Below are 121,896 nucleotides of genomic sequence, written 5' to 3'. Positions count from 1 at the left end.
AGGATACTAGGCAAGATTACTTACCCATGCCGTATAGATAGCATCGCACAGCAAATTCCTAACCTTGATAGAAAAGGGGTTTTAATAGCTATGCAAAGGAGACATTTGAGAACATTGCTAGCAGCATCCCCTAAGAAAAGCCTTATCTTTACAGAGCTATGTTTTAAAACAAAGGGGCTTAAAACAATTGCCCTCCCAACAGGTTCTTCAGGAAAGTCATACCAAAATATGCTTGTTGTAGCAACATTGGTCTGGTTTCTGGAGGATGAGCTTGGCTTTCTTAGAACATTGCTTGAAGCAAATGCAATTCCTTGCAAAACCATTATAATCAAGGAATGGGATAAGTTTAAAAGATGACAGTTCACTTATCTGTTTCAGCCCTAAGGCATCACAGAAGTATTGCTTCAATTGGCCCCTTTTTGCATAACCTGGGGTTGGTTTGTTTTTTAGATTCATGGAAATTTTTTTGTGCTCTGACCTGGATGGCCCAGACTGGCATGTTCTCATCAGAACTTGGAAGCTAATCAGGGCTGGCCCTGGTTGGTATTTGAGTGGGAGTTGAAGGACCTTCTGGGTCATTACATAGAGGCAGGCAATGGCGAAACACCTCTGAATGGTCAATTCTGCACAGCAAATGTATAACAGGCTGCTGTTGTTATAAAGTAAGGGTGTCCAACTCCGGAGCTTCAGATGTTCATGGACTACAATTCCCATCAGCCCCTGCTGGCACGGCCAACTGGGAATTGTAGTCCATGAACATCTGAAGCACCAGAGTTGGACGCCCCTGTTATAAAGGAACCCGTTTCCCTTTTTCCCATTCACATGTGTGCCGTGCAGGCAGTGATTGGAGCCCTTTGACGGAGATGCAGCAATGAAACCCCACAGCCGTGCAGATCATCCTACAATACGATCCACTGCACCTGCGTAGCTACACAGGTGCAACAGGCAACATTTTAAAAAGGAGGCCTCTCTGGAATGGCAGGGCACTGGCAGGCGGATTCTTCCTGACTAGATGGTGTGAAGGAAGGGAGGGAAATAGAGTGCCTCCTGCCTGGCCATTTCATGTGGAAGCCGCTCCAACCAGGAATTTTTCAAAAGGCTCACTGCTTTAGCAATTTTTGAAAATCCCAGGCTGAAGGAAATAAAACGGGGAAGGGTGCTGTGTGGTTTCCGGGCTGTATGGCCGTGTTCTAGCAGCATTCTCTCCTGACGTTTCGCCTGCATCTGTGGCTCTGCATCTTCAGAGGATCATCTGAAGATGGCAGCCACAGAACCCTGAAGATGCCAGCCACAGATGCAGGTGAAACATCAGGAGAGAATGCTGCTAGAACACGGCCATACAGCCCGGAAACCACACAGCACCCAAGTGATTCTGGCTGTGAAAGCCTTCGACAATACATAAAACGGGGAAGGCTCGTTTTGGGGATGAGACCTGTGCGAAGCCCACCTCCCAACGGTTTATATACCGTTTCCCCGAATATAAGACATCCCCTTAAAATAAGATGTAGTAGAGGTTTTGCTGAAGTGCGAAATATAAGGCATCCCCCGAAAGTAAGACGTAGCAAAGTTTTTGTTTGGAAGCATGCCCGACGAACAGAACACAGAAAAATAAACATCCCCTGAAAATAAGACATAGTGGGAGCAAAAATTAATATAAGACACTGTCTTATTTTTGGGGAAACACAGTAGCGTCCCACACCCGTTATATTTGCCCTGTGCGTAATCGACCATTGTCCCTTGCCTTGAAGACCCGACAGGATCACCATAAGTCAGATGCAACTTGATAATACTTTTCACCACCATATTTTTGTATTGGGGTATTGGCTGATTATAGTTTATGAATTGTGAGATTGTGAATTGTTTCAGTCTGGTTATTCATAACGAAAGGGCTGTAACTCTGTTGTATACTATAACTTTTGCATAAGGAAAAGCTCAGGTTCAATTCATAGCATTTCTATTAAAAAGAAAACCAAACAAACTCAGGCTGCGGGTATTTTGCTGTGACGGACCTTGCAAAGCTGTTGCTAGTTAGGTAGGGCAGACAACATGAAACAGTTGTCTGGCTTAATGCAGAGAAGAGGGCTGGTGTGGAAAGGAAAGGGAAAATGTTTAAAAATAAACTAACAATTGAGTGCCTTCTCCAAGTCTCAGCAAAACTATTGCCTTTACAGAGCTACTGATGTTGTACTATTTAATCTGTTTTCCAGGTTCAAGGTTTTGTTTTTCCCTTATCAATGTAGTAGAAGGCCTTTCTGTCCTCCTGAATCACCTGCAACCTGCAATTTGCTGGCGCCTCCTTGTTTTTGCCCCTTGCAATCAAATGCTTTGGTGCTTGGGCAGACCATAAATCAGGGGGTGGAGGGGAGAGATATAGAAGTGTAGCCGTTGAATTAATTGGTCTCTTAATGCTTCTTGGGAGCATTTGGGTTTAATAGTTACCTTTTATAACCTCTGTACTTGAGTGGCGGCTGTTTCCCGAGGGCCTGTCTTTCAGGCATGGACATTCTTCACTGAACAGCTATAAAAACACACGGAAAAGTTACTGGATAAGGTGGGTCAGCTGCTGAATGGTTCGCATGAAACACCTCAAGAGGTAAGTGCTCTTCTTGCCGCACTGCAAAACGGGCAAAAGAATCCATTGAAATGACAGTGAGTTTTGCCGTTGATTTTGGCTTGGGCACCCAAATCTTTGAAGCTGCTGGCATCCCAAGGAAACATTGCCTATTCTTTTAAAGGGCAAGAGCTGGCATAGAACTGTCTGTTGGAATTTATACAGAGAGCCCAAAAGTTAAATCTAAGGCAGCAGTCCTGTGTAAACTTATTTGGCAGCAAGTCCCACTGGACACTGTGGGATTTATATCCAGGTAAATATGCATAATATCAGACTGCCCATCATTAAACAATTGCAGCATCATTTTGGGATTCCTTCTTCCCTGCATTTTTTGAGGATTTTGTGGTCAAAACGCCAAGGAGTCTCGAGGCTTCTTGAGAGGCAAACAAACTCATTGCCATAAAGGGTTTTGTGAGCCAAAGACCATTTAATCCGATGTACAAAGACCCTGTTCACATGTTATCAAGCTCTGGAAAGCTGAGACACAATTTTAAACCAGCCTTCTTGCCCGGTGCTTCGCTGAGGCAGAAACCATGTCTGAAAATTGCTTTTCTTTTTCATATTGAAATCCGATCCTTGAGTCTTGAGAAACTGCCTTTGTTTTTTCTCACATCAGAGTCACATTATTCACACCCATAAATCTGCCGTTTCTGTTTTTCACATATGCACGCCTTGCAGTGGGAGAAGGGTTGAAAAAGCACTGCAAAGTGGCACATGTGAAAATTCTTCCAAAGTGTTATCCACAGTGGGGAGATTTATTCATGCACAGAAATAGCTTGAAGGGGAAGATGGGCAGGGCAGGGCAGGACATGGTTGGGGGGGGGGGGGGAGATGATTATCAAGTTAGGCCAGGAGGTCAGGCAAAGCAAAGGACATATGTTGCCTTGCCCCAAATAGCATGCATGCTTATAATGCTGGTCTGAATAACTTCTCGTGCTTAAAGATGCAAGTTCTTAGTCTGCCTAGAAAACTGCTGTTGTGTCGTGGTCTCAAGTCTGTGTGTCTGCAATATCGGCTTGCAGGACTGTCATTAAGAATTTCTGAGATGATGTACACATCTCTCCAGTGGTGGGATTCAGCCAGTTCGCACCACTTCGCCAGAACTGGTTGTTAAAATGGTGCTTGTAAACAACCAGTTGTTAAATTATTTGAATCCCACCACCGGAACCGGTTGTTAAATTATTTGCATCCCACCACTGCATCTCTCCCATTGCAATCAATAGGACTTAAAAGTGTTTGGCTTGGCTCAATGATGGCCCCATTGTTCATACAGCAAACATAGATAGCTGCATCATTATGTTCAGTATATTCTACTGTGCCTTGTTTAATTGGGTTCTCCTGCATATCCTTACAACAACCTTGCAGGAGTACTGCTTGGCAGAGAGAGAGAGAGACCAAAACAAGATCTCCCAGTGAGTGTCTTGACTCAGTGGGGATTTGAACCCAGGTGTCTACAGTTCTAGTTTAACCACTATACCACCTTGCACCCCATATTTTGCTCTTACCTTATACACTGTTTGTTCCTCAGATTCATCCTATACAGTAGGTTAAGCTCAGAGATAATCCCAAGGGTGATCTGTGGCTAGAAAGAAAGTTTCCCACATGAAGATCACAACTGGAAGTACAGAAGGTTGCTGGCTTAGTGCTTCTCTGAATCCTGCATGGATATCCCCAGGCACGATAGTTCCTACAAGCCTACCACCAAAATGATGATTGGGGCTCTCAGTTTTAGCAATTGGAAGAGAGCGGTGAGGGAATCCTCCCAGCAAAATTACTTGGGGCTGGTGCAAATTACTTTCTACTGACTACATTTCACAGACGATTGGTGATTTTAACCTTGGATTCTGTATCCAAGTTGAATGTTCTGTCACCTGCCCTTCTCTAGCCTGATTTAAAGTGACTTGATTCTTGGTATATTGGGGTTTCGAGACATTCACAATAGTGCTTAGTAATTATGCATTGTTTGCTGTAATCCCGAAGGTACCATTTGTATTATTATAGTTATTCTGGCAGCTGTTCTAAGAGATAGGCCAGTCCTGAAGATGGCAGCCTGGACTGACTGGGTAGCCAATGATCTTGTGGCTGAAATGAGATTTGAACCAATGACCTAATTCACAGCTCATTCTGTCTTAGCTACTGCGCTACATAAATTCTAAAAGTGTTGAGGAAGAACAGGGGACATAAAATATCTGCATTGAAAAACAGCTAGATTTTTAAAATTGGGTTTTTAATTCTTTAAGCAGTTTATCTGGAGAAATTTTTGTTAAAATAGCTTGTCTGAAAATAAAATTTGACTCACAGCAAACATATAAATTTATGGACTGAATTTATGACCTTGTTATACATTAATGAAAGGCCTTTTTGGTGTGTAAAGAAATAACTGGGGGGCATCTTTATCAGCCATCTGACTGCACAGTAGTTAACGTACTTAAATTACGGCTTGAACCTGGAGGCTGGGGACTGGCAGCTCACGTTAAGTGGCACATACTGGTCCATCTAGGCCAGTGATGGCGAACCTTTTTGAGACCGAGTGCCCAAATTGCGACCCAAAACCCACTTATTTATCGCAAAGGGCCAACACGGCAATTTAACTTGAATACTGAGGTTTTAGTTTAGAAAAAACGTTTGGCTCCGAGGCGTGTGTTACTCAGGAGTAAGCTTGGTGGTAGTCGGTGGCTTTGCTTTGAAGCAACCATGCAACTCTTCCAATGGGTGAATCACGACCCTAGGAGGGTTTACTCAGAAGCAAGCCCCATTGCCAGCGATCGAGCTTACTCCCAGGTAAGGGATCACGGTTTAGTTCTTTGCATGAAAATCAGGGGGTTTTACAGGGTTACCTACACAGCTTCCCCAAAACTAGGTCCTAGGTTTAATGCTAAAAATCAAGCTCAGTGGCCCAGGCCAGCCTAGATGTGGGAGGGGGGCACTCTGGGTGCACGTGCCCACAGAGAGGGCTCTGAGTGCCACCTCTGGCACCCGTGCCATAGGTCCACCACCACTGATCTAGGCAACCTTTAACTTCTTTTTTATGCTGAGCAACATGATCTCTGCAGCTGGCTCAGTGTTGCAATTAAGTACTATTGCAGCTCTGGAGATAAATACTATGGTCATTTATGATCCATCTCATGGAAAATATTGCTCTTACCAGCAGTTACTACTAGGCCTTGCTTCTATTTGACATCTCTTTTTGTGTGAAGCAGGACAGGTATATGTGGAAGATGTCTGGGTTTTAAACAAACCTGTGTTTTTTTTAAAAACTCCCAGTCCTTTCATGGAAGCTTAATGTGTGGAAATTTGCAGTTTAAATTTTTCATGACACGGAGGTCAATAACGTCACCTGGTAAATAATACCCCATTAAGCCACTGTTCAAGGAACAAGATGATTCTTTTTTCTCCAGGCAGTCGCCAATCCTGAAAACAAGAGACAGACTGAAACGGAAAAGGGATGAGGGAAAGAGGCAACCCCTTCTTGCGTGCGTGTCAGTCGACAACTGCCTACAAAAGTCTACCATGGCCCCTTCCGCACACGCAAAATAAAGCGTTTTCAAACCACTTTCACAACTGTTTGCAAGTGGATTTTGCTATTCCGCACAGCTTCAAAGAGCACTGAAAGCAGTTTGAAAGTGCATTATTCTGCATGTGCAGAATGAGCCCATGTCTGCCTATTGTAAAATAAGAACCTGGGGTCACAGGCATTAATAGCACCACCCAAACAGAGTTACACCCTTCCAAGACCATTGAAATCAGTGGACATGGAAGAGACATAGCTGTACTGAATATGGCACAGACTATGTTCTATGAAATCCAAATCCAAATCCAAAAAACCTTTATTAGGCATAAAACCAGTGCCAAGAATTTCAAATACAATAAAAAGATCATTATTGCTCAACTTGCAGTACACAGAGCAAAAACATAGCAACTATGAATGTGTTCTAAAAAATAAGCAGTGTAGTGTAACTAATTTTTCTATAAGGGCACAGTTCAAGGTGCAGGTATTGACCCTCAAAGTCCTGTATGCCATGGGGCGAACATACCTAAAGGGCCTCCTACCGCCTTAAGAAGTTACCTGATTGCTATGGGAGCCTCTGACTACTGATATTAGGTAGGTAGCCACCTGAGAGGGGGCCTTCTCTCACCAGAGAGACTCACCTGCCCCCTTTGGTGTCAACTGTCTGCCAGCCAGCCAGTGAAAACATGTTTTGTTTTGTTTTGTTTTGTGTGATCTTTCTTTCCTGTCCGATGTTTTAATTGTTGTTTTTAGTGTATGTGTATTTTAGCCTGTGTATGTGTTTAGTATGTGTATTTTAGCCTGGTTTAGTGTATGTGTATTTTAGCCTGGTTTTCAAAGAGTTTTAATTATATTTTTCTGTTGGATTTTAATGGTTTTAATATCGTGGGCCCAATTCAAGGTGCTGACATTGACATATAGACATATAGACCCCTCAGCATCTTGGGCCCTGCCTACCTGAAGGTAGAAGGCGAGGTTTAAATATTTTTAAATAGGTAACTAACTAAATAAATTTTGTGATACTTTCACATCCTACATGCTTTGCCATCCTACATGTGAGCTCCCAAAGGCACCTGGTGGGCCACTGCGAGCAGCAGAGAGCTGGACTAGATGGACTTTGGTCTGATCCAGCTGGCTTGTTCTTATGTTCTTATGTTCTTATGTTTTTATACAGTTAGCCATCTTGGTGGTCCTGATCAGGGCAGATACATTTTATACATTTAGCCATCTTGGTGGTCCTGATCAGGGCAGATACATTTTGTAAATTAAATAAACAACGTAAAAATATTAAATATAAAATTTTTAGAGTGTACCCTTTTGAGACTGTATAAAGACTCTTCCATTTTCAGTACGTATGAGTTTATGTTTATAGCAATCACCTAGGGAGCACTTTTATTGAAGTAGTATCTAAACAATAAATGGAACATTTTGATTTAAAGCAGTGAATTTAAATTGAACCTTTTCCCTGGTGCTTTAAATCCTGCTTTAAATTGTTTAATTCATCTTGATTCAAATCAAATCATCTTGGACAGCAATATGAGTTGTTAAATATTCAGATTTTTAAAATGCAAGTACTAATAACTAAGGTTATTCACAAATGTAGTTGTGGTTGTTTTTTTTCAGCAAATGGAAGAACATTTAGAATAAACTGAATTGGTTAAAGTTTTCCTTAAATGGGTATGACTGTAAAGACATCAGTCATGACTTTGTATAATTTGTAAAAATTTGGAAGAAGAAAGTGGGCGAACTATTGACTGATTGTTTTATTGAACAAAAATTGATATTTTGATTGCTGGCTTCTACAATTTGAGTTAAGTGGTTCAGTCATTGAATTTGAATACTGGGTGTGCATGACATTTTTCTTGAGTTCTCACACATATCCAGAGGTGCCAAGTCCTCTGAAATCTGAATACAAGTGACCACCAAAGTTGAAGTTTAGCTGGACAGATTGGCTGCATATCTAACTGGCCGTTGCAGTTGTAGCCTTTACAGAGTAAAAGTTTGATGCACACATATGTACTCATTTACGCCTGGATCCTGCTTTTCCTTCAGAGAGCCATTCATTCATTCAAAAAGCACAGAATGGCTTACATGAGGATACCACATTGTCTTTTCTGTCCGTGTTTGTGTCCAAGCTGAAGGCTGCTTCATGTTAACTGTGTAACTGTATCGTGTGTACTCATTAACATTTTGGAAAACTGAAACCCAGTTTCGTTCGGTTGGTTTGTCTCTTTCATCTCATGGGTTAATATTGGATTGAATCCAAACTGTGGGATTATATCCAAAGATGACCTTCAACTCATGGAAGGGCATCTTCTGGGCACACTCCTATCAGTAGGAAGGTATTTCCTGAGAGTAGAAAGAACCTTTTTGGATACACAGTAGGGATCTAATCCATTGTAGTTATAAATCACAGTATACTTGATGTTGGTTGCAGGTCTTGCTAATAATAAGCCAGAATGGATGAAGACAGCATAAGATGCAGAAAAGTGAGCTCAGAGCAAGGAACTGATGATGGGAGGTCTATCAAGAGCAAGAAACCCAAATCCACGAATCTACAGAAAGAGGCAAGACTGTTTTCAAAGCTGCATGTTGTTAAACTTTATGGATTTGATCCAACGAAGTTGTCAACTGGTGAAAAGGGAGGATCCCCTCTGACCCCACACAAAATGCTATGCTGGGGATCTCAGGACTTGCATAGATCAAAGCCATGTGAGTTGAGGACTTTATGTAGGGCGTGAATTTGAGAAGATTGAGTAGAAGAGCTGACTGAATCCAACCACATATATGGTTTGCACTCAGACTAACTGTTCTGAGTTGCTGCTTTACAGGTAATAATTCCTGTTTTAGCCATACCTCTGACAGTACACACACACCTACCTTTACCTTGAGGACAGTATTTCCATGTGCCTGCTTCAATGGCAATCCAGCAACTGGCCAACATTACAGAAGACGGAGAGGCTCTGTGCTGTTTATGGGTATTTTTATGGTTGCAATTGTCTTTTAAACAGCAGCCTAGAGATGATGCATGTTTTGTGCTACAGGTGTGTTTGCCAGGGCAGGTGAAGAGCAAAGGGGAGATGTATGTTTGTATAAAGGCAGTAGAACATGCCCAGGAGATGCTGCCAAACATTCTGCCTGCCTGTTTCCTCTCCTTTTGTGTCTGTAGGCCTGAGTAACCCTGTTCACAGCAAGACCCACATTTCAGAGCAAAGCACATGGAAATCAATCACATTTTTGTGCACATCACATGTAGAAAAAATATTTTTGCCTCATAAAAAGTGGGTATTAGCTCCATGATCCTAACCATGATTGAGCCACAATGAGTTTGGTAGGGCCTTAGAATTACCGGTACATTCGTGGACCAATGTTCTCACTTCATCCATCAGGAATTCCTGAACTTCACAGGAGGGGCAAAGATGCAACACTTCAAACAGCAAACCGTAATTGACAGGACCCGTTTCAATGCAACTCACTTGCAAGCAAAGTGACCTAGTAACGTTTGCGCCTGAGTTAATTAGTAGAATGTCGGTTTCTGAAAGTGAAGGAAATCATGAAGGGCTGTGAAGTCCAGACAAAATCGCTTGGCTCCTTGGACTGTCTGGTTAATGTTTACATTGTTTCACAATCTGTGTGATTCTCATGACCTTACTTGTTAATGGGGAGAAAAAGCTCAGCCCAAGTGCCCTCTTTTTCGCTCTCATTCATATAACCATTATCAGGGCTTATAACTGGAACAGTAAGTAGTTTTCTTGGCTCTAACTACTACAAAGAACCATTTGTATGAAAAACAGTTTATTACTACACATTCTTTACCCATCTTGGAAAGCAGGTTCACTTTGCCTAAGCCTTAAGCAGAAATATCTTTCACATCAATAGCTCACACCAGATGCAAAAAAGAAGCAGGGAAACTTATCAGTTTGAAAATAGATTGGTTAAGCATCTGTATGCTGTCCTGGGAATTAGGCTTAAAATTGCATTTTTGCCCTTTGGGCCAACTTTCTTACAAGGAACTGAGCCCCTGGCTCTAGACTAGAGTTCACTGCTCAGGGTGAGAGAGTTGCATATTGGCTAACAGTGTCGCTTCCATCTGGGATAGGATCAGATGGAACTTTGAGTAGGGCCTTGAAGACCTGGGAGGTTTTTAGAAGGTTATGGCAGCTGTTGCATCAAAGATGTCTTTGCTCAATTGTAGTCATCACCTGCCTAGGCCAGTCCTTGGTCTGATATCTGCCTTTTCTTTTATTTCTCTTTTGCTTTCTTTCTCTTTCTCTTTCTCTTTTTCTTTCTTTCTCTTTTGACTTAACCTACTGCATCTGTGTATGGTTCTCCAGTTGCACAGTGGCAGATAGGAAGGCGCTCCAAAGGGTGATCACTACTGCACAGAGGATTATCTGTTGCACTCTCCCCTCCTTGGAAGAACTCTATAATTCTTGAAGCCTAAAGAAAGCCCAAAATATTCTGAGAGATCCGTCTCATCCAGCACACTCTTTTTTTGAACCGTTACTACGCAATCCTGGCTCCACATTACCATCCGGCAGACGATACAGGTCTATCAAAACTAGGACAAAGAGGCTTAGAGACAGCTTCTACTCTAGAGCTGTGGCTATGCTAAACTCCACGGCTTCATGTTGATGTGTTTGGGACTGTGTAGGGATGGGTGGAGGAAAGGGAAAGTGAGGATGGGGTATGAGTCTGAAATTGTGTGCATTGAGGAATGCTGCTGTAAATTGCATTGTGCGTGCACAATGACAATAAATGGTTATGCTTATGCTCCCTTTATTGCTTATAAAATATTAGCTCGTCCAAACTACTGTGACATTCACTTACCTCAATTTTCTTTCCAAGGTGGGTTTGATCAGCGGAATCTGTGTCATCGTTGGGACTGTGATAGGTTCGGGGATCTTCATTTCTCCCAAATCCGTGCTGTCAAACGTTGGGGCAGTTGGACCTTGCTTAGTCATATGGACATCCTGTGGAATTCTGGCTATGTTAGGTAAATAGTTTCTAGTGTTTTCTTGCTTTTAAAAAAAGTGAAATAGGTTTCTTTTACTGAATGTACCATTTTGTGTTATAACGGATAATTGCTGATTTCACGATTAGCTTCAAAATCACCACGTTCTGGACAGCAAGAGAAAAATAGGAAAAAACAATTTGCCATATCTTTTAACTGTTCCCTTTTGTTCCCGTTGGCTTTGCTTTGAAACACTTTTGCTCACAAAATGATGAAAAAACTAAGTCATGCACATATGCTAGAAAAGCAAGTGAATATAGTTGCAACTTAGTTCGAAAAATGGCTCCTTATCTTGAGAAGGATGATACAACCGCCTGGATCCATGCCATGTTGACATTGAGACTAGACTACTGTAATGAGCTGTATGTTGTTCTCCCCTCAGAATAAATTTGGAAGCTCCAGTTGGCACAAAATGCCATGACTTGGCTATTGTTGGAAGCTAGATGGAGCATGTGTATTACTCCCCTTCTACAGGCACTCCACTGGTGGCTCATCAATTGCTGGCTCAGTTTAAACTATTGGCTATCGCATACAGAGTCCTACATGGTCTTGAATCCTCATGTCTGCAATATTATCTCTCCCCCATGTTCCACCACAACAGCTTTGCTCATCTCAGCAAGGTTTTCTGCAGGTGCCAACCTGCAAATAGGCAAAGTCAACGTCTGCTTGTACATGTGTCTTCTCTGTTGTAGGCCCATCTTGTAGAATGGCCTGCTTGAGAAGGTCAGGAAGGCTCTCACTCTTCTGGCTTTCCAGAAATTATGTAAAACTGAATAATTCAAGAGGGCTTTTCTATGTAGACAGTGGGGTAGCACTGTACAAAATGGTTCACAGAGTTACTCAACAGACTGCAAATCCTTCAAAGGCCCTTCAAACTCCTTTCCTTTGTTCCTCAGGGGCACTGTGCTTTGCCGAACTTGGCACCATGATCACAAAATCGGGAGGAGAATATCCTTACCTTATGGAAGCTTTTGGCCCAGTTCCTGCCTACTTGTTTTCCTGGTCCTGTCTAGTTGTCACGAAACCCAGTTCCTTTGCCATCATTTGCCTCAGCTTTGCCAAGTACGCATCGGCTCCATTTTACCCGGGATGTGACCCACCCGTAGCTGTCGTCAAGTGTTTGGCGGCGGCTGCGATTTGTGAGTATTTGGGTTTTGCATAACAAGAAGACTGAGCCAAAGCATAGCCATTCACAAGCTGTGTTTTCTGGAGATGACTGCAAAAGACACAGGTGAAAGAGGCTGGTTTTGCACTTGGGCAAAACTGTGGGTCAGTCTGACAGCAGGCTGTGTGATGTAAGTTGCTTGTATGCAGTAAGGGAAGCCCACTAAAAAAAGCAGGTGGCTCCCTTGGGCTAAATTTTGAAGCACACACAGATGCTGAGGCACAAACATCTGCTTCATCAGGTATATTTGGATGCAAAGCATTCCATGAGAGCTAGTGTGATGCAGTGGTTACAGTGTCAGACGAGCATCTGGGAGAATCAGATTTGAATCCCTACTTTGCCCTGGAAGTTTGCTGAGTGACCTTGGGCCAGTCACACATTCTTAGGCCCCTTCCGCACACGCAGAATAATGTGTTTTCAAACCACTTTCACAACTGTTTGCAAGTGGATTTTGCTATTCTGCACAGCTTCAAAGAGCATTGAAAGCAGTTTGAAAGTGCATTATTCTGCATGTGCGGAAGGAGTTTTAGTCTAATCTACTTCACAGGGTTATTATAGAGGTAAAAATGGAGGAGAGGGGAATTATGTAAGCAAGCTTGGCTCCCATTGGGGAGAAAGGTGGGGCAGAAATGAAGTAAATAATAAACAAATCAATATAGTGGGATGCCTATTTCTGATATGTGCTTTAAATGGGGGTGAGCTTTCTCGTTTGTCTCACGGTGTGGAGTCCAGTGCATGTCTCCATCCATTGTCTCAGACGCTTGCATCCAGATATTACAAAACGCTCCAGTCTTTTTTCTTTTCCCCTTCTTCTTTCCTTCCCATTTTCTCCCCCTTCCCTTATTTATGTACAAATAAATGTGGATTTGAAAGGGTATAATTTAGATTTGACTTTTAACTCTTTATCCCTTATTCGAATGTGTGGTGCTGGGATTTAGATTAAAATGTTTTATTGATTTATTGTTATTAACTGATGTGTACCCCACTCTGAGCCCACATGGGGAAGGGCAGTCTATAAAATCAAATAAATAAATGTTGCTGAGACTGATAGAAAAGTTACAGCTCATGCAAGTCTAGGTTATCCAATTTCCAGGACAGTCAGCCATTTCTGACTAGTCATAAGGAAGACGAAGGGTCATAGCATTAAATAAATATGCCCATGATTGATGTAAATCAGGAAACTTCCTACCTCCTGGCTCGGCCCTGGGTTTATCAGAGCTCAGCTTCCTGAGCTGGAACTGAATGGGATTGCATCAACACGGTACGGTGGAATGGCAGCTACCTAAGCAAACTGGGTTAGAGCTGCAGGTAGAAAGAACGTGCAAAAGCAGAGGTTCCTGGTCCAAGTCTCTAAGGGTGCAGCCTTGATGGAGACACACAAGCAGAGATAAATTTAGGTGCAAAGTCCATCAGGACAAATGAATTTATCTCTGGTTGTCTGAGGTAATTGAATAGCGTGATAGTGGTGGCTATGGTACACTGGCATTCCCAATGAACAGAGATGTAACTGAAAAAGCTTCATCCATATTTCTATGCCGGCAAAGAACCTCTCCACTGCACAATATCTCAGAATGTGTGTTTCAAGGCACAAAAATATATCTTCCTGCCTAAACAGCTAACTGTGCCTCCTCCTAAGGGCAGTGTGTGTGTATCAACAGCCCTGCCATGAGACCCAAGGTCCATAGATTTGCATGTGTAAATTCTGGTTAGGACCCAACATTTAATTTCAGCTCTGCAAACAGACGCTCAGTCGTCTCTGCTGCCTCTTCCAGCCATCTTTGCCGAAACATTCCTTGGGGCCTCATTTGCTCTTCATAATGACATGAGAGTTGTTGGTCTTAAAGCCTTCCCACTGACTCGCCCTGAGGAGATTTTTCCCTCCAAAATTCCACCGGTCAGTTATGCTTTGACTTAACTGCCCTTTTGCTTGTCAATATGCAGTCTTCAGTTGTTCAACCGGGCACTTGACAGACAGGGAGATTAGCAGCTCTGTAGGGATACCAAAATAATCTTTTCTCTTCTGTCAGGAAAAAAAATCATAAACTGGCGTCAGAGGCTTGTGAAGTTTAAACCAAGAATCAAAAGTTTTTATTTACAAGAAATAAATCCGGAAGTTTTTCTGGCAAAGGATAAATTTGAAAATATATACAAGAAGCCGGTTTCTGAAAAGTTACTATTTTACAAGTTGCTTCGGTATCTTTTGACAATTGATAAAAGTTCACACAGTTTAGTGCTTTTTAGTTGTTACAGGCGAATTCTCCACAAATTAAGGATCCACCAGAATAGGAGTTTAGTTTTCTGTTTGGCTATCTAGTTAATGTAATTTTTTCCCTCAGGTAAATATAACCTACATAGTTCCTCAAACACTAGCTCTAAGACTATCTCACACAATGTTTATTAGAGAAGGACTTGTGGCTTTCCTCCAGGAAACCCAATTCTTTCTCTCTTTAAACTCAACCACCCTCAGAAGATACATTGCCCCATATCTGGGTGGGTTCTCCTCAGAGAGTGTGTCTAACTATTTTAATATATGAAGATTAGAGTCATGTATGATCTGATTTGGGATATTTCTGATTATTTCTTTTGTTCTTGTCCTTTTTCTTAGTGGTCATTACTACGGTGAACTCTCTGAGCGTAAAATTAGCGAGCTATGTGCAAAATTTTTTCACGGCTGCTAAAATGGTGATTGTTGTCATTATCATTGTAAGTGGAATTGTCCTCCTTGCTAAAGGTACGTTAGGGTTTGCACTGCAGCCTCTAGGTTATTTACCACAGCTATTCCTTTCAGGACTGAGCTTGGTTTGAGGGGCGGTTGGCTGTCATTGTGGGGAAATAGTTGTTTATTGACTTTTTCCATGTTAAAAAATGCATTGGAGTTCAAAACATACATTCAGAATGAATCATAAGAAAGGGAATGACTTCTTCACAGTCTTTGTGAATCATACCAATTGACTTTACACTTGTACAGGGCATCAATTCAGAAATATGTATAGTTTTGGCATGGAAATCTTCCCTCAAATGTGCAGCTCTGCTGTGTATGTGCAAGGGAGAAAAGTCACATCTTTTTCCTCAGTCCCTTCCAAAAGGGTGCACCAAGCCAGGCACCTGCTGTGGGAAAGGTGAGTGGGTCAACCAAATGCACGGGCGGCCACTCAAAGATCAAAAGCTACAGAGGAACAACCTGTTTGTTCTGTTTCAGCATATTTTTCAAAGCTAGCCTAAAGCTATGGGCAACTGCCACTTTTTAAAAAAAAGTACTAAGATCTTCCAAGGGATAATAAAAGCATTCTTGAAAATAACTATATTATCCAGGCAAATTCCAGACTGACAGTTGAATTGTCGCAGCCAAATCAATGGTGCGTATCATGGCAGGAGCTTTTGTGAGCCACAACCCCCTTTGTCAGGTGGATTAAATATTATTACTCTCAAAACACACATATATTTGTGTGTGTTTGTGTGCGCATATTTTAATCTAGATAGATACTGATGCATCTCTTGGTGTATATATACCTATATATGGGTATACATATTTCATGTACCTGGTAAAATGGATTCCGGATTATAGAAGCCTCTGCCACAACACATTTTCTTGTCTTTAATATTCCTCAAGACATTTTGTTATTGCATGTGGCAGATGACTACATGTGATAACTGCGGCGTTGTTATCACCTGAGGCCAGTCACTTTTTCGTAAGAATACAGAATTGTGCCTTTGGGGTCCATTTAATTCTGCATAATGGTGCAGAACTGGTGTGCTTGCTAGAGATATGCTGATGCTATTGAGGAATAACTGCATGTGACCTGAAACCCTTGCGGAGGGCGGGGGGGGGGGGCATGTTCAGTAAAACCCCTGAGAAAAAGATACCTAAGCAAACATCTTAAAATGACTGTTTAGACAAGTGTTGATTATAAAAACTACACAGTCTTGAAGCACTGTAGAACTGAAAGAAGGATGGCCCACTTCATCAGATGTACCAAATGTTTCTCTATAAAGTGTTGATATAGTTTGTTTGCTTGCAGGAAACACACAAAACTTGCAAAATTCATTTGATGGTCCCCCGCTTTCGGTGGGTGCTATTAGCCTGGCTTTTTATAATGGACTCTGGGCATATGATGGATGGTAATATAATTTTATTTCTGTTAGTAGTTAAAATATAACAATATGTTATCAGCAGATAACATACTTTTAATGCCTGATTTTAATCTCTCCTGGTCATGCTATCATAAAGTTATGCTGGGAGTGCTGGAATGTGCTTTCCTGCTTCCAAGAATCACAGCAGTGAATGCTGGGGGAAAGACCTTCCTGAAAGAGTGAATGATTTCATCAATGCCTTTGAATTTTCTGTTTACTTTTATCCCTAGCCTGTTCTACCTCAAGTTGTTTACAACATAACTTGCCACAAAATGCTAATTTTTTTCTTTTAATTCCATACATTTTTTTCTTCTGTTTGGTTTCAGGAATGTTTTCCCTTCATTTTCCCTCCACTGTTTCCCCAAACACTTTGCTGCAATGTTTTTTTCCATCCAATTCCGAGCCAGCTTCTCTTGAGCATGCAATCATTTTGAAATGGTCTTTATTTCTTTGGCCTTATCTGGCTCTTATCCTTACAGGAGATAAAGGGGTTCTCTTTGTCATATTGCATTAGCAATGTAATGCTGGGGCACAGACACAAGCCCTATCAGTTTTGTCAATTTCATCTCAAATTAGCAATGTAATGCTAAGGCAAAGATAGACTGTATCTGCAGTTATTAGTGAAATTTATAAGGGAAGTGGCTTTTTGGGAAGGGAAGGAGCAGCAGTGGCGTAGTGGTTAAGAGCAGGTGCATTCTAATCTGGAGGAACCGGGTTTGATTCCCAGCTCTGCCGCTTGAACTGTGGAGGCTTGTCTGGGGAATTCAGATTAGCCTGTGCACTCCCACACATGCCAGCTGGGTGACCTTGGGCTAGTCACAGTTCTTCTGAGCTCTCAGCCTCACCTACCTCACAGGGTGTTTGTTGTAAGGGGGGAAGGGAAAGGAGATTGTAAGCCCCTTTGAGTCTCCTACAGGAGAGAAAGGGGGGATATAACTCCAAACTCTTCTTCTTTTTCAAGAGCTACTTGACAAGGGACTGCTTCAGTAATGATAGTGCTATTGCAGCTCTAACTTGGCTGGAAAATGTGCTTTGGTGGGTGGGTGAGCAACAGTACTTACTCCAAAAAATTTTTTGGCTTCCATTTTGTTTGGGTAGTTTTAAATGGTAGAAATGGAAGTTGAGACTTTTTTTTGAATTGCTACTTCAATGTAACGTCAAAGTTTACATTAGAGAGCCTGTGCAGAAGAAAAAAGGGGGAGGGTTGTTCTTTGCATCACGGATGACATCCCATCACTAGAAATAATATGTTTGCAACAGTGGTGTGTGGGATAAATGTAAACTGAAGAGGAAAGGGGAGAAATGACAGGGGGAATGGAAGTGTGTCGCATTATTTCACAGAAAACATTCCAAGACACAAGGTTTGACAACTGGGAAAATCTATAAGCTATGCATGTGGAAAAGGCCTGGGTTTCATTGGTTTAGATTTTTTAAATTTATATTTCATTTCTGTTGTTTATGTGTTAAAGACTTTTGTTTTATTGCTGGCTTAGATTATTTTCTTGATATTTCATTTTTGTTGTTTATTTGTTAATTTTCATAAGACACCCTTGAGATTTTTTAATGACGTGAGCTCAGTAAATAGCATATATCATCGTGGGATCCCCCAGGACTGCACAAAGATCATTCCTCAGGTGCAAAATCCACAGAATGTTGCCAAAAAGTTTTTGAGCATTAGCAACAACAGTATTAAAGATGCTGCAGGACATGCATTCTGGCTTCTCAGAAATTTGCAGCCCAGTGCATGATTATGCAAAAAGGAAATGTACCAAGTTTACCAAATGTACTTTCTCAAGTACACATGGATAGGATTTTGGCCTTGCAAAGTTAACGTTTTTGGTGCTTCTTTTCTTCCAGGAATCAGCTCAATTATATCACAGAAGAGCTTAAAAATCCTTACAGGTAAAAAAACCACACACTTTAAGCAGCTGAAGCACACCCACCTGCTTACATACTCTGTTGTCTGTATTTCAGTTGCACATCTGTTCAGTTCACTGATCTCCTCTCTGCTGGTTATATGTTCCTACAACCAGTGGTGGGATTCAAATAATTTAACAACCGGTTCCAGTGGTGGAAATTCAAATAATTTAGCAACTGATTGTTTACAAGCACCATTTTAACAACTGGTTCTGCCGAAGTGGTGCGAACCGGCTGAATCCCACCACTGCCTACAACTCTGTGATTTTTAAAAGGCATTTCCTTTCTTTTAACGCTGTATTGGCTGAAATCTGAAGCCGTGTCTAGAGGGAAACAGCTGCCTTAATGATTTCCCCTTGTGCCATTTGCTTGGTGAAAACTATTCCTTTCCGCCCGTGCTCCCCCCAACTGCTTTTACCTGTATGTTTTCCCCAGGAGTAGCAGCTGCTGGAGGGAGGGGGACACAGAGAGTATTCAGTAGGGAAACTTGTTCCTCCTCTAGTTTTTTATTTGCTGCATTCTGAGCACATCTCTGTCAACAGCCAGCCATTCTGTATCTTAGCAAAACTTAGCCTTTTCCTACTCCCCTTGCTGGGATCAACTCTCCCCACCCTTCACCAGCCACTCTGCAAGAGAGACAAGGAGGACCAGTGTGGTGTTTTTCCTGAGCCCGCTGTCGTCACTGTGTATTTCATACTTCTTTGTTAGCTGCCTTGAGTTTTGAAATAGAAAGGTGAGATAAAAAATAAATAGCAGGGCATACCTTACCAACTAACAGCAAAGTTAGATGTTTTTGTTGAAGGCTTTCACGGCTGGAATTGCTGGGGTTTTGTGGGGTTTCCGGGCTGTATGGCCATGATCCAGTAGCATTTTCTTCTGATGTTTCGCCTCCATCTGTGGCTGGATCCTCTGAAGATGCCAGCCACAGATGGAGGCGAAACGTCAGGAGAAAATGCTACTGGATCACGGCCATACAGCCCGGAAACCCCACAACACCCCTTAGAAGTCTTTCTTCAATTTAAGTGGTGCTTGCCCCAAAAGAAGAGTCCCTGACATTTGAGGAAAGGTTGAAGGTAGGATATATGGCAGCAGAACTCTTAAGTTTGAAAGATCATGGAACTCCATAAATAGCTCATCCTGGGTTTCTCTGTAGACATGAACAAGGAATGTGCTCAAATTATTATTTTTCATTTGTGAGTTTTTTTATCCTTCCCGCAAAGTGACTTGCCACCATTAAAACAATGGAACATAACAATCACATACTAATCCAACAAACAGAAATATTTTGACACTCTCATTTAATACGAGTGAGGTGTATTGGCTAGAATGTTGGCCAAGGAACCGGAAGATCCAGGTTCAAATACCCCACTCTGCCATGAAAGCGCATGGTTGAACTAGGGCCAGTCACATGATATCCTAACCTACTCTCCAGGGTTGTTGTGAGGATGAAATGGAAAATAATGTAAACTGCTTTGGGCCCCCATTGAGGGTATAAAAGAAGAAAATAAATAATTCTTATTGCAAACTGAATTTGCACTATTGTTTAATAATGTTTATGAGCAGACATCTTTCTGAAGATACTTGTAATTTATCTTTCTAAACAATGGGAAGAATAATCGGATAGCATTTATCTGTATGTTATTTAGGAATCTACCACTGGCTATCATTATTGGAATCCCACTGGTCACAATTTGTTACACTCTGATCAACATTTCATATTTTACGGTGATGACCGCCACAGAACTTCTACAGTCTCCAGCAGTTGCTGTGGTAAGTTTTTAAAAATAAGTTGAACTTTCCAGAAATTTACTTTTTCCAGATCTAGGCTCAAAGTGTTAGAAACACAAACAAGTTTGAAAATGAATATATTCGTCCACTCAATGTTTTGTTGAATTTGGTTATAATATCCTCAGTTCCTACTGAAGCAGTGGTTAAGACTGAGATCATGTGTTATGTCAAGGGTAAGAAGGTTGAAAGGAGATCACAAAACCATCCTCCTGCATAGCTAGTTGTTGATTTATAGCACAATCCTGTGTAGTCCCTCCAATTTATACTCACTGCACTGACTTTGATAACCTGGTAGAAGCCTTCTTAGAACTGCCTTTCTATTCCTTTATACATCCACACCAACAGCAGAAAAAGAGTTGGATGAAAACCACTAAATGCTGCCTGGGAATTCAGTGTATGACTTCTATTTCAATTTTACCCTGCCTTTCTTAGCAAGGAGGAGTTCTTGATTATAAAAAAGGCACATACAGGTTTCAGAAATGGTTTTGGAGCAGTATTAATTTCTTCTTTTAAAATATTATATTTTAAATGCATGAACAGAAGCTTCTGTATTCGCACAAAAAAGTGAAAGTATTTCCCAGTAACTGAATTGATGAGAATGACCTCACAGGTTTTTCCATGTCTTTCTTGAAGTCAAGCAATGTTTGCATAGCTGTCCAGATATGGCTTCTGTATCTGGGTGCTTTGGTGGTGTCAGTAAGGAAGTTACTTTAATTGCTCTGCAGAAATAGTAATCTGAGACACCAGAAACACATTAACACAGCATAACATTGATGGTGTTAATCTGTCAAAGTCAAAGCATTCATTCTTAAAGTGCCTTTTGGAACAGATGCATCTCTACATAGCTAATTGGTCAGTTGCTAAAGTCTGTTTTTAAAAATGTTCTTTATCTTAATTTCTTCCTCCACAGACATTTGGAGACCGAGTTCTTTATCCTGCTTCTTGGGTTGTTCCTCTGTTTGTGGCCTTTTCAACCATTGGGTCTGCCAATGGGACTTGCTTCACTGCTGGCAGGTAAACTCATAGCTATGCAGCTGCAGTATAAATGCCCAAGTTAGCATGGGGCGTTTTCGCACACACTGTTTGTTGCAGATCTGGCATGTGAGGTCGTTGCCGTTTCACGCATTTGTTCGCACACACTTAAGCCGAAATGTGTTCCGACTCCCTTTCTGTGCCACATTCCAGCCGTTGTTCCGCATTTTTCCTGTCGCTCGATACTTGTGCAACTTTCTTGGAAAACGCAGTTTCCCCCCACAATTTGGTGCCTAGTTGCGAAACAAAAGTGGAGCGAAAGTGGATCAAGCGGCAGCAAGGGTTTACGCCCACCATGTGACGAGATTTGATCCATCCAATGGGGAGTGCGACTGGAAGCGTTCTGGCTCGCGGTAGCGCGACATTCCTTTGTTCCTTTTGCGTCTCACTCGACTTCCCCCCCTCATCCCGTTCGGTCATGTACGCCTTGTAGCTCGACCCACAGATGGCCTCTTGAAGGGTGCTTAAAAAACCGCCACCCCTTTCTGCTTTTCTCTTTGTCCCTCCCATTGTCCGGAACTGAATGGAGGGCGGCTGAAAGTGAAAGCCTGCTTGCTTTGGCGGAGCCTAGGAGATGTTGCTTAAAGGATGCGGATTTTCAAGGAGGGCTGGAAAGAGGCCCGGCTTGCATCTTTGAGAGGAGCAGAGAATATTCTCTTGTGCTGTCATGCACAGCGGGTGCCTTATTTGCCTGCAGACCTCCTTTGGGGGTGGGGTGGGATGTGTGTGGGTTTCCCCCCCGTTTTCCTTCTCATCCTGCTAAAGTAGGGTAGAGAAGAGGGCATTCCACTGTTTTCGTCCCCCTCTCTTTCTCAAGGATCCAGCGCCAAAAAGTCCTCCTGGGAAACGGAACAAAGGTATTCCTGTGCATTCTCCCGGAGTGGGAGAAGAGAACCACTGAGAAAACACCCCGGCCAGTGGCGTAGGGGGTTAAGAGCTCGTGTATCTAATCTGGAGAAACCGGGTTTGATTCCCAGCTCTGCCGCCTGAGCTGTGGAGGTTTATCTGGGGAATTCAGATTAGCCTGGGCACTCCCACACATGCCAGCTGGGTGGCCTTGGGCTAGTCACAGCTTCTCAGAGCTCTCTCAGCCCCACCCGCCTCACAGGGTAACTTAGGCCCCACCCCCGGACTGCCCCAGGACTGCGCGCGAGCCAATCAGATTCGTCGTTTGCGCCGCATTCCTGAGGGATGCAAAAACCCGGGAGTTGCGAAGCAAGCGGAAGATGTGTGACTACCGGGCCATGTGTGAATGCCATCGAGCGACGAAACTACATTAAAAAGGTAAGGAATCAATGCGGTTTGCTTTTATTCTGGAATAAAAAGTGTGTGCGAAAACGCCTATGAATGCTTATCATAGGACCTAGACTGCAGTATCTCAGCTAATATGTCCAGGGGCTCGATAACATCACAGTTGCCACATTTGGTCTCTCAACCTCAGTACTCTGGGTTCTTTCTACTTCCTGCAATGACTAAAGACTTTTTCCAACAGAATGAAAGTTTCTGTTGGAAGAGTTCTCATTTGATTTAACCCTTCTTCCTCCACAAATGACACACAGAAAGCAGGGTCATGTTGGAGACTCATCCAGCGAAGGATCTGACCTATCTTCCATTGATCACTGGACTTATGGTGATGTCCTCCAGTTTTTTTAAATACACAGTTACTTGAAAGTCAAAAGTAATTGTGTCAAATGTAGTCATCGTCTTCTTGATCCACTGGCAGTCAGTACACCTGGCTCCTCCCACTCTCCTCTGCACTTGATTAGCAGCCCAGGATAGCACTGGGACAATAAGAATTTCCTTATCATTTGGCCAGAACAATGTAGACATCTGATAGGAGAAGTAGGGCGGGTACTTGGAGACCACTAAGGAAGACTCTGCAGAGGAACACAATATTTTGAATGTGTAGTCTATGTGTTTTTTAATGATTTGATGTTCTTTCTTTAACTAACTTTTTTTTGTGTTTTTATATTGATGACAATGAATTTTTAAAAATTATTTTAAAAAACACCAGTCAGGTATAGTTTCAGCATCTGCTTTGTTTCGTCCTTTCAAGACAAGCTGCACTTAGCAACATCTCCCTTGGCTATAAACTGTTAAAAGTACAGCACTCTTGTCCTCCTTTACATCTGGGACCCCATCCAAATTGCTTATCCAAACACTTTGTTTTTCTAGGCTCATTTACGTAGCAGGTCGCGAAGGGCACATGTTAAAGGTGCTGTCCTACATCAGCGTTAAGCGCTTAACTCCAGCACCAGCAATCATATTTTATGTAAGTATGATAAGTTCTGAAGTGTACAAATGATAGCTTTCAACAAAAAACAACACAAAGCAGTACACCAACAGCAGAAAAGGTGTTGGATGAAAACCATTAAATGCTGCCTGGGAATTCAGTGTATGACTTCTATTTCAATTTTACCCTGCCTTTCTTAGCAAGGAGGAGTTCTTGAGTATAAAAAAGGCACATACAGGTTTCAGAAATGGTTTTGGAGCAGTATTAATTTCTTCTTTAAAAATATTATATTTTAATGCATGAACAGAAGCTTCTGTATTCACACAAAAAAGTGGCATATCTAAGGGGGGTGGGGTCTCAAGCCCCTCCTTGTAATAGCATCCCAGTCTGGAACTCCCCACGGAGTTTGAGACTGGGATGCAGTTGATGGCCAGCATGCCCGATTTGCTCAGCCCACAGGCTCCACATGGAGATTGTGAATAGTGCCAGCTGGGATCACCCTGTACCCCTATCTCTACATGGAGGTTGGGTGGAGGAGTGGCCCCAGGCCCAATCTCCATTTGAAGATGGGAACACTGAAGCTGGCTCCTTTCATCCCTATAGCTGTATCCTGTTGACTCCACCCACAAGCTCTACCTCCAACCAAATATGGAGTTTGGGGGGCAGAGCCAACAATATGAAGCTAGAGAGAGAAGAGCAGCTGGCTTCAGTCTGAGTTGCAGCTTAGAGTTGGATCCAAGTGTGGCCCAAACCAGGCTCAAATGGGCTCTTGCTGCTGCTCCACCTGGATATTGGGGTGGGACCAGCCCCACACCCAACCTACATGTGGAGATGGGGCTGGATGAGCCCGGCTGGTCCCATTTGCAATCTCCATGTTGAGATTGCCAGCAGGGTGAGCTGGGTTCCTGGTGGGGGCAGGGGGCAGCCATGGGGGCAGGTGCAGTACACCGTTTAGCCCCTGGGTCCATTTTAAGTAGGTATGCCCTGGACAACTGGGCTATCAAATTAGATTTTGTTGAAAGCACTGAGATTACATGTTGATTTCTGTTAATATACAGATGCTTTAGTATGGAGGTCTTGTATATCAAAGAAGCCTCCAAGTGTTAGGAATGTAGTTTTAAACTAGCTGGAAGAGAGGCCTATTTGTTTACTTGGCATAGGAGATCTATAATAAGATTGCTCAATATACTTTATTTTATCAGCCTCTGCTCCATGATCCCAGTACAGACTGTTCTCCTGGGTTTCTTTAAAAAACAAAACACACCTGGTGATCTGACCTTGCATCTTCCATGTAACCTGCAAGCAGACCCTGAGACTAAATTGAATATGTCAGAGAGGCTTTTTTGATAAATTTATTACGTTAAAACATATTTTTAAAATTACAACGTTGAAACATTTAAAAAATTCAGAGCTGTATAAAAATTGTTGGTTCAACAATAAATGCCAGGCTCTTGGAAGACGGGGAAAGCAAAAGAACAGAAAATTCTGTAAATATAATCGTAAACAAGATCTAATAGAACTAATAGGTCTTTAAAAGGAGCTAAGACAAAAGGGATACAAAACAAAACACACCTGGTGATCCGACCATGGCTCTTCCACGTAACATGCAATTGGACCCTAAGACCAGACTTCAGTAAGCAGCGTGATGATTACAATATCTGAAAGTTTTCCATTAGTATTCAAATATTAGCACAGACGCAGCACTGTGAAATCTCCCCTCTATTTGTCCATCTGTTTTCATTTCAGGGTGCAGTCGCCATCATTTATATCATCCCCGGAGATATTGAAACACTCATCAATTACTTTAGCTTCGCTGCTTGGATATTCTACGGCTTGACTGCGGTGGGACTCATTGTCATGCGCTTCACAAGGAAAGAACTTGAAAGGCCAATCCGGGTAGGTGTAACGCCAGAAGGTGTTCCTCATCTCCGTCGTTTCCTTGATTACATGATCCATCTGGGCTCAGCATCTGTAAAATGTCCTTAATCCCCTCCAGTGGTGTCATATAGCCCCTGTATAAATTCTCACAAGGCTTTTATCTGCCCTGCTATTGTCCACATAACCCCATTTCCTATTGCTTGAAATATTTTGCATTAACCTCTCCGAAAACCATGCAAATGATATTTGTTCCTGCCTGATGGGAAAACAGGAGAAAAGGGAAATAGTATAAAAAATGGAGGGTGTGACTACATTGAGAACCAGTGTGGTGTAGTGGTTAAGTGCTAGACTAATATCTGAGAGACCCAGGTTCAAATCCCCACTCAGGCCATAGAAGCTCGTGTGGTGATCTTAGGCTAGTCACTCAGTCTAACCTAGCTCACGGGATTATAGGGAGGAAAAAATGGAGGAGAATGATGTTGGCCATCTTGGGTCCCCATTGAGGAGAAATGCAGGAGATAAATGAATTTCCTGGTGGGTGGGAAATGCTCTGGCTCCGTGTGTGAAGGGGAAAGAGCACTCCAGTACTACTGTTGCTTCATAGAGCTTGAAAGATCATCTTTTGCAGCTGACCGTCACAGTCCTGTGTGAGACTGCACAGAAACCATGAAGATGAAATGATTATTTTCTCCTTCTACCACAGGTCCCCCTGGTCATCCCCATCATTGTGACCTTAGCCTCCTTAGTGCTGATCCTGGCGCCCATCATCACAGTTCCAGAACTGCCTTATTTGTATTGTGCTCTGTTTATTCTTAGTGGACTTATCTTTTACGTCATTTTCATTCATTTTAAGTTCAATTGGGCTCAAAAAATTTCAAGTAAGTACACTTTTTAAAAAAACAAACAGTGACTTGCATATAACAAGGACAGATTTATGACAATTACAGGATATTGTGTTGCTGCAAATGTGTTCAGGCGTCTTGTTGCAAATAGAATTGCACCAGTGGGAAAAAAAAACTCTTAACAGAAGTTCTTCTGGGTTTAGCAGTAAAGGCTAAATGGAAGCTCCATTCTCAGAGCTTCCAGGTGGGCTCTGGTTGATGACTGGTAGGCAGAATGCCAGACTACGCATACCGTTGTATGTTAAGTCCTTAAGGACTTATTTCTAAATTACCATAGATAGTTGTTCCACAGCAGGTTTACCATCTTTCTTAGAACCCACCTGTTCTTACAAGAGTAGAACTGCAGATAAATTAAAGGTACAGGAGCCTTGGCAGGTAACAGATGGTCCCTTATCTGCATAACATCAGCATGTGGACCTCTTGCTATGTACCAACACATACTTGCTGGATATTCTAGCTACAGAAACACCCACCTTCCTACAGGGAAGCGGTGGCTTAATGCAGACCAGATGTTAGACATGGGTGTGTATCTGTGTATGTTCATAATCTTCTGCTATCTTCTCTGCAGTATTTGGTATTTTAAGGAGACTTGCATAGCTAGTTTGATGCAAGAATGACACAGTAAAGTCTTCAGTTTCCTTTGGGAGTGTATGCGTCCACAAGAGTCAAAGATTACAGTTTACCTCATCTCGGAAGTCATCTGAAAGGCAGACTAAAACACTGTCAATCAAGATGTCTTCCATCTCTCACTTGGTCCCCAGATCAACCAACTGCAGTTTCTCATTTTGACATGTTAAAAATTATTGTATGAAATCCGTTCACAATTTGATAATTAAAAACTAAGCATAAAAACTGAGAAAAATGAATAAGGCTATTGCTTCAGGGAGACAGAATGACCATGGCAGTTTCACAGTGACATTTTTTGAGCTGCTGGTCAGCATTAACCCTACTCTATCTGGCCTCCTTATAAGGCAGAAGGCCATGTTATCTAGAGGCAGAGCACAATGGAAGGGAAACCAGAATTTCAGGACAATTCTTCAAAATCCATTGCAACCTGGCCATGGGGAAAGTGAATAAGCACTTGCAGCCAGCTTTGTGATTCAGTAGTAAAAATTAATTGCAAAAGGGAAAACCATATGGCAAAAACGTGCAAATTAACAGTGCAAAATCTAAGGAAGATGTATAAACACAGATATATAAACACAGCAATTTCTGTATTGCAGATCCTATCACTATGCACCTTCAGATGCTTTTGGAAGTTGTTCCACCCGAAGAAGTTATAGAATAGCACCTGTTTTTCCAGTCTGTAAGAAGGAAGGATCCTGAAAAACTATGCTGCAGACAAACTGCATTGGCCATCAGGACCGCAGCCCTCTAAGCAGGAAGGTCCATTTGCGAGGCAGCTCTGCTCAAATCAATTCCTTTTTTATTATTCTCGGTGCCTAGAAGTCAACTGTTGGTAAGAAAATATTTGAATGGCGGCAAGGGCGGACCCCTACTACCTAAAGGTTTCTGGACCTGAGATTTGATTTCAACTCTGTCAAGACTGTGTAATGGAAAGCATTTCTACCTCTAGTAAAAAAAGTGAAGTGCTTTCAAGAAGGCGAGAGAACAGAACATGTAGTATCACAGTGCCCTCTACCAGCAAATAAACACGAAACAAGGAAATAAAATCTCACTCAGGGAGGTCAGGCAAACGTGTCTTAGAGATGTGCCAAAGGCAGAAGTCCAGAGGCTATCTAAGGTAAGAATACAACAAACAGAAAGGAATGCAGATCAAAGACTGGCACTGATTCCATTCCTTCTGATATGATACTTGCTGTGGAAACTGAAGAACAAATGCTTCATGTGAGAAGAGTGACTGGCTGAGCTTCCTGTGGATCATTTACACTTGCGAAGCAGAACAATCATTATGTCAGCAGCATCCCTGCCTCATCTGATGGTATACTGCAAGGTTCTCTCTCATAAGGCCTGGGGCAGATGGTTCTGCAGAACTGTGCTCCTTAAAAGAAACTCCAGATTCTGGTCTTGGTGCATAGGAGGTACAAGGGAAAGGTACAGCGGCCTGGGCAGTGGCTTATAAGCTAGCCAGAAGCATCCGAACAGCATAATCTCTTTCTACTCTTTCTACTCTAATGAGGAAGACGGACTTGATTGTGCCCCCTAAAACTAGGGATGAGAAGTATCTTCATTGGTGGCAGGATCCAGTCTTCCATTTGGGTAATTTAAAACTGACAGGGGTGCAAGTCAGATATCATGAACCCAGCTGGTGGCAAGCCTCTGATAAGACCTTGAAAACCATTCCAGAGATGCTGCCAGCTGTTCCGGCTCTCTTCTGGTTCAGCCTCAGCCCAAACTCAGAAATCTGTTGGGAGTGAGCTCCATGCGGGTTGGGTGGTTATGTTTTTTTTAGGAGGGTGGGTTAGATGGGGGATGTTTTTTAAAGGAAATGTTAGGATCGTTTTATATGATTGTATTTTTATGGTGTTTTTGGGATCGTACCCTGCCCAGGGACTTTGGTGATGGGCAGGTCACAAATCCACAGAAAAAAAATAAATATAGTGCAGGTTGAAGGCATTTTATAGCACTTTATGGTCTGTGTTTGAGACAGTGCAAACAGCATTTAACACTTCGATAACCAAGAAATGTCATCAGTTAGACAATGCCACCTCTGGCAAGTGGGTGCACAGATAGTTGTCCATCCCCTCCACTTTCCTTGGTCAGCTCTACACATTCTCAAAACTCAACAACCTATTATTATTCACTGTAACAGAAATACTGGGAATACCCTCTATGTGTGTATGAACATTGTTTATTGCTGATATGGATTAGAAAATTGTTTCTGCATACTTCAAAAAAAAATATTAAAGGTGGATTTTAAACACTTGCAAGGTACTCGTCACATGATTTCAGGACACTTTATCTGGGAAGCTGAGCATGTTCCAAAAACCAAATTTTGTTATATAATTCTGTCCACTAGTAGACTGACTGTTTTTCCATAACTGCAATTGGCACTGCAAGACCAAAAGTCCTGGGACAAGGTTCTGACTTCCTGTAGGAGACGCTCTGATGTCCAGGGGAGATGCCTAATGAGCTTTCTCAACAGCAATCTCATTTTTCCCTGTCCAACGTGTGTGTGTGTGTGTGTGTGCTTTAAAACATTTTCCATGTCTTCTGATAGGATGGCCCCAGAGTGCAAGGCTGTGACAGGTACATCTGTAATTGGCACCTTGAAATCCTCCATGGCCAAGGGAGGGAGAGTATAGCATTTCTTGGCTACAGAGACTAAGGAATCCTCCGTATCAAATCCCTGTGGGTTATTTTAGGTGGTTTTCTGGGAGAAGGCTGCTGAACTCTCCTGCCACCCTGATGGGAGGGAACAGAGGCAGCCTCATTTTCCTCGCCGCTCTCTGATGGCACTCTTTGCTGCAGAAGCTGATGGCACTCTTTGCTGCCTGCTATAATGCCTTGTAGAGGCTATTTTGCAGTCTCCCCCTGGAGAAGGCTCATGCAGGCCTTGGGGTTGGGGGAGGTTGATGGTTGCTGTGGATGAATTCTTGACAAATGTGCCGCCAACAGAGTGGGAGTGGCGGGATTAAGGGAAACTGATCCTGGCCATCACTGACCCGCTGTGGGGTTAATTTCCCCCTCTAAGGATGCTATGGCCTAAGACAACTAATGGAGGCAAGTTCCAGTTTGAATTCGGGCCTTAGAGAAGAGTTGGGAAGAGAGCTGTGCCATGTTGTTTGAAGCTACGAGTTGTTGAGAAGGCACCCAATTTTGCGCTTGAGCGAAAGGAGGAGGGCGGGGTCCCAGGGTACTGGAACCTATTTCTGCACCCCAGCTGGCCTCCAATCCTGGAGGGCTCCCTGCTGGGAAATACTATGCTCCCAAAGGGCCCAGAGGCGGAGGGCTCGATGAAGCTGGCATCTGCAATGGCTATATGTCCCGGGAGCTTGTCCCAGGACGCTGGGAGCCTGCATGTCCTCAAAGGGGTCCTGGAGAGCTGTTGCTTCTGCAGCTGTAATTATCCTCTTCCAATCCAGGTTTGTTCTTCATATAATTACTCCCAGAATCAGATGCTACTGGGTGGGAGGGTTTTTCCTTAATGGTGAATCAGCCTGGGTACTTGTTCAGGAATGCGGGAAGATTGCCAACTCACTAGGGCCCTGAGGGAGTTATGGTCACTTGTGTGACTCACCGGGAGTCCTCTCCCTGTTGAATCCGAAGAGCCCCTTAAGGGATCACTCCCAAGTCTGGAGTCCTCTGGGTGAGAGGATTTTTTTTCATTTTCTTTTTTTCTCCCCCAAGCCTGAGAAGACCTTCCTGACTTCTTAGAAGACTTGTCTTCATCCATTTCGGTGAGTAAGGAACTACCACTGTGAAAACTCAGTTTCCTTTCCTTTCAGTTCTAGGAGTTATGGCAGTGGCAACAGTCCTGAACAGTAGGGTGTCCAGACTGGAGAGGATCAGCCCCCTTCATTCAGGAGCCCTTTCAAAAATGTGTGCAGCCTGCCCTACAAAGCTGGATGACCTAACCAGCCCGAATGACTGTAGTCCCATTGAAGGAGAACAGCAGATTTTATCCACGACTCATTTAAATCTCTTGAGGATAGTCCTTTTATAAAATTTATCAAAGGGACTTGGTTATATTTAGGTACATATGTGTATTTGGCATGATGCACATAATAGTTCTTTAAAATATTTGAGCAACTTTTGCTTTACATGAGGGTGGAATAAATTTAGGTCTCTGTAATGCAACCTATTTATTTGCTAAAATAGAACACTGTGTACAAAGTAAGCCTGCAATAACCTAATATTATCTACCCACTTATACTCCAGACGTTTCAGGCCAATGTATAGCTTTATTATCTTTGTTGGATCAGGAAAAAGGAAACATTTGGAGTTACATAGCTGATATATTACATATTCAACTTGAAAACAAAACTGAACAAAAATATTATTCTTAAATAAGATTAGCCACTTCAACTTTTCAAAACCTTTTTAGATTCTGAAAAACAAACTTGCTTCACCATTTCACACTTTTATGCATTAAGCATCACAAAACTATTAGCCATTTAAGGGTCAAACCCATTCTTATATGAACCAGTACTGGAAACAGATAGTCCAACAGACTAAGGATAGCCAATGTGTTAACTTTTTAAAAAACTTGTAAGGAGTTTTACATGGGGAGCACTGAGCACATGACCCCCTTCCCCTGCAATGCCCACTGCACTACCTCAAGTCTTCTAAGTGAGAGTGCTTAGGATTGCAGCCTCCAAAAATCACACCAGAAGGCCAGCACAGCATCACATTCTGAAAATCACAGTCAATATGTTTAATAGAGCAATTCCGTGTGTGTTAAGTTAGGCATACGTCTCATGGGGTTCAATGGTATTTACTTCCAAGTATGCATGCAAAGGATAGCAGGTAAAATTCTACTATTATGGAAATGGCACCCAAACTCCTCAAACCTGAAAGATCTAATGGGGTTCTTCAATGAGTAAACAATAAAGGACAATCTTAAACCCTAATCCTTAATCTAAATCAGTGGTGCTCCAGATGTTATGGTCTACAATTCCCATCAGCCCCTGCCAACAATTCCCATCAGCCCCTGCCAGCAATTCCCATCAGCCCCTGCCAGCATGGCCAATTGGGGCTTATGGGAATTGTAGTCCATAACATCTGGAGTGCCAAAGGTTTGCCAGCACGGATCTAAATTAACAAGATGAATCATCACTCTCTGTGTCAGTGTCTATTGACGATTGATCCTCTTCCTGTTTTTCTTCTTTTATATGCTGATACCCCTTCTTCGGACCTGTGCCGGGTTAAGCAAAGAACACTGAGACGCACATGGATATAAAAGCCGCAACATTTCAGCCCAGCCAGTGGCTAATCAGCAGGACTCAGGTGTGGCCTACACAGATAGGCTGGCTTGGTTTTTAATGGCTTATGCTGACTTATAAGTAAAGAAGTACAAAGTTGGGACCCAAATGAAAAATTGCTTCTGACTGTACACACTAGGCTGGACCCCACAGAGCTATTCTGTTAGAGTTGCTTTCCTCCACAAGAAAACCATTTTGGCTCAGGGGAAGCATTCATCTGCTGGAAGAAAGGGCCTCTGTTACCAGAATAGATGTGCAGGATCCAACCCACTGATCATTTGGGCAGATTTACTCCTGCAAGGGTGATCCTGACTTTACTTTCAAAGTGAATGGCTACCACCCACAGCATGCACAGAGAGGCGCTTCCTCACCCTCTTGCCACATACAGGCCCCTCCCAAATTGCTCGATAACAGGCATTTTATTAGTAGATAAGAAGTGGAAATATATACAGAAGACCCAGTTAATGGCTTACCAACAGGAAAGCGAATGTTTTGTTCACAGTCTTCCAAGTAATCAAGATCAAATGTCACATGAGGGTTCTGTGAACAGAAACATTTAATGGTGATTTAATGCACTTAGCTAATGCCTTATGAATGGGACGCAGCTCTTCAATTTGCACACTTACTTTGTGCTTTAGCAAGTTGCACCACGGCTCCTCTTTCGCTTTTGCAAGGATGATCGTGGGCTCATCACTCTTAAGGAAGCATGTAGATTTTTCTTTGAGGATGTTCCCCTGCAGCTCCATGTCAGCATAATAGAATTTGTCGCCTGCAAAAGCACTGTGAACAGGTTTTAAATAAAAGTAAAGCAAATAGAGTAATTGCCAGAGCCTACTTTAAAGGCAGCTTAACACACTTGAGGCAGGAAAAGAACTGAAGATGGATGACTCCCACTGAAGGGGACAGGAAGTTCAGTTCTTGCCACCCCAAGCAAAGGGGTGGAATTCACTGATACAACATGTCCTCCTGCCTCAGAGGGAGAACTGTTTCCAACCTACCTAAAAATGATCCTCTGTGTGGAAAATTTGCAGGTGTACTCAGTAACATTCCGTAATTTTATCTTCATTACAGCAACGTCCCCCTTGTCAAACCATTTTATTATTGGATAGAAGCTGCAATTTTCAGACAGAAGAAGGGTTAGTTTTTATACAATGCATTTCTCTGCCTTTAAGGAGTCTCCAAGCAGCTTACAATCGCCTTCCCTTCCCCTCCCCACAGCAGACACCTTGTGAGGTAGGTGGGGCTGAGAGAGTTCTGAGAGAACTGTGACTGGCCCAAGGTCACCCAGCAGGCTTCATGTGGAGGAGTGTGGAATCAAATGCAGTTCTCCAGAGTCTGCCACGTTTAACCACTACACAAAAGATCTATTAAAATGAAAATGTCTACATGTGAGCTTTACACATCCAGTAAGTTTATGAGCAATAGATGCTCCTATTCTATCACAAAATAGAAAAAGGTATCTTAACGTCAAAAATAATTGTGAGAACAGAACACCTCTGACTACCAGACAGTGCAGCAACCATCAGGAGGTAGTCATCTCCCTCATGCCCTGCTTCTGAGATTCTGGGAAGCACCTGGCTGACCTCAGTTGGACTCGACATCCATGTGGAAAAGAAGGTTAACATTAGATGTAGACGAAGAGGAAACATCATGGAAATGTTTAAAAGTCATCTTGTGATGGGCAAGGAGGCACTAAGGGATCCTAACCATGGATCCTGTGGATTCCTTCCCATAGCAGAGGTGTTTTCCTCTGGAGGGTGAAGCTCTATGTAGATTGCCCAAAGCTCATTGGAGGAAGGATGGGCTGAAAAAAAAACCTGATAGTATGTCTAGGGCTGCCCCGACAGTTCAGGGGCTTCCACTGATGCCCCAGAAGCAACTGGGCCATTGAAAACAATCAGTACCTTCACAGTCTGTACTAGTTCATTAAAGGGATGACTCTAAGCAACCTTGACCAAGCATAACATTCTAGCTGGGCCTTGATTCCATCTTGGGCCTGGCCTTTTCCCTTCCCTTCCTGGCCTTTAGATCAGGCACCTGTTTTAACAACTCTTGTTGTTCTTAATATGTATTCATTTTAAAGTAACTGCTGCTATTGGAATTGTTTTAATGGGGTTAAGTTATATTTGTATATTTATGGGCTGTTATTGAGAACAGCTGTATTGTGAGCCGCCTCGAGCCCTTCGGGGGTGAGGCGGCCTATAAATCTAACCAATAAATAAATAAAGATTAAGTGGGGATGTTGAGTGTTAAGGACACCCTCTGGGTATCAGATCAGGTCACAAGGAAAGTGTTTCTGACGGCTGTTCGCAGCTTCAGAATTCTCTCATCCCACAGACTCATCTGTACATTTTCTAGATGAGAAGCAGCAAACGTTATTCAGACGGGCTTTGGGTAGCCAGGGATAGCCCACTTTGAGCCCTGGCTATAGGTCTACTTTACATACATATTAACTCAGTACCATTTGTCAGGCAGCTGTGGAGATTCTTCTGCTTTTTTATTTTGTGCAGTTTCATCTAAATTAAAGACAAAACAAGTTTATCACACAGGGCATATTACAAATGTTCTCCAATAAGGCTAGGGAAATTGAGACTCAGTGGATGTCCAAGCCTGATCTCTCTTTGTTGATCCAAAGACCCATTTGTTTGGGATAAAAGATCATACACATCACGTCTGAGATGAGAGGATCTGGGCACACTATGAGATAAGACAGAGTACGTAATAAGCACGGTAGGTATGGGAAGAGCTCCTAAAGAGCAGAGAATGCCTACTGGAGGTGCCACAGCACATGGGAGGTTAAGGCCTAGGTGAGGAGTTGGTTGGCAAATGTGATAGAAACTGTTAGAATGGGTTTCAGTCACTCCTCCCAATGTGGAGGAAGACAACCTTCAGGAATGGAATGTTTCATACTATGTGAAAGTAACTGCACTGACCCCTGGGACTGGGATATACCATAATCTTAATGGAATCTGTCCACTGGCTCTGTAGAATTCCTACATATCATCAGAACATTTAACAATTTGATCTAACATTGGAAATCCTATTTCTACAAAATGCAAGTGAACTAAGTGATACATTTCACATAGGAATCATTTGTAACAACCATCATCAGTAGCGGTTTCATCTTCTGCAATCGGTTCATTGGACTTGATGTCTCCCTGGGTGCTCTGTAAACTCGGCCTGACCTGGTCTGACACGTTCTGCTCAGCAGGCACGGGCAATTCACTTGTCCCACATTTCAGAAGATGCATTCTGGAGAGGGGGGGAAAAAACCTTTGTTCTCCCTTTTCTATTTTATTTTCACAACCATACTCAGAGAAACATGTCAGGCTTAGAGTAATGACCACCTTAAAATCTCTGATCTGTCACCTGATAACTGCAGCATACATACAGCCTATTTATTTAGCTTAAAACTTATTTATAGGGTGTTTCCTCGTAAGTCCCATTATTTAAACAGACACAATTGTAGAGTATTCCCTTACAATGGAGGCAAGTCCTTTTTCTCAGGGGTTACGGCAGCATTTCGAAACAACTTCTGGAGTTCTTGTGTGTGCTCTGGATTGTCAACTCCCATTCCAGTAGAAAGAATCTCAGAGCGAACATTGTATTCATTGATAGAAGTCTTCAGATCTGAGAGCCTGGTGACCCGAACCTGGAATTTTAGATCAAATAACCATTTTCTGTAACATCGTTCATGTGCAGATCCTACTACTCCAGACCACCCTTTTCTGCAGCTCATATCTTCCACCTTCCTAGACATGACCATAATACTGATCTCCCCTTATCCGACCTCCTTTACTACTGCTCCCATTAACTGCTCACCAGAGGCAAATCTTGGGATATTACAACAAGATGACCACTGGGACTGAAGGCCAGCAGTGTCACAGGAGTAAGCAATCACAGCAGAGAACCACAGGAACTGGGCATCTCCTTTGTGTGGCTGGTGACTAGGATAAAGCCCCAATCAGGGTCAACAGGCAACCTACCTTACTTAGGTTAAAAAAAGAAAAGAAAAACAAACCAACAAAATTCTGTTTGTGGATATACTGAACAGACAAAATGCATTACTCTTATGCTCTTTGCTGGTAAATAATTCCAGGTGAAAATGTTAACTGATTTTATTACATGCATTGACACCTCCAGTGATGCTCTCCTAAAAACACTGAGTTGGATCCCACTAAAAAGATCTATGTACATGTACGTGCATGTGTGTGTAGACAACACCTCCATCACACAGATGCCCTCCAACTCCCCCCCCCCTTTATGCTGTCTGGACTTGGGGACACTTTGGGGGCACTTTGGGCTACAGAGGGGGCACTTGGGGGCACTTTGGGCTACAGAGGGAGGGAAATAATACTTCTATGCATGGAAATTTTAGACTGTATCCATGATATCATATTTTTGTAGGTCACCTGGCTGAAAAATAATCTCATTTTAAAAACCCCAAATAACTGTCTATATTGGAATGCTGTAATTTGTTTTAATCAAACATAAGACAATAATTTCAAACTTGATAGTGAATATTTCTAAACTTAACTGCTAACTCTTAGATTCCAGATGCTCTGATGAGGAAGACAGATTAGGTTAACATAATACTGGTATCTGACTGAAGTGCTTGTCCAGATTTATAGTTCCAGGATTAACATACAAACCTGCAATACTGGGGATGCCACTAACCCAAGGATTCCTTGCTGTGTTCAAAACAGCCTCCTTTTAGTTCCATAAGATAGTTAGATCCCATTTTTAATGGAAAGAGGGGCAGGCTTCTTGGATGTATGCAAAAAGGAGACAAAATACTTAATAATGTAATAATTAATATTACATACCATTGGATCCACCCAAATAGTGTTTCCCAAGGTAAGTACTATTTTTGCTTCATGTGGTTTCCCCCTGATCTTTTGATGAATGTATCTGGTAACCTAAAAAAAAAATTCCGATAAGAAATGGTTATCTTACACTGACCTCAGTCTGCTTTTATCAATCAGATGTCTTTTAGTGCATTCTGAGTGGAAGGCAATCCTTTCTAAGTAGATGCAGAAATTTGATATGGATAATAGCCCTAAATCCTTCCCAGACTGAGCACAGACACCTTCAGCTTTTGGATTCAAAAGACAATGACTAAGAAAGAAGAGAGAAGCACCAATGGATTTAGAATAAGCACAACCAATCATTTGCTCATCTCTTGTCTTGAAGGCTCAGGGTTGCCATAAGTCTACTGCAACTTGATGACACTTTCCACCCCCATAGATTGAATATGTTCTTAACATTGTTTGTTGCTTTGTACTATGAAGAAACAAGGTACACATTCTTAACTAAATAAACATGTTCTACTAGTAGGATAATTTGCCATGACATCTGGAAAAAGTGTTGATTTGTGATTCTTTAGTAAAAATAGACAAAGTTACCTTTGGGTGCCATTCTGTTTCATTATCAATGGGCTTAACCCTACAAACAATAAATTCCACAGCCTGAGGGGGTAAGACTTGAAACTTCTCTGGCAAGTGTAGCAGCTGATAATTCTGGAATTGACCTGATCTGCCTTCATCTATGTACTTGATATGAACACTGTAAAACACAGAGTTTTCTTCTTTTGCAGCCACTTCCAATACTTGGACCCTTTAAGAGAACACAAAGCAGGGTACTAGAGAATGATTCCAATCTGCTAAAATCTAGACTCACTCACTGTTAGATAATTTCTTTGCAGAATGACTGGTGTCAGATGTCCGCCAACTTGTTGAGCCTGTGGTCAAGTTTGGAATGATGGGAAATGGCAGTGGCTGTTACCACCATAAAAAAAATCTGCTGTTGGAGGCAGGATCAATCAAAAACTTGGGGAAGTTCTGACCCAAGTGTTCTTCTGCAGTGGAGGCAACACTTTGTGAATGAGTTCTCCTTGCAGCCTCAAAACTGATGTCTGTTGGAGATCTTCTGAAGTACTTTCCACTCCAGTGAAACCAAGAGCAACTCTTTGCTTTGAGGAAGAGGCAAATGACAGGCAAAGCAGGAAAAATTAATCCAGCCAACAGAAGCCAGTAAGAGAGCAGCTCTAAACAAGCTAATAGGAGCTGTGGGCTGGGACGGCAGGAGCCTGTTAAAATTTTGACAGGTTGTGAGACAGAAGGATTGCCTGAAGGGTTATTTTGCCAGGAGTGTGCATTAAAGGAATGAAATTTTAGGTCTAAGTAACTAAGTGTAAAAAGGTGTTACAGTATTCCAGCAGGCTTGACAGGGTCAAGCACAGATCTAAGTTGCAGCAGAAAACTGTACCTGTATGTACCAAATACACCCTTTGAAGATCTTTTCCCTTCGCATACACAGTTTAAGGCCTGAAATGTCACACTTCCTTGTTGACTGATAATAACCTCAGTTTTTTCTTTTAAATATATTCTAGATTCTTTGAAAAGTAAATCACCCTTTCCCTGCCAGTCTACCTCATATCTCAGTCACTGTCCTAGGCCTATGATTCTATCTCTGAACTTTTAAATGCCTCCTGGAATCTTGGTGTGGGAGGCTGGCAAAAAATTGTGATGGAAAAGTCCTTTGGCTTGGTGTCAATTCCCCCAAAATACATCACATGTCAACATGAAGAAACAAGTGGGCACTAGGACACACTTCAACAAGCACATAGGCGATTGCTGAACTAAGCATTCTACCTGTGGAAAGAATTATTTTCTTGTAATCCATATAGTGCCAGCTTCTCCACTGTGTCAACCGAGATATGATTGCTAGCTTTCTGATAATACTCCTTCAGATCTTCTGCAAGAGTCGAATACGGATCCTTTGGTTTACCCACTATGTGGCCAAAGTACTGGGTGGCATCCACAACAAAAAGTGGTAGTATCTGAAATGGTAGAAATGCATATAAACAGACGAAGGGAAAACCCAAAAAGCCTCCCTGCTGCCAAAAAGCCCTCCATTGGGCTCTATGGGCTTGCGCCACTCAAAAGGGTGGTGTAAGCCCAAGTCTGCAGTGCCGGCATTCCAGCAGGCAAAGGCCAGGTGGAAACTGACTAATATTAGCTCTGTTCCCGGCCACGCTCCTGGAATGCCGCTGCTATGCCAGTGGAGGTGAAGGAATGCTGACATGGCGCTCTGCACCATGTCTCCCTGAGATGGCTGCCCTCTGGTGGATTAGCTCACCACAGGGTAAGTGCCCCAGGGCAAAGCCTCACGCTGCCTCCATAGGCAGATTTGCCCCCGCCCTCGGATTGCGCTGTGAGACTGCCAGGATGGTTCAATGGGGAATGGAACTGAACGCCTCCTTGTAATGCAATCTAGCGTTCCAGGTGCTCTGGGTGCCACTGTTGAGCCTCTGCAAATTTTAGCAGTGGTCACAACCTGGATCTGCCACAATCATATGTAGAGTTTGGGAAAGTCTGATCTAAACAGCCAAACACGGGTGAGGGAAAGAAACCTTTCCTGTGGCTTATCTCATTGCATCCCCTTTCCCAAAATGCTGCTGCTGCTCTCTCTCTCTCGCTCTGTGCCAGGATCAGTTCCAGTGTTTATGTCTTGGCTTCAAAGAAATCTCTGTGGAAAGGAACTGCAGTAACATCTGCTGTGGGAACAGGGAGGGCTCAGCTCCTTCTCCTTTCCCAGTTTTCCTCCTTCAATCGTTTGCCAACCTGCTGCTATAACTAGGCCCTCTCTGTTTGAAAAGCGGAAAAGCAGAGGCCTATTTACAAAATATCGAAGAGGCAAAGGTTTTTAAAAATATGTTTTACTAACTCACTGTTACGTTTCCTGCAGTAGGCAGAGTGTCCTCCATCACCTTTTGGGGTGAATCTTTTTGCAAATTAATTCGATGTCGATCTGGACAGTTATTTTTAAACCTGCAATGTTCATAAAGTGACACAGTTAATTGAACAGGAGGGAACTTTTCTGAAGACACAAAGTGAACACAGGCAGATCAAGGGGGAAAAAACAGGGCTGAAAAGAACAAAGTACGCCAGGCAACACTATGGCCTGTGTAGCATCCACAAGAAACAAGCCATCACAGCAGAAGCAGCAATTTCCTTGGTGGAATACAATGTTACAAAGTCAACTGAGCAGAAGTTCCCGGCTGTGTTGAGGGGGTGGTGGTGTGCCTTGATTAATTAATTAATTACATTTCCCTGTGAGCCCAGAACCTCCATAGGAAGCTGCTCAAAGCATTTTGCCTGAATTAGATGCAGCCAGATCCTTCAGCCTCTCAGACTGAACAATGAAGCAGAACTACTTGTCCTCAGAACAGGATGCGATGCATGTCACCGCTGAAATTGCCCCTCTCCAGTCACAAGGGCTTGCTCAGACCGCTTTGTGCAAGCAAAATACACCAAAAGAGGACTCCTCCGAGCAAGATAGTTCTTGGGCCCAAATCACACAAAAGATTCCAGAAGCTTTAGCAAACGTCAGCAAGGATCCTATGCTAAACAGTGTCAAAGGAGGCGGAGAGTTACTATTTTTAAGAAAAAAATATTTGGGTGCAATGGCAAAGGATATTTGAGCCATGTTCTATTACATCTCTGTGTATAAAAAAAATACAAATAGCATAATTTTGTACTGCAGCATTTGGTTATAAAAAAAGCACTACAGGTGGCATAAAGTACTCACAAGCCATGTAGTATAGTATAATAAAATATATAAAATGCTTGTTTCAGAAATGTGGATCACCTGACGATTTAAAACAAACTTCCCAAATTCCGAAACGTCCCTGGACTTTTTACAGAATCTCCTCACTTTCATTATTCAAGAGGAACCAAAATAATGCAGATCCTATCTTCACAGATAACATACTTCCCAATAAAAACCACCCTTGCAAAGAAACTGCTACAGAAGGCAAATTATACCATTTCTTTTACAAACTGAAAGTGTTTTTCAAAGTATCACTATATACTGAGGCATGTACTGCCCAATCCTAACCTTGCACTCTGGGGAGGTGGAGATAACCAAAAGCATAACCCAAAAACAAAAATAGCAAGACAGTTTTCCAACATTCCAGCATGACACATTGAAAAAACATACGAAGATGCCTTATACTGAATCAGAGGCTCATTCCGCACATGCAGAATAATGCACTTTCAAACTGCTTTCAGTGCTCTTTGAAGCTGTGCAGAATGGGAAAATCCACTTGCAAACAGTTGTGAAAGTGGTTTGAAAACGCATTATTTTGCATGTGCGGAAGGGGCCAGAGCCTGGGCCCAGCAAGTTCAGAATTGTCTGCTCAGACTGACAACAGCTCTCCAAGGTGTCAGGAAGAGCTCTTTCCCATCACCTACCACCTGATCCTTGGGATTGGATGCCAAGTATTGAACCTGAGACCTTTTACATATCAAGCAAGATGAGCTGCCCCTCAGTCATGGCCCCTCCCCCTCAAAGAGAAGTAGCTATACTCTGTCTCAGAAAAAGATGTTAGGTCGGTCAGTTGAGGTGCAGCAGTTGAGAGAATTGTTTGCTTCCACATTAGAATATAGTCCTGAATGAATATGAGAATTATCATTCATTTTTACGTACTGCCTTTGTCAAAACCATTATTTTGTGCATTACTGAACATAGCATTTATGCCAAAGTGTATTTTTACTTGTTATTTTCTTACTTGCAAACCCCGATTGTTTTCAGGTGGTGACAGAGTGGCCTCTCACTCTTACTTTCTTCTTTGGCTTCGACCACTCCAGATATGAAGTCATACAGTTCTGGTGGGATTTTGGCTTCTGTGCGTTCTAAATAACGCAGAACCCCAGCAGCATGGCACATGCTTTTTTCTGTCAACAGTAAGATGGATTTTGCCTTTGGTTCTCCTTGTTGCCGAGACAGAACCTTAAAAAGGGGGAGGAAATGGGGGGCGGGGGGAACCTGCCATCAATCTTTGTTATGATACAACATCATCAGTTGAACAGGGTGCTTTACAGGGCATATCAGCAAGAGAGAAAACGGGGAAGGACATGAACAAATGCAACCGAGGATAGATTTCAAGGGAGTGGTCACCTCACAGCTCTTCCTAGAGGACGTTTCAGACGTCAGAGAAGTAAAAAGCCGAGGCAAGGCATTTGAGAGTAATAAAGTAGGAAAACCACAGGCAGGGATCTACTGGAGCTTAAAGGCAGAAAGACACAGAAGAGGGGAACAGCCAAAGTTGACCTCAACTGGTATGTTATGCGCCCCCCCCCCCCCCGCCCCACAATAACTTTCAGAATGTCATATCACAGTGGCATCTGGTTTGCTCTTGGTTTGTGCAGACCTTTTCTACTGACTTTTGGAAGTTAGCAGACATGCCGTATAAACGTGCACCAAAGATTCTTGGGGAGGTTGGAAAACTGAAATGGATGACACACGTTGCATCAGTAATTCCTAGCGCTGACATGCAGTCATCAGTTAAAACTGAAAAGAAAAACAGAAACTGTAAACAAGAAAAAGGAGCCGACAGGTCTCTAGTATGTTGTGGCAAAACGGTCAGTCCAAATTCACTTATAGCTGAACAGACTCCTAAAAAAGCATAGGCACCATCTCACTTTTTGATATTTTAAGTTGCCGGAGCAATCCTGCAATTCCACACTGTATATAGAACAATGACATTGGTAAGCCCTAATATGACAAGCTCTATCTTTTACATCCCATGTAACATCATCGTAGGAGAAATATCCATAAAAGGCTATAAAATAACATAACATGGGTGCAGAACATATCAACACCTAGTTCTACCCTACAGTTATCTCTCCCTGGTAACTCACCTTCACCATATTCTTTCCCCCATAAAACACCACTTTTTAACATTTTATAAATTGCCTTCATCCACAAAATATCATTTTGTTCTTAATTTGAAACTGAACAGTGCTCAGCCAATTATGTTGACTTAATTCAAAAGTAACAAAGATTTCACAATATCTCAATGAACCTCAACTAAACCCACTTAGAAAGAAGAAAAACACTTACCTAATACAGCATGTGTGGCGGAGGTAAACTTTTTGTTCCACTGAGCTGCAACATAACCAAAATCAATTCCTGGCTGTACTCTCAAGCAAAATATGGAAGTGTTTGCCACTGCCTGGTTATGAAAATGAGAACGGTTTCAAATAATGGGGATTATAATCAATAACAGAACTACGATTAGCAAAGAAAGTTCTTGCACTCTGCCATTCAGTGGCTGGGTCAATATTCACAAGAAGGTCTCAATCTGACCCAAGGTGCATTTTTTTGGTAAAACAAATAGAAAGATGGAGAAGATGTAAAAAATGTCAGCATTCTCCTACCTATAACAGTTACACACAAATGGGACAACAGTAAGCAGCAGTTTGTTATTTCAGAGTACTTCCAAAATAATTTTAAAAATCACTAGGTGGCTTTTTTAAAAGTATCAAACTAATCCCAATAAAATCAGTATAAAACCAGTAGTTTAAAATTCCATAACATCTGCTATAAACATCTTCAATTCTTTCTCTAGTGCCAGACAGAAGAGATAGAAAAGGATTCCCCATTTGAGGTCGAGGACATCTGGGTTTTCTCATCAGCCAATCCCTGGGAGGCTGGAGTAAATTGGGTTGAGCCTCGTGGTCTTCTGGATCCTGCCCTTCTCCTCCTCTTCCAGTTCTCTCCTGCCTCTGGGGAGTGCAGTTGGGTTTTTCAGTTGTCTCTCCTTCACCTAGCTACCTTCTAAAAGATTTATCCTTTCCACCCCCTCTCTATTTCCCGAGGCATACAGGGCTCAGAGCTTGCCAGTATCAGCAGGGATTATGGCTCATTCACTGAGGAACACCTCCGCCAATGCTGCCTTCAGTCATAATGCATTGGTGGAGGAAATATGCAGGGTAGCTATGTGGTCTTCCATCTCCACCTTCGTGCACCATTACAAGTTGAATGTCTTCAGTTTGGCAGATGCCAGCTTTGGTCACAAGGTGTTACAACAGATCTTGGAAGAGGAAAATGAGACTCACCCATAGAGAGTAGTGACACTGCTGGGGGAGGTCACCCTGATGTCCTCGAGCTCAAGTGGAGAATGATCATTGGTTTTCACCCATGAGGGGTTCTTCTCCTTTGAGCAAAAGAGGACATCTGCTCCCCTCCCACCCTTATAACCGTATTGTGCTGGTGTTGAGCTTCCTAGCCATTTCCTTGTATGTTTGCTGGGCTGCTCCATGTATCCTCCAAGTTGCCACCTCCCTCTGTTCTGTTCTTATTACTGTTATGTGTTAGGTCTTCTTCAGGGGGAGAAGTATTTTGTTGTTTCAATCCAGCGGGTGTAACTGCTGTTTGGAATCCCAGAACTGGAAGAGGAGGAGAGGGGCAGGACCCAGAAGACCACGAGGCTCAACACAATTTACTCCTGCCTCCCAGCGACTGGCTGATGGGAAAGCCCAGATGCCCTCTTTCGCTCAAAGGAGAAGGACCCTTCACTAGTGAGTACCAATGGTTGTTCCCAAGCTTTTTGAGCCTGCAGGCACATTTGGAATTCTGACCCAGCAGGGTGGAAACAGCAACAAAATGGCTTCTGCAGGAGGTGGAACCAGCCACAAAATGATTGTCATAGTTTAATTTCAGTGACAAAGTGTAAAAGACCTTTGTGCTGTGGTGGCAGCTACTACCAAAGCAATATTTTTTAAAAAATTTGTACAATCAATTAAATCTGCAACAATCAGAAGCCTTGCTGGGCAAAAGCCCTATCTGTCCCCTGGTATTTCTTACCCATCTATTTATCAATTCTGTAATTATAAGGTGTGAAGAGAAATGATCGCTAGACTTGTCATAAATATATTATATGATTGAAAAAGAGGTGTTTTATTTATACCATAAACACTGTTCACATCTTCAAAGACATCTCTTACAGTTTTTAAGCTAGTGGTCAACTCATGCCATTTAGGAGAGAAGCTCTTCCCACAAGATTCCAATGCCATAAGGACTTTTCCTAGAAATCCATATTTTTAGGTGGAAAAAATACCTTGGAAACCATATCAGTTTCTTCTTGAGAACTGGTGAAAACCAATGTCTTCTGTGTATTAGTAGGAGTACAATCCAATACTTGAAGTAATGTAGAGACTCTGTCACACTCAAGACACATCCGTACAATCTGAATTCACATGCAGTACAAAGTAATTGAAGATTAAAAGATTAAATCTTTCTTAACAAAAAGCCAAAGAATATTTTTTTTATATTTTGAAATAAAAGCCAATTATTCTAAATATTGAACTACTGATAATATTTGCTAAATCTGAAGTCCCCTTTCTTAGGAGTCCACAGTTTAAGCACATTCCAGTGGTTCAGTTTAAGCCGTTCCAGTGGTTCAACTGCTCGTTTTTCACATCCACTGAAAAGACTCACAGGCACATTCCAAACAGAAATTTCTTTTACCTGCTGTACATGCCCGTACACGGCTGCTTCTTCCATGGAGGCGATCACAACATATGGATCATTCATGAACTCTTTGGTTAAATATTGCAAGCTTTTGTTCCAACGGCTTCCCACAGCAACTATCTGCCATGGTGCAGATTCCCTGTCTTCAATGCTGGAGTGATTTTTGTAATACTCCAAGATACTTAACATCTGCAGAACAGGAATAATTATCTTTTCAATCTGTCAACAGGGCAAAAGTTATAACTTTCTTGCTATGTGGCAACGGAAAACCTGGAACTGTTCATTTAGTAATCTAATCCGCAGCTTTAGTTTAAAGCTGGTTTTGAATTGGGTCGTTGATGCAAATAGAACGAGAAGAATGTGAATTTATACCCTGCTTTTCTCAACCATAAGGAATCTCAATGTATTTTACAAACTCTTTCCCTCCCTTGTCCCACAACAGACACCCTGTGAGACTGAGGCCCCTTCCGCACATGCAGAATAATGTGCTTTCAATCCACTTTCACAATTGTTTGAGTGTGGATTTTGCTATTCCACACAGCTGCAAAGTGCATTGGAAGTGGATTGAACATGCATTATTCTGCATGTGCAAAAGGGGCCTGAGAGAGTTCTGAAAAACAGGGTTGCGCTTACTTGCTGCACAATGAAACACATATCAGACGAACACAATCACACTCACTTCTTCATTGGCGTCAGAAAACAGCACCTCAGCCTCATCAAACACAAGATGGCAAAGCCTGAGGAACATTAAACTGTGGCATTCGAGCAGCCGCAAAGCATTATAAGGGGTTGTTACAATGACCTCACCTATAAAGTTGGAAGAAAGTCATCAGCACATAAGCTTGTGTAGTATTATTTGTTTCATTTATTAGACTTTTATCACATATTTCTTCTGGGATTTTCAGGGGACAACCTATGATTCCGTCTTCCTCGCAACAACCTCTGAAGTATTTTAGGATAAGTCAATGTGACTAGCTCAAGTTCACCCAGTGAGCTTCATTACAAACTAGAGATTTGAACCCAGATCTCTCCCCAGTCACATTATGGCAATCTAACCACTACACCAATATATCTAATTTTCATTGTGATCAAATTTAGGGATAGTTGAACCCAGAGACTGGGGCCGGGGGCAGACAAGACAGATCTACCTGCAAACTTGAGAAAATCTTCAGGCTTGCAGAAAATTCTGAAATGTAAACTTATGTGTATATACACACACACACACTTTGGGAGGGATGGGGGGGGGATTAAAAGTTCAAAATAATTGAAGCAACACCTGTAGTTTTAAGAAAATGCCTTCAGTGGCCAAGGCTAAGCAACAACAGCATTGTTAGCCTTCCAGATTCGGTTTCTTTCACGAAAAAGTAGGGGGAGGAGACTAGACCCTTTGCAGGGTGTTTTGGCCTTTGAATAAGGATTCATTAGAGCCAGCAGCAACCAATGGGCTATTTGATACTATGTGATTTCCATAACTTTCAGTCTAACTTCTCTCACAGGGTTATTGTGAGGATAAAATTGAGAAAAGAACGCAGGACAGGCTAGCTTCAGGGAGGGGAAAGAAGAAACAGTGGGGAGGAGAAAATAAGATGCCCCCTTCAAATCCTTGCAGGTCCCTCAGATATTACACTGTATTTGTGGCTGTGCTTGAATATGTAACAGATTTTTTTTCTTTTGCCTACATACCATGTGATGGATCACTATGGAAAGTAACAAGATCACTATGGAAAGTGTACAAATGGAATATGTGTGTCCATTTTACATGGATTTTTTTAAAATCACCCAAATAACAATTTGATCACATAACTAGGTACTGTCAAACCACACACTCATGTCATTGAGCTATGACATGGTTAGGTTTCTGTCCAGATGAATTTGTCTTGTACTTCTACAGACTTAAAAAACACCATGCTTCAAAATGTTACGTTAAGTGCAAATATGCTACGCCATCTAGATTCAAACAATTTGAATTTTTTAAAAACTAGAATGAAGAGAAACCAGTTGTGGTTAAGGTAGACAAGGATAGGGTTGTTAGACAAAATATGCGGAACAATGAATTCTCTGCCCCCTTCATTTTGAAACTTACTATTGTTTAAAAACTGCAATGCTAAACAGAGTTATGTCCTTCTAAACTTGGTTTAGGATTGCACTGCATATAATGTAATACTTTCAAGTTAGATAATAGCGAAGCAGATTTTTCTCAGCATTTTCCTTTGTAGCACCAAGATTCCATCACATGTGGGTAGCCACACTTGTAATAGGCCATTTAACAAGAAAAAAAAATCACTGTATTATTTTCTATCATCTGTTCATGACAGTGTTTTAGATTTTGTTAAGACCCCCATTTAGATATTTACTTATTCAAATTAATTTATGTTTTTAATCAATCAAGTTATCCTTACATCCTCTTGGAAGTTTCACATTCTTGATTTCTTCTTTGTTCAAGCCCAGTAAAAGCAATCTGGGATGAAGAGGTCTAGAACTGTGGGTGTAGATTTCTAGAAACTCAAACACTTGTTCAGCTTTCTTCCACCCAGGACATATGATTAATGCCACTGGCTATAATACAGAAACACACCTCAGTTCACACAGTTAAATTACAAACACTCTGTGAATCAGGACAAATCTATTTTAATAAAAATTACAAAAGCCATTCTTCAGACTGTAGATCTGTTTATATCAAAGCCTACATGAGGAACATTGTTCTCACCATGGTTTAATTATTTTTAAAAATTAAGCTCTCACAACTGTTTTTCGGCTGCCACCTTCACCCTGAATATTCTTATTTATTTTCTTTCTGAATTCATAAAACCAGAGAAGTATCTCTACGGATAGCTTTGCGCTCATCTTATTTATTTTGGACTTGTGAAGACATATTTTTCATGTGTGGCATAAGCAAAATACAGTGTGATTTGTCACAGTTCATGTAAAATCAGTTAGAGTATATTTTATGTTGACAAAAAAAGATGGGTTGACCCAAACAGGAAACAAAAAGTGTCTCCCCAGCAACCCCTTTAAACAAATGTGTTCGAATTACTGTACAGAAGTAGTCATCCTCTCTTGTCCAACATATTCTCTACTTTCCTAAGGTATCTGAATATCATTTCTGCAGAGTAGTTATGTATAAGACCCGATCACCTGGTTCTATCATAAAAACTACTGATTGCTGTCAGTATACTTTCCTAACAAACTAATAACCGAAGGCTTACACATTCTAGGAATGCTGACTTCTAACGAATACCACATGTTCACATGTATCCCACCCAGGGCTGATCATACTTAAAACACAGAACCTGTTTCTAAATAAACCAGCGGTCCTCAACCTGTGGGTCGTGGGCCCTTTGGGGGTCGAATGACCTTTCACAGGGGTCGCCTAAGACCATTGGAAAACGGTCTTTTTATATTTTATATATACCAATTTTATGGTTGGGGGTCACCACAACAAGAGGAACTGTATTAAAGGGTCACGGCATTAGGAAGGTTGAGAACCACTGAAATAAACAGTCACGGAAAGAGAGCCACTTGCGTTACTTGTTTTAACTGACTATCTTCTCAGGACTCTGCTGAAACGCAAAAGCTATCTAAACACAAACTGAACGTTCTACTTACACCATTCCTTGATGGCAGGGACACATAGCAACTTCTGGATTGCAAAAATGTTATAAGTGGCAGAAGATACACAAGTGGATCATTTTCAGGAGTGATTATAATTGAATCACACCCACGAGCTATTGGTGGCCAGGAATATGACTGTATATGGTTAGGACATAGGACCTGATTCCGGAGAAGCTCCTACCCAAATATATAAGAAAGTATTAGCCAAGTACTTATAAAAAACATATATAACATATTTAAAAGTATATAATGATGGACTTTTGATTATAAGAAAACATTTAAGATTAGGACTGAGGTCCAATGAAAGTATATTATGCATACAGCCCAAAGGTGTCCTGTTTACAAAGTATTAAGTGACTTGGGTGCTGTGTGGTTTCCGGGCTGTATAGCCGTGTTCTAGCAGCATTCTCTCCTGACGTTTCGCCTGCATCTGGCGGCAGCATCTTCAGGATCCTGAAGATGCAATACAGGCAAGCAACCACTTTCGGAGAAACCTACAGCACTCAAATGATCGGCAGTAAGAAAGCCTTCGACAATATATTAAGTGACTGCAGAAACTCCAAGGAAACCTCTACCCACCCCCACCCCCCAATTTCTATACATGCATACAGCTTCACTGGACTACAACCCTCATCACTGTAAGATTTCAGTGCGAATTGAACAGTTCATTAACATTTTACGCCTGGGGAAAAATGATGACCTTCCCATTCAAGAGAACAAGCAACTGAAGACATGCTATATTAACTAGATGTTATTAAGGATATGGCTGGAATATCAACCACAATCCTCGGACAAGACAGAAGATGTGCAGACCCCAATAAAATCAATGGGGTATGGGCATAAACTAGTAAAGGCTTGCAGCTATTGACAAAAACATGGTTATACAAGGCAGTTGGCGGTTAAAAGATGGTAGAGGGACTCAGCAATGTAACTGCTACAATTTGCACCACAGAATATTCCAAATGGATTATTTATGCTGACCTGTTATGGGAAAGAAAGTATGAAAATATAGCCAGTTATGAAATAGGCAGAGATGAATGGAGGAGGGGTTTATTCTCTCATTGCTCCTAAATTACAATGCGCTACAACAAACAGGACATAATCAAATCCGTCCTGTACGGACACTAAGTTGAAGACTGTGGGGTGGCAGCTCTATATAATTGTTACATGGATACTACCATGCAGAATATGACAAAAGAATCAAGTGCTTCCGCTGGAGTCTGCATAACTTTTTGTGTGTGTGTGAAAAAGACCCATGTGAACATATGAAACTGCCTTATACTGGGTAAGACAATTGGTCCAGCTAGCTCAGTACAGCCTATTTTGATAAGTAGCAGCTCCCCAGTTCTGGCTGAGATAACTCCTAGAGATACGAACTGAAGTTTTTAACTGGAGACTCTGGGACTGAATCTGGGATTTTCTGCATACAAAACCTGTGCTCTGCCACTGAGCTGTGGCTCCACACAACAACAATGGTAAAGAAGAAATTTATTCACATCCATGATCTAAAATGTGGCATAACAAATCATTACCTTTTTCAGTTCAGGAAAGAGTGGCGCTGTTTCAAGGGTGGTGCAGGGGTCAATTTCATTACTCAGAACAATAGGAAGGCAGGCAATGGCATTCACATGAAACTCCTAAAAGTAAAGATACAAGCCAGAAAATCATAAACAACACTGGTAGAGGCTTTCATTCAGGCTTGTAAATCACAACAAAATGTTTTTCTGCATTACATTTTAAAACTTTTTCAGAACCATCATTATTGGCAGAGCTTAATTATTCAATTATTAGTCAAAGCATTTGATGCAGACACAAGTTGCTTCAAATGTGCCCAAAAGCTTAACAGAAAAAGCATCTTATCAGATGAGAGATCTGAGGTCACCCAAACTATTATAAAACACATGATGTTGTATGCTGCCCTGAGCCTTTTGGGGGAGGGCGGTAAATAAATTAAATATACCATACCATATTATAAAATTATGTCAATTTCATATGAAATAAAGGCTGATTCCGCATGGGCCAAAAACAGCAGTGTGAAAACGGTATGAAAATGGTGTAAAAGGATTTAAAATGGTGTAAAAGGGTTTATACTGTTTTCACACCACTGTTTTTGGCCCATGCGGAATCAGCCAAACATTTTAAAGGTGAAACTCATCTGGTTTTGTGATCACACACAGCTGGCAATCAAGAGTGTGAAATTGGTTCTGGTGGGTTTTCCAAACCCACCAGAACCAGTTGAATCCGGCTGTGAAAGCCTTCCACAATAGAGTGTGAAATGTTCTCCAATCAATACAAAAAAAGTTAATTTCTAAAAGTACCTCTTTCCCATCATGTCTGTCACTAGCTTTCAAAGGATCAGGGTTTAAAAACTGCAGAAGCCTGAAAAATATACGAGTTCACTTTTCAAACACAGTTAGTTTGTTCACAATGACTAATTTATTGAGCCCTGAAAGCACTTATATCGAGATCAGTGAAAAAAATAAGCAATAAGCATTTATTGAAAAGTTAACTTGTTATCTTACAATCCTAATATATGACAGTCTTCCTGGAGACAGTTACATCTCCTTTTGAAAGCAGAACAGCCCTTAGTCCATTTCCCAGAGCTCTTTGACCAAACAGAATTCCAGATCTTTTATCATTTTGGAGGAAGGCAACCAAAATGGTAAAAGGTCTGAAATCCATGCCCTATGAAGAACGACTTAGGAAGCTGGGGATGTTTAGTCTGGAGAAGCGAAGGTTAAGGGGGGACATGATTATGTTTAAATATGTTTAAAGGGATGTCATGTCGAAGAGCAAACTTGTTTTCTGCTGCCTCAGAGACTAGGACATGGAATAATGGACTCAAGGTGCAGGAAAAGAGATTCCACCTAAACATCAGGAAGAACTTTCTGACTGTCAGGGCTGTTCGACAGTGGAATTCACTGCCTCGGAGAGTGATGGAGTCTCCTTCTTTGGAGGTTTTTAAACAGAGGCTGGATGAACATATGTACAGAAGCGCTTTGATTGTGTTCCTGCATGGACGGGGGTTGGACTTTATAGCCTTGTGGTCTCTTCCAACTCTATGATTCTATAGGTTTTTACAGAGCCAGTCACCAGCAAAAAATCACTGTCCTAAGACTGAGACAGTCAGATACAGATTTTTAATTAAGTAGAGTGCACAGTATTGGAGTGTCCTGCATTTCATAAGGTCAAAACAACTATTTTAGGCATCAACCACAAATGTCCTTCATAACTTGTCACCATCACAGTTTCCATTTTCTGTGATATGTACAAGGTACTAAAGCTTCTGAAATACCCAGAGTTTGAACACTGACTACCCTGTGAAAAGTTTCACGATGGACTGATTTTGTTTCTTAATTGCTGAGTGTAACATTCATTGCATAACTTCAAAAGGGAGGACTTACTTCAAACACAGCGTTTTCTTATCAAGACCTTTCTCTATCTCCTTCTGCTTTTGAGTAGTTTTCTGTTGCAATGGGCTAGGGGAGAAAACATAATTATGACAGCCAGTACTAGGATAGTTTACATAAGAGGGGAATCCAGAGTAAGACTTATGGAGTTCATTAAAGGCACTCTAACTCCCCCTCCATAATCTGAGCACTGTTAACAATAACAAAAACTATTTAACAGATTAATTCTGCTTTGCAAACAATACAGGTGTTCTGTTTCTTCAGATCAGTCTCCTGCCTTTGTGAGAAAACATGAATAAAATATGTACAAATGTACCAGTTAGTCTTCCTATTGGCTTGTACAGAATCTGCGATGCCTTTTTCCAAAGGGGGAACAGCCACCACTACATTCTTAAGACAGAAAAAAATAAGGATTTTTTTTTGTTATTCACAGTGTAAGATGGTAGAATATTTCTATGTTTCTTGCTGAAGCCACTCAAATACAGCTTTAAAATAATTGGGCAGCTTTGAAAAGCTGATTCAGTGCAGAAGTACTGATATTATTTTGCTTCTTAACCATTCACACCAAGATGGTACTGGACTGGTTCCCCTGTTGTTGCACCATCTCTAAGCCACACCTCCACATGGTTAATTTCTGGCAGCTGTGAAATGGATTCATCTATCAGCTAGCCCAAATTGTTTCCAAGAAGCCCATGGGCACTTCCTCTGCCATTCTTTACTCACACCAAACCAGGTTTAGCTGAGAGGGAATGGTCTGAGATCTATTGAGTTTCATCAGATACTAGCCCAAAACTTTAATCACTATACCTCATTCCTAACCATCAGGATTGTGTGGCATGCTGATCACCCTTTTAAATTAAAAAACAATGATAATTTTTGTCAAAGAGCACCTGCATAAAATCTGCCTGCAATGATAGGTGACTTTAGTGTGGATCTCTTAAGCATTTTACAAAACTTAAATTCCAGACCCCTCTGATGTAGGACTCACTGACTCAGTTACTTCATTATGGGAGGCCGTTTCCTGTAGACTCTTATGTTTTATTTCCTTAGTATTATCAGAAACAGCAGCATCTAAAAGGAAGTGGACAAGGAACTTGCATAATTCTCATTTCAGAAAACTACAACCACCCAACCCTTAGAAATAATCAACACAAGACAGTGATATGGATTAACATGACCATGTGCCAAATATTCACCAGAGTTGGTTCCAATTGTTTTACAGGTTCCTCAGGAATTATTCAAATTGTCAAGGTAAATTCTGTGAAAACTCATGTCTTTTCAAATTTTTCACAGCACAGGAAGAAACTAAAAACGAACGTATATGGAAAGCAAGTAGGGAGGCAAACTGGGTTGATGCTATGTCACTTAAAGCCCGTTAGTTCCGCACAGAGATCACAAACAGTTTGAGCCACCTTTTGGACACATTCTAGTTTGTAATATGTGCACATATATAAGCTTAATTGAGATGGACTATTCTTACTGGGCAGACATTCCCTTACATTCATCCCAAAATGAAAGACGACGTCAGGGTTATAGCTAAACCAACTCTCTGTTCTTCAGTAAGTTCATCAACCCCGTCTGGAACTTTGGTCAACCCAAGGAACTAGGTTTCTCTTTCCTTTCAAATTGTCTGCAGCCATAAATTACATTTGTCCTAGTAAGTGACCAGAGAGGAGACAAAGCAGTTGATGGCAGAACAAGCAGGGCTAGACCCAGGAGCAAACCAAGCAGAGAAGTCCCTGCAGTGCTACAAACCAGCAGTGCAATGGCCACTTAGCTCAGACCTGGTCAGCAGCACCAGTTACACTCACTGTCAGTGCAGAAGGAGAAAACTGGTCCAACCCTAGCACTAGCATGGGTATGGGGACTTAACTCTGCTCTCCACTAAATGACATAAACTTTCCTTGTAAGTTAAATGACCAGGTCACATGAACACATGATGCTGACGTATACTGAATTAGACTACTGATCCATCAAGGTCATCACTGTCTATGCTAATTGGCAGTAGCTCTCCGGGGACTCAGGCAGAGGGCCTTCGCATCACCTCCTCCCTAATCCTTGTTGCTCAAGGCTGAACCTGGAGGGACCTACTGCATGCAAAGCAGACATTCTCCCACTGAGTCACAGCCCCTCTTTGAATTGGCCCCAGGGAGAATTCCAGAGAAACAGAACCTTACTCCCCACTATACTTCAGAAAGAGATTCATTGTACTCACAAGTTTTTAAATGATTGGATTCTTTGGTTTGCAACAATGTTGGCCACAGAACAAGTGCAGGGTTTATCTTTTCTGAATGAGACTCAGGGGACAAAGTGGGCTGCATCTTTTGTTTTGGCACAATACGCAGTGCTTCATTGTCTTTCATCCCATAGTAGGCAAAGTTCTTTGCAACGAGATCATCATTTACACATATCTACAAAGGAAAGAGATTTCTTTCATGCAATAGTTTGATGTAAAAAGAGAGAAATCAAAACATATTACTACAAAGTGTGGGGCTACACATTATCAAAACAGCTCAATAGCTATTTAAACCTAATGATGGTTTGAAGTAGCACTTAATTTGATACAACTCATGCATATAAAATTTCCTCTAGCAACAGAAGCATGAAAACATCCCACTCTATTCAGATACACAACTTGAGAAGACACAATAAATGTTAAAGCTGCTGCACAGAGTCACTATCAAGTGAATGTGAAGTGGCTGCTATGTGGCACTTCTAGTAGACCCTTAAGTAGGACTACAAAAAATATCCCCAAGAACAAGGCTCCACCGAAACAAAAATCAACATCAAGGGACAGAATATAGCGTCTATAACCTGTGATTTTACCCTTGACTGAGGTTCATTCCGCACATGCAAAGTAATGCACTTTCAAACTGCTTTCAGTGCTCTTTGAAGCTGTGCGGAATAGCAAAATCCACTTGCAAACAGTTGTGAAAGTGGTTTGAAAACGCATTATTTTGCGTGTGCGGAAGGGGCCGAGGACTCTTTGAAAAAGCTTTTGTATGTTTCCATGGTTCTTCCTCTTCTGGGCCAATTTGAAGACTGAGTACCCCAGCCACCCCAAAAGCAGGTACATTTTACAACTAATGGATGCCTTACCACCCTGCTATCAGTTTCCTTCAACCTCAGCTGCAATGTTGGAATTGAGCTTATCTGGAAACAGAGCGCTCAAAGTGAGGCTGTGTGAAGCTCCCTCCCCTTCTTTAAAAAAAGACTCCACTCCCACTTTAGATATGAGTTAGGCATACACAGAATACACCAACATGGCTCCCTCCCATTGTACTTCATCTGACTCTCAGGAAGCAGTTACCTGCAGACAGACACTGAATGCTTATGATTGGTATTGCTACTGGTGAGTAACAAATAAAATCTCCAAGAAACCCTGGAAGGGCAGAATACTGTTCCTTGATATGAGGGGGAAAAGTATTACCACTCAGCTAACATACCTATCTAATGTCTGAGTACTCATGGTCAGTCTTCAAGCAGCGGCTGAGTGAACACTTGTTAGGGATGCTTTGGACTGTTCTTGAACTGAGCAGGAAGTTGGACAATGACCTACATGGGCCCTTCCAATTCTATGATTCTATGAGCGCAAACCAATTTCTAAGGATAACCCAGATTACCTTTTGACCCTTTATTGTGGCGTAAAGATAAACATCAAAACTCTCTTCTTCAACAGCACATAACTTGGCCTCAACTTTGGCAGTTGCTAAAAAATCATGAAAGCACAAGTGGAGAGTTAATTACCTATTTCTGCTTTTCCTCATATTTGAACAGTTCTTTTTCATTTAAGTTTAACAGGCAAGACATCAGTGAATAGGTTAAATACAACTATATGTCATTATGTGGCATTTTAGCATGGTATTTAAATAATCCAAAGGGTATAAAAAACTTGAGCAATGTATAATAAGCTTATACATTTGTTAGCATCATGTTAAACTCTGACTCTGATTACTGTGTCCTCTGAGCTAGAAATTAATGCATTTAACTCCTGAATGTGGTTAATTTCAGAATTTATTCAGCTATCCTTGAAAAACATTATACAGTTCCTTCCAAGAATATTCACACTTCTTTCAAGAATACCTTATTGATACAGATAAGTCTGTTTTCACCCACTATGATCACATGTATTTAACACACCACTGAAAGGGATCTGCCACTTGCTGCAGGATAACCTTTACAGGGAATGGGATTTGGACCTTTCAGTTATCCACATATTAATAATTTTTCTAGTCTAATTTGTGTTTATATCTATTATCGTCTGTAGTTGGTACTTCTACTACTATTGAATTGCAAACATCAAGCGGAATTTGTGAAACACCTTAAATTTATCTCCCAAGTTAATAAAATTGCTTCCAAGTTATTTCTGGTCTTTCTTCTAAAAATAGATTTTGAGTCTTCAGAGACAATTACAGTTACTCTTTGTTTTACTTACTGATTTATTGCTTTTTGCCTGGGGAAGTACTAAGCCCTACAACATGAAACAGCAATGTTTGAATTTGCTCTGTATCTAACACACAATGTAGCTTTCAACAGCACTTATGCTCTCCAGTATTTTTCTCTCCCAAAACTCTTTATGCACTGTTTTTGCAAGAGTTCTGGAGAACTTGAAAGCTTAGACATTATTGTGTGCGTTTGGTTAATCCTAGTAAAATAAATTATGTGGACTGTATTATTAGTTTTACTTTCTTGGAGTTTACTTTTGGACCAGTAACAGCTGTAAGCAACCTTTTTGTCTTCTTACCATTCAGGAGGTTTTGGAAGTACTGAACAGCTGCAACATCCCACCTGTTAGCAGGGCTACAACGAAGCACAAAATTATTTCACTGTAGTAGAACATCTCATTCAGAGCCCCTTCACTACGTTTAATTGAATATACATCAGTCTAATTCTGAAGGGCTGACTGCTATGTGGATAGCAACTGTGTGCAATACAGCCAGTCATGACCATGGCAGAGAATACAACAAACCACACACACACACACACACACACAACACCTTTCTTTGTAATAACAAAACAAAAATCTCACCACCACCACCAGAAAAAAACTCCAGCAATCTCTGTGCAGGTATTGGAAAAAGAAGTTGGCTGAAAATTGCCTGCTGTTTTGGTTTCCTAATAACCAGGATGAATAGTAGTGGTATTTGCTTTGACATTTTTTCCTGTCATAAACCCTGTAGGGTTTTGAAGGCAAGAGATAGTCAGAGGTGGTTTTGCCATTGCCTGCCTCCATGTCACACCCCTGGTATCCCTTGGAAGTTTCCATCCAAATACCTGTTAGGGTCAAGGCTGAAGGTGTGTGACTGGCCCAAGGTGACCCAAGCAAGTTTCCATGGAAGAGGGGGGATTCAAACCTCCGTTTCCCAGATCCTAGTATGACATCGTAACAACTATGCCATGCTGGCCTTGAAATTAGAGAAGATGGATCAGAAGCAGTAATCAGGACATGGGGGTGGTAAATGGGGATGGAGAGAAGCAGCGAGCAGGAGGGAAAGAGTCAAAGTGGGGAAACTGGATTTTCCTTTTCCCATGCTTCCTTGCAAGTTCCCAATTGTCTTAAAGTAATAAGGGACATATTAAGCCTACCCTCTGAGATCTACTAAATGTATTTACATTTTTATTTTAGAAAAACACACAGTGGCATTCTGGGAGACAGAAGGAGAGAGAGAGAGAAATTCTATAGATTACAAGTTCTGGTAGGAAGCCATGTCAGCTCTAGCCCATAAAAGCTTCTGGCGCGATGTCAGTTCATTTTTAAGTGCCTTCTTTTTTTACACATTGGGAACTGTTACACAGAGAAAACCTATCTTACAGCTATCACGAGCTTTATTCACATTGATCTCCGGAAGCTTTGGGTTATAGAAACCATAATGCTATAAAGCACATTACATAATCCCTCACAAACCATACTTACACTATCTCTGCATTGTTGTTACAGTAATCGACACGCAGGGTTACTGGTTTTGTACAGTACAGCCTAAACTTCTTTGCCCTGTAAGGCAGCCTCATAAATGACTCTAAGGCAACACAAATCCTTGAAAACAAACAGATTTCAGAACATAGTGTTATTAAGTTTTGCTGTACACACTTGTTTCCAAAAACTGAATGCTTCAAAGATGGGGAAAAACCCTCTAAGACTTATTACACAAGAATTTAACATATATTGTGCGCCCAGACCTATTTGCCTCTGAATGGTATCAATTTCTTAAATCAAAAATCTACTCTCTAGGTTTAATAATTGAAGATCTCTGTATGCTGTCACCCAGAGAGATTCTGCAAACCTTAAAAAGCAGACTTTTAGAACAGGAGTACCATATCTTGTTGGGGCAAGCAAATAAATCATGCTCACCCCTTTCTTTTGGAATAGTACCAGAACAGGGGCACATAGCCAAATACCTTGAACTATTAACTGAACCCCAACAGAGATGGATTATTACAAGGGCCAGATGCAATACTTTCCCATCGGCCATTACAAAGGGTCGCTACCTATCTATCCTTCTCCAGGATCGGGTCTGTCCACACTGTAAAAACCAAGTGGAGACTCTTGCTCACATTATACTTGATTGTCCGAGATATGTGGGTATTAGGAATTTCTCTCCTGGGCTGGTCTTAGACAAACCTGAAGGAGACTCTGACAACTCTGTTGTGGAGCTTTTGTTAAATAATACAGAGGAAAAAGTAGCAAAATTTCTTTTACAAGTGACAGAACTTTCTAAGTAATGTCCAATGCTAGATACAGTTTATCTGTCTGTGTTTTGAATGTACTTTTGATTTGTACTTCAGAAATGTCTGTAACGCTCTGGAGCCTATTTTAACATGCCTAATAAAGGTTGTTGTATTGTAACATTGAGAACAGAGGCTACCCTCAGACTTTACTTAACTCATTACATACCTGTCTGTTTTCACAGGAACAGTCTTAGCGTGATCTACGAGGAAGCATTCAACAAGGCAATAATCTGTACATGATAAGATTGATTTAACAATGGCTCTGCACCAGGATTTTAGCTCATGACAATAAACAACACAAACCTGGGGGAAAAAAACATGTTATACTGTATGCATTTGATTCCATACAAACCATGCAAAGTAAGATGGAACTCAAGGCAAGTTTACAGAGGAAAAAATGCATTACCCTCAGGGTAGTTCTTAAGGGGAAAAGCAGAAAGAGACCTTACCTCATTCACATCTACATATAAAACACCTACTGTTGCACTCAATATTTCATTCCTGTAGTTTCTGTTAAAATTCAAGGCATTATAATGTATTTTATATGTGAATGAAATCCACTCTTAGCCACTACACCATGCTGGCTTTCAGAACATAACTCTTAGGATGGCATTGTTACTTTAGGATCTTGCCCACCTACACACACACACTGGAATAGTAAACTACATGTTCAGCTTGGGACAAGAACAAAATGACACCTGCACCATAGTCCATACACATACTTTTTCCCTTTCAGTTTTGTATGCATCAAAGCACCAAATCATCATTACGTTACCTGCCCTTCTTCTAATACGGATGGCTTGATTTCATCCACACGTTTGTATGATTTGTTATAGAACTGATTTATTTCTCTGTAAAGTTTTTTGTATTCTGTTTCATTTTCTAAAAAATTTCCATCTCCTACATGAACCCAGAAGCAGTCTGGATTTTCAATCTAATCAATCAGAAAATCAGAAAAAATTATATTAAAATGCGGCACTACTTATTAACTGGAAATGCATTACATGCTTTGAGAGTGTCTTAATATTCTTAGACATGAGCTTAACAAAAAACAGACAATACCTTCAGTACAAAGATGTCAATCATTTTCTTTCTCCAATATTCTTTTAAGCTATGCTGAAGAGTACCTCAAGTTTCACATAACTCTTAAAAGGCAAAAAAGAACACGTATGTTAACTTCTTTAATAAGGTTTTAAAAATAACTGTGCAACAGTAAAGCTTAAACAACTAGGTTGCAATCTAAAACATTTTACAGTTTAAGTCATGAATACTCAACTTTTCAATCTGGTGGCAGAAGAAAGTGCCATCAAGCTTCAGCCAACTTATGGTGACCTTGCAGAGAAGTTCAGGCAACAGAGGTGGTTTACCATTGCCTACTTTGGAGTAGCAACCCTGGACTTCCTTGGTGGTCTACTATGCAAGCACTAACCCTGCTTAGCTTCCGAGATCTGATGAGACTGGGCTAGCCTTTCCAATTTGACTAGACAAAGTCAGAAGTGATCCAGGATCCTGTAAGGTCACTTCTATGTCCTGCTGGATTGGAGTCCAGTAACACCTTAGAGAGCAACAAGATTTTGAAGGAATACGTTTGGTTTCAAAGATGCTGCTGGACCTAACCGGTTTACTGCAGACCAACACAGCTGCTCTCTGAGACAGTTATCCAGAAGTGACAGCACTTGAGTAGCAGTGACAGTTGTGCCCACCTTCCCAACTCCTGTTGGTTGCCAGGCCATGCTTAGCAATCCTAGCTCAACAGGTAGCTACCATGATGCCTGTCACTTAAAGAGATTCAACAGAATCTTACAGACTCACTTTTGCCTCTCTCTGTCAAGCACACCAACTGTGCTGCTGGCAGGGGTCAGCTAGGACACGGTCAGACAGCTCAAGGCGGGCAGCAATCAAGCAAGGGCATAGTCAGGTGGCCCAGAGTCAAGGCACAGGCAGGAGGTCAGGTAAACAGACTGAGAGCTGGAATTCAGAGGAAGACCAGGTATGTGGAATTTACCAGGAAACACACTTGTTGAATCCAGGTTGAGCTATGCCCAAGATAGGGCTGAAGTAAGATGCCCTTGCTAGTGTGGCCAGGATCCTGGGATGACTCAGTCTTCCTCTGAAGCAGATGCCTCAGCTCACAGAGCCTTCCACCATAATGAGCAGCAATGCGAGCACTTCTCCTTTTAACAATTAATTGCTGCCTTTGTCTTTGCCTTCTTCATGCAGCAAGCTCATTACTCAGTTCCTCTGAGGTAACTTAGGGGTCTCTCAGTTGCACGGCATCAGGCTCTGTTGCTTGCTGTGCCTTGGCTGGCAGGGAAGGGCTTGAAGCTGACTCTGTTGCCAGCAACTCCTGGTCTACAATGATTCAGTATCAACATTGAATTCCTTGTCTCCCACGTACTGGCTCACGACATCCACTCCAGAAACCAGGATTTTTGGACTTTGGTGATCAGGGGATGAGAAAGGCTCTCTTAAGTAAAAAGATTAATTTGATTTGGAAAAGTTGCATGTAACTCCATGCATGGACAAAGGGGAGCAGAAATTGAACTTATTCCCAAAAACTATATATAGTACTGCAACATTAACACTGTATGTCAAATCAGGTATCTGGAGAAGAGACATACATTTTCCAAATAAGTAATTATCTGCTCGCTTCTGGACAAAATTGTTTGAACTCTACCAATTGTGTTAGTTCATTAGAAATGGGTCTACAAGCAGTTAAGAGAATCTTACAGTGGAACTCAGGAGAGTAGCAGGAATGTTATTGATCATCTGTTAGCTCACTTTAAAACTAAAGAGAATGTGTTGGGAATAGACTCTGATCCATGAATGTTAGCATTCTGCAGTCCAAGGGAACCCTAAATTTAACAACACAGGCAGTTCACACACAGCATAGCTGCTGCTTGATTTTGTTGTTGTTGTCGTCAAGTAACAGCCAACATATGGCAACCCCATATGGTTTAAGAGACATTCAGATGTGTTTTCCCATTGCCTGCCTCTGTGAAGCAATGCTGGTATTCCTTCATGAGCTTCCACCCAAAGTGCTATCTAGAGCTGACTCTGCTTAGTTTCAGATATCTAGTGAGACTGGGCAAACCTTGGCTGCCCAGGGCAGGGCAGCTGCTGGAGACAGGAGGTTATTCCACCAGTGGTGAACTTCTTCTGCCTAATTAGCTGTACCCTTGGCTGCTTGACACTGGGCTGCTGCCCCGCAGGGGAGACTAATTCACCCAAAGCTGTTTTTATCAGCTCTGTCCTGCTCTGCCCTGCCCCCTGAATGCTTTTCTTATATTGTGATTTTTGAATTATTATTTATTTTTGCAAGAGTTCTGCTTTGCAGAATAAAAAAAGGCACAAATGCATGAATAAAATAAAATGAGGGAAAGAGCTGTGGCTTAGAAGTGTACTCCTATCAGGAGATCTGTGCAATGCAGCAGAAGAGGTGAGAACCACACTGCCTTCCAAACACTAAAACACAAACACAAACACTAAACACAAACATACATTACAGAGTTTAATGGCGCTGTTGAAATCTGAAGTGGAAGTAGATAAACAGCAACTGATCATTACTGAATATGGTGTTGTAATGCTATAGCAATTACTCATTTTTTAAAAGCCTAACAGAGACTGCAAAGGGCAGTTGTGCTAACCGGTCACAGCAAAAGTCCAGCCTTTGGTTGCCAACTCCAGGTTGGGGGGAAAATCCAGGCATTTTTATATGGAAAGGGCACAGTTTGACGAGGGGAAGTACCTAAGTTGGCTATAATGCCACAGCACTCATCCTGCAAGGCAGACAGGGGAACTTATTTCTGTAGTCTGGAGAGCAGGTTGTAATTCAGGGAGATTTCCAGGAAACTCTTTAGTTTGGGGAGGAGACGGCTGAGGGGGGATATGATTGAAGCCTATAAAATTATGCATGGGGTAGAAAATGTTGACAGAGAGAAATCTTTCTCTCTTTCTCACAATACTAGAACCAGGGGGCATTCATTGAAAATGCTGGGGGGAAGAATTAGGACTAATAAAAGGAAACACGTGTGATTGGTGTTTGGAATATGCTGCCACAGGAGGTGGTGATGGCCACTAACCTGGATAGCTTTAAAAAGGGCTTGGACAGATTTATGGAGGAGAAGTCGATTTATGGCTACCAATCTTGATCCTCTTTGATCTGAGATTGCAAATGCCTTAACAGACCAGGTGCTCGGGAGCAACAGCCGCAGAAGGCCATTGCTTTCACCTCCTGCATGTGAGCTCCCAAAGGCACCTGGTGGGCCACTGCGAGTAGCAGAGAGCTGGACTAGATGGACTCTGGTCTGATCCAGCTGGCTTGCTCTTATGTTCTTATACACCTGGAAATTGGAAATTGACATGGACTTAACCACGTTTATTTCAACATAGGCTCACTTCTAGGGGAGCTGCGACTCAGGAAAGCTCACAAGGTAAGATGTCAAGGGACTTTTCATGTATGAGGCAGAATGTCCTGCCCTTCTCTAACAGGCACACTCCCCTCCCCAATAAGGATTTCAACCGTCGGCTCTTCCTGGGCTTTCAAACCGCCTCTGACGGTTTACCTCGTACCCCTTCCCCAGTACAACCGACGCCCTCTCACCTGGCCTCGCGCACCGCGCGCCACCCGCCAACGCCAATTGGGCTCGCGCATGCTCAGTGCCTTTCCAGCGGCAAAAATAAATCTCCGAGAAAACAAATTTGGAGGATTCAACACTTCCGGTGTAAAATGAAACTAGTTTTTATCCCTCTCTCCACCCACCCAAGGCCTAACACCCGTGCAGCGACATCGATTTCTTTTAAATCTTCTATTTCTGCGTAAAGCGGCCTCTTCTGATTGGCTCTGCGGCGGAGATAGCCTTTATTGAGCATGAGTGACGTTGACGCAGGCCAATGAGGGGGAAGAGGAGAACGCTGTGAATGGATGTGAACGCTTGTCCTGGGGCAAATTTTAAAAATAGCGTTATGAACTTTGCCGGGCTAGAGCTCTCTTCTTCAGATGCACTGAGTGGAGCTTCGTCATTTAAGCTGGGTGGTTTTGGAAGGGAAAAAACCGTCCACAGGGCTTATAGGGCCACAAAGTGCGGGACTGTGAAATTAAAATATGATCAGAAAATGCCAAGGGCACAAAATTGACATTTCAGCTTGACTTCACATGAGCGGATTCCGTACAACATTTTTATAAGGAGTTACAATGGTTATAAATGAACTCATTTTCCCTTTATACACAAGTCCCTAAATATTTTTTTCAGAACCTAGGGCACTTTTGCACATTCAGAATAATGCACTTTTCAATCCACTTAATTGTTTGCAAGCGGATTTAGCAAAGTCCACTTGCAAACAACTGTGAAAGTGGATTGAAAGTGCATTATTCTGCATGTGCAAAAGTGCCCTAGGTTCTGAAACTGGTTTGAAGACACGGAGCAAGATTCGAGTCTGCTACTGATATGTCCCAGTTTGATATCAGTTCTCAATGTTCCAGGCAGATAATGAAATGAAACAGAAAGGCAAGAGGTCAAAAGAAGTAAGCTTTAATTGGAGGGCTGTGTTACCTTCTGAATCCCCTCCACGACATAAAGCAAATTCCTATAACTTCCTTCAGCCACTAAGGTATAATTCTATGAAGTCTAAGTTTAAAAAATAATGTATTTCTTATACCAGGAGTCCCTCCCACCTTTCCTTCCTCACTGCAAATCTATAGCTAGGGATGCAGAAGAAAGTAAACTCTACATAATACTGAAATCTGAAAGGGAATTCTCTCAATTCGATTTGCATTTTTCCCTTCGAATTTCAGCCATATGTGGATCACAAGCCCTAATTTGGAAATAACATTTTAATTTCATTAAGAACATAAGAACATAAGAACAAGCCAGCTGGATCAGACCAAAGTCCATCTAGTCCAGCTCTCTGCTACTTGCAGTGGCCCACCAGGTGCCTTTGGGAGCTCACATGTAGGATGTGAACGCAATGGCCTTCTGCAGCTGTTGCTCCCGATCACCTGGTCTGTTAAGGCATTTGCAATCTCAGATCAAAGAGGATCAAGATTGGTAGCCATAAATCGACTTCTCCTCCATAAATCTGTCCAAGCCCCTTTTAAAGCTATCCAGGTTAGTGGCCATCACCACCTCCTGTGGCAGCATATTCCAAACACCAATCACACGTTGCGTGAAGAAGTGTTTCCTTTTATTAGTCCTAATTCTTCCCCCCAGCATTTTCAATGAATGCCCCCTGGTTCTAGTATTGTGAGAAAGAGAGAAGAATTTCTCTCTGTCAACATTTTCGACCCCATGCATAATTTTGTAGACTTCAATCATATCCCCCCTTAGACGTCTCCTCTCCAAACTAAAGAGTCCCAAACGCTGCAGCCTCTCCTCATAGGGAAGGTGCTCCAGTCCCTCAATCATCCTTGTTGCCCTTCTCTGCACTTTTTCTATCTCCTCAATATCCTTTTTGAGATGCGGCGACCAGAACTGGACACAGTACTCCAAGTGCGGTCGCACCACTGCTTTATATAGGGGCATGACAATCTTTGCAGTTTTATTATCAATTCCTTTTCTAATGATCCCCAGCATAGAGTTTGCCTTTTTCACAGCTGCCATGCATTGAGTTGACATTCCCATGGAACTATCAACTAAGACGCCTAAATCCCTTTCCTGGTCTGTGACTGATAGCACTGACCCCTGTAGCGTGTATGTGAAGTTTGGATTTTTTGCCCCTATGTGCATCACTTTACATTTTGCTACATTGAACTGCATTTGCCATTTCTGAGCCCACTCACCTAATTTATCAAGAGCTCTTCGCAATCCTTTGTGGTTCTCACCACCCTACATAATTTGGTATCATCTGCAAACTTGGCCACCACGCTACCCACCCCTACTTCCAGGTCATTTATGAATAGGTTAAAGAGCACTGGTCCCAAAACGGATCCTTGGGGGACACCACTCCTTACATCTCTCCATTGTGAGAACTTCCCATTTACACCCACTCTTTGTTTCCTGTTTCTCAACCAGTTTTTAATCCATAGGATGACTTCCCCTCTTATTCCTTCATTGCTGAGTTTTCTCAACAGTCTCTGGTGAGGAACTTTGTCAAAAGCCTTTTGGAAATCCAAGTAGACAATGTCCACCGGTTCACCCCTGTCCACATGCCTGTTTACACCCTCAAAGAACTCTAGTAAGTTTGTAAGACAGGATTTGCCTCTGCAAAAGCCATGCTGACTCTTTCTCAGCAGGTCTTGCTTTTCTACATGTTTTATAATTTTATATTTAATGATAGATTCTACTAATTTACCAGGAACAGATGTCAAACTGACTGGCCTGTAATTTCCCGGGTCCCCCCTAGATCCTTTCTTAAAGATTGGTCTGACATTGGCCATCTTCCAGTCTTCAGGGATGGAGCCTGATTTCAGGGATAAGTTGCATATTAAAGTGAGAAGATCAGCAATTTCATGCTTGAGCTCTTTAAGAACTCTTGGGTGAATGCAATCTGGGCCTGGGATTTGGTAACATTTAGTTTATCAATGGCTGCCAGAACTTCTTCCTTGTTCATCACTATCTTCGCCTTTAGTTCCTCGGATTCGGGCCTCCTAAGAAGCTTTGGTTCAGGTGCAGGAATGTTCCTCACCTCCTCTCTTGGGTGAAGACAGATGCAAAGAATTCATTCAGCTTCTCTGCAATCTCCTGCCATCTTTTAGCACACCCTTGTTCCTTTGTCATCTAACGGGCCTACCAGCTTCCCTTGCTGGCTTCCTCTGCTTTTGAGATGTACTTGAAGAACTATTTGTTGCTGGTCTTGATGTTTGCAGCCATGCTCCTCATAATCCTTTTTTGCTTCCCCTTACAGCTAACTTGCTTCACTCTTATGCCACCATTTGTGTTCCCTCCTCATATCTCTTTCATCAGCCAAATCTGGACTTCCATTTTCTAAAAGACATTTTCTTTTTTTTCGATAATTCTCAACCTCTCTTGTTAACCATGGTGGCTTTCTTTGACTGGTGTTGCCTTTTTCTAACCTGTGGAACACATTCCAGCTGAAGTCTTTTATTACTGTGTTTCTTTTAAATAACCTCCTAAGGCATCCTGACAGTTTCATTGACTCTCTTGATTTTCCCTTTCAGCTCTCCTTCTACACTATCCCCCCCTTCATCTTTGGAGAAATTTCCCTTTCTGAAGGCTTAATGTAACAACTACATTAGTAGTTGCCACTTGTTCGCATGCTGAGATACCTTTGAATCTGACAGCATTGTGGTCGCTGTTCCCTATCGGCTCAACAACACTGACTTCCTGCACCAGGTCCTGGGTCCCACATAGAATTAGATCTAGGATCACCTCTCCTGGTTGGTTCCACAACCATCTGCTCTAAGCCACAGTCATTTAGCATATCCCAGGGAATGCTCTCTCCTTACTATGGACCTGAACATGCATTTTTCCAGTTTATATGGGGATAGTTAAAATCACCCATTACCACTCACATTTTTTTTGTTTCTTTTGTTGGCCCCCTTCTAATTTTTTTTTTTTTTTTTTTTTTTTTTTTTTTTTTCCATCTCAGAATCCCTTCTTTGTGCACCTTTTGGTCAGGGGATCGATAATATATTCCTAATATTAAACTGTCCTTCACACCTGGTATTGATATCCACAGTGATTCTGTAGGGGAACCAGCTCCCCTTGCATTGTCTATTTTATGTGATACTATGCTCTCTTTGATGTAAAGGGCAACTCCACCCCCAATGCGCCCTGTCCTATCCTTCCTATAGAGCCTGTAGCCTGGTATAACAGCATCCCACAGGTTCTCCTCATTCCACCATGTCTCTGTAATGCCCACTGTAGTCGACCCACGCGGTCAGCGTAAGAACGAGACGAGACGCGGAGATAACATCTGGTGGAGATCGCCAGCAGCGGGAGACCGGAGGTCCGTGTTCCTAGCGAGTCTCCTCCGGCCTGTCAGTTCCTGGCACCTTTATTGTTACTCTATCGGGGCGCAGTAGGGAGGGAGGACTGGGGAGTTCCGGGAGAGCTGGGAGGTCGGGAGGATCATCATGTGATGCATGATCTCATCTGGCTACGCGTATGGAGAGGGAGCGCGTGACGCCTGCCTGAGCCTAATCCTCACCTGGGGCAAGACCATTGTCCCTGGGCGCCTCGGGTGATTGAGCTTCAGACAGTTCATGACCCGCGGACTGGCATGGGGATGAGGGGAGTGGGGGGTGTTACGCGACACCGCAAGGCCGCGAGGTCCGCTGGCGCCCCAATCGTTTCTACTCACGGGTGCTGCTGGGTCAGCAGTGCATCACTACATCTCTCCTCCCCTTTTAAGCATTTCTTGGTGGTGCAAGGGGACCAAAATGCTAAGGGGCGATTTAAAGGGACGCTTTGTCTCCGCCTTATCTGGCTCAAGCTCAAGCTGACCAAGCTGCTTGTGTAACATTAGAACTTGGCTGCGGGGTAAGGGAAATTGAGGGCTTCTTTGCACACGTTAGCAGGCAATATTAGACAATAATATTGAACGTAAGCAAGATCCGATAACGCAGGGCACACAATTAAACCAATGCAGAGCTGTACAATAACACTAACCATCCTCTCCCCGCAGCCAGCTCCAGAGTGGCTGACCACCAATGGGGCATAAAACATCATAACTTCAGATTAGATACAACTTCTTGCAGCTCACATACTTTCATATGAATCAATTGGGAAATTTTATCAGAAAGATTAAAACAACACATATTATGTACTATTCTCACAACCTTGGTGATGTAATAACAATAAGTAATCAATAGCTGCACGATTGTCTAGGGTCGCTTTGATCGAAAGTTCCTGCTGCTCGGGAGGCCAGAGCCAGTCTGAGCAATGGAGGTAGAATTGATGGGTTTCATGCAAGGGCACAGGCCAGCCGGGCCAATAGTCTTGGTGTTACAGGAAACAAGTCCTGGGCTCCTACAAGGGAAGTTATGGGGACAGGCTCCTGGGCCTTTGGAGAGGGCTGCACCGGCCAAGCCCGACCAGGAGGGATCGAAGGCAGAGCGGAGCTGGGCGGGCGGCGGGCGTCCCGGCTCCTGGGGTGGAGCCTGGGGTAGCAGAGAGTCCCGCAGACAGACAGGCGGAAATGCAGCAATAACAAATAACATAACTTCAAAAAACTAGGGTATGGCAATAAATTCTAAACAACAAAACATGGCTAAACGCATACATAGGCTGGATGATATGGAAGGAAGGCAACCCGGTGGTTGCATAATTGTCCAAATGCATAATGCTCTTGCTGTTTGGACTACCAAAGCTAAGCAGAGCGCATGGACGCTAGGAGTCCATGGTAAAAGATTTCTCAAGAGCCGAGGGAGAGCTACTGGATAGTCTCTTAGCATTGCAGGTTCAGTGATTCTCACGAAAGCAAGGTTGTGGAGAGAAGGCGGTTGACCCAACAATTATTCAAGCCGGCTTGAAAACAGCTGGAGAGTTCCAAGGGTTAATCTATATCAGGAATGTTCCTGGTTGCAATTCCAAGTTTTCAGCCAGGGGCGGCAGAGAGGAGAGAGAGAATGGCGGCTGTAGATGAGGAGCAGCGACACTAAAGCTGCCAATCCTTTGAGCTTGCATAGCTGGGTCTCGGAATGGCAGCCTGGCTGCGACCTCCTCATGGAAGAATGGGTGTCCCTCCCATCTTGGCCCAGGCTGGAGGGTGATCGGCTCTCTCAACAGGGCTACGGGAAGGGGGTCGGATCCTTCCAGGGAGGCCCCGCCTCCATCTCCTCGGGATGGTGGCTGGCCTGGCATGGCGACAGCTGGACTCCTGTATAGAAGAGAAAACAAGCGACGTTTACCCCCCCCCAGGGTTTTTGGCGCGTGCATGGCTGAGCACTCCGCTCTTATAGATGATTAAATGGAAAGTCCGAGCCCCGAGTCTCTGAGTGGAAGCGGGCGGCAATTTTGATAGAGTAATAGGAGAAGAGTACTCTTGGATATGGTCTGCTGGATGAGACCTTGATTGGGTCAATAGGGGAATCTACTCCCCTTTTTTTCGGCTTTGTTTTGGCCAAGCTTTCAAGTAGGCTAGCAGAGTTGCCCTATTCTCGACAACGCATCACTTTGCAACATCTGGCTAAGGCGCAGAGATACAAGGCAGGTGGAATTGCCCAAGGGCTTAGGGAGAAGGGAGAGAAGTCAGTATCCAGGTCGGATGTTTGTTTGTAAACAATCCCAATCACCGCCTAAGGTGTGGGTTTTTTTTGCAAAGCAACTTGAAATAATTCTACAATTATAGTCATATCGTAATATAAGGCGCTCTTATAGGAAAAAGATATAGAGAAGAGATGCAAAGAAAACAGTTCCTGGGCTTGAGGTTTGATCACAGGAGCAAATTGAGAGGGTTTGCAAAACCCTTTATCAGAGATCCTCTAGATCTAGAGGTGGGTGCTGCCAGCCCATTAGGAAAGAGGGAGGGTGTGTAGAAAGGAAGGCAGGGGGGAAGGGTTTGGAAGTCAGCTCTCTACCTTCCCTCCGTAAGGGGACTTTGGCCGGTTTGAGCTCAAGCTTCCTACCTTCTTACAGCGGAGGCTGTGTAAGATAGGTGGTGGCTGAGAGACCCCTTGGCACTCAGTGACTAGCCAGGGAGCCCCTCAGCAGAGAAATGGGAGCATGAAAATGATTTTGGCTTCATATGTAAACTTGCGCCACCAATGTGGCAGTGTAGGCTCAGATGATCTAAGGAAAGGTTCTCAAGGAGAGGTTTGAAGAAAAGTTTTGAAGGTTTAAAACTAAGATGGAGGCGGCTTGAAGCAGGTCCCCAGGTCCCTGGGGAGCACGCACGAGCTGTGTCCCTGCTTACATGCGATGCTGTATCGGGCTTAAGCCTTTCTGCTGCATTGGCACACATAACTGTAGAAGGAGAAGTAACTTTAATTGGTATAATAATAAGAGCATAGCTTAGAAGTAAATGGAAAAATCCCTCTATGAGGGGAAAACCTTAGGGGTCTCTTTGAAAGGGGCAAGACATACAGAACATACATAGGCATATTAGAGCACATATAAAAGTAACGAGGAGGATTGCAACTCTTGATTTGAGATTTTGCTCTCTCTGAGGTGCTGACGATTTTGTTGCCACTGGGAGCTTTTGAGCTTAGGGCTTTGCACAGGCTCACAGAGGCTATGAGATCTTGGTTTGAACCTTACAGCTGGAGAGGGCCAAGGGGGCTTCTTCTTCACGGCGACTTTTGGCTTAAGGCCATTGTGCTGAAAGCATCTTCCCTTTCCATGCCTCATTGTCCTGTAGATTGGCTATGGGGCATTCTGGAGGAGGGCTCAAAACGGCAGTCCCTTCCGGCCAGCATTCCTTCTGCTGCAATTCAGTGACTGTGGACTCTGTAGAGATTTTGAAATGCGTGCCATTCTGGGGCACTGGCGGGAGGTAATGGTGACTTTGAAGCGAAGGCGAAGAAGCAGAGCAGGAAGTATAGACGAGGGGGAGCGAAAGCAATCGAGGATTTAGAAGATTAGCTGAACTTAGACGGACTCCGCGTGAGAGCATAGAGGCAGGGTGTTCCGTGAACTTGGCAGTTTCTGGTGGCAGGATGTTTGTCCATACTTGGATGTGGGATGGCTCCCTGGTGCATGTGGGTCGATGGACCCTTGGGATGATGAACAAACCTCTGTTCAGCTGGGCGAGGCTTTAAGGGGCAAGACCTGCCTACTGGTCTCCGTGGGGATGGGATCACTATACTGAGCTGGGAGAAATGGGCGATCTCTCATGGGGAGCTCCGGGAAGGGGGTTTGAGGTGCTGATCTTGGTTCTCGGCTGGGAGATGCCCGGCTGCTGGCTCTCCCCAGCGGCATTGGGAGCCTCGCCCCAGATCTTCCTGGGGTCAACTCGCCTCTGGGAGAGACCCTCCCTCCGGCCAGGGTTGTGGTGGCCTCCCTCGGGCTGGCAGCCTAAGCAATTCCTCCCGAAATGTCCTGGCTTGCCGCAATTAAAACACTTCGCCTCGGACCGCTCTCATGGCAGCCGGGAGAGGGCTGCTTACCAGGAAGGTTGGCTTGATGCCGGGCTAAAGACCCGCTATCCTGGCAAGCGCTTACGTCGGCCACGCCCGGGTTCCTTCCAGGGCCTGTGATCGGCTTATGCACTCCTCACGGAGTATGCGCTCTCTGGCATGCTTTAAGGAGTTCGCTCTGGGCCTCCCCGTTGTCAACTCAAGTTCTTGAGGGCCCTCCTGGAGCCTGTTCACAAACTCTGCATAGGCTCTTGAGGCTTCTGCCGGGTGCTAGAAAACTTTGGGTTGGCTGTCCCGGCATTGGCCAGATCTTTTCAAAAAACGCCTTCTTGTAGGCTTATTCTGTGGTATGCACTGCGGGCGGGTGGCCACCGCAGGACGATCTGGATTGTTGGGGGGTTACTGGAAGGCACGTCAAAGCTCGTGAAGCTGAGCTGTGGTTGTGTAGTTTGCGCCGCCGAGGCGGCTGCTCTGTTGTTGAAGCACTGGAAGGGAACCCCACTTTCCCAGACCACAAATTGCAGGGCCAGAAATAGAGCATGTAAAGGTGGTCTTCCAGTCGCCTGGAAACCATTAGGTGGTTCCTTGCGATGGCCTTCCAGCATGCCTCTCTCAATGTAGGGCTAGGTGACCTACGCCCTCCGTGATTGCTTTATGCGAGCTCTCAGTAAGGGATGTTATGGCAGCTTAGGGCGCAGAACTCGACAACTCGCCGGATGACGCTAACCTCCCCCCTCTGTATCTGTGAAGTGGACGGGGCACAAATGCAAGAATTCGGTATCAGCCTTCCTCATTGGTTTTCTTCTGCAGATCGCGGGCTACTACCGCTCTATGCAGAGAGTTTTTTGGAAACCCGCCATTACGTGGCGCTTCGACGGGAGGTGCAGTGGCTTCGGAAACAAGGCGAGCAGGAGGAAGCGGCTGGAGCCGCTGGAGAGTTCGAAATGGGTGAAGGAGCGAGGGGGCAGAAGGAGGACAGGCGCCCAATTTAGTGGATAGAGAAAATTCCGGGTTGGAAATTCAGCGCGTAAAGATCGAAGCAGGGCTGCCTACAGCAAGCGAGTCTATAGGTCTGCAGGCTGACATGCATAAACATTGTTCCCCACGCCAGTAAAGTAGCTGGCTATCGGGCGCTGCTGCAAGCTCTACGGTAGCGTAAGAGTGCTCCATGTTTTCCCCAGAAGTCCTTAAGATTCAAATGTCCCCCCCCAAGTACCATGGGACACTGAGCTTCAATCTCCTTGTATCCACTCTTGGCGCAGCTCCCTCTTTACCGGGACCTCTGCCGCATTTCGCTAACGCTGAAGTTCGGCCAACGGCTTGTCATAAGTTCTAAGCTTTTGCAAGCTCCTATACCACCGGGTGTTCCGGCCGGACGAGAGTGTCCTAGGACTGCTGGGTATCCTTCTGGATGCGCCGATTCAGAGGACAGGCGAATAACGAACGTGGTCCCTGGATGCGCCATCCAGTGGACTTTCGTATCGCTGCCCTTCCCAGGCGCACGGTGAGCAGGGTGCGAGGTTCGGTGGATCTCCCGGTTTCGCACCAGCTTGTAGCTCGCACTCCACGCTGGTCAGCGAAGAACGAGATGAGACGCTGGAGATAACATCTGGTGGGAGATCGCCAGCAGCTGGAATCGGAGGTCCGTGGTTCCCAGCGAAATTCCTGCCTGCTGCTGTTCCTGGCACCTTTTATTGTTACCATCTATCGGGCGCGTAGGGAGGGAGGACTGGGGGGGAGTTCCTGGAGAGCGGGAGGTCGGGAGATCATCATGTGATGGCATGATCTCATCTGGCTAATGCTGCGCGGAGAGGAGAGCTGCGACGCTGCCTGAGCCTTCCATCCTCACCTGGGGCAAGACCATTGTCCCTGGCGCGGGTGATTGAGAGCCAGACAGTTCATGACCCGTGACTCATGGGGGGATGAGGAGTGGGGGTGCGATGCGACCGGCAAGGCCGCAGGTCCGTTGGCGTCCCAACGTTCTACTACGGTGCTGCTGGGTCAGCAGTGCATCACTACAGCCCACTATATCAAAGTCCTCCTTCAAAACTCTGTACTCTAGCTCCCCCATTTTAGGTCGAATGCTTCTACTATTAGCATAGAGACACCTGTATACCCTGTCTCTGTCCTTAACCTGGGATTTATGTGCTTTACCCTCAAGTCTTTTGTAGACACTATCCCTTGTCACATGCACATTTGCTATGTTCCTCGCTTTGTATGTGGTTGATTTAGAAAACTCCTCCCTCTCTGTCTGCATCCCCATAGATAATACTGTATCTTCAACCTAAGTCACCTCAGCTCCTGTCGGCTTTCCCCCAGTGATCAGTTTAAAAGCTGTTCTGCCACCTTTTTAATGTTGAGCGCCAGCAGCCTGGTTCCTCTTTGGTTAAGATGAAGCCCGTCCCGTTTGTACAGGCCTACCTTGTCCCAAAAGGTTCCCCAGTTCCTGACAAATCTGAAACCCTCTGCCTTACACCACCTTCTCATCCACGCATTGAGACCCTGTATCTCTGCTTGCCTAGCTCGCCCTGCGCGTGGAACGGGTAGCATTTCTGAGAATGCCACCTTGGAGTGCCACCTTAAAAATAATTATATACAATGCCAACATATATACCAGTGAGATACACAGTTTAGAGTGTCACACCAGGATCTGGGAGACCCAGGTTCAAATCTCCACTCTGCCATTGCTAAGTGACAGCCTCATCCAAATTGGAAGTGGGTGTGTGTGTGAATCCACCTGTGGGAGTAGCGTGGCACCAGCAGATTTGCCCTCCCCAGGGCACTTGCCCCAGTGGAAGGGCGATTCCGCAGGTGTGCAGACACTGCAGTCCAAGTCCCCGGTGCTGGAACGCTGTGCCAGCATTCCTTCCACTGCCAGAGTAGCAGGGGCGGGCTGTGGGAGGAGCCAATGTTAGTCAGTTTCCTCCTGGCTGTTAGCCACATTATGCCAGCCAAAAGGCAGTGTAAGTCTATTAAGTCCAAATCTTGGTGATAGGGAGGCTTTTTTGCTTTTCAAGGCTCCCCTTGCCGCCAGGAAGTCTCTATGGAAGCGGTGAGCCAGCTGCCTGGTCCTTTGGTGGGGGTGTATCGCTCTCATAGCCTAACCTACCTCACAGGGGTTTTTGTGAGGATAAAATGGAGAAGAGAACAATGTAAACTGTTGTGGATCTTTATTTGGGACACTTGAGGTATACATGGAATCAACATATACACTAACAATTTGAAAGGCAAACTGAAAAAAGCAACATTTTGAGATTTTTCGGATGGATGCAAATAATGTTGGTGAATATATTTATCTTTAAGACAAATTTTTAGCAAAACGGGTAACTTGAATGCACAACTGACATTTCAAACTGAAAATCCCATCATTTGTCCCATGAAATATTGACAGCACTAATGTGTTAATGCACCCATAAAGTACCTTCCAGAAGTACAGCTTGTGACCTGGGAATAATTAATAATAACTTGAAGGATTGTAGTATGTATCTACAATCCTAAGCACCGTTATTTGGAGGCAGTTCAATGGGATTTACTATTTAAAAAAACAGGGAGTCTACATTTTTAATGAGGAAAATGGAATTGTTCCAGGATGGTGAGCTGCATCAATACTGAAGGTCTTCAGCTCAACCAGCAATTGACAAATGGCTATAGCTGGTCATGATCCAATACTGTCCGACAGGCTCATCAGTGTCCCAAATTCATAAATGTGTAGATTAAGGCCAAGTACTTAGTAGACAGATGTCCCTATTGCAGAACTGGCACAATTGCAAAGACATCCAGAGAGAAATAATTACTCAGACTGAAGCCTTATATCACTGATATCAGGCCTGAGGTATATCAAGTGGCATAAGAATATTTTAATTACCACTGCTCTCAAAACATACGTTCTCTGGCAAGATCTGAACCTCTCTGGGACAGTCTATTCGGCAACTCTCATGTACCAGTTTAAAATAAAGAATACGTAACCTATTTTAGAAATGGCAATGGCAAAAAGAAGACTACAATTTGCTACTGCAATCTGTACTGTTTCCCATTTTAGAGTCCAGTGGCAACGGATTGATGTGTTTATATTTGGATGGGATATTCACATGAATTGCAATTTTATTAAGGTCTTGTATCACTACGCGGTGAAGCCTAATGGCCTCTTTCAAGACATCTTCAGTCTTTTTATTTGTGGACAACGTCAGCTTTCTTTCTCCAGTAAAATCTGGATCTTCGGGATATAGTTCATCACCTATAAAATACAACGCATTACTTTTAAATTAAACAGCAAAGGAAAAAACTCAACCAGAAAGTACATGGAGCTTCAAAGGTTCAGCTGGAAACTATACAATCTATAACAAAATAATGGCATTTAATATATGTTTTATAAGTTTGTTAAAATCACAGGACCTGGAATAAAGGTGACATATTTTTAAAAACATCAGTTTAAACTGTTACAGAGATCTCAAACAAAATTGATGATTGTCTCATTATAAATGACCAATACAGGACCATATGCATTTTGGCTCTTCCCCCCTCCACCCCCTTTAAGATTTTCTATTCTCAGATAAAAATACCTTGCCAGGTTTATTTCCAAATGTGTCTTTAATAATCCTGTTTTATATTTATGGCCACTGAGGAAGGCCCAAAAGACTAAAATGAGTATGCTCTTATATTAGTCATAGAATATAATCTACATTGTTTGAGATCTTTGTATAGGTTACACTGATTTTTTTATATGCAGCCTATATTCCAGGGCGAGTGTTTTTAATAAACATATTGTGTAGTCTATATAGCAGACTTTTTAATTTTCAGCTCATCTTTTGAGGCTCCCTTTACTTTTAAATCGTACATTTCAGTGATCTACATTTTAAGTATATCAAGCACTTTTTAAGCTGTCAAATACTAGTTGGTTTTAAAGTATTATCTTTCATAGAGATCTCTGGTTTCTCTAAATGATAGAAAGCAAGAATTCTAGGATTTCAGTACCCTGGGCATCATCCTATCTATTTCAAGACTTGTATTAAAACACCAAATTAAAGATGGGAAACACTAGAGCCCACCTTTTAAATGCATGTATTATTGCTCAGCTTGATTTGTGGCGGTCACTACTAAAACTAGGCTTTCATTAACATATAGAAAAATGAATCCCAATTAAATGAAGTGTACGGTTATCCATGACATGCTGCAGGCGTAGTTACTCATTTTAGTTATCAGTTGCAACTATGGTTGCTAGCCTCCAGAGATCAATTCTTCTGGTGGAAATGGCATGTTTGGAGTGTGACCTTCTACTGCACTACATCTCTGCTGAGCTTCCTCTTCCCCCACGGACTCCACCCTCCAGAAATTTCTAAAATTGGAGTTTGCAATCCAAGTTGCAACCTGGGGATTAACACGAGATCATCCTATTCTGACAAAGCACAATTCTTCCCACCCCGTTTTTCCTATGACCAACTCTGGACTTTTCATCCTCTTGCTTATCCTTGCTGTGGAGTTTGTACCTCCAGCACAGTAGCTATTGGTGGAAGTGAAATTAGGGTAGATGAGGAAGACAGAAATGGGCAGAAGCTGCAGTTGCTGGATCCACTCTATGACATAATTTTTAAAAATATAGTTTCAATTGTTTTCAATCTATTATTGTTTCAATCACTTGCTTTCAGCAAGGCAACTTTGTTGGTAATGCCTTGCTTCTACAGCAAAAAAAAAAATACACTGCTAACTACAAGGAGCCCCACTGGTTTCAGGATTTGGCAGACAAACCATTAAATGTCTTCAGTTCCCTTTAGGAAGGACTGGCCATCATTTTGCCTAAACAAATATTTGCTAGAAACCCAGTTCAACTCAGTAATGAGCCAGAGGTCAATAGCATATCTACACAAAGATCCCAACAGTAACCCATGCTGGAAAATGTACCCTTCACTAGGAAATTACAAAATAAACCGTGGAAATCTGATGCAAGTAATATTCTAATAATATTCAATGGAACTTTGGAGCACCCTCCCCAAGGAGATTCGTGTGTCTGCCTCTGTCATCCTCTTCTGCCAGCATGTGAAGTCTTTGTTTGGCATAGCCCCAGCAAACTCTGATTGGCCTTCCTTCCTGGCTGTTTGTATTTTTACTACTCCTGCCAAAGAGTACAAAGTCCAGCCCCAAATGAACAGCTCACCCAAACCCTCTTTTCATCTTCTACCTGGTAATATTTGCATGAAGCCATCAGAAGCGATCAACAGAACAGGCATCCATCGTTCACATCCTTCTACAGCTCGCTCAAAGCCAAACCTATGCAAATCGCGAAGGGAAGGGAAGTTGCAGAGTCTGCACAATTCATAAAACTGAGGAGGTGGTATCCAGATGTCTTGAGACTTAAAAAGTTCAATGGCTTCCGAGGGCTTTGTCCACTGGGGAAAAAAAAGAAGAAGAACAAGCTAATCCTGTCGTTCTATAATTTCCCAAAGGAATACTTTGAAGTTTCTATTATTAGCCAGTCCTGCAACAACAATATAACTGCTTTTTGTTATAATCCTAGCATGTAAGGAGATGTTTGCCTTTTTCGCTGCATTTTGAACACAAACAGAAGAGCCTATGAGATACTTAAGAAACCACTGTGGTTTAGCAGCTGGAGGGCCAGATTGTGAGTAGGGGGACTCATGTTCTAGACCCACTGTCAATATGTTCACTTGGTGAGCCCAAGGCCAGTCATTCTCTCTCAGCTTAACCTACATTGCAGGGTTGTCGCACAAACAAAACAGGGGAAGGGAAAACCATGGATGATTAAAGGAAGGACATAATAAAAATGTAGCAATACATAAACCAACAGGGATAGCATGTGCAGACATGGGAACTGTGATTGGACAGATGGCTGGTGTACCACATTCTCCCACTCAGTTCTAAGATGCAGCAGTGAGGGTGATGGAAAGTGCTGTCAAGTTGCAACCAACTTAGGGTGACTCCTTGTGTTTTCAAGACATGAGATGAGGAGAGGTGGTTTGCCATTGCCTTCCTCTGCATAGCAATCTTGCTTAGTTTCTGAGCTCTGACAGGATCAAGCTGGCCTGGGCCAGCCAGATCAAGGCAGAATAATAATAATAGCTTCTTATGATGCAGTGTTCATGCTTCTCTAGGAACTGGTGCTGTTAGGGAATATACTATTCAGGAATCAAGATGTGATTGTTTCTTTAGGCTCTGTTATTCTGACATGGCTCAGTGGAAGAACATGGGCTCTGCATGAAAAAAAAAGCAGGATGAGTTCCAGGAGTTCATGTAGCTGGTGTTGGGAAAGATCTTCCATTGCCCAAGACTCTGGAGAACTACTTCCAGTTGGAGTAGACAACCCTGCACTAGTGGATCAAGTGGACAGCAACTGTGCCCTAGGTAAAAGCAACACATAGAAGAAGCAATAGCTGTAAGGTCCCATGAAGACTGTACCAATACCTTCCTTTGTCAGTTTTCTTGGATTTGGACAGGTGGTGGAGCTGTTGTAGTGTAAAGAAGTTTCAAGCAAACATATCTTTCTAGCAGAGACCAACACAACTACGCTGTGAGCTCAGACACTCGCTACTGATCAAGTGATGACTGATGCCTAGAATGACTAGAAAGTGGCATGAGCTTGTCAGCTCACGGCCCTCCTTTAGGAACGTTGGAGAGATCTGGAAGAAACACTAGGAAACACATCAAATGAAACTAATTGTAAAGGAAACGCATCAGGCACCATCATTCAGCCTGATGAAAAGTTTTTGTGAACAACCTGAAATGTTTCTCACTGCCTGGTGACAAATTCCAAAGGGGTAGCCATCTTAGTCTGTGACAGCAAAACAAGCTGTCTTGTGACACCTTGAAGACTAACAGGTTTCTTGAGGCCTCAGTAGCCCACATACCCTTCTAACAAAGGAAACACTTAACAAAGCAGGTCCAGGAAAGCTTGTGCTTTCACAAAGCAGCAATCGGAGAAAGGGAACCGGATTATGGAGTAAATCCAATGGAACTTGGTGGGTTTTTGAAATTCCTAAGTAGACATGCCTTGGCTTGTTTTATTCTGTCACTCTTGTGAAATGCCACCACAAGTCACTTCTGGCATTACTTCATGACTTTTCAGGAACCAAAGGGTGCAGGAAGCAAACCCCAACAGGTAGGAATGACCACATGAAGTTTTTATCCAGGCCTCTGCTTTGAGTTCTTCAAATTTCCAGGCTCTGTCCAGTCAAATCAGCTGAGGCCACCAGTCTCCTGAGCAGCCACAGGGTACCCTGGCCTACCTGTCTTGGAAAGAAGCTAAAGATGGGGAGCCATCAAAAGGGAAAGCAGGAACCCCCCTCCCACACTCTTGTCCTCTTCTGTGTGTAAAGTGCCACCAACTTACAGCTGACCTACACAACCCAGGAGGCTTTTCAAGACAACAGCCTTACAGAGGTAGTTGGCCATTGCCTTCCTCTGCACAACATCCTTGGTATTCCTTTGTGGCCTCCTATCCAAGCACTAGCCAGGGCCAACCCTGTTCAGCATGCAAGATGAGGCTAACCTGGGCCATCCAGATCAGGGCTTTTGCCCTCTTTCCAGGATCTGCGTGCAGCAACTGAGGAGTCCAGCTGGTTTGTACCACCAGAACAAGGCAGGAGCCCAGGACGGGCGGAGCATAATACAGACTATCACCATTGCTACAGACAAACATGTTTGTGGGTCAGAGGTTCTCTTCATGCAAGTTTTGCGCTAGAATAGATGAGTGCTTTAAGCCTTTGACAAGCAGCTGAGTGGAGGGAGCCCGCAAGTGCGGGGAGGGGAGTGTGCAGTTGTTGGGGGGGGGGGGACCTTTTCCTGACCCCCCCTCCCTTCTCACCTTGCAGGCCGTGACCTCGGCCTGGTCGTGCGAGGCGGGCGGCGGGCTCTGCCCGAGGCAGCAGAGGTAGAAGGCGGTGTCGAAGCGGCGGCCGCCTCGGCCCGCGGGGGTCAGCCAGTTGCTCCACTCGTGCAGCGCCCAAATGTTGGGCACGCAGCGCAGGTGCCGGCAGAGCTGCAAGAAGGCGCCCGGCTGCCGCTGCACCCGCCGCCGCCACTCGGCCAGCTCCGAGGCCGGCGGGAGGCGCTCGGCGGGCAGCAGGCGAGCCGGGCTGCCGTCGCAGGCCGGGCCGGGCCTCCCTCCCTCGGCGGCGGGCGCCAGCAAGAGGACGCCGGCCTCCTCGAAGGTCTCCCGGATGGCGCAGATGCGGAAAGCCACGTCCCCCGGCAAGGGCGAGCCGCCCAGCTCGGAGCGCTCGGTGGCGAAGAGCGGCGCCCGCGGACCCTTCACCGGGCCCAGCCCGCAGCGCGGCGGCGGCTCCGGCAGCAGCTGCAGCCACTCGGCCGAGAAGTCGGCCGCGTCCACCGTGCCGCCCGGGAAGACGTAGGCGCCGGGCATGAAACCGCTGCCAGCGCTTCGCCGCAGCAGCAGCAGCTCGTAGTCGAACGACGGCGGCGGCGAGGAGGAGGAGGAGGCCAAGGCGCCCGGCAGCCGAGCGGAAGCCCCGCCACACGCCGGGCCGACGCCGCCGGCCGCCAGAAGCACCGTGGCCGCCTCCCGCCAGTGCCGCAGCCGCGAGTTCATCCCGGCTAAGCCGCGGCCCTGCTGCCAGCCGTGGGGAGGGCGAGTGTGAGGCCTGGCGAGTGGCCGCCGCCTCGCCTCGCCTCGAGGCCGATCCCGCCTTCCCCACCCACTCAGCGCCGGCCTCGGTCGGGCTGTGAGGCAAACAGGCCGCGGGCAGGAGACGGAGGCGGCAGGTCCGTGCTGCGGGGAAAGCGAGGCGAGGAGCCAGAGAGCTGGCGTTCACACGGGAAGCGGGTTGACGCGAGAGAGGGGCCCGGGCGCAGCAGCTTCACAACTACACGCCCTCCTGGCCTTGGCAGCCAAAGTGCAAAAACGAGGCAGGGCAGCAGGCCTGTGAGCCCTCAGGTGGCCAGAGCTGAGCAAGACTGTCAACGTCGGATGTTTTGAAAGACGTTGATTCATAGGGCCGCCATGAACCCTAAGGCACCACACACGCACACAGCCACACACACGTAAAAAAGAAAGAGGTGCCGGGGTTCAGCTTCACAACTGTAGGCCCCCATGGATTTGACAGCAATGGTGGAGAGGTGACAGAGGTGCAAAGGCCTGCCATTGCCTTCCCTGTGGAATTGACCATCAGGGAGTACAGGGGCTCAGATTTACAGCTACAGGTCCACATGGATGTGACAACGAAGAGGTGTAAAAATGAGAGAGGTTGGGCTCAGATTTTGCAAATTGTACACAAGGAAAGAGTTGCTGGGGCTCAGGTTCACAGTGACAACTCCCATGTGTGTTTGACCGCAAAGGAATTAAAAAATATGAGCTCTGGGCTCAGATTCTTCATCTTGTATTTCACAGAAGGGGTAAAAAATTATAGCGGTGCTAAGGCTCTCATTCTGCGATTTGCACAGCCTTGTATATTTGAGGTTACTTAATTAGTTAATTTAAAACATTCCTATCCCACCTGTCCATGTGGTTCAAGGTCTTGTACAATAATAGTTTTTTAAAAAAATCTGTTAAAACAAAAAAATAAAATTGCAAACACCAAATCTCCCCTCCCTTAAAATATGGCTGCCCCTCAAAGCAAATTCTTGATAAAAATAGCAACTGAACAGATAAAAGAATCAGATGGACCTGAAATAACCACAACGCTACCCATCCCAATATAGCCCTTCCCAATATTAGCCTCTTACACAAGCTGTCCTTCTATTAATGACTGGAACACTATTTTAAGGTTGTGTATTGTGATTCAAGTTAGTCCCTTGTCTCATTAATATTGTTATAAATATTGTCATTACTAGATTTTGAATGGCAGCTGTAGGAGGCCGTATTTTAGAAGGAGAGCCCTAAATACAGCCTGGTAGAGATACAATCTCCATTCTCTCAGTTTGGAATCAGAACTAAATGCCAAATACTTCATTATCCATTATCTCCCCATGATCAGTGTATTGTTTAGACTAGCTGTAAACCACAATTTAATCCTTGTTTAGAATCCTGGCTACTGGGGGAAAAGTTGTTAATTTCACTTTTTGATGACACAGCTAGCTGGACTGAAAGTTCCTAAAGGCAGAAGTCTTCAATCTTGGCTTGGAGCACAATGCAAGGGCACACAAAACTGGACATTTGTTGACTGTATTTTGTAGATGCAATGTTTTGCTATTTATATGTCAGTGAACTGAAGCTGTTGATCACAGCATTTATCCTAATTTATCCACTGTGTACTTAGCTAAGGGAAAATCCTTTGAAACTCAGTTGAACTTGCTTCTGAATAAAATGGATTAGCATAAAATGCACTGATTGTGAATATGTAACTCTTCATGCAGAGACTTCCTTGGCATATATCCTAGTTGGAAATGTGAATGAGTAGGCTCTGATGTCTTGTAGGCATTTCAACTTTTAAGGTAACTTTTTTCCCCATTATTTGCAGGAGAGAAACTTTTATCCGTTCAAAGGGAGGGCTTCACCATTTGACTTTATGAGCTTTCCAGTTGTTATATTTCCCAGACTGGAGCAAGCAGTTTATATATAGTGAGAATTTCTCTTCTCTTCCACAAAGTACCAGTGACTATTTAGTAGTGAGGAGGCTTTTGCAGCCTCCCCACACCACCGGGAAGACCCTTTGAAAGTGGTGCAGTAATGCTTCTGCCGCACCCTGTTGCCTGACTCGTGGATGGGGCTGCCCATATTCCTTATGTCAAAACAAATTTTTTTTGACAGGCATAGATGATGACAGCTTGTTTTAATATGTTCAGTGAAATAGTGCTGTTCTAAAGTGGAGTTCCAACCTTCCAAGTCAATTTCTGTCTGTAAGCAGAAGCTGAGCAACAAAATTATTTTAGAAAATTGTCACAGTGACATATGAAGGCTTGAAGATAGAGAAAATGGCAGATCGTGATGCCATCTCTAAAGCATTTGGCACAAATCTTGTATTGTTTACTTCATGATAGCTTGAGTGGCATTTGAAATATTACAGCTTGAACTAAGCCTTATCTAGTTATCACATTCCATTATCTGTATCAAATTCATTGCTTTGTAGAGTATCAGACGAAAACGTGTTAGTATATATAAAAAGCTAACTATATATAAAAAGCTAACCATCCGTTTGTTGGTGACTCCCTAATGCCGAAACGGCTGGACGGATCGCCCCCAAATTTTCACATGACGTCCCTCCCTGTTGCGGGCAGGTAATTGGACCTTCAAATCGCCGAAAGTCCATACCTGAGCCAGGTAAAATGTCTTTTTCCTGGCACACCAGGCCATGAAGCTGACTATGTTTAACTGTCACCCTTAGAATGTTCGTGCAGCCTGTCTGTCTGTGGCCTGAGGGCTTGGTATGAGGGCTTAGAATGTTCGGTCAGATGGGCAGAGATGAGCAGTGAAAACAGTAAATAGGCAATACTGTTAGGTAATACGAGTGGAAGTGAAACACATACACACTTTGCCGTGTGAGACGTCAGGTGGGGTTCTCCCCCCACACACATGCAGGTAACTTTCACTCTCTGTGCCTCACCCACTACTACCACACAACACACATACTCTCATACACATCCAGCTCATCCTCACACCTCACTCTGCTCTCCCTCACATCCAACCACCACTTACCCACTTCCTCACCCATATTCGCCACAGCTCTCTTTTACTAAAAGCGAGCTGGAGTTTGCCTTTTTCTTCTAAGAAAATCCGCGGGGTGGGGCGAACCAACACTACTGCCTCTGCTTCTTTTGCACATGACCCTTTAAAAACCCAGGGAGCTGGCCTTGATCTGAGCGCCTTACCACCTTGCCTCTGCTGCCTGACTGGGATAGCCTCCTTGCCCCAGTTCTGCCTTACCCAAGCCAGGACTGTGCGTGTCAACCAGCCTAATGGACAGCTGTGACTGTGACTCTGGACAGTCTCCGCTGGAATGGAAAGGGTTACCTTATACTAAAAACCAAGCCAGCACCATATAATAATGTGAATTGAAAAGGGAAAGAGGGATTCCATTTGACCACCCCAAAAGAAGAAGAAGAAGAAGAGGAGTTTGGATTTATATCCCCCCTTTCTCTCCTGCAGGAGACTCAAAGGGGCTTGCAACCTCCTTGCCCTTCGCCCCTCACAACAAACACCTTGTGAGGTGGGTGGGGCTGAGAGAGCTCCGAAAATCTGTGACTATTCCAAGGTCACACAGCTGGTGTGTGTGGGAGTGCACAGGCTAATTTGAATTCCCCAGATAAGCCTCCACAACTGAAGCTGCAGAGCTGGAAATCAAACCCAGTTCCTCCAGATCAGAGTGCACCTGCTCTTAGCCACTATGCCACTGCTGCTCCCAAAAGGCTATGCTGGGGATCATTGTACCTGCATGGACATCTGTGTGTAATGAGAAGGACAATTGCCGCAGCAACGCGTGGCCAGGCCCCACTAGTTTTAAATAGTTCACATGGTTCTGAAACCAGCTATTGATATAGTGGATCAATTATGTAATTTTGAGATCATAGGGAAACCTTCTGTTGGGGTTCTGAGTTACCTGTCAGGACTATCTCATTTCTTTCCATAACCATCTTCCAGTGTTAAACCTTTCTGTGAACATCAGCTGTGAGAATTCAAAGTGATCTTCATGTTAATAATCTTGCAAGAGTTCAGCTGTACTACAGTAGAAAACAGTAGTCCTATAGCTGCGTGTTTGTTTACAGCAGACATCCTTTTTACTCTCTTAGGTAACATTCCTAAACATACATATTTGACAGCAAGTTTGATTGGTAATCTAATCCAGCATGTTTCAGATTGGATTGCCAAACTGTAGTTTTAAATCCTTGCATTAAGTTCAATATTAATCAGCATGACATTCCCCAAGGTTCATTATTGAAGGCAGGCTTGTTAACTTCCATCTCTGTCTAAACATGGTTGCTCAGAAATAAATTCCACTGACTTGGGAGGAGGTAACTTCCAAGGCAGTAGTCTTTCAGAGCAAAATGCAGTGGAAGTTTCTCTGTGTTAATTGAAGCTCACTCCTAGGTATGTGGGCAAAGCCTTGGTGTAATAAACTAGAAAATAATTAACCTAGTCCTTGAAGTGCCTAAAGCTGTTCTGAATATTCTGACTCACGCAGGTCTTATTTGTTTTGATGGAGGGTGCATTCCTTTCAAAGATCTGATGCTCCTCCACTCCCAGCATTTAAAAAAAACAACATTCCCAGCTAGGGTTGCTAACCTTCAGATGTTGGCTGGAGATCTCCAAGGACTGGAATTGATCTCCCAGTGATACAGATCAGTTGCCTTGGAGAAAGTGCCTGCTTTGGAAGGTGGGCTTTATTATATCCCATTGATGATGTCTCTCCCGCCCCTCAAACCCTGCCCTCCTCAAGCTCCACCCCCCAATCTCTAGGCATATCCCAACCCAGATCTGGCAACCCTATTCCCACCCGTTGCTGTAATGGCTTTAGCAGATACAATGCCTAAACCATAATAAATTCTAGGTTTTGAATGGCACCCATAAGCCGATCTTTTCCCTTGCGCTTTGAAAATACATGTGATGGCATTTCAGCAGGAAGTCTGTCTTCCTATTCTGTACCACCAATTTTAAGTCTTATCTGTTGCTATGATATTATTTAGATGCTTGCCCCATGCACAAATGCACACAAGATTTATAAAACACCCATTCAGTAATCCCAGTTGTACTGTGTGCTTATCACTGGCACTGACTGCTCACGTGTAGCCATTCTATTCCACCCAGACATCAGCTTGCATTAAAAGACTAACGTAATCGTATTGAGAGAAAGCATTTAGAGAGCTATAATCCAGCAGTCTTCCTGAATGACTTATATAATGAAAATCTGTGAAGGGTAAATATGTTGCCGAGGAGCTTTGCAAACACTTTTTAAATACAAATTATTATTCTGCTTTCTTTTTTTTTAAAGATCCCAGCTTTCTGGCTAAAAATGAGAAACTCTTGGATTTTGTTTGAAACTGTCTGTTGTTGTAGTTTCTCTGATTGTGTTATTTTGAATTTAACTCCAGAAACGGGAATGTTTTTGTCATTCTCCAATCCCTCCTCCTGGTTACGATGTGCCAGATCACAACATGAGCAAAAGCAGTTAAATATTTGTGCCTATTAGAATATTTGTTCCTTAGAGGGCTCCTATTTATATACATTTACATTGCAAGTTTTCCCTATAGTCTGCTTGGTTTCACTAGGAGCACTGCAGTCTCAGCTGTCTCCTTCACAGACTTACAACATGATTTGGGTAGTGTGAAGCCCATGCAGTAAACATGTAGTGTCAGTGTTGATCAGGCTGCTGGAGTAATTCAAGCATTATTCCCTCCTCTGAGTACTTTTACAGGAGGGCCATTCATTTCTATATGACTCACAAGTATGATGTAGCTATAATAGCTTTCTGACAAATAATATAAACACAACTGCTAAGAAATTTTGTGTGTTTGTGTGTGTTGACAATTCACCACTGACTTACGGTGGTCCCAAAGGGGTTTCAAGACAAGAGACCAACAGAGGTAGTTTGCCTTTGTCTTCCTCTGCACGACGACCCTGGTATTCCTTGGAGGGCTCCCATCCAAATACTACCCAGGCTTGACCCTGTTTAGTTTCTGAGATCTGATGAGATCAAGCTAGCCTGGGGTTATCAAGGTCAGGGCACCTTTATCCTTACGAATTAGCATATTATGCTGCAGCGTGTGTTGATCCTGTAGTGCTTTCTGAGTATTTCATTTGTCTGGAGATTGAAGCAATGTATGGAATTAACTGAACACTAATACAGTACGTTCTGGAATCTCAAGAACTTCGCACTTTGGCATTGCAGATATACAACAATAAATTCTAGTATGTGGAATTTAAGGTGACTTTCTGATCTCATGCAACATTTTGTTTTAACAGCATAGTGCCGAATTTGAGTTTTTTGGATCATCTAATCGATTCGGTATAACTATGTTTGATTGATAAGCATATGCCCAGGCATCTGTCATTTTTTAAAAGTGGCTGCTGCAAACAGACTGGCAAATTAACAGAACAGACTTTATTTTAAATAATAGCAATGGAAATTATCCCAATGGAAAGCAACATTCTTACACAAATAGAATGATGCCAGCTCATTACAATAACTTAACACTTCCACATCCACACTAAAGTGACTCTGTGACACAGACTAGAAAAAAATGGAAACAGAAAATTAAATATGCTCCCCCCCTTTTGTTCTGAATGCTTATAATTGCTGGGGCACCATCACAGCCAAAATACTTCATTTCACCATAGTCTATAAATACAGCGATCTTTGATCTATAAAAATGTATTTACAAAAACAATTCCCCCCTATGTTTTCCAATGAAAATATACATTCTTACAACAATAAAAATTGGTAAGGCTGTAAACATAGGAGAATCTTAGGCTTTAAAAAGTATTTTTAAAAGTGGTTTCAAACCAAAACCAAAACTGTGAATTAATATATTTCTTCTTACAATGTATTCAGCAGTTTGATAGAGCATAGTTCTAATGGCTGCATTACTTTTTAATTCAATATCCTTGCTTACAAACTGATATTTATTTTTTAAATAGCCAACTATAACATTGGTTAGCAATTGGGGTAGACCTCTGAAAACCCTCCAGAAGGAACTGGGGAAGTGCCAGGCTTCTGATCTTGTCAGTTACAAATGACTATACATTTGGGTTGTGATTTGGACGGCTTAAGAAGAGCAACTGGTACTAACAATCCTTCAAATATATTTCAAGTTATTTCAGAAGGATTGTTACTATACCACTCTATATCCGTCAGAAGCATCCGTCGAACTCCAAGTGGTTTCTCTCCTGTTATTTCTTAATAGTAGGGAGGTCAGATAGGAAGGAGGATTTTTCATAGGTTACTCTCCTACGAATATTCTCCTAAGAATTAGCCCCACTGAATAAAAGAGGACTTGCATCTGAGTAGACCTGCTCAGGAGTTTCAGCCTCGTGCATAGCAAACTGAACCTTCAAAAATGTAATTTTATATAACACAGGGACAGCTGATCATCTTAGTTAACTATAGGATAGGCAGCTGTGCCTATGTCACATTGTACATGCGGTCGCACTGGGCATGCTTGAGAGATTAACGTTGGGGATATTAACTAAATAGATAGTGACAATCCTATGTCACTCAAGTCTATCTTTACATTTCATGGACATTGACCTGAGCCCAGATGATAGTAGTAATGTTCTTAAGGAACAGACAAGTTAACGAGATGTAAACTTGTAGTGTGGCCTAAGAAGAACACATTTCAATCAGGAGCTGGCTTTGCACAAACTTGAAAACACTGCACCTTTTTAAAGATCATTTACCAATAAAAAAAGGGAGGAAAGCCCCATTTAGTCAAAGGAAAATATCTTCCAGTAGCAGGGTATGAGGAAAACAAGCCTGAATTGGTCACAGCAGAATAAAGAACTATCTGCCCAAGCAACATATTTTGTGGAGCCGCAGATTTACAGAGCTGCTGGACCATTTGCAAAGCAGATGGGGCATACTGACACTTTGCAAGCCTCTAAAATCTATAGAATAAATACAGGAATTAAGGTGGTGGGGATGGAAAGTGTCACAAGTCGCACCTGATTTATGACAATCCTGTAGGGTTTTCAAGGCAAGAGACTAACACAGGTGGTTTGCAATCCCTTGCTCTGCGTAGCCATCCTGAACTTTCTTGGTGGTCTCCCATCCAAATACTAACCAGGGCTGACCCCGCTTAACTTCCAAGATCTGACAAGATTAGGCTAGTTTGGGCCATCTAGGTCAGGGCACATGAATTATAGTGGGTATAAAACCTCTTGTCAGTTCCAACTGATTGTTTCAAAACTGGAATACAAGAGCGACCTTTAGCTGGGACTCCAAATAAGCAAGGAACAGCTACACTGTTGACAGCTACACTATCCAAATATGCAGAATGAAGATACTGCTGCAGTTTTCCCTCCCATGTTTAACCATGTAATCTGTCAACCACTAAGAGGCAGGCATTATGCATAAAAAGGTGCCTAGGCCACATGGTAGAATGTCCAGCCCTTGTAGTAGTGAAAATAACCATGCCCTCTCCTTGGTGAACAGTTTTCATGAAATGATCAATGGGCTCAATAGCAGCAACTTGAACCTGTGTGCGCACAGTTATTTTTAAAAGTCAGGCTCAGTAGTACCAATAAATCTACACATGCTTTTGGGGCTGTCTCTTTAGTTTCTAATAAAAAACCCAATTCCAATCCTCAACACCCCCCCCCCCTAAAAAAAAAAGCAAATCAATAAAACATAAAATAAATAATTGCTTTTGATAACTGGAATGTAATCAATGGTACAACTGCCAGTTATGTGTAGTTCTGTGACCTTTTCTTCCTTGTCTTGTTTTCCAGCTGAAGATCGCCACTAGTGCCCTAAACTGCTGTTACCTCCCCAATGAGGGAAAATTTATAATTAGACCTACTTGGGTATATTGGGGGATGGGGGGCAGTTGTCAGTGGGAAGTGTGACACAGGGAAAGAATTAATTGCCTCTTCTTCCCCGTGCCAGATCATCCTCCTTGATATCACAGACTCCACTGCTCCAGTCTTAAGAGGGAGGTTGCATGGGCATCACCGAACTCCACACCATACATAATTCTACCCTCAAGTGCATTTGCTTACTCAACACAGGACTTACTTCTGCAGGTCTACTCAGAATACTGCTCAAGATTGTTCAGTGAGGCTTACTCTCAAGAAAATGTTCTTTGTCCCACACACAAAGTCTCAGCTGGCAGCAGCCTCTGCAAAGCTGAGATTTTCTCGTTTGACCAGCAGGCTTTGCAATTGTTCCCGTAACACGCATGGTTGGTTTCGCTTCCCTGGTGAATAGCTGGCCTAAGCCAGAAGCCCTTTAATCTAAAGCACAGGTGTCAAACTCATGTCCCTCCAGATGTTATGGACTACAGTTCCCATCATCCCCTGTCAGCATGATGCTGGCAGGGGATGATGGGAACTGTAGTCCATAACATCTGGAGGGGCGCCAGTTTGACACCTATGATCTAAAGGATGTGAATCAGGGAAGATGAATGTGTCAGTTTCATATTTGCTTAGAAACTCATGACCACCCCACCCCCCACCCCACCCCAAATCTGTGCATATTTAAGTTGCTTTGGGGAGAAAGGCAGGGAAATAAATAAATAAATACATAAATAATATATCCTCCATAAATATCAATATGATGGACAACTCCATGCTGAACACACTTAACTGGAAATGCTGTGAGCTTGCATAGAATGTGATGTGTAGCAAAGGATCTGTTCTAGACTTTGACACGAGCGTGTTCCAGATTGGTCAGCAAACTGGTTTAAATCCAAATATTTTGGTTTTACTTTGTTAATAGCAGCTTAAAACTGCAGCTGTACCTAAGCATGAAAAGTTCAGTGTAGACCCCACTGAGTGAGACTGGCAGCCTATTCATATAACTGGTTACTCAGAAGTAAGTCTTACTGTACTCAGTGGGGCTCATGGAGAATTACAGCCCTGCGTCCTGATTCCATGCATGTGTACACTGAAGTTACTCCCACATTTCAATGCATGTCGTGTCACTATGCACACTTATTTGGGAGTAAGTTCCATTGAACTCAGAAATGCACATATCAAAGTGCAAAAATGTCAGCGGAGCTAGCATTTCAATCTAAAATCATTGGGACATGGTAGTTTTTTAAAAAAATAAATGGAACCGAATTCCACATGCTATAGTTAAGGTACTTGCCTTAAATATATTATTAAAATGTTTATGGCCATTCTTTCTGCCTGGATTTAAGGGGGCTAAAATTCCAAAACCATACAATAAAATCAGGAAAAACAGTACCATAATCTGTAAGGAGATGCGTTTTAGATGTAATATTTGGGTTGGAAGCTGATAAATCACAGAGCATATAAAAAGTCCAGTTATTCTGGGTGCACTTCAGAAAGGAGGGAAGATTGTCATAAGGTTTACATTCTTCTTACACTTAAGATTCTCAAGTATCACAGGACTCCTGTCAGCTGCAGGCCAAATGCTGCCATCCAAGTCACCATAAGGTATTTGGGTATGTCAAGATTATAAGATTGTTTCTAATCTTCTTGAGTCCTGCAGGCACCTATGTAAATCCCATTAAGAGATGCACATGTACAAACCTCAGACTATCAACGTGAGGCCAAGCATCTATTTGTATAGATGCTTGCATAGGGGAGATTGAACATTTACATGATTTTGAATGGCCTGTGTACCTTTTAAAAATAAAGCTACAAATTGGTTGTTGTGTGTTTTCCAGTACTGTTAAACTACAAAATGAACACAAACAGCCAACTGTGCTCATAACCCAAGATCATAATGTGACCCTGAGGTTGCAGTCAGCAAAGTCTTCAAACAAGAGCATGGGAATTTAAGACATAAGTCTTAAGTACTTATTAAGGACTCCTATTTAACTTACTTCTGAGTAAATGTGATTAGCATCTTGCTAACAGATCCATCAGTCCCACTATTCAGCTGCAGTGCACCGATCATGAAATCCAGGAAGTTGCTCATCACAATGCTGGGTTTGTTCATTAAGAAATACACTCCACTGAGGCATTCTCCAGGGTAATTAGGCATAAGACTTCAAACTTAAATGCTATCAGTGAAGTGTACGGATAGATGGAAGAAAACTCTACCGAATGCCACAAAGCCTACTGTCTGGTAGGACAAGTTAGGAATGCAGCTACTGTGGCATTTAACCCAAAGAAAAAGAAATGGGATCAGGTTACCCAAAGAAAAAGAAATGGGGTTATGCTACCCAAGAACAGGTAACAAAACAGGAGGCTGGAAAAGGATTGTCTTAAGACCTCTGAAACTGGTGCTTAACCCTTTGTTTCCCTGCAGACCTGGATTGCCTTTCATTGATTCTTGGTGCACGTAGTTCTAATCTGCAGATTATTTGGGGCTAAACACAGATGCTCAACTCTAGCTCCACAGGATAAAAATTACATGGTCACTTCCTTTTGAAGGAAAACAGATGTGTCTTCGCAGGACTCCACATCTTTTGCAGGAGAAAAAAAATTAATTTCTCAGGATCCTCCATTCTCCCACCTAATACACGCCCACCTTCGAATCCTGTGCTGTTAGTCAACAGGGACCCAAATTACAGTCTATTGGTGAATGTTTGTGTTTAGTTACTGAGAAGAGCCCTCTATAAATAGCAGTCAAATCCCTGCGCCAGCAGGCAGTTTTAATACCCATATATTATTAACCACAAAGAGCCCAGCGAACAGATGCTTGGCTCAATCGTAGGCATGCCTACTCAGAAGTAAGTCCCACGTCGCTCAGTGGGGATCATCGCCAGGTCAATGCGCACAGGCGTATTGTGCAAACAGGCGTATCTTGTATCAGTTGTTTTTTAAAGCTAGAGAATTGTAAAAAGATCTCCCCCGACCTGCCAAGGGTCTGATCAGACACCACATCACTATTCCAGCCAGAAGATCCACTCGGGTACATCCTGGGCTCACTAAACCGTTATCTGCGGATGTAAGCCCCTCACCCTCTCCCCCTGCTTGAGGAGAGGGGGAAGAAACCTTTCCCCAGGGTCTTGAATTTCAGCCTTAGGAGAGTTTTACCACGCACACGGCCAGGACCACGGCGACCAGGAGGACAGCCGTGAACACAACCCCGGCCAGCACTCTGCGAGTGTCGCAACCGGACTTGGTCTCCACTTCGATCATGCCGATGGAGGAGGCGGCCACGCTGATGGCAGAGTTGAGCTCTGCGCCGGGGTCCTGCTTGGCCTCCACCGTCCACTGCGGGACGTTGACCTTCATCTCCATCTCGTACACCATCTCGCCCACCTGGTTGATCTCGTTCTCCAGGTCCTTCAGGTCCACCTCGTCGATGTTGTGCGCGGCCTCGTACTTCATGTTCTGGACGCTCATGGCCCGGGCGGCCACGGCGGAGGTGCCCCCGCACATGCCCGTCTGCATGAGGTGCTTCTTGGGCACGTTGAGGGGGAACTCCTGGCCCAGCTCCAGGGCCCGCCGCATGTCGGTCTCCAGGATGTCCATGCAGGAGGTGAAGAGCACCCAGAGCCGCTCGAACTCGGCGCGGTCCTCCTTGCTCACCGTCTTGTCCCGCAAGGCCGCCGTCAGCTTGTTGCGGTTGGCCACGGCCAGCTCCTGGGCTTTCTGCCGGGTCTTCTTCAGCTCCTCGCGCAGGTTCTGCGAGTCCGAGGCGCCGCCGACGGTCAGCACCAGGTGCCGGTAGCAGGCGGTCACTTTGCTCAGCGCGTCCAGCAGCGCCTTGCACTCCTCCTTCGTCATGGCGCACGCCGGTCAGGGGCGCAGCGGCCGGGCTCTCACCGAGGGCGCGCCTCCTCCTCCTCCTCCTCCGTCAAGGCGAACCGCTGGACCAGCCGCCGCCGCCGGACCCGCATGGCCAGAGGGAGCCCCCCTAGCCCGCGCCGCTCACCAAGCCGTCCACTCCGCCAGCAGCCCGGGCGCTTGGAGAGGCTCTCGGGGCGCCAGGAACAGCAGCATCGCCCGGCGCCGCCGACGGCTCTCCAGCATCGCCCCCGGAGAGCTCCCCGCCTCGCCTCCCGCGACCACGGGCGCGCCGAGCCCGGCTTCAGACGCCTCCCGCAGAGCTGCGCCGGATGTGCCGCCGCCTCCTCCTCCCGAAGCGCTCTCTCGAAGGCAGCTGCCCGGCCGGCGGCGTTAAATAGCGCACAGCGGGCAGCCCCTGGCGCAGTCAGTCACATGGCGCCCGCCAGGAAGTAGCTCCCGCGCCCGGCCTCCCATGCCGCCCGCCCCGCCTGCGCCTCCAGGCTCCGCCCTCTCCGGCTGCTGAGTGAGCGGACGTGGCCTGAGCCCGGGCGGCTGGGCTGTAGGAAGAGGTAGGGCTCGGCTCGGCTGGGGGAGTGGAAGAGTCCCGCCGCTGCTGCTGCTGCTGCTGCAAAGGGGCGAGCGGGGGGTACGCGAAGCCATGCCCCCATCCTCGTGAGTACGTAATGGGAGGCGGAGGGGAAGAGGGTCTGCCCTCCCTCCCCACTAGTCCTGTCTGGGGGATGGGGGCAGCTCTGGGGTTGGGCTGCCGCGGTCGCCCAGGCCTCTCCGGGCGAAAGGGAGACGCTCCGGCAGAAGAGGGATGAAGGGGACGCAGCCGACGAAGGAAACTTCGGCCCCCGAGAGGGCGACTTTCAGAGACTTGGTCGTGACTCGGGGCCTTAAGGCTGCAGCTTGTCTCCGCCCGCCCCCCGTTAGCCTTGAAAGCGTTAAGGAGCCAGCCAGGGACCCTGCGCGCCAGCTTGCAGGTGCTGTCCAAGGGGGGCTGAGTCGAGTGGTGGCTGCATATATGTAAGCGCAGGGGTGTTTCGAGGGATCCTTCCAAAACGACCTTTTTTTGGAGGAAGCTGCGGGATGGCCCTGCCAGCTCTGGGGTTTTCCGAGTGGGGTGCACTCTACTGCTGGGGACTTCACCTGCTACTCTGGGGTAGTGAGCTTGCGGTGCGTTGAAGGTGTTTGCAAAGGAATGTAAGGAATTCTTGCGCTGCAGTTTCTGTCCATGGCGGCTCTGGATTGTTGCTGAAAGGGGCTGCCTCTTCTGAACTTTATATTGGGGTGAACTATAATTTTGGAGGGGGAAAGGGCGTGTATATGTGGGTGTTAGTAGCAACCTGTCTGCAGAGTGAATAAAGTTTACCCTACATTTTAAAACTACATGTGATCATGTAGTTTCCTGAAATGCCAAGGGTGTGATGTAGTTAACTCACTTAACTGGCTGCAATCCTGTGTGATTCAGCAAGTATGGTTTTAACAGCTTTGCAGCCCTATGCAATCTGACCATATTTATTTAGGATTAAGTCCTATGGAGCAGCATTTCCTCCTTCCTACCTGCAGGGCTTCTTAAATGGTATAAACATGACGGTGTTGTCAAAGTGTTGTCTCTTAACAAGAGCTTATAATTCGGAAGACTCCATGCAACTACTGTTTTGTTTTTGCCCAAGTAGTTTTTACTGGAACCTTAAGAAGTGCTGTGAGGAACAAAACAGTTTTTGTAAGCAGCTGCAATCAATATCCTATGGAAATCTTACTCCCCAGTAGTGGTGTTAGTAGTGGTGTTAGTAGTTTAAAAAACTTGATTTCTTGCCCTTTTCCTTACTCCTAAACTGTGGTCCTCTTCCACATGGAAACTGGAATGAACGTGGTGTTTTGGTGTTCTGCAGTTCTGGGTTCCAGTATTTAGGGCAGCAGCGCATAAAATGTTTGTGTTTACAAGAGCCACACTTCAGAAGTTAAAGCATGTTCATTGTGTGTGAGGTCACCAAAACAACATAGCAAGCATAGTTGTTCCGTGAGAAATGCTTACTCATGTACAAAGTACTTCTCTCACACTGCAGAGTGATATCAAGTCAGTGGGGCTGTGTTAAACGGTACTGCGGTCGTGTAATCTCTTTCTCAAGGATTTGTGATTGACCTGAATGCTGCTTTTGTAGTTTGTTCGCAAGGTAGAAAATTTGCCAGTGACTTAAAAAAAAAAAAATCAGCGTGTTGAATCAATGCTAGATTCATCCTTGTTGTTTCTCTGGGTTTGGAATGTGGTTATCTTGTGCTGGGATGTGAAGTACTGCAAAGGCTTATTGGCAGGCCTGGTGGGTAATATGGGGGAGTAAGCAAACCTTGGAAATCTTTAGAAAAAGATTATACATTCCTTCATATATTCAGTACAGCCTCTAGTCTCGCTTGTTTTGCATCATACTTGTTTTGCTGCCCTGTCTCTACAGCCTCAAATATAAGTAGTCTGTCTACCTGAAAAGACTTCCCTATAGCTCTTCTGAACTTCAGTACTTCATTCTCAATATCACTCTGTGCTTGATTTGTAAGTTCTGGGTTAAGTTAAACAAGAGATTGACGTTCCCCTCCACCCCAGGTTAAAGAGTGAACCACTTCTTTTCATTTCCTGCAGTGACTTGACTTATACACAACCAAATCCTAGCTATCTCAGGCAGTAGGGGAAAAAAATTGTGCTTGCTGTGAGGGATGATTGCATTACTTGCTGCCCTAACTTGCAGATAACCCAGTTCAGATTGGGAGGATGCTTTGTGGTTGAGTACCTTGACTGATGTTTGTTGTGTCAGTAATAGAGAAAGGCCAGCAGTCTCAGCAAGTTGTCAGATCTGAAGATAAATAAAGGGGACTGTGAAGATGCCAGCCACAGATGCAGGCGAAACGTCAGGAGAGAATGCTGCTAGAACACGGCCATACAGCCCGGAAACCACACAGCACCCAAAGGGGACTGTTCTTATTAAATTATGTGCTATGGATTGTAGAACTGCTTGGCTGCTTCTCTGAAGCTTGGGAGAAAATCTAGTGCAGTTATATTGGACAGGTGTCCCATAACTGAACATACTGTTTTTCACCAAAAGATCTAAGTACAACTGTAAATTCATTCGACACTTCTTCCTGGACCTTATTTGTAGTGGAATACTCTGTGAGGGTCCTGGTGCCTGCCTTGTTCTGAACCCCACTAATTCGAACAAAAAAAAATTGTATTGTCAAAGGCTTTCACGGCCGGATTCAACTGGTTGTGGTGCGTTTTCTGGGCTGTGTGGCCATGGTCTGGTAGATCTTGTTCCTAACGTTTCGCCTGCATCTGTGGCTGGCACATAGGGGCAAAAAAATCCAAACTTCACATACACGCTACAGGGGTCAGTGCTATCAGTCGCAGACCAGGAAAGGGATTTGGGCGTCTTAGTTGATAGTTCCATGGGAATGTCAACTCAATGCATGGCAGCTGTGAAAAAGGCAAACTCTATGCTGGGGATAATTAGGAAAGGAGTTGAGAATAAAACTGCAAGGATTGTCATGCCCTTTATATAAATATCGCAGCGACCGCACTTGGAGTACTGTGTTCAGTTCTGGTCGCCGCATCTCAAAAAGGATATGGAAGAGATAGAAAAAGTGCAGAGAAGGGCAACGAGGATGATTGAAGGATTGGAGCACCTTACTTATGAGGAGAGAGGCTGCAGCGTTTGGGACTCTTTAGTTTGGAGAGTAAACGCTTGAGTGGGGGATATGATTGAAGTCTATAAAATTATGCATGGGGTAGAAAATGTTGACAGAGATAAATTTTTCTCTCTTTCTCACAATATTAGAACCAGGGGGCATCCATTGAAAATGCTGGGGAGAAGAATTAGGACTAATAAAAGGAAACACTTCTTCACGCAACGTGTGATTGGTGTTTGGAATATGCTGCCACAGGAGGTGGTGTGATGGCCACTAACCTGGATAGCTTTAAAAAGGGCTTGGACAGATTTATGGAGGAGAAGTCGATCTATGGCTACCAATCTTGATCTTCCTTGATCTCAGATTGCAAATGCCTTAGCAGACCAGGTGCTCAGGAGCAGCAGCAGCAGAAGGCCATTGCTTTCACCTCCTGCATGTGAGCTCCCAAAGGCACCTGGTGGGCCATTGCGAGAAGCAGAATGCTGGACTAGATGGACTCTGGTCTGATCCAGCAGGCTAGTTCTTATGTTCTTATGGCATCTTCAGAGGTGTATCGCAGAGAAAAGTCTGTTTCACGCTGTGTCTAGTGAGAAGGGAAAGTTTAGTGGGATATATTGTCCATATCCCAGGGTGGGGAACCAATCAGTAAGTATTTGGGTGGAACTTGCTATGCAAAGGTGTGGTCGGCTGCATTGTATTGCAGGTGGGGTTGTCAGTCCATTTTTTATGTCCCGTGTTTAACAGATGTTCTGCAACTGCAGATTTTTCGGGATGGTTAAGCCGACAGTGTCTTTTGTGTTTCTTAATACGAGTCTGAATGCTGCGTTTTGTGGTTCCTATGTAGACCTTTCCACAGCTGCAGTGTATGCGATAGACTCCTGCCGAAGTGTGGGGGTCTAGCAACTGCTGTATTTTCCTGGTAGGTTTGAAGATGGTTTGTAGGTTATGTTTTTTCATCAGTTTCCCTATTTGGTCAGTGATTCCCTTGATGTATGGTAGAAATATTTTTCCTGTGGTGGGCTGTTTCTCCTCAGGCCTCCAGGTTTCTCTTGGTTTTAAAGATCTTCTGATTTCTGCTGTGGAGTAGCCATTAGCCTGCAGAGCCCAGTCTAGATGATTGACTTAATCAGGGAGGAGGTGAGGTTCACAAATTCGTTTTGTACGATCTTTCAGAGTTTTGATTATGCCCCCTTTCTGTTGTGTATGGAGTTTTTATGTAGATACCGGTCTCTCTGTGTTGGTTTCCTGTATACTGTGTGGCCCAATTGGTGGTTGGGTCTGTGAAAGATCAAGACATCTAAAAAAGGGAGTTTTCCTTCTTTTTCAGTTTCCATGCTAACTTGGATGTTTGGCTGGATGCTTTTAAGGTGGTCCAAGCAACAACACTGGTCTAAAGATACAGAGGACATTTTGGTTCAGTCTAGGAATCCTTCCAATCCAACAGGGATCTGCAACCTGCGGCTATCCATATGTTCATGGACTAAAATTCCCATCAACCCCTGCCAGCATGGCCAAGTGGCAGGGCTGATGTGAATTGTAGTCCATGAACATCTGGAGAGCCGCAGGTTGCAGACCCCTGCACTAGAAGATCATATACTGGTAAATGGGACTCTTCTGTGGATGGTTGGCAACGCAAGGGTTGCAGGTGAAAGACCTGACATTATTTAACCTTCTGGAGTATTTGTTAGAATTGGGGGGGGGCGGGGAATGGTTTATTGTTCTTCTCTGAGAAGGTTTACTTGGCCCTAATTGGCCTATCATATAGTGTTTCACAACAATACTACCCTGTTTCCCCTAATATAAGACATCCCCCAAAAATAAGACATAGTAGAGGTTTTGCTGAAATGCGAAATATAAGGCATCCCCCGAAAGTAAGACATAACAAAGTTTTTGTTTGGAAGCATGCCCGACGAACAGAACACAGGAAAAATAAGACATCCCCTGAAAATAAGACATAGCACATCTTTGGGAGCAAAAATTAATATAAGACACTGTCTTATATTCGGGGAAACACGGTATATTCTCCCATAACATCACTAGATGATTCTTGAAGGATTTCTCCACTGTGTATCCTCCAGTAGTAGTGATCCCACAATGGTCCTTATTGCTGGTTTTGTCACAACTAATGGTGGTTTTGTCACAACTAAGTAACCCTTTGAGTCACTAGCAATGACTTCATTGGCTGTGTTGTCAATGAAGGCTCTGTTTTCTTTTGTCTATAACCTCTGCAATGGGTGGTGAGGAGTTGGCTGCATTCAGCCTGTTGGAAGGATTTTGCTGGTAAAGTGGTGTGGTGTCAGGTCTTTGGAATTCTTGCCCAAGGTGGTGTCCGCATGATGCAAGAAACGAACTTACCTGCATTTTTCACGAATCTGCAATCAGAGACGGAGAGATGATGACATAGTCTGGATGTCAGGCGGGCATTACTGTTCTATTTAAATAGGACAAGAGATTTTCGAAAGGATAATGCTTTATTTGTATTGCATTCTGGAGGGGTTGGAGTTCAGAGGGCTTCTTCCCAAACTTTATCCAGATGGATAGCGAGCAGAATTAAGTTATGAGTTGGCAAAGGTCCCTTGCCTGCTGTTAATTTCTGCTCACTCAACTAGAGCACAAGCATCTTTGACAGCTTTCTGAAGTGGAGTTCAAATCCAGGAGATCTGCAGGGCAGTAACGTGGGCTTCGAGGGACACGTTCATATGATGCCACGCACTGGACCTGCAGAAGAGAAGAGACACAATAGTGGGAAAAGCAGTGTTGTGGTCAAGATTTGCTTAACCTGTGTTTTTGTGGTATGTTGAGTTAAATAAAAATATTGTTTAGAACTCATCCCAACTCTGTGATTTTGTGTAGCTTGTCAGAATCCCAACGTGGGATTGTACAGAAGACCAAAGATGAAGACAGGGTTGCACTTACCTGTGCAGGCACCCCCCCTCCTGCCCCGCTTTGAGTTGTGTGGAAGTGGTTCTCGTGGTGGCTTAGGTGGAACTGAGGGAGAGGGTGCCGAGCCGTTGGTCTTGTTCCATTAGGCGGGAACGCGAGCACGCGACCAATGACTGTTGAAACGCCCTCCTTACCTCACTTGGTTGTTGTAAGCATAGAACAGGAGAATTATGTGAGCTACCTTTGATCCCCATGAGGGAAAAAGGGGGACATAAATAGAATGACAGAGTGATGAGACATGGTGAACAGGCGTGGCATCGTCTATTAAACTTGTCCCTTGCACATAGAAAGACAACCAGGCTGGAATCTCCCTGGTATGGTACCCCTGTGTGCGAGTTCAGCGGGAGTGAGTTCCCAGGGGAAATCTCATTATAGGATTTCTACTTTATGCCCACGTTTGAAACCACTTTGTTCTTGGAAAGCAGTTCAGTATGACCATTTCTTCAGAGTTCATGGGACTGTCCCATGATGCTTGCCCGGTCAACATGAGCCAGTCTTTTATATCTCAGTCTAACCTGCTTTGCAGGGTTATTGTAAAGGTGAAATGGATCAGCTGCTTGGAGAAACATGAACTCAAATGTGAAAAGAGTATAGTTGAGTATTGTCAGGGCAATACTTGGGCCTATGCTTGTTCCTCCCTAAAACTTCCTGTTAAGCAACAAGGTAGTTCTCTCTTTGAAAACTTCCTACTTGTGCCAGTCGCTTCCTGTGCAAATGTGTAGGTTTCTGTGTCTGAAACCCAGGAGCCCTTTGCTGCTTTCCTATAGTACTTCATGCAGAATAAATGCCCTTGGAGTCTGCAGTTGAAATTCCCCAAAAGTGGACCAAGAGGATGAAGGTGCCCATAGTCACAAGACCAAATTGTTCCTCGACTCAACTCAAACCTATTCTTGCTCTTTTGCTGCTAAACGGTCAAGAGAGTTTACTTGGGATTGTGAATTCCCCACGCAGGGAATTGGAATAATATTATTGCTGTGAACTTTTCTCTCTCCCATCAAAAACTGCCATCTGGCTTGGATTTGCATTATGATCTTGTAGGATTATAGACACTGCACTTAACTAAAATAGCAGCTATCAGAAGTGTGTGCGTGCTTTAGAGCACCTATTGGGTTTTGTCTTTACCAAGTGCTAATTTTCTAGTGCCAATCTCCTGCGCTTTGAACAGCTTGAAGCTTGGTCAATGGAATTTCTTATCAATGGATACATTTAGGATTGAATTACCAAACTGATGCATGTGGCAGTTGTAGGATTGTAGCACTTCCCCCCCTTTAATTGCCTTTTCTGTGGAGTAAAGGAGAAACTTGGGGGTTTCTGCACATGGGAACTCTAGTATTCTAGTGTGATTCTCTGTTCTTTGGCCTGCTCTTTTCCATGCCTGGTACAAATCTCTGAACCGGCAGGTTTTTGCACTAGCAGCAGGAGCGGGGGTGGGTGGGGCATGTTTATAATCTGAATGGTTTAGAGATCGATGTCTTGGGTATATGATTTCTATTAATCCTGTCAAGCATCCTTCTCTTATAAAACAGTTTGGAGACACTGCATTGTTTCGGAGACCTTTATGAAGAAAGATACATAATCAAGACATTCTTTAGGAATCTTGTGACATGGAAAACGGAGCTCTTGCTTCCAACTACTAATAGCCTTAACTTGCTGATGAAAGCAAGTTTTGCTCTGGACTCTTGCAGCATGCTTATATGGGAACCCTACGTTTTTAGAAACTGAGACCAATGTGAACATAGTTAATGCTATAGAAATGTCTCATGTTGAGTCAGTGGGATTTTTGGAAGGCTGATACACTAATGATGACAATTTCATAATATCAAATATGGCTTTGGTTAATTCCACAGCAAAGTGGTGGACCTGTCTGTTCAGTCAAACATGGTACTGAATGGGTTTTGCAGTCACAAGACTGAAATGACTTCTGAAAAGAATCAGAATAGCAGCTTGTAGACCATTGTCTGTCTTCCCTGAGACACATTTTTGGGGAGGGTCTGAAAATAACAATTTCCCTTCTATTCAGGAAGTCTTTGCTTGGGGATACTTGAAGGCCCATATGGCTGTGTATGACGAAGACCTCCTGAAGAATCCTTTTTATCTGGCTCTTCAGAAACGACGTCCTGATCTCTGCAAGAAAGTGGCTGAAGTCCATGGAATTGTAAGTAAAAGAAATAGAATTCTGCATAGTCTCGGAAGTAGAATTTCATGTTGTTTGGGGCGAGTTGACACTGAACTAAATACCCTTTCCCTGTGGTAGTGGTTTGTGTACAAAGTTATGTTAACTCAAGTGGTACGCTTTTTCACGTCGTTATGCCATCGCTGGAGAGAACTGACAGATGTATTGCATGGTCACTGTACGTGATGGGGAGATGGGTACTTACTGCAGGGAGGGTCTGATCTTCGTTGCCATGTAACGATGCAACCAAAAAGCATGCATCACACCATGGTGACACTCTAGCATTCATGCAAACTCTGTGTTTCTGGGTCCTGCTGGAAGTGATTTAATTGCATGGTGATGAAGATCACTCTTCTTCTCCCCCCCCCCCACCCCACCCCCCAGTTTTACGGGCCCTGCTTCTGCCTATTAACTAGATGAGTGGCGGCAGACTTTGCCAGCAATTACCTGCAGCCTGTCTGCCATATGTTCCTTAGCAGTTGCTGGTACTCTCATGCGTTGAACTAAGGATTACGTGGCTTACCATACAGCTTTATGGTTTTGTACTGTGTAATGACTTAAGGATTTCAGCAGCCAGCTCTGTTGTAGGAGGCCAGTGTCTTTCCAAGTGCTCTGGCTTTCAGTAAGGTTTCTGGCAGAGAAAATGCTTCTTTGGTCTTTATACGCGGTTTGTGGAACTCCCTCTTGATCTGTGGCTCATGGTTGCAAGATTTAATGGCATATATAAGTGCAGAACGGCACTTTCCCACGAATCCTTTGAAGCTTGTATGGCTTAGTGATAGACTGAGTGCTTTCACTGCAGAAGATTACAGGTTTAAATCTCCAGTCAAGACATCTCTGCCAGTGGCCATTAGGAAACATGTTTTGGAGCCAAGACTATATAGCTGGTTCTTACGGTGATCTGCACTAGCTGGCTAGCTGGACCACTGGGTCTCATGAGCATTAAAAGTCCTTTATTCACATAGAAGGTATTTTGCCAGATGGCAATTTTTGTTCTCTTTTTAATATCCGGTAAAAGACTGCCCTGTATGTTCATTCTTTTGGTGGTTTAGGATTTTTGGAGGGTTGGGGGTGTTCTGGATTCTACTTTGCACTTGCTAGTTATGTCTCTTCAGTTGGTGTTAGAACTCCCAGGAATTCTTATGCAGCTATTTTAACTATTAACTCAGTTAATAATTGAGAGCCAGTGTGGTGTAGTGGTTAAGAGCAGGTGCTCTCTAATCTGGAGAACCGGGTTTGATTCCCCACTCTGCCACTTGAACTGTGGAGGCTTACCTGGTGAACCAGACTAGCTTGTTCACTCCAGCACATGCCAGCTGGATGACCTTGGCCTAGTCACAGTTCTTCAGAGCTCTCTCAGCGCCACCCACCTCACAGGGTGTTAGTTGTGAGGAGGGAAAGGGCAAGGAGATTGTAAGCCCCTTTGAGTCTCCTACAGGAGAGAAAGGGAGGATATAAATCCAAACTCCTCCCCCTCTTCCTCCTCCTCCTCCTCCTCCTCCTTCTTCTTTCTTTCCTTCTTAATAGTATGCCCCAGCAAAATGTAGCTATGGCTTGGGATATGTGTCCGTAACAATGTGTTTACTATTTCTTTAGGTCCTAGTACCGTGCAAAGGAAGTCTTTCAAGCAGCATCTTCTCAACTTGCCAGTTTGACTCTTATGTTCTCCAACCAGCAGAAGAGAACTTCCAGACTTTGAATGGAAAGGTACATAGCAGTTAATTGCAGTATTACAACAAATCTTGCCTTGACAATAGCAGATGCCTAAACCCAACTGGTCTGGTGCAAGCTCACTTACATCAGGGAACAGATGAACTATCAATAACAACTTAGATCAAGCTATTTCATGCCATGCTAGTCCCCATTATTAAGTTAGGGTACGAAAGCTGGACAGTGAAGAGAGCGGACAGGAAGAAAGTAGAGTCCTTTGAAACGTGATTGGAAGAGCTTAACAGACACTGTGGACCACCAAAAGAACCCCTCAAGTAAATCTTGATCAAATCAAGTCTGAATGGTTCCTAGAAGCTGAAGTGATTAAACTGAGGGTGTCGTGCCTTGGTCACATAATGAGGAGACAAGAGCCCTTGGAAAAGTAATTCTAGGGGAAAGTGGAAGACATCAGGAAGAAGACCAACATGAGATGGAATGACTCTATAAAGAAAGCCATGACCTCACTTTGAAAGACTTGAGCAAGGTGGTTAATTAATAGGATGTTTTGGAAGACGTTGATTCATAGGGTTGCCATGAGTCGTAAGTGACTTGGCGGTGCTTAGTGCGCACGCGCACACACACACAAAACACCTCTGGAGTAATAATTCAAGAGTCCCAGAAGGAACGCCTAATTATTCTTATCCTAAAAACCATATTTAAATTTTCTATTTAGCCATACGTTGCAAGGGTGTCCTCTGCAGTGCCATGTTGGTGGAACTTTGGCATATCTGCATCTAGACAACTTGGTGGACAAGGTTTACCTTTAAGTGCTAGCTATTCCTATTTCTTTATATGTGCGAACTGCAAAATGCTCCATCTTGGCCTTGTTTCCTGTCTGTAGGAAATCTCTATTCAAGGAAATCTGATCGTACTTGGGACTGGTTTCAATCATCGTCGCTCAGTTCCTGTCCTTTTTGAGGAAACTTTCTACAATGAGCAAGAGGAGAGCTTTAGTATCCTATGCTTAGCTCATTCTCTAGAAAAAAATGAAAGCGTAGGTGAGTCGTGATACCTGTGTCTTGGTCTCCCCTTTCCCCCTATATCCGTGGTGGTGAACCTTTGGCACTCCAGATGTTATGGACTACAATTCCCATCAGCCCCTGCCAGCATGGCCATGCTGGCAGGGGCTGTGGGGGGTGGGGGGGGGGGGGGGGGGGGGGGGGGGGGGGGTGGGGGGGAGGGGGGGGGGGGGGGCTGGGGGATGGTGGGAAGTGGAGGTGGAGGGCTGGGGGATGGTGGGAAGTGGAGGTGGAGGGCTGGGGGAGGGGGGGAGGGGGGGGGGGGGGGGGGGGGGGGGGGGGGGGGGGGGGGGGGGGGGGGGGGGGGGGGGGGGGGGGGGGGGTGGGGGTGGGGGGGGGGGGGGTGGGGGGGGGGGGGGGAGGGGGGGGGGGGGGGTGGGGGGGGGGGGGGGTGGGGGGGGGGGGGGGTGGGGGGGGGGGGGGGTGGGGGGGGGGGGGGGTGGGGGGGGGGGGGGGTGGGGGGGGGGGGGGGTGGGGGGGGGGGGGGGTGGGGGGGGGGGGGGGTGGGGGGGGGGGGGGGTGGGGGGGGGGGGGGGTGGGGGGGGGGGGGGGTGGGGGGGGGGGGGGGTGGGGGGGGGGGGGGGTGGGGGGGGGGGGGGGTGGGGGGGGGGGGGGGTGGGGGGGGGGGGGGGTGGGGGGGGGGGGGGGTGGGGGGGGGGGGGGGTGGGGGGGGGGGGGGGTGGGGGGGGGGGGGGGTGGGGGGGGGGGGGGGTGGGGGGGGGGGGGGGTGGGGGGGGGGGGGGGTGGGGGGGGGGGGGGGTGGGGGGGGGGGGGGGTGGGGGGGGGGGGGGGTGGGGGGGGGGGGGGGTGGGGGGGGGGGGGGGTGGGGGGGGGGGGGGGTGGGGGGGGGGGGGGGTGGGGGGGGGGGGGGGTGGGGGGGGGGGGGGGTGGGGGGGGGGGGGGGTGGGGGGGGGGGGGGGTGGGGGGGGGGGGGGGTGGGGGGGGGGGGGGGTGGGGGGGGGGGGGGGTGGGGGGGGGGGGGGGTGGGGGGGGGGGGGGGTGGGGGGGGGGGGGGGTGGGGGGGGGGGGGGGTGGGGGGGGGGGGGGGTGGGGGGGGGGGGGGGTGGGGGGGGGGGGGGGTGGGGGGGGGGGGGGGTGGGGGGGGGGGGGGGTGGGGGGGGGGGGGGGTGGGGGGGGGGGGGGGTGGGGGGGGGGGGGGGTGGGGGGGGGGGGGGGTGGGGGGGGGGGGGGGTGGGGGGGGGGGGGGGTGGGGGGGGGGGGGGGTGGGGGGGGGGGGGGGTGGGGGGGGGGGGGGGTGGGGGGGGGGGGGGGTGGGGGGGGGGGGGGGTGGGGGGGGGGGGGGGTGGGGGGGGGGGGGGGTGGGGGGGGGGGGGGGTGGGGGGGGGGGGGGGTGGGGGGGGGGGGGGGTGGGGGGGGGGGGGGGTGGGGGGGGGGGGGGGTGGGGGGGGGGGGGGGTGGGGGGGGGGGGGGGTGGGGGGGGGGGGGGGTGGGGGGGGGGGGGGGTGGGGGGGGGGGGGGGTGGGGGGGGGGGGGGGTGGGGGGGGGGGGGGGTGGGGGGGGGGGGGGGTGGGGGGGGGGGGGGGTGGGGGGGGGGGGGGGTGGGGGGGGGGGGGGGTGGGGGGGGGGGGGGGTGGGGGGGGGGGGGGGTGGGGGGGGGGGGGGGTGGGGGGGGGGGGGGGTGGGGGGGGGGGGGGGTGGGGGGGGGGGGGGGTGGGGGGGGGGGGGGGTGGGGGGGGGGGGGGGTGGGGGGGGGGGGGGGTGGGGGGGGGGGGGGGTGGGGGGGGGGGGGGGTGGGGGGGGGGGGGGGTGGGGGGGGGGGGGGGTGGGGGGGGGGGGGGGTGGGGGGGGGGGGGGGTGGGGGGGGGGGGGGGTGGGGGGGGGGGGGGGTGGGGGGGGGGGGGGGTGGGGGGGGGGGGGGGTGGGGGGGGGGGGGGGTGGGGGGGGGGGGGGGTGGGGGGGGGGGGGGGTGGGGGGGGGGGGGGGTGGGGGGGGGGGGGGGTGGGGGGGGGGGGGGGTGGGGGGGGGGGGGGGTGGGGGGGGGGGGGGGTGGGGGGGGGGGGGGGTGGGGGGGGGGGGGGGTGGGGGGGGGGGGGGGTGGGGGGGGGGGGGGGTGGGGGGGGGGGGGGGTGGGGGGGGGGGGGGGTGGGGGGGGGGGGGGGTGGGGGGGGGGGGGGGTGGGGGGGGGGGGGGGTGGGGGGGGGGGGGGGTGGGGGGGGGGGGGGGTGGGGGGGGGGGGGGGTGGGGGGGGGGGGGGGTGGGGGGGGGGGGGGGTGGGGGGGGGGGGGGGTGGGGGGGGGGGGGGGTGGGGGGGGGGGGGGGTGGGGGGGGGGGGGGGTGGGGGGGGGGGGGGGTGGGGGGGGGGGGGGGTGGGGGGGGGGGGGGGTGGGGGGGGGGGGGGGTGGGGGGGGGGGGGGGTGGGGGGGGGGGGGGGTGGGGGGGGGGGGGGGTGGGGGGGGGGGGGGGTGGGGGGGGGGGGGGGTGGGGGGGGGGGGGGGTGGGGGGGGGGGGGGGTGGGGGGGGGGGGGGGTGGGGGGGGGGGGGGGTGGGGGGGGGGGGGGGTGGGGGGGGGGGGGGGTGGGGGGGGGGGGGGGTGGGGGGGGGGGGGGGTGGGGGGGGGGGGGGGTGGGGGGGGGGGGGGGTGGGGGGGGGGGGGGGTGGGGGGGGGGGGGGGTGGGGGGGGGGGGGGGTGGGGGGGGGGGGGGGTGGGGGGGGGGGGGGGTGGGGGGGGGGGGGGGTGGGGGGGGGGGGGGGTGGGGGGGGGGGGGGGTGGGGGGGGGGGGGGGTGGGGGGGGGGGGGGGTGGGGGGGGGGGGGGGTGGGGGGGGGGGGGGGTGGGGGGGGGGGGGGGTGGGGGGGGGGGGGGGTGGGGGGGGGGGGGGGTGGGGGGGGGGGGGGGTGGGGGGGGGGGGGGGTGGGGGGGGGGGGGGGTGGGGGGGGGGGGGGGTGGGGGGGGGGGGGGGTGGGGGGGGGGGGGGGTGGGGGGGGGGGGGGGTGGGGGGGGGGGGGGGTGGGGGGGGGGGGGGGTGGGGGGGGGGGGGGGTGGGGGGGGGGGGGGGTGGGGGGGGGGGGGGGTGGGGGGGGGGGGGGGTGGGGGGGGGGGGGGGTGGGGGGGGGGGGGGGTGGGGGGGGGGGGGGGTGGGGGGGGGGGGGGGTGGGGGGGGGGGGGGGTGGGGGGGGGGGGGGGTGGGGGGGGGGGGGGGTGGGGGGGGGGGGGGGTGGGGGGGGGGGGGGGTGGGGGGGGGGGGGGGTGGGGGGGGGGGGGGGTGGGGGGGGGGGGGGGTGGGGGGGGGGGGGGGTGGGGGGGGGGGGGGGTGGGGGGGGGGGGGGGTGGGGGGGGGGGGGGGTGGGGGGGGGGGGGGGTGGGGGGGGGGGGGGGTGGGGGGGGGGGGGGGTGGGGGGGGGGGGGGGTGGGGGGGGGGGGGGGTGGGGGGGGGGGGGGGTGGGGGGGGGGGGGGGTGGGGGGGGGGGGGGGTGGGGGGGGGGGGGGGTGGGGGGGGGGGGGGGTGGGGGGGGGGGGGGGTGGGGGGGGGGGGGGGTGGGGGGGGGGGGGGGTGGGGGGGGGGGGGGGTGGGGGGGGGGGGGGGTGGGGGGGGGGGGGGGTGGGGGGGGGGGGGGGTGGGGGGGGGGGGGGGTGGGGGGGGGGGGGGGTGGGGGGGGGGGGGGGTGGGGGGGGGGGGGGGTGGGGGGGGGGGGGGGTGGGGGGGGGGGGGGGTGGGGGGGGGGGGGGGTGGGGGGGGGGGGGGGTGGGGGGGGGGGGGGGTGGGGGGGGGGGGGGGTGGGGGGGGGGGGGGGTGGGGGGGGGGGGGGGTGGGGGGGGGGGGGGGTGGGGGGGGGGGGGGGTGGGGGGGGGGGGGGGTGGGGGGGGGGGGGGGTGGGGGGGGGGGGGGGTGGGGGGGGGGGGGGGTGGGGGGGGGGGGGGGTGGGGGGGGGGGGGGGTGGGGGGGGGGGGGGGTGGGGGGGGGGGGGGGTGGGGGGGGGGGGGGGTGGGGGGGGGGGGGGGTGGGGGGGGGGGGGGGTGGGGGGGGGGGGGGGTGGGGGGGGGGGGGGGTGGGGGGGGGGGGGGGTGGGGGGGGGGGGGGGTGGGGGGGGGGGGGGGTGGGGGGGGGGGGGGGTGGGGGGGGGGGGGGGTGGGGGGGGGGGGGGGTGGGGGGGGGGGGGGGTGGGGGGGGGGGGGGGTGGGGGGGGGGGGGGGTGGGGGGGGGGGGGGGTGGGGGGGGGGGGGGGTGGGGGGGGGGGGGGGTGGGGGGGGGGGGGGGTGGGGGGGGGGGGGGGTGGGGGGGGGGGGGGGTGGGGGGGGGGGGGGGTGGGGGGGGGGGGGGGTGGGGGGGGGGGGGGGTGGGGGGGGGGGGGGGTGGGGGGGGGGGGGGGTGGGGGGGGGGGGGGGTGGGGGGGGGGGGGGGTGGGGGGGGGGGGGGGTGGGGGGGGGGGGGGGTGGGGGGGGGGGGGGGTGGGGGGGGGGGGGGGTGGGGGGGGGGGGGGGTGGGGGGGGGGGGGGGTGGGGGGGGGGGGGGGTGGGGGGGGGGGGGGGTGGGGGGGGGGGGGGGTGGGGGGGGGGGGGGGTGGGGGGGGGGGGGGGTGGGGGGGGGGGGGGGTGGGGGGGGGGGGGGGTGGGGGGGGGGGGGGGTGGGGGGGGGGGGGGGTGGGGGGGGGGGGGGGTGGGGGGGGGGGGGGGTGGGGGGGGGGGGGGGTGGGGGGGGGGGGGGGTGGGGGGGGGGGGGGGTGGGGGGGGGGGGGGGTGGGGGGGGGGGGGGGTGGGGGGGGGGGGGGGTGGGGGGGGGGGGGGGTGGGGGGGGGGGGGGGTGGGGGGGGGGGGGGGTGGGGGGGGGGGGGGGTGGGGGGGGGGGGGGGTGGGGGGGGGGGGGGGTGGGGGGGGGGGGGGGTGGGGGGGGGGGGGGGTGGGGGGGGGGGGGGGTGGGGGGGGGGGGGGGTGGGGGGGGGGGGGGGTGGGGGGGGGGGGGGGTGGGGGGGGGGGGGGGTGGGGGGGGGGGGGGGTGGGGGGGGGGGGGGGTGGGGGGGGGGGGGGGTGGGGGGGGGGGGGGGTGGGGGGGGGGGGGGGTGGGGGGGGGGGGGGGTGGGGGGGGGGGGGGGTGGGGGGGGGGGGGGGTGGGGGGGGGGGGGGGTGGGGGGGGGGGGGGGTGGGGGGGGGGGGGGGTGGGGGGGGGGGGGGGTGGGGGGGGGGGGGGGTGGGGGGGGGGGGGGGTGGGGGGGGGGGGGGGTGGGGGGGGGGGGGGGTGGGGGGGGGGGGGGGTGGGGGGGGGGGGGGGTGGGGGGGGGGGGGGGTGGGGGGGGGGGGGGGTGGGGGGGGGGGGGGGTGGGGGGGGGGGGGGGTGGGGGGGGGGGGGGGTGGGGGGGGGGGGGGGTGGGGGGGGGGGGGGGTGGGGGGGGGGGGGGGTGGGGGGGGGGGGGGGTGGGGGGGGGGGGGGGTGGGGGGGGGGGGGGGTGGGGGGGGGGGGGGGTGGGGGGGGGGGGGGGTGGGGGGGGGGGGGGGTGGGGGGGGGGGGGGGTGGGGGGGGGGGGGGGTGGGGGGGGGGGGGGGTGGGGGGGGGGGGGGGTGGGGGGGGGGGGGGGTGGGGGGGGGGGGGGGTGGGGGGGGGGGGGGGTGGGGGGGGGGGGGGGTGGGGGGGGGGGGGGGTGGGGGGGGGGGGGGGTGGGGGGGGGGGGGGGTGGGGGGGGGGGGGGGTGGGGGGGGGGGGGGGTGGGGGGGGGGGGGGGTGGGGGGGGGGGGGGGTGGGGGGGGGGGGGGGTGGGGGGGGGGGGGGGTGGGGGGGGGGGGGGGTGGGGGGGGGGGGGGGTGGGGGGGGGGGGGGGTGGGGGGGGGGGGGGGTGGGGGGGGGGGGGGGTGGGGGGGGGGGGGGGTGGGGGGGGGGGGGGGTGGGGGGGGGGGGGGGTGGGGGGGGGGGGGGGTGGGGGGGGGGGGGGGTGGGGGGGGGGGGGGGTGGGGGGGGGGGGGGGTGGGGGGGGGGGGGGGTGGGGGGGGGGGGGGGTGGGGGGGGGGGGGGGTGGGGGGGGGGGGGGGTGGGGGGGGGGGGGGGTGGGGGGGGGGGGGGGTGGGGGGGGGGGGGGGTGGGGGGGGGGGGGGGTGGGGGGGGGGGGGGGTGGGGGGGGGGGGGGGTGGGGGGGGGGGGGGGTGGGGGGGGGGGGGGGTGGGGGGGGGGGGGGGTGGGGGGGGGGGGGGGTGGGGGGGGGGGGGGGTGGGGGGGGGGGGGGGTGGGGGGGGGGGGGGGTGGGGGGGGGGGGGGGTGGGGGGGGGGGGGGGTGGGGGGGGGGGGGGGTGGGGGGGGGGGGGGGTGGGGGGGGGGGGGGGTGGGGGGGGGGGGGGGTGGGGGGGGGGGGGGGTGGGGGGGGGGGGGGGTGGGGGGGGGGGGGGGTGGGGGGGGGGGGGGGTGGGGGGGGGGGGGGGTGGGGGGGGGGGGGGGTGGGGGGGGGGGGGGGTGGGGGGGGGGGGGGGTGGGGGGGGGGGGGGGTGGGGGGGGGGGGGGGTGGGGGGGGGGGGGGGTGGGGGGGGGGGGGGGTGGGGGGGGGGGGGGGTGGGGGGGGGGGGGGGTGGGGGGGGGGGGGGGTGGGGGGGGGGGGGGGTGGGGGGGGGGGGGGGTGGGGGGGGGGGGGGGTGGGGGGGGGGGGGGGTGGGGGGGGGGGGGGGTGGGGGGGGGGGGGGGTGGGGGGGGGGGGGGGTGGGGGGGGGGGGGGGTGGGGGGGGGGGGGGGTGGGGGGGGGGGGGGGTGGGGGGGGGGGGGGGTGGGGGGGGGGGGGGGTGGGGGGGGGGGGGGGTGGGGGGGGGGGGGGGTGGGGGGGGGGGGGGGTGGGGGGGGGGGGGGGTGGGGGGGGGGGGGGGTGGGGGGGGGGGGGGGTGGGGGGGGGGGGGGGTGGGGGGGGGGGGGGGTGGGGGGGGGGGGGGGTGGGGGGGGGGGGGGGTGGGGGGGGGGGGGGGTGGGGGGGGGGGGGGGTGGGGGGGGGGGGGGGTGGGGGGGGGGGGGGGTGGGGGGGGGGGGGGGTGGGGGGGGGGGGGGGTGGGGGGGGGGGGGGGTGGGGGGGGGGGGGGGTGGGGGGGGGGGGGGGTGGGGGGGGGGGGGGGTGGGGGGGGGGGGGGGTGGGGGGGGGGGGGGGTGGGGGGGGGGGGGGGTGGGGGGGGGGGGGGGTGGGGGGGGGGGGGGGTGGGGGGGGGGGGGGGTGGGGGGGGGGGGGGGTGGGGGGGGGGGGGGGTGGGGGGGGGGGGGGGTGGGGGGGGGGGGGGGTGGGGGGGGGGGGGGGTGGGGGGGGGGGGGGGTGGGGGGGGGGGGGGGTGGGGGGGGGGGGGGGTGGGGGGGGGGGGGGGTGGGGGGGGGGGGGGGTGGGGGGGGGGGGGGGTGGGGGGGGGGGGGGGTGGGGGGGGGGGGGGGTGGGGGGGGGGGGGGGTGGGGGGGGGGGGGGGTGGGGGGGGGGGGGGGTGGGGGGGGGGGGGGGTGGGGGGGGGGGGGGGTGGGGGGGGGGGGGGGTGGGGGGGGGGGGGGGTGGGGGGGGGGGGGGGTGGGGGGGGGGGGGGGTGGGGGGGGGGGGGGGTGGGGGGGGGGGGGGGTGGGGGGGGGGGGGGGTGGGGGGGGGGGGGGGTGGGGGGGGGGGGGGGTGGGGGGGGGGGGGGGTGGGGGGGGGGGGGGGTGGGGGGGGGGGGGGGTGGGGGGGGGGGGGGGTGGGGGGGGGGGGGGGTGGGGGGGGGGGGGGGTGGGGGGGGGGGGGGGTGGGGGGGGGGGGGGGTGGGGGGGGGGGGGGGTGGGGGGGGGGGGGGGTGGGGGGGGGGGGGGGTGGGGGGGGGGGGGGGTGGGGGGGGGGGGGGGTGGGGGGGGGGGGGGGTGGGGGGGGGGGGGGGTGGGGGGGGGGGGGGGTGGGGGGGGGGGGGGGTGGGGGGGGGGGGGGGTGGGGGGGGGGGGGGGTGGGGGGGGGGGGGGGTGGGGGGGGGGGGGGGTGGGGGGGGGGGGGGGTGGGGGGGGGGGGGGGTGGGGGGGGGGGGGGGTGGGGGGGGGGGGGGGTGGGGGGGGGGGGGGGTGGGGGGGGGGGGGGGTGGGGGGGGGGGGGGGTGGGGGGGGGGGGGGGTGGGGGGGGGGGGGGGTGGGGGGGGGGGGGGGTGGGGGGGGGGGGGGGTGGGGGGGGGGGGGGGTGGGGGGGGGGGGGGGTGGGGGGGGGGGGGGGTGGGGGGGGGGGGGGGTGGGGGGGGGGGGGGGTGGGGGGGGGGGGGGGTGGGGGGGGGGGGGGGTGGGGGGGGGGGGGGGTGGGGGGGGGGGGGGGTGGGGGGGGGGGGGGGTGGGGGGGGGGGGGGGTGGGGGGGGGGGGGGGTGGGGGGGGGGGGGGGTGGGGGGGGGGGGGGGTGGGGGGGGGGGGGGGTGGGGGGGGGGGGGGGTGGGGGGGGGGGGGGGTGGGGGGGGGGGGGGGTGGGGGGGGGGGGGGGTGGGGGGGGGGGGGGGTGGGGGGGGGGGGGGGTGGGGGGGGGGGGGGGTGGGGGGGGGGGGGGGTGGGGGGGGGGGGGGGTGGGGGGGGGGGGGGGTGGGGGGGGGGGGGGGTGGGGGGGGGGGGGGGTGGGGGGGGGGGGGGGTGGGGGGGGGGGGGGGTGGGGGGGGGGGGGGGTGGGGGGGGGGGGGGGTGGGGGGGGGGGGGGGTGGGGGGGGGGGGGGGTGGGGGGGGGGGGGGGTGGGGGGGGGGGGGGGTGGGGGGGGGGGGGGGTGGGGGGGGGGGGGGGTGGGGGGGGGGGGGGGTGGGGGGGGGGGGGGGTGGGGGGGGGGGGGGGTGGGGGGGGGGGGGGGTGGGGGGGGGGGGGGGTGGGGGGGGGGGGGGGTGGGGGGGGGGGGGGGTGGGGGGGGGGGGGGGTGGGGGGGGGGGGGGGTGGGGGGGGGGGGGGGTGGGGGGGGGGGGGGGTGGGGGGGGGGGGGGGTGGGGGGGGGGGGGGGTGGGGGGGGGGGGGGGTGGGGGGGGGGGGGGGTGGGGGGGGGGGGGGGTGGGGGGGGGGGGGGGTGGGGGGGGGGGGGGGTGGGGGGGGGGGGGGGTGGGGGGGGGGGGGGGTGGGGGGGGGGGGGGGTGGGGGGGGGGGGGGGTGGGGGGGGGGGGGGGTGGGGGGGGGGGGGGGTGGGGGGGGGGGGGGGTGGGGGGGGGGGGGGGTGGGGGGGGGGGGGGGTGGGGGGGGGGGGGGGTGGGGGGGGGGGGGGGTGGGGGGGGGGGGGGGTGGGGGGGGGGGGGGGTGGGGGGGGGGGGGGGTGGGGGGGGGGGGGGGTGGGGGGGGGGGGGGGTGGGGGGGGGGGGGGGTGGGGGGGGGGGGGGGTGGGGGGGGGGGGGGGTGGGGGGGGGGGGGGGTGGGGGGGGGGGGGGGTGGGGGGGGGGGGGGGTGGGGGGGGGGGGGGGTGGGGGGGGGGGGGGGTGGGGGGGGGGGGGGGTGGGGGGGGGGGGGGGTGGGGGGGGGGGGGGGTGGGGGGGGGGGGGGGTGGGGGGGGGGGGGGGTGGGGGGGGGGGGGGGTGGGGGGGGGGGGGGGTGGGGGGGGGGGGGGGTGGGGGGGGGGGGGGGTGGGGGGGGGGGGGGGTGGGGGGGGGGGGGGGTGGGGGGGGGGGGGGGTGGGGGGGGGGGGGGGTGGGGGGGGGGGGGGGTGGGGGGGGGGGGGGGTGGGGGGGGGGGGGGGTGGGGGGGGGGGGGGGTGGGGGGGGGGGGGGGTGGGGGGGGGGGGGGGTGGGGGGGGGGGGGGGTGGGGGGGGGGGGGGGTGGGGGGGGGGGGGGGTGGGGGGGGGGGGGGGTGGGGGGGGGGGGGGGTGGGGGGGGGGGGGGGTGGGGGGGGGGGGGGGTGGGGGGGGGGGGGGGTGGGGGGGGGGGGGGGTGGGGGGGGGGGGGGGTGGGGGGGGGGGGGGGTGGGGGGGGGGGGGGGTGGGGGGGGGGGGGGGTGGGGGGGGGGGGGGGTGGGGGGGGGGGGGGGTGGGGGGGGGGGGGGGTGGGGGGGGGGGGGGGTGGGGGGGGGGGGGGGTGGGGGGGGGGGGGGGTGGGGGGGGGGGGGGGTGGGGGGGGGGGGGGGTGGGGGGGGGGGGGGGTGGGGGGGGGGGGGGGTGGGGGGGGGGGGGGGTGGGGGGGGGGGGGGGTGGGGGGGGGGGGGGGTGGGGGGGGGGGGGGGTGGGGGGGGGGGGGGGTGGGGGGGGGGGGGGGTGGGGGGGGGGGGGGGTGGGGGGGGGGGGGGGTGGGGGGGGGGGGGGGTGGGGGGGGGGGGGGGTGGGGGGGGGGGGGGGTGGGGGGGGGGGGGGGTGGGGGGGGGGGGGGGTGGGGGGGGGGGGGGGTGGGGGGGGGGGGGGGTGGGGGGGGGGGGGGGTGGGGGGGGGGGGGGGTGGGGGGGGGGGGGGGTGGGGGGGGGGGGGGGTGGGGGGGGGGGGGGGTGGGGGGGGGGGGGGGTGGGGGGGGGGGGGGGTGGGGGGGGGGGGGGGTGGGGGGGGGGGGGGGTGGGGGGGGGGGGGGGTGGGGGGGGGGGGGGGTGGGGGGGGGGGGGGGTGGGGGGGGGGGGGGGTGGGGGGGGGGGGGGGTGGGGGGGGGGGGGGGTGGGGGGGGGGGGGGGTGGGGGGGGGGGGGGGTGGGGGGGGGGGGGGGTGGGGGGGGGGGGGGGTGGGGGGGGGGGGGGGTGGGGGGGGGGGGGGGTGGGGGGGGGGGGGGGTGGGGGGGGGGGGGGGTGGGGGGGGGGGGGGGTGGGGGGGGGGGGGGGTGGGGGGGGGGGGGGGTGGGGGGGGGGGGGGGTGGGGGGGGGGGGGGGTGGGGGGGGGGGGGGGTGGGGGGGGGGGGGGGTGGGGGGGGGGGGGGGTGGGGGGGGGGGGGGGTGGGGGGGGGGGGGGGTGGGGGGGGGGGGGGGTGGGGGGGGGGGGGGGTGGGGGGGGGGGGGGGTGGGGGGGGGGGGGGGTGGGGGGGGGGGGGGGTGGGGGGGGGGGGGGGTGGGGGGGGGGGGGGGTGGGGGGGGGGGGGGGTGGGGGGGGGGGGGGGTGGGGGGGGGGGGGGGTGGGGGGGGGGGGGGGTGGGGGGGGGGGGGGGTGGGGGGGGGGGGGGGTGGGGGGGGGGGGGGGTGGGGGGGGGGGGGGGTGGGGGGGGGGGGGGGTGGGGGGGGGGGGGGGTGGGGGGGGGGGGGGGTGGGGGGGGGGGGGGGTGGGGGGGGGGGGGGGTGGGGGGGGGGGGGGGTGGGGGGGGGGGGGGGTGGGGGGGGGGGGGGGTGGGGGGGGGGGGGGGTGGGGGGGGGGGGGGGTGGGGGGGGGGGGGGGTGGGGGGGGGGGGGGGTGGGGGGGGGGGGGGGTGGGGGGGGGGGGGGGTGGGGGGGGGGGGGGGTGGGGGGGGGGGGGGGTGGGGGGGGGGGGGGGTGGGGGGGGGGGGGGGTGGGGGGGGGGGGGGGTGGGGGGGGGGGGGGGTGGGGGGGGGGGGGGGTGGGGGGGGGGGGGGGTGGGGGGGGGGGGGGGTGGGGGGGGGGGGGGGTGGGGGGGGGGGGGGGTGGGGGGGGGGGGGGGTGGGGGGGGGGGGGGGTGGGGGGGGGGGGGGGTGGGGGGGGGGGGGGGTGGGGGGGGGGGGGGGTGGGGGGGGGGGGGGGTGGGGGGGGGGGGGGGTGGGGGGGGGGGGGGGTGGGGGGGGGGGGGGGTGGGGGGGGGGGGGGGTGGGGGGGGGGGGGGGTGGGGGGGGGGGGGGGTGGGGGGGGGGGGGGGTGGGGGGGGGGGGGGGTGGGGGGGGGGGGGGGTGGGGGGGGGGGGGGGTGGGGGGGGGGGGGGGTGGGGGGGGGGGGGGGTGGGGGGGGGGGGGGGTGGGGGGGGGGGGGGGTGGGGGGGGGGGGGGGTGGGGGGGGGGGGGGGTGGGGGGGGGGGGGGGTGGGGGGGGGGGGGGGTGGGGGGGGGGGGGGGTGGGGGGGGGGGGGGGTGGGGGGGGGGGGGGGTGGGGGGGGGGGGGGGTGGGGGGGGGGGGGGGTGGGGGGGGGGGGGGGTGGGGGGGGGGGGGGGTGGGGGGGGGGGGGGGTGGGGGGGGGGGGGGGTGGGGGGGGGGGGGGGTGGGGGGGGGGGGGGGTGGGGGGGGGGGGGGGTGGGGGGGGGGGGGGGTGGGGGGGGGGGGGGGTGGGGGGGGGGGGGGGTGGGGGGGGGGGGGGGTGGGGGGGGGGGGGGGTGGGGGGGGGGGGGGGTGGGGGGGGGGGGGGGTGGGGGGGGGGGGGGGTGGGGGGGGGGGGGGGTGGGGGGGGGGGGGGGTGGGGGGGGGGGGGGGTGGGGGGGGGGGGGGGTGGGGGGGGGGGGGGGTGGGGGGGGGGGGGGGTGGGGGGGGGGGGGGGTGGGGGGGGGGGGGGGTGGGGGGGGGGGGGGGTGGGGGGGGGGGGGGGTGGGGGGGGGGGGGGGTGGGGGGGGGGGGGGGTGGGGGGGGGGGGGGGTGGGGGGGGGGGGGGGTGGGGGGGGGGGGGGGTGGGGGGGGGGGGGGGTGGGGGGGGGGGGGGGTGGGGGGGGGGGGGGGTGGGGGGGGGGGGGGGTGGGGGGGGGGGGGGGTGGGGGGGGGGGGGGGTGGGGGGGGGGGGGGGTGGGGGGGGGGGGGGGTGGGGGGGGGGGGGGGTGGGGGGGGGGGGGGGTGGGGGGGGGGGGGGGTGGGGGGGGGGGGGGGTGGGGGGGGGGGGGGGTGGGGGGGGGGGGGGGTGGGGGGGGGGGGGGGTGGGGGGGGGGGGGGGTGGGGGGGGGGGGGGGTGGGGGGGGGGGGGGGTGGGGGGGGGGGGGGGTGGGGGGGGGGGGGGGTGGGGGGGGGGGGGGGTGGGGGGGGGGGGGGGTGGGGGGGGGGGGGGGTGGGGGGGGGGGGGGGTGGGGGGGGGGGGGGGTGGGGGGGGGGGGGGGTGGGGGGGGGGGGGGGTGGGGGGGGGGGGGGGTGGGGGGGGGGGGGGGTGGGGGGGGGGGGGGGTGGGGGGGGGGGGGGGTGGGGGGGGGGGGGGGTGGGGGGGGGGGGGGGTGGGGGGGGGGGGGGGTGGGGGGGGGGGGGGGTGGGGGGGGGGGGGGGTGGGGGGGGGGGGGGGTGGGGGGGGGGGGGGGTGGGGGGGGGGGGGGGTGGGGGGGGGGGGGGGTGGGGGGGGGGGGGGGTGGGGGGGGGGGGGGGTGGGGGGGGGGGGGGGTGGGGGGGGGGGGGGGTGGGGGGGGGGGGGGGTGGGGGGGGGGGGGGGTGGGGGGGGGGGGGGGTGGGGGGGGGGGGGGGTGGGGGGGGGGGGGGGTGGGGGGGGGGGGGGGTGGGGGGGGGGGGGGGTGGGGGGGGGGGGGGGTGGGGGGGGGGGGGGGTGGGGGGGGGGGGGGGTGGGGGGGGGGGGGGGTGGGGGGGGGGGGGGGTGGGGGGGGGGGGGGGTGGGGGGGGGGGGGGGTGGGGGGGGGGGGGGGTGGGGGGGGGGGGGGGTGGGGGGGGGGGGGGGTGGGGGGGGGGGGGGGTGGGGGGGGGGGGGGGTGGGGGGGGGGGGGGGTGGGGGGGGGGGGGGGTGGGGGGGGGGGGGGGTGGGGGGGGGGGGGGGTGGGGGGGGGGGGGGGTGGGGGGGGGGGGGGGTGGGGGGGGGGGGGGGTGGGGGGGGGGGGGGGTGGGGGGGGGGGGGGGTGGGGGGGGGGGGGGGTGGGGGGGGGGGGGGGTGGGGGGGGGGGGGGGTGGGGGGGGGGGGGGGTGGGGGGGGGGGGGGGTGGGGGGGGGGGGGGGTGGGGGGGGGGGGGGGTGGGGGGGGGGGGGGGTGGGGGGGGGGGGGGGTGGGGGGGGGGGGGGGTGGGGGGGGGGGGGGGTGGGGGGGGGGGGGGGTGGGGGGGGGGGGGGGTGGGGGGGGGGGGGGGTGGGGGGGGGGGGGGGTGGGGGGGGGGGGGGGTGGGGGGGGGGGGGGGTGGGGGGGGGGGGGGGTGGGGGGGGGGGGGGGTGGGGGGGGGGGGGGGTGGGGGGGGGGGGGGGTGGGGGGGGGGGGGGGTGGGGGGGGGGGGGGGTGGGGGGGGGGGGGGGTGGGGGGGGGGGGGGGTGGGGGGGGGGGGGGGTGGGGGGGGGGGGGGGTGGGGGGGGGGGGGGGTGGGGGGGGGGGGGGGTGGGGGGGGGGGGGGGTGGGGGGGGGGGGGGGTGGGGGGGGGGGGGGGTGGGGGGGGGGGGGGGTGGGGGGGGGGGGGGGTGGGGGGGGGGGGGGGTGGGGGGGGGGGGGGGTGGGGGGGGGGGGGGGTGGGGGGGGGGGGGGGTGGGGGGGGGGGGGGGTGGGGGGGGGGGGGGGTGGGGGGGGGGGGGGGTGGGGGGGGGGGGGGGTGGGGGGGGGGGGGGGTGGGGGGGGGGGGGGGTGGGGGGGGGGGGGGGTGGGGGGGGGGGGGGGTGGGGGGGGGGGGGGGTGGGGGGGGGGGGGGGTGGGGGGGGGGGGGGGTGGGGGGGGGGGGGGGTGGGGGGGGGGGGGGGTGGGGGGGGGGGGGGGTGGGGGGGGGGGGGGGTGGGGGGGGGGGGGGGTGGGGGGGGGGGGGGGTGGGGGGGGGGGGGGGTGGGGGGGGGGGGGGGTGGGGGGGGGGGGGGGTGGGGGGGGGGGGGGGTGGGGGGGGGGGGGGGTGGGGGGGGGGGGGGGTGGGGGGGGGGGGGGGTGGGGGGGGGGGGGGGTGGGGGGGGGGGGGGGTGGGGGGGGGGGGGGGTGGGGGGGGGGGGGGGTGGGGGGGGGGGGGGGTGGGGGGGGGGGGGGGTGGGGGGGGGGGGGGGTGGGGGGGGGGGGGGGTGGGGGGGGGGGGGGGTGGGGGGGGGGGGGGGTGGGGGGGGGGGGGGGTGGGGGGGGGGGGGGGTGGGGGGGGGGGGGGGTGGGGGGGGGGGGGGGTGGGGGGGGGGGGGGGTGGGGGGGGGGGGGGGTGGGGGGGGGGGGGGGTGGGGGGGGGGGGGGGTGGGGGGGGGGGGGGGTGGGGGGGGGGGGGGGTGGGGGGGGGGGGGGGTGGGGGGGGGGGGGGGTGGGGGGGGGGGGGGGTGGGGGGGGGGGGGGGTGGGGGGGGGGGGGGGTGGGGGGGGGGGGGGGTGGGGGGGGGGGGGGGTGGGGGGGGGGGGGGGTGGGGGGGGGGGGGGGTGGGGGGGGGGGGGGGTGGGGGGGGGGGGGGGTGGGGGGGGGGGGGGGTGGGGGGGGGGGGGGGTGGGGGGGGGGGGGGGTGGGGGGGGGGGGGGGTGGGGGGGGGGGGGGGTGGGGGGGGGGGGGGGTGGGGGGGGGGGGGGGCACCTTGAGTCTCCTTACAGGAGAGAAAGGTGGGGTATAAATCCAAACTCTTCTCTCTTCTTTTAGGGCACTGGGATGAATCTGGCACTCCCTGATCTGACCTTCTGACCACTACACTGTCTTCTCTGTGCTACACTAAGGCTACACAATTACTTGGGAATAAATGCTATTCAACTTAAAGGGACTTGCTTTTGAGTAGGTCTGCTTAGAAAAGCTTCCATCGCCAGGCAAGCATGCATTAGAAATATAAGTGTATTGTCTAGATATTTTTGTCTAAGTGGTTCGTTTTTTCTCTTGTAGGGATCTGAAGGGTTTAGCGAAAAGCTGTTCTTGCGACAAAGAATGAATTTGCTCTCTCAGATGTCTATGACGCCAATTGACTGCTTTTTTCAGGTACTTCACTGTTGTATCAGCTATGTAAATTTGCCCTCCCTTCTTGGAAGGTTTAGAGCTGTTGGTAGTCCACTACAATGTGGCAGAGGAGAGGGGTTTTTTTTCTGGTTGACAAAATCATTTGCAATCTCTCCAACATTGAGTCAAGGCATCTGGATCATATCTGGTCAGAATGTATTGACTGAACTGCAGTTCTTGGCATCCAGGAATGTGGACTTAGTTCTGTTCACTCTTGACCTCTTTCTGAGTGGTTAATATGTTGAGTGTGCTTATTATGTGCAGGAAAACCTCTTTAAGGGTGAGGTCCTATGTTTAAAAGAGATGGTGGTCAGGCTGTTGCTGGAGAATGCTTCTTAGTTCTCATGGTAATGGGAATTCTAATCCATTTGGGTTCTGCAGTAAAAAAACCCATGTTTTTTGTGCACTGACTTCATCAGACATTAGAACAATCATTATTGCACGTTTGCCTCAGATTAATCTTGGGGTACAGGAAACA

The 121,896-nt window shown here is 49.7% G+C and overlaps 5 protein-coding genes across 8 annotated transcripts in view; 2 read left to right on the top strand and 3 right to left on the bottom strand.

Annotated features, from left to right (window-relative positions):
- The first annotated feature begins 2,542 nt into the window (after positions 1 to 2,542).
- On the top strand, positions 2,543 to 29,066 carry SLC7A9 (solute carrier family 7 member 9). Its single transcript, XM_048515312.1, has 13 exons — positions 2,543 to 2,593; positions 8,557 to 8,686; positions 10,968 to 11,115; positions 12,030 to 12,272; positions 14,904 to 15,029; positions 16,318 to 16,417; positions 18,287 to 18,331; positions 19,993 to 20,116; positions 21,045 to 21,148; positions 23,342 to 23,438; positions 25,146 to 25,295; positions 25,981 to 26,155; positions 27,403 to 29,066. The coding sequence occupies exons 2-13, from the start codon at positions 8,579 to 8,581 to the stop codon at positions 27,465 to 27,467; spliced, it is 1,485 nt and encodes a 494-aa protein (XP_048371269.1). The 5' UTR covers positions 2,543 to 2,593; positions 8,557 to 8,578; the 3' UTR covers positions 27,468 to 29,066.
- A 2,426-nt stretch (positions 29,067 to 31,492) lies between these two features.
- Positions 31,493 to 63,861, bottom strand: TDRD12 (tudor domain containing 12). Of its 4 annotated transcripts, XM_048516142.1 has the most exons (32): positions 63,736 to 63,861; positions 60,195 to 60,277; positions 59,908 to 60,066; positions 59,299 to 59,435; positions 58,321 to 58,440; positions 57,151 to 57,206; positions 56,030 to 56,115; positions 54,622 to 54,817; positions 53,395 to 53,477; positions 52,723 to 52,796; positions 52,401 to 52,475; positions 51,315 to 51,375; positions 50,529 to 50,633; positions 48,991 to 49,173; positions 47,784 to 47,940; positions 46,064 to 46,191; positions 45,382 to 45,573; positions 44,972 to 45,100; positions 42,973 to 43,084; positions 42,281 to 42,420; positions 41,639 to 41,859; positions 39,797 to 39,896; positions 38,718 to 38,905; positions 37,470 to 37,680; positions 36,891 to 36,983; positions 35,547 to 35,716; positions 35,168 to 35,316; positions 34,526 to 34,580; positions 33,063 to 33,176; positions 32,691 to 32,844; positions 32,538 to 32,604; positions 31,493 to 31,997 (listed from the first exon to the last, which is right to left on the bottom strand). In XM_048516142.1, exons 2-32 carry the CDS (start codon positions 60,216 to 60,218, stop codon positions 31,900 to 31,902), a joined length of 3,837 nt encoding a protein of 1,278 aa, XP_048372099.1. In that variant the 5' UTR covers positions 60,219 to 60,277; positions 63,736 to 63,861; the 3' UTR covers positions 31,493 to 31,899. The 4 variants fall into 4 exon arrangements, with proteins under 4 accessions (XP_048372099.1, XP_048372100.1, XP_048372102.1 ...); XM_048516143.1 differs by lacking the exon at positions 59,908 to 60,066; XM_048516145.1 differs by lacking the exons at positions 59,908 to 60,066; positions 63,736 to 63,861 and adding an exon at positions 59,582 to 59,642 and having other exon boundaries at positions 59,299 to 59,362; positions 60,195 to 60,236.
- An 11,400-nt stretch (positions 63,862 to 75,261) lies between these two features.
- Positions 75,262 to 81,797, bottom strand: NUDT19 (nudix hydrolase 19). The gene is made up of 3 exons (XM_048515994.1): positions 80,921 to 81,797; positions 78,281 to 78,488; positions 75,262 to 76,342 (listed from the first exon to the last, which is right to left on the bottom strand). The coding sequence occupies exons 1-3, from the start codon at positions 81,662 to 81,664 to the stop codon at positions 76,107 to 76,109; spliced, it is 1,188 nt and encodes a 395-aa protein (XP_048371951.1). The 5' UTR covers positions 81,665 to 81,797; the 3' UTR covers positions 75,262 to 76,106.
- A 6,294-nt stretch (positions 81,798 to 88,091) lies between these two features.
- LOC125443707 (regulator of G protein signaling 9 binding protein) lies at positions 88,092 to 94,740 on the bottom strand. The gene has a single exon (XM_048515995.1). The coding sequence runs from the start codon at positions 94,367 to 94,369 to the stop codon at positions 93,659 to 93,661; it is 711 nt and encodes a 236-aa protein (XP_048371952.1). The 5' UTR covers positions 94,370 to 94,740; the 3' UTR covers positions 88,092 to 93,658.
- A 135-nt stretch (positions 94,741 to 94,875) lies between these two features.
- Positions 94,876 to 121,896, top strand: part of ANKRD27 (ankyrin repeat domain 27) — a 57,789-nt gene continuing 30,768 nt past the window's right edge. The window contains exons 1-6 of the mRNA XM_048516078.1: positions 94,876 to 95,048; positions 103,014 to 103,148; positions 104,763 to 104,873; positions 105,718 to 105,881; positions 121,222 to 121,234; positions 121,308 to 121,400. Coding sequence (XP_048372035.1) covers positions 103,047 to 103,148; positions 104,763 to 104,873; positions 105,718 to 105,881; positions 121,222 to 121,234; positions 121,308 to 121,400 — 483 coding nt within the window. The 5' untranslated portion in view covers positions 94,876 to 95,048; positions 103,014 to 103,046. The remainder of the gene's footprint in view (positions 95,049 to 103,013; positions 103,149 to 104,762; positions 104,874 to 105,717; positions 105,882 to 121,221; positions 121,235 to 121,307; positions 121,401 to 121,896) is intronic.

This window comes from Sphaerodactylus townsendi, linkage group LG14 (assembly GCF_021028975.2).
Source record: "Sphaerodactylus townsendi isolate TG3544 linkage group LG14, MPM_Stown_v2.3, whole genome shotgun sequence".
Classification (NCBI taxonomy): domain Eukaryota; kingdom Metazoa; phylum Chordata; class Lepidosauria; order Squamata; family Sphaerodactylidae; genus Sphaerodactylus; species Sphaerodactylus townsendi.
The sequence above is the reverse complement of the archived record's forward strand: the minus strand, read 5'-3'. Positions and strand labels throughout refer to the sequence as shown.

Coding starts and splice junctions, on each gene's coding strand:
- TDRD12 (XM_048516142.1), bottom strand. CDS start 60,218: ATGATTGACATCTTTGTACTGAAG. Junction 50,634..51,314: donor ACAGACATGATGGGAAAGAG/GTACTTTTAGAA, acceptor CTTTACTTTTAG/GAGTTTCATGTGAATGCCAT. Junction 41,860..42,280: donor TCCAAAAGTCAGTAGAAAAG/GTCTGCACAAAC, acceptor CCCCTTTTTAAG/GTTCTGTCTCGGCAACAAGG.
- NUDT19 (XM_048515994.1), bottom strand. CDS start 81,664: ATGAACTCGCGGCTGCGGCACTGGCGGGAGGCGGCCACGGTGCTTCTG. Junction 78,489..80,920: donor CCGAGGTCACGGCCTGCAAG/GTGAGAAGGGAG, acceptor TTTTTTCCCCAG/TGGACAAAGCCCTCGGAAGC. Junction 76,343..78,280: donor CTTCATGCAAATATTACCAG/GTAGAAGATGAA, acceptor TGTATTTTATAG/GTGATGAACTATATCCCGAA.
- LOC125443707 (XM_048515995.1), bottom strand. CDS start 94,369: ATGACGAAGGAGGAGTGCAAGGCGCTGCTGGACGCGCTGAGCAAAGTG.
- SLC7A9 (XM_048515312.1), top strand. CDS start 8,579: ATGGATGAAGACAGCATAAGATGCAGAAAAGTGAGCTCAGAGCAAGGA. Junction 18,332..19,992: donor GAGCTTAAAAATCCTTACAG/GTAAAAAAACCA, acceptor TATGTTATTTAG/GAATCTACCACTGGCTATCA. Junction 21,149..23,341: donor ACTTGCTTCACTGCTGGCAG/GTAAACTCATAG, acceptor TTGTTTTTCTAG/GCTCATTTACGTAGCAGGTC.